Here is a 141662-nt window from a genome sequence, read left to right as displayed (position 1 = left end):
ATGGTCAGAATAGACTTGCCTGTAGTTTTCTTTTCATTCCACTAAAATTTGTAAGTTGGCCTAGAGCAGCATTTCCCAAGCTGTTTCACTGAACATTAGTTCTTACACAATGCTAGTAAGTGTCCTCTGGGGGTGAAAAAAGGATCCTTGACAAAATAATGGCCAAAGGCATTTCTTTTCTATATAATTAGTATTGAGAACATTTGTGCTCATGTACAGCTCTTCAAGAGAAAGAATACAGTATGCAGTGTTTCTTGAACTTATTGGGCCATGAAACTCTGTGAGAACACTTGATCAGCATTTCATGTTATGATTGGTTTGCAGTAGAGCCCAGTTGAGCAGTTCTGGTATAAAGAGTTTATGAATAAAAAACGAATCCTTTGTATAGGTTAGCTGGGCCAGTAGTGGGAAAGGACTTCTCTGGGAACATACATGTTTCCAAACTAACATAGACTCTTAGGGATTATGTGATTTCAAAGATCATCTAGTCCCATTGCCAGCAGCAGTATTAACAGAAGCGGTCTCCGTCTTTTGGAGCACTTACTGTTCATCAGGCACTGTGTTATTCTCCATGCATCGTTAACCACTGGTCTCTCTAGAGTAGTTTACCATCCGTTGGTCTTCATTTATGCTTTGGAGAATATAATTTATTCTTAAAACACAAATAATTGAGAATTTATGATCCACCTCTGGTCTCACCTGTTAGGTTTATTTTATTCATTTGTTTGTTGAGCATCCCTTTACTGAGCACCAGCACCATGTTCCTTATTCTAATGATGTTACTGTTGCTCAGAATGTTTCTGGGACTTCTTTGGAGATTATCTTCAGAACATCTGTCAGATTTTTTGAAAAATGTGTTGACATACTTTTTTTTTTACTTGAAGATGATTTTGATTTGGAAAATACAGTATGAAAATAGTTTTTCAGGACCAAGTCAGGTGAAAAATAAGGGTCAGAAGTTACAGTCTGGCAGCCCTCAATTTTCTTTGATCTGCTTATAATTTTTAAAAAAAAATTAAACTTGAAAATATGAAGATTTATCATTTAAAACAGTCGGGTTTCCTTTTTCTTTTTTTCTAAACCAAACAAAATAATACTACTTATGAAGCCGTTCCAAGGGTTCTGGAAGAGATAATGAGGGTAGTGACGCAAGGAATTGGCGTAATGGATGTTCTCTGTGATGCTAGTTAAAATATTTTAAAATTGAAGGTATCCCTGGTGATCCAGTGGTTAAGAGTAAAATTGAAGACATTGAAATTATTCATTAATATGGGACTCATTAAAAATTATATCCATTCAGTGGAATATCATTCAATTATTAGAAGGGATGTAGGTCTTTATTTGATAGGGGAAATTATTCACATTATTTAAATGAAAAGATTACAAAACTTTTTGTATGGGTTATCTAATTTGGGGGAACTAACTTAACCTCATATCTCATTTACATAAGAAAAGCTTTTAAAAATATATAACCCAAAATACTAATGCTGCTTGATTCTGGCTACTTGGATTAAAGGTGTTCTTTGAAAAAAAAAAAAAATTCAGTCCCACGAACCTATAACAGCATCAGTGCAAAACTGCTATATATGTCCATTTCATCAGCTTTGTGTATAATAAGGCACACAACAATTCTAATAGTCAAATGAAAATGGCTTTGTTTGCCCATCTCAACATATGAAAAGTTCATTTTTCTCTAAATGTTCTCGTCTCTGATATTTCCTGGGACCCTGGGTTTACTTACTGGTCCAAAGGGGTCAATTAAGGACACCATCAATAAAATGTTCAGGCTGCTGTAGAGCCCAGTTTCTTTGCTGCTATTTTTGCTTCTGCTGGAATACCGTGTAACCTCCAAGATCAAGTCATCTGGGGTACTGAGCAAGACCCTGTCCTTAGCAGGAATTGTTATGGTGGTTGAGACCAGCTTCTGCCGTGACTCTGGTTCTTTAGTCATTCTTCAGGATGCTGTATCAGGAGTTGTGCTAGCTTCAACTTTTTGTGTGTCCAGGATCTGGCTTTTGCTTCTTTTATTGAATCTGAAGCTGTCACTGCGATGGGCCAGCATTCCCCCATGACCCTCATCAGTTGGAGCTGAGTAGTAACTGCTCCCCTCCCCTCTTTTTTGGCTGTGCTGCATGGCTTGTGGGATCTTAGTTCCCCAACCCTGGATCGAACCCAGGGCCCCCCGCAGTGAAAGTGCCAAGTCCTAACCACTGAACCACCAGGCACTTCCCCAGGAGCTGCCCGTTTGGATGAGGTGTGCACTCTCCAGTTCCCCTCAATCCCCGTTACTCCTTATTATTTCATTGACACTATGGCCAGGTTCAGTTCAGTTCGTTGAGTCAGTCGTCTCTGACTCTCTGCGACCCCATGAACTGCAGCACGCCAGGCTTCCCTGTCCATCACCAACTCCTGGAGTCTACCCAAACTCATGTCCATTGAGTCAGTGATGCCATCTAACCATCTCATCCTCTGTCATCCCCTTCTCCTCCTGCCTTCAATCTTTCCCAACATCAGGGTCTTTTCAGATGACTCAGCTCTTAGCATCAGGTGGCCAAAATATTGCAGTCTCAGCTTCAACATCAGTTCTTCCAGTGAACACCCAGGACTGATTTCCTTTACTGGTTGGATCTCCTTGCAGTCCAAGGGACTCTCAAGAGTCTTCTCCAACACCACAGTTCAAAAGCATCAATTCTTTGGCTCTCAGCTTTCTTTATAGTCCAACTCTCAAAACCACACTTGACTACTGGAAAAACATAGCCTTGACTAGATGGACCTTTGTGGACAAAGTAATGTCTGCTTTTTAATATGCTTTCTAGGTTGGTCACAGCTTTTCTTCTAAGGAGCAAGTGTCTTAATTTCGTGGCTGCAATCACCATCTGCAGTGATTTTGGAGCCCCCAAAAATAAAGTCAGCCACTGTTTCCCCATCTAATTGCCATGAAGTGATGGGACCAAATGCCATGATCTTAATTTTCTGAATGTTGAGCTTTAAACCAACTTTTTCACTCTGCTCTTTCACTTTCATCAAGAGGCTCTTTAGTTCTTCTTCACCTTCTGCCATAAGGGTGGTGTCATCTGCATATCTGAGGTTATTGATATTTCTCCCGGCAGTCTTGATTACAGCTTGTGCTTCATTCAACCCAGCGTTTCTCATGATGTACTCTGCATGTAAGTTAAATAAACAGGGTGACAATATACAGCCTTGATGTACTCCTTTTCCTATTTGGAACCAGTCTTAGGCCAGGTTAGGGTTTGATTTATATCTCTGTTCTGAGCACCAAGGATATATGTAGATATAAATGAGACACAGTTGCTGCCTTCAAGAAGTCCTTGTCTGGTAATAGAGATGTGGTAAAAAGTAATTCAGTATGTGATAGGTTCTGTAGTTAAGTGTATATTTAAATATTAACTGAGCGCCTACCACATGCCAGGTATTAATGCTGAGTGCTGTAACTCATCTCATTTAAGCCTTAGCACTTCTGTGAGTTGGTGTTACTTTTTTAATTTCCATTTTACACTTGAGGCAGTGAGCTCAGAGATGGTTAAGTAACTTGGCCAAGGTTATAAAGCTGGTAAGTAGGTAATTGTGATTTAAAATCAGTTTTCTGACTAAGAGCATCAATTCCCACCCTGCCTTCTTTGGAAGCATTAAAGCTTGACCCATGTAACCAGATGCACCGGTTTTTATCTTAGGGTGTTTTTTAGGGCAAGATGATGCAATTGTCTGGTGAGAGGCTCGTGAGGTGCAGGACTGGGGAAGAATATGAGTTAGAATTGCAGAGGCTCTTGGTCCACAGTAATGATAAGCTAGAGAAAGCTATCCTGAGTGAGACTGCAGATGGAAATTCTAGGGTAATTTGAGTTCTTTTCCCACTTGTTGTTAAGTCATGTCTGACTCTTTTGAGACCCTATGGACTGTAGCCTGCCAAGCTCCTGTGTCCATGGGATTTCCCAGGCAAGAATACTGGAGTGGGTTGCCATTTCCTTCTCCAGTGGATATATTCCCAGCTCAGGGATGGAACCCACGTCTCCTGCATTGACAAGTGGATTCTTTACCACTGAGCCACCTGGTAAACCCCCACTGGTGGTTGAATTCTACTAAGGTGACTATTGATTCGAAATAGGGATTGAAGTGTTTTTCTTGCAAACTGCCAAGAACTAATAAAAACTATGCCAAAGACCGTCACAAAGTATCAAGGGGCATGTTTGGTTTAATCTGGTGCATCAAAAGCAGAGTCAGAGGGTAGACTTTTGGAACAATAACCAGACCTCAGCCGGGATTGGTGGTGAAAAGCATGGATTTCCAGAATAAAGCTGGGGAAGATTTTTAGCTGGTAGTCCTCCTACACTGCCCTTTATGGCTCAGGAGTTGCTTTCTGCAGGGTTGCAGGGTATGCTGGAGATAAAAAAAGACATTCCTTCGTAGTAGCTTTGGGGCCTTAAGGAGCTAGGCCTTTCTGAACTTTAACCCCTATGTAAAACAAGGAATTTAGATTGGATGACCTTTAGTATTTTCCCCTTTTTTTTTTTAAATGCTTGTTCAGACACAGTACAGTGTATCTTACATATGCTAGCTCATTTAATTCTTAGAGTGATACAGATGGTGATAGCCATATGTTACTGATAAGGAAACTGAGGCTTAGGGTTAGTCTAGTGTCATACAGTTTCTAAGTAGAGGAATGTGAATTTGAAACTAGCTCTTCCTGATTCCCAGGTGTTTAGTTGTTTTGATGTGAATAAGCATATTCCTCTGCTTCCCACCCCTCAAAGCAGTTTCTTTGCTTCCTTGCAGCTTACCTGACCCCCAGTCTTAGGAGGTTAAGCGAGGCTCTAGTGTGAATAAGGCACACCACAGGCCTATTGGCCTTCTGCCTTCTCTTCCAAAGTTGGTAACTATTCAGGATCTAAACTTTTCAGAAAAGAACTGCAATGCCTCTAACTCTGTGTAGCTTCAGGAATCGTCCCACAGTGCACTCTGTTAGCGTAAGTAAGCTCTTATTTAGATGCTGTAGTGAAATTGCCATGCAGTTCTTTAATATTTTAATGTATAATGTTTTTAATGATTTAGTTGTTTCTAGTCCTTATAAATTATACATGTGATTTGCTACTGGTTAAATGTTTCTAGTGGTTTAGCAATAAAATTTGTATCAAATTATGGAGTGCTGTTTGTCAGATACTTAACTGGATCTCTAACCAACAGATGAAATTAAACATCAGTCAGATTCCTAATTTTTAAATTAATGAAGTTGGATGTGATGACTAATGCTATCTATGCATACAGTCAGCCTTTATCTGTGTATACTGAACTCACAAATACAGAGGGTCAACAGTATTGCACCATCTAATATAAAGGGCTCGATCATCCTCAGCTGACATTTAGTAAATAAATGCAGGGGATCCTGGAACCAGTCTCCCGTAGATACCAATGGAAGACGGTAAGTGCGACCCCTGAGGATCTCCTTGGACTCGGGCCTGGGGCGCGTCACGTCTCGGTAAGCACTGTAGTGCCGTGGCAAGGCGGCCACCCTGGTTGGGACCCGAGTTTAAATCCTGGATGCATGGCTGGGCGCCAGTTGCTTAACGTCTCTGCACCTCACTCTTTCTCTAAGAGAACTTAGCATGGCAAAGTGATTGGACCGTCCGCCTTGCTTCATCTTCAGGAAACTGCTGGATCTCTGCATATGTCTATAATGACCTCTTATGTAAAATTGAGGAATTTCTAGAAAGGATCTCATCTGTCTGGCAAAACAGTTGTGTTGTTTAGTCCTGAGATAATTTGTTTTTATGAGAGGAAGCAGATCTAAGGAGATCGTTAAAGGACTCAGGTAATAGTGAGATGTTTCTATTTGAATACTTTTAAAAAATGGTAACTGATTTTCACCATATTAGGAGGCTTCTCTTAAAACATAAATAGTTGGGTGCGTAATCCATAACATGTCCTTGACCACCACTGGCAAACTTTAGTACCCAGAATGTCTTCAGTAACCACGATACTTAAAATCAGCCCTGCTGCTTATTCTTAAAAATGTGGTAGAAAAGTTTATCCTCTTGATATCAAAACTCTGTTATATTGAAAGCTTATCAGCAATATTTTGTAACCACCCTAAATAAATTAGTTAACCCATCAAACTATATTGTTTTAAACAGTATAGTCACTAATGTTCACTCTTTGCCAGTTTTCTCCCCCTTTGTCATTATATTTTCCTCTTGGGTTCCTGGTGGACTTTCTGAAAATACAATTGTCCCTGTCACTAACTTCACACATTATCACAGAATTTTTCTATTTAGATTAATTTGTATTTCAAAATAAAGTGATTTGTCCTGGTACTAATGTGTGCTTTTGAAATTACCATGGACATAATGACAGATGCCTTTTTGGAAGTCTTGCAGACTGTTCTATGACCATTGATAGCACTCTTTGTTACTTTGAAGAAGCTATATTTTCTTTGGAGTCATTGGATTTAGCCCACCCAGTTTTCTTTTTCTTCTTCTGTTAATGTTCAGCAGAGAGCTGAAGATAGTTAAGCCACAACTTTCCAACCTTGTGCACATTGCTTTTCTGGTTTACTGCCATAGGATCCTGTAGCAGTATTTTACAGACATCTTTGATAGCCAATCAGAAGCAGTTAAATTACCTTAAATTTTTTTAAATGGAACTCTGACAGCCAATAAGAAATCCTTTGGGTGGGAACTGTAACAACCCTTTCGGGTGATTTTAAGAACACTTCTAAAATTTCAGAATCTTCTGTTTTGGAAGCACATGTGACCCTAGTGCATCTGCTGTGGGCATTTGCCAGGCATTTTGAAGCCTTAAGTTCCTTGTAGTTTGAAGTCTGGATCTGACCCCTGTTCTGCTTCTCAAGGTAACTTTAAAACAGGAAGTGTGCAAAGGAGGTAACTGATGACGTGAGCAGCCAATCATGGCTTTGTGTTCTTAGCTGATAAAGCAGCTCAACCAATGGGACCACTCTGGAGGCAAGGTTTGGTGTCAAATAGCATGCTAGATTGAATGCCTTTGACTGTTAAAGTGGAAGGAGGCTGCAAGGCTTCATTGGAGCCTCGGAGTTTTTCACTGAGGCAGGGGTCAGCTGAAAGACAAAGAAAAATGGCGAATAGTTTGCTGGGGGGTGGGGGGACAGCTGTTCGGGCTTTCACTGGAGTGGACATTCCAGACTCAGGTTTCTGCATCTCCTGCTGCCTTTTGTTTCCTCCGTCCTTTTGGGGGGGAGGGATAGGAGTGACTTAAATTCTCCCTGTCCGAGGAGATATAAATAACTACATGTAAAATTAATGCAGTTCCCGGTAAGTTTAATTCTTTGTTTTGTGTTAAAATGGTAGAAACTGTTTAGCTTCAGAGAGTGTGGACAAGTTGCACTGTTTCAGAAAATGGCCACTTTACATTCCATGCATACCTTTTGGTGCACCTAGAATACCTTGCTCTGTTTAGATTTTGCATGCCCTTCGACTAGGATTTCTTTTCCTAGTTGAGGATTGACTAGAGCAGGTACATGAAGGAAGGCTAATCATTTTTCAGGGGTGCACAGAAGCAAAGCACTTTCTCTTTGCTTTCGGTAAACTTAACTGTTTTCCAAATAATTTTCCTTTGTTCAAGTGCACTGAACCTTTCCTATAGAATAAGCTGAGTTGTTGTGAGACTTTTTCTGTTTCCTTGCACTTTGTTGACATTTGTGTTTTCAGAGTTGGAAGTAGCACCATTGCTGTTCTAAATTTGTGTGAAAATATGATTTGCACTGGGATGCAGGTTCTAATGGTAAAGGCCCACATGCCAATGTGAAATTCTCCCATAACTTTCTTGATTTACCTGTCTGCTTCTGCGTTCTAATAAGTACCAGTTAATGAACAGCCTTTGTTTTAAAATGCACATTTTAGCTTAGAATGCCGGTTAGAAACAGCTCCACTATGTTGGCAGTGACAAGAACAAATCTTTTTCCACCAGTTTCACACATTTTGTTAGGTGTTGGTTTGGTTCCTTAAAATGATGTGAGCAGAATGCTTTTCATTTTCTATATGAAATCTTTAAAATCCTAATTTTACCTACAGTTTGTGAATAGGAAAGTTAAGGGTATGGTCACCCTGTCTTTTGCCCTTGGTTCCCCCCCCCCCCTCAGGAATATGAAACTAATGTAGGTTGCTGGCTAATCGGTAACCAGCCTGTTCTTGTGACTAGTGAAATCTTCCATCTCATGTACTAAGATCTGTAAGACACTTGATTCCAAAAAGCAATTCTTTGTTTTCTTTATTTGCAAATATGGGATGAAGGTCATTGGAACATTTCTGCAGCAGACTTAGTATGGAGCAGTGAACCGGCAGCACTCAGCCTCTGGGTAGGGAAAAGGAGCAGACCCTATTAGAGAAGTTTGGAGGCTGCTAGTTTGCCTTCCCCTTGAGTAAAGGATTTACCTGAGAGAATTGATGGGGGTTTAGGGTTTGGGCTCTTGGAATTGGAGTGGTATAGCAGTCAAAGTTGCTAGACACAGGCCTCTGTCGTTGCTCGGAAAAGTGACCTTGAAAAACTGCCGAGGAGTTGAAAGATTGAAGGACAAAGTTTGTTTATGCAGATTTTGGACCGAAAAGCTTCTATTTAAGATGAAAAGAAGCTGTACTTCTGATGTTCAAGTCCAGTGGTTAGTAGGGTTATGTTATAGATTCCGATTAGGAGTTTTTCAAGCAATACAGCAGCGAGGCTGTGTTCATTTTTCTCTCGCACTCTTCTTCGTTCCCTCCCCCCAGCAAAAAAATTTTAAATCCTTCTGGTATGATGGTTGAGTGGACTGCCTAACATTCAGAATTCCTTGCATGCTACCTTGTCTTCTATGTAATCTAGAGGATTCTTAGTGAAGAATGGTATTTCAGGAGTTCAAAGTAGTTATGTTTGTGAAACTTCTTTTGGGAAATTGGAATGCTTATGGTAAGAAAACAATCCTTCTTTACAGGAAAAAAAAAAAAAGGCAACCGGTCATTCTGAGAAGTTAAGTCCTAAGAGAAAGGAGTACGTGTTAAAGATTATGTTTTAACAGATTGTTATTTTAGTTTACATTTGTTTTTTACAAGTCATTGATTTATATGTTACCAGTTACTCCAGTTTTTAATATGGGGTTTAAAAAACAGTTGTAGATACTGAATGACCCTACTGGTCCTGGGAGAAAGCCTGGAGCTGGGGAGGCAGAAGGTAAGTGGCTCACAGTGTGAGGCCTAGGTAAAGCCCTTTTTTAACTTAAGAACTTTGTGGATTTAGCTTCTTGGAAAGATACTACCTCTAGCCTGGGTCCTTAACCTTTTTAGGGTCATGGTCCCTGAGAATCTGACCTACTGCCTGAGAAAGTGCACATAGACATGCCTATGCAGAGCCCCTGGTGACTAAGATATTTTCCAGTGTATGTTGAATGGTGTTAATATGATCTCATTTAACACTTTAGCCAGATAAATGTTTCCTAGAGAAATGAAGAAAACTCTACTTCCATAAGGCACAGAGACCTAGAGCTAACTATAACTTAGGTTGAGAGGTGGGTGCATGCGTAGAGGCGAGGCTTAAAATGGGGTCTGAGGTTTGGGTGTTTATTAACTCTGATTACAGTGTTTGAGGCAGCATGGTGCAGTGGCACAAGCTGCTATCACCAGCTTTGTGAGCTTGGGCAAGTCAGCCATTTAGTGTCAGCTTCCTCACATGTAAAAATGGAACCTAAAAATAGCGCCTTCCTATTTAGTGGTGAGTCTCAAATAAGATCATGTATGTCAGAGTGCTTTGTAAACTGTGAAGTGCTGCATAAACGTTAGTTACTAATCCATACTATGGGTTAAATGCTTATGGAGATAGATGTGGCATCAAAGAAAATGCTATTATTTTAATATGTTTACAAAACAGTTTGTTTAAACCTGGCACATCTCTTTGTAAACTGGCTTCACATGCCTTCACCTGCATATTCCTGTTTATGCTTATAGGACCCCATGTAATACAGACATTGAGACCATCAAACATTCCTTTACCAAGATTCCTGTGGAAGAATTTTAACTCTTTTGTCAAAAATCAAGGATCTCTTAGAGCAAGATGAAATGAGAACGCTGATTTTTTAAAACCCTTGTTAGATTTAGGGACCTCTCAGAATAAACACTGGGAACCTGTTCTGATCGTATACTAAGATTTGCAGTATAATGCAGGTAAGTTGTAATAGTTGCAGATGTTTAACAGGAAGGGGTTACACTTTTAGTTTGTGCACCAAATATTTATAAAGTAAACAGGAGCCACTTTTCGTTTGCTTAGTGGTCATATGATCTCTTTTATGTCAGTTTTCAAACTTGTAAGCTAGTGAATGTTCGGATGAAGACTTAAAAAAATATACTTGGTCTCATCAAAATATAAATGCGGGAATAAATTTCTCACAGTTAATACCTATTGTAAGATACATTTCCAAGGTAAATGGTGGGAACTCATGGGGTTTTCTTTCTCACCCATTTTACATGCCTGGTGTCATCTATTTTTAGAGCCCCCGCGCCCGGGGGGTGGTGGTGGAGGATGGTTTATAATCTATTTGATTTCCGGTCCTGTTAAGTCACTTCCTCTCAGGCATGGTCAGTCAGCATTGATGTCTGCCTCCTTTCTGTGCACCGCAAGAGTCATTTTTATGAAATAAGGTTTGGCAAAATTGGCATTGACCCTACAAATAAAATTCTAGTTTCAGGGATATGTATGTTTGAAGATAGCAGTCATGGTCACTGGGAACTTTTTGTTCCAAAGAGAAGACTGGGATCTCCTTTTAAAGAAGCAGTGTACTTTCGTGGAGGCTTCAGTAACCCAAAAGGCACTTTTAGAGCTAATCACTTATACATGGTCTTCTTCATGACAGACGTTATTTTTGCCTGTCCCTATTCCCAATGAAATATGCATACAGAGTGTGTATACTCTTAAGTTAGCCCAGTGAAAATTATTTAGGGATCTAGCCTGATTCCCTTCTTGTGAAGTGGGAAAGTTGAGGCCCAGGGAGGTTAGTTGTCTCAGTCTTTCAGCTTTTTAGTAAGTGGTCAGAGATTGAACTCCAGCTCAGTTCATTCAGTGTTTCTTTTATTCCTCTAGGTTGTTTTTACTTACTATTTTCATATTTGTCTTCCTTTTGGGTACATCTGTACAGGATTGCTGTTTGAATACAGAAGGAACAGAGAGACAATGGACCATGGAAGACGTTCAGAAGTCTTCACGTGGAGTCTGTCGGTTAGGAAAGTCTGCTGTGGCATCAGACTTACTGTCGTTTTGGGATCTGAAGGTCTCTGGCCTCAGTTAGTTGCTTATTCAGAAAGCTGAGAGTCAGCTGGGAAGCTAATGGTACCCACCTGGTTGAACTGTCCCAGAGAGCAGGGTCTCTTCTATGCATTCTTTTCATTGCAAGGAAGTAAAGGTACACAAATACAATGCCTGCATGCCAGTTAGTTTTGTTGTTATTGTTAACACACCTCAAGAACATGCTAATTCCCAAACAAGTTTGGGCCTGGTTCTTCAACTGGTTCCTTAAAGCCAGACAGTATGTAATAAACAAAGATCCTAGGATCTTTTTAAGCATTTGCCAAGACTGAATAGAAATCATTGTGTATATACTTCCAAAGGAACATTTTAACAATGCCAACTTTAATCATTACTGACAGCAAAATTAGTATTGTATACCTGCATATGTGTGTTTGGGTATTTGTAGGTTTGATTTTTGTTTTTATTTTATATATTCTCCGGTAGACCATAATGTACTTGAAAATTTTTAATTTTTCCCTTTTGTGGCTGGATTTCTTTTAACTACCTCCATATATTTGAACAAAAGATATAGTTTGTTGGAAGAACAAGAGCTTGAATAATGTAACTCATGTTATATTTAAGTCTTGAGGTATACTGTGACTGAAAATTATAGTAGACACAGCTGGATGATACCTACTTCATGTCTGCTTAGTTTTCTTTTTAATCGGTTCTTTCTGCTACCTCAGTTGGGCTTGGCTCTTTAGAACTTAGATTCTATTTGCATTATCACCCATATCTTCCTGTCTCTTCCCTCGGCATCTAAAAGCCAGACTCCACTGTTCAGTAGTTGACCAAAGTTTTTCTGTAAGAGTATTTACTGTAAACTAAGTTACAGCTCTTTACTCTGCAGTGGAAAAGGGCAATTGAAGGATAAGAAATGAAGATAAATTCTAGTGTAAAGGCAGAACTAAAGGAAAAAAAAATCTTGTAAATGTTTAACTTTAAAGTGGCATGACATAGCTTGTGACCTTGTGTTCCTTAGTTCAGAGGAAGAAAGGATATATAAAAATAACCACGGCAAACAGTAGTGCTGTTTCACTTGGTTATCCTTTTTTCTTGGAAGTTCTGTCATTTTGGTCTGTCTCCATAGTTTCAGTTATACAGAAAACTAAAGAGAAAACCTGCTTAACTGGAAATATCCAGACACAGTGAGTTTTTCCTTTATCTACCTATGCTATATAGTTCTTGTGTGTATTTGTGTTAGTTCAGTCATGTCCGGCTCTTTGTGACCCTATAGACCATAGCCCGCCAGGCCCCTCTGTCCAGGGAATTCGTCAGGCAAGAATACTGATGTGGTTTGCCATTCCTTTCCCCAGGGGATCTTCCCAACCCAGGGATCAAATCTGCATCTCCTGTGTCTCCCACACTGCAGGTGGATTCTTTACCACTTGAGCCATCGGGAAAGCCCCTGTGAGAAAATACTAAAGTTGAATGCTTTATACTTCTTTCACTAATTCACCTGCATGCATGTCTCATTTATGTGGAGATTTCAGAAAATGTATACAGATAAAATTGGTGTATACTGTAGTTTTTGTAACACTACCGGATCTAACAGTCAGGTAGGGGAGACAGATGATGCATATATCTCAAGTGTATGAAACTGATATGGAAAGTACAAGCAAAAGGCACAGAATTCGGAGGAGGGGAGACCCTCTGGCTTAGGAATGAGGGAAGGCGTTTTAACTGGGTGTTGGACTTGGAGGTATGGGCATGAGCACTTCAGGCGTGGGGAACAGGAGGAGCAGGGTCATGATTCAGAAGGTATAGTGTGGGTTGAGAGCAGGAAATGGTCTTGTCTGCATAGAGCATAAGGAGATGAGTTAGGGATAGGTCCGTCGGTCCCAAGTGGCTTCAGTCGTGTCCGACTCTTTTACAACCCTATGGATGTAGCCTGCCAAGCTCCTGGTGTGGGTTGCCGTGCCCTACCCCAGGGGATCTTCCCTACCCAGGGATTGAACTCATGTCTCTTATGTCTCCTGCATTGGCAGGCGAATTCTTTACCACTCATGCCACCTGGGAAGCCCCAAGGGAGTAGCAAAAGAAAGAAGTGTCAGAAGTGAGTTGAGGTCAGATATTGGAGGGCCTTGACTGCGAAGCTAAGAAATTTGAACTGTCTCTCCTTAATAATGGTAAACCATTGGAAATGTTGGGTGATAGGTTGATGTAACATTATCAGAGCTATGCTTTTATAATATTCCTTAAATATAATTGTAGAAATGACCAGAGGATCCTAGAAATAGTAAACATTATGCAGTGAGTTCACATACTAGGTTCACAACCTATAGGATTATTGTGAGGGTAAAAGAGCAGTGTAAAAGGCTTAGAACCATACTTGGCACACAGTCCTAAATGAGTAGCATTAGCTGTTATCCATCATTTTTATTATTACATGGAAGAGATGAGAACCTGAGTAGAGATAGTGGCAATATGAAGAAAGATCAGGAGATGGACACTGTTATTACAGAGTTTACCAGTTAATTAGAATTGAACAGAATCTAAGATGACTCAGATTTCAAGCCTGGGAGACTGGAGGATGGAAATAGAAAAGTTAGAAGGAGCAGGTTTGGGGAAAGAAGTAGATGTAACTTTAGACAAAAGGAGTTAGAGTTCTGGGTGGCTTTCCAGTTGGAGATGTTCAGCAAGCAGGACTGGAGCTTTGGAAAAATACCAGAATTGGTAAAATATGTTTGGAATTTAAGCTCATCAAGATCATAATGGAACCTGGGGAATGGATGGGAAATCAAGGGAGAGGGTAGACAGAGGACCAGAAGAATAAAGCTTCGTGTCCATGATGGAAAAACAGGAAAGGTTGGACCCTGAAGTTGAGACATCTAGAAATGAGCATGGTGGAGTGCCATGCATGATACACGATCTTGTCACGGGTTCAAGTGAGCAAGGGCATCGGTATTAGCCCATAGGTTAAATATTCAGAAAAGTAATACTAATATTTTCAGTGTGTGCCTTGATATGAAGATTAGAAATGCTGCCCTATGATCTGGCCTTCACTTTTTCTGAAAAAGTACAGGTGTTTCCTTGAAAAGTTATGCAGTAGCTTTTTGAGATTAGTTGTATGTATGTTTATGTATATGTGTGTGGATGCATAACCTCAGGCTTTCTTGTTTAACTTCTTAAGTATACACGCACATCTCCATCCAGTGCAAAGACTTTTTTCCCTAAGTTGCATCCACCTAATCTTATCACTGTTAGCTTTGTAAAGCCTCCAATGGCAGCATTCTGCATGAAGCCAACCATAAATACACAGTAGGAATTTGGCAACATTTACTCAGCAAGTAATTTATATCCACATGGTCATGATAACACTGAAGAGCAGCACACACAGTACATTACCAGGAATAGGATGGCCTCATCTGTAGGATTTAGCAGATTTCTAGGCTAGGTATGTTGTAACTATCCTGAGTCTAACAGAGGCAATAAGAACCTTTTCATTAGAGGAATAGTGGTAAGTTTCCAGCCACCTTACTCCGTTGTTTATATCCTGAACTCCATGATTATTTCTCTTCTGGTAATTAACAGGCCAGATGCTCATAACGCTACCCTTGAAGGTAGTTAAGTAATGTAATATGTTTGTGTGAAACATAGTCCTTTACAGTTCATGGAGTGATTTTTAAAGTTTTTGTCAAACAAGATAGGTGAACACAACTCTTTCTTTTCAGAATGAAACACAGTACAAATAGATAGCATACTAGTATGAATACTACCATTATGTTGGGGAATTATCTACATTTACTAAGATCAGAGAAATAGGTGAAGGATTTCCAAATAGATACAAGGTTAGAATTGTGTTAGTTGTTCTCTGGTGTTCCTTAGATGTGCAAATGTACGTCTGTGGTATGTATTAGGTACCTCTTATATTTGAGTTCTTACCTTGAACCACACAGATTAGTGTTTTTAGATGAGTCATTGCTTTCTTAAATAATCAGCTGCTTGTATTTCCTAGCTGTGATTTATAATCTTCATTTTATCCCTGTTAGGTAGTTAGAACAGGGATTTTTGATTCTAAGAGGAATGGCCACATAATTAAAATAACATTGCCACTATGTTCCCCATGTAGCTATGGCAGGTGATTCCTCCTAAAAGTGTGCAGCAGTGGAAGTGGCTCCAGTAAGTGGGGGCTAGAAGGCAATGGCACCCCATTCCAGTACCCTTGCCTGGAAAATCCCATGGATGGAGGAACCTGGTAGGCTGCAGTCCATGGGGTCGCTAAGAGTCAGACACGACTGAGTGACTTCACTTTCACTTTTCACTTTCATGCATTGGAGAAGGACATGGCAACCCACTCCAGTGTTCTTGCCCGAAGAATCCCAGGGATGGGGGAGCCTGGTGGGCTGCCGTCTATGAGGTCGCACAGAGTCGGATACGACTGAAGCGACTTAGCAGCAGCAGCAGGCTAAGGCTGTTCCTCTCAACTATAGTGAAAAGATAGTGACTTCTCATCATCAGTCCCCCAGAGACTGAACTTGATCTACTGGACCTTTTTATGTCTACTCTTGGTTGGTGACCAGATATTCCGAAGTCCTCGTCCTTATGGGCAACTGCAGCTTTAACAAGCTTGAAAACCTTAAACTTTCTACTCTGAAATATATAAGAATCTGACATCTTGGCTTTTTATGGTATATTCTCCAGGAGGATGATCAGGAAAACTAAAAGATAAAGGGCTTGACGGGTTTATGTTCCAGGCTGAGAGGATCCACAGGTTCTCAAGTGTTTGGTCCTTTGCTGAGTTACCAGTTCTAAAGAGGGAGGAGAGCATGCCGTGAAAGAGCACAGAGCTGAGAATAAGGGCATATGGGTTGTGATTCTGGCCCTGGCATATAGTTGCCCTGTAACCTAAGACATGTCCCTCAGTCTTCTGGATTCTTTATCTGTCAGATGGGAATATTAGTATTTGTGTTTGTAGTGAAGAATAAATTAGATAATGCAAAGGAGGAAAGCTACTTTACAAGGTGTAAAGCATGTACAAGTGCAAAGGATTAGCATAACCATCTCCATTGCTTTGCATTCTTTGAAGTGGTCTTTACATTCTCTGTTCTGACAGCTGTATACACAGAGGTGGGAGATTCGCGTTTGGTTGACCTGGAGGATTTGTTTATTCGCATGCTCTTTCTTGCTTGCTTGCTTTTAACTTTCAAATCAGTGCTAAAGACACTCAGCAGAGGCCAGAATTTAGTGTCTGTGAATCAGCAGAATCATGCAGCTAAATCAATAAAGCCAAGCTCTTATTGACACTCTTTTAATGCCCTCCAAGTTTTTAATCGAGAATTCTCCAGTTTTTAGATGGATTAATTCACCAGCACAATCTTCTGTTTTTCACTGGAGTCTGTGATTAGATAATTATGAACATTTGTGTTAACATTTTCTAAAGTAGAACAGGTTTCTTCCCATCCCCACTTTTTTTTTTACTTTTCCATTGTATTACTACACAACAGTTACTGCACAGCTGAGCTTAGGTACTTGAGAAGGGATTTCCTCATATGCACATTTCAAAGAAAAGAACCCAGAGTGAAGTCAAAGGTACCTGGCGTCTTAAAATAGTTCTTGAGGAGCTTGTGTTTGTTCATTAGTAGATGTGTGTGGAGTCCCCACTATGTGCAAGCCATGTTTTCCTTGGATGTGCCAGAAACAAAAAGATAATTACATAAGAACTGGGGAGAAAATAGGAGCATGAAAATTTTAGGCTTAAGAAATAATGTGCCTAATAGTAATAATGTGTCTGAAGAAAGTGAATACATTAATTATAGAAATAGATTTTATTGGGTGCCAGGAATGGTTTCTTGAGGAGAAAAAAATTTAGTGATCACTGATCAGTGACTGTATATGTTTAATTTCTTACAGTTGTACATAGTGTTAAAGCAAGCTCCTTAGCAGTGCTAGTCCCCAAAAAAACTTTAAAAAGTTGGTTTCAATCCATTAGATAGTTTCAAAATTAATACTTTCACAACATGTTTCCTTTACTCCAAGATCTTAGATGGAGGTAGAAGCAGCCAGGGCTCTTTTCAGAACTTGAAACAGAATCTTTCTCTTGGTTGGTGGGGCCAGATGGGATGGGAAGCTGCCTAGATTCCAGGTCTCCTCCACCTTCTAACATAAAAAACAAGATTCCTTCTACAAGACAGAACAGCCACATACTCCCTGCTTACAGAAGTCTGAGGTGTCCAAGGAGACATGTTCTAAGAATTTTAGTATTTTTGGATTTGTCTAGAGAGAGAGCCTGCATAGCTACTAATCATTGACATTCCCAAGGATTTAAGTGAAGAGCGTACCTAATCATATCTATCTTGATTTCTTTATTTGGAACTAGTATATTCATTCTGAATTTAAAACTTTAAAGGGCTTTAAGTTATTTTATGTTTATAAAAGAAGTGGAAGAAAATTTCTCAGTGCATTTGTTTCTATGCATCTGACTTTGCACTCTGGAAACTCTTAAGTAGTCTAAATTAGAGAAAGAAGCAAATTGGGTTACTTGTTACTGTATGTAAGGGAGATTGGTCTTTTGGTGTGGTACTGTGTTTGAGACTGGTCAGACCAGGATAGATAACTTGTTTAGCTCTGAGCAGTGATTTTGATATGCCATGTGACATTTATATGATGCTTGGTATTTTTCAAGGCCTTTTTACATGTGTTTCCCATTTGTGTGCTGCAGCTGCCTTGTGAGGTGACCAGAGGCCTCAAGAAGTTAAGTGACAAGTTAGTAGCCAGAGAACAAGAACCTCCAGGTCCAACAGATTTTCCTTATGTACTTACCCTGTACTTTACTGCCCCCCGCTGTTTGCAGCTGAGTATTCATAGGTGCTATTGACTGTCCTAGAGACAGGCAAGAGGGAGTGATAAGATAGAAAAGAGAGTGAGGGAGCAAGGAGGGAGACACAGAGAACTAAGGATGTTTGTACGATAGGAGATAGCAGTGCCATGAGCATCTTCTCTTCCATGTTTGCCACAGAGATTTTGGGAACAAGTGGATTAAAATGATCTTTTGGGTTAAGGATTTGAGTCAGTGATCACAGCTGAGATTGCTCGTATCTCTGAATAGTTTGCATATACACGCACCTTAAAGCAACATGAAGTGAGAATGAACAAGCTGTACCAAATCAAGAACAAAGTTTTAGAGCTTTTGTATTTCCAGCTTCTCCATTTACTGCATGTGACATTGAGCACAAAGATACCCAACCCTTGGCTTTCTTATCTGTAAAATTGGAATAATACTGATATCTTTGTCACTGAACTGAGTGGAGATCAACTGAGGATAATGTATGAAACAAGTATTATGTAAAACTCTAAAGCTCTTAAGTTGGTATCTTTGAAACATTCTTCAGAATCACACTTTTCACTTCTGGGCATACGTCAACTCAGGATCCTGCTAGAGACTGGGTGAAAGGTTGTTCTTAGAGTTTCTGAGTCTCAGAAGGGATCCAGGAAGCAGAATGACTCTTTGTTTTGAACATGATTTAGCTTAGACAACAGGCACTGTGGACTTCCCTGGTGGCTCAGAAGGTGAAGAGCCCACCTGCAGTGCTGGAGACCTGGGTTTCATCCCTCGGTTGGGAAGATCCCCTGGGGGAGGACATGGCAACCCACTCCAGTATTCTTGCCTGGAGTATCCTCATGGACAGAGGAGCCTGGCAGACTATAGTCCATGGGGTCGCAAAGAGTTGGACATGACTGAGCACACATAGCACTATTCTTTCTCCAGCTTGTGTTACAATTCTCTTTGAGGTTCAGAGTCTGAAAAAAACAGTTACTTGTCTTTCTTCCTTCAGAAATTTATTTACTTTCATTAGGTTGGAGTGTCAAGAGAGATTAACAGGTATTTTTGTGGCACGTAGCAGGCTGGAGATTGAATGGGTGAGGAAGCCATCTAACAGTTGTGTAATCTTCTGCAAGCTTTCCAATCTATGGCACTCAGTTTCCCCATTGTTATGTTAACAAACCCCTTTTTTGGTAAAGGGCTAGATAATATTTTTAGCTTGTTGGTCATACACTTTCTTTTGTAACACTTGAACTCTACTGTTACTGCGTGAAAACAACCATAGACAATGTAAATGAATGGGGTTGCAGCCTTCCAGTAAAAGTGAATTTATAGAAACAGGCTGCAGGCCAGATTTGGCTTGGGGGCTGTAGTTTGTGGGCTCTTGCCTTTAGAATATTTCACTAAAATACCTGTTGGTCTTTTTTCTCCATAATACAAAATACTGATAGTGTTTTGTTGCTGTCATATAGGCCTGTGTATATAACATATATCATATAGGTTGGACATCATTGAAGGAATGAGGAAACAAGTGTGTGAAGTAATATGTTTACATACCATTTCTATTCCACAGAAACAGGTTTGTTTTTTTTTTTAATGTTCTGGTCGTGCCTTCCTGTTAAGTTTCATACCATAAGTTGCTCTACCTTCCTTTTTTTCCCGACACACTGTATTATGATCTAGCCCTTGTTTGAAAGGTTATGTTGCAGTAGACAGCAAACAGAAACATGTTTTTGTTTCTGAAGGAAGTGTCTCTGCTGCCAGTTTGAAAATGTGTCTTTGTGAACAGATCTTCAGGAAGAGTAGTGTGCAGCCAGTTCCAACCTATAGTCTTTTGGAAAGCACAGTTTCTTCTGTAGGCAGTTAGAAAAGGGGCTTCAGACTTACTTAGCCATTTGGAGTTCAAGACGACACCCCTCAAACACTGAACTTGGCGTTGTTCAGGATTAGGGAAAGGGGTCTCCAGTAAGACTACATTATTCATGATTATAGTAGTGGGGTACTGTATAGTTACCTGTCAGTAAGTATGACCATTTGGTGTCCAGTTATGTTTAGAACTGAAGTAGTAAAGTTTCTGGCACTAGGCTTAGTGCTTTCTTGCTTCGGTAGAAACCATAGATGAGCTTAAATAAAGACAGTTGAACCTTCTTTTCTCTCTAGTCACCCTGCCTTGTATTCATTCACTTATTGCATCCTCAGGCAGTGAGGTGTAGGCCTCCCATACCAGACGCCCTCTTTGCCCTTGGTATGTGTTCAGTGTACATTGCATCTGCAGTGGCTTAGTACAGTGACTGGCCCAAGGACACTAGCTAGTCGGCAGCAGGCCAGTTCACAAACAAAGGTCTTTTTGTTTCCAGAACAGTGTTATTTTTCTTTTGAAATTGTCAGTTTAAGATTGGTTTTATTGTGGAAAGCATATGCCTCCTTAACGCTTGAAATCCTATTTAGCCATTGTGATTGATAATGGTTTTAGGCCCATCTATGTAAACATGAGAACCAACTTGATGTTGGAATTGTTTTGTTGCAGAAATTTCAGTTCTCAAATTTAGCTTTCACTTTTCTTTGTAGTTGGGAGAATATCTAAAATAGCAAGCACAAGTTAGCTTTCTTCTTCATTCATTTATATTAATATTCTTTCTTTATCTCTCATTGTTTCTCATTCCCCGTTTGAAATATAGTATCCCAACAGTTTTAGCCAACTCAAATAAAGAAGCTTGGAACTAACTTCAATAAATACCTGAGTAGTACTGGAACATAAAATGTGTGCGATAGAGCTACTAACTGGGCAAAATGAAAATCATGTCATCTAATGACAGGAAACCATGATCAAAATGCAAGTCAAGAAAAGAAGTGAAGAAGTTAATTTGCTTTGAACATAGGGAGATGCTTCATATATGTTAAGTTGGAGACACATAGGAACTATTAGGGACATTCTCAGCATTCAGCCTAAATAAAGGCTGCAAGTTGGATGGTGAGGGGCACTGACGTAAAAGAAGGTACCAGTGTTTAGATTTGTTCTTCAGTCACAACTGGGCTAAGGCATATTTGCTTACATTTAACAGTGAGAGCATTATTTTTAAGTAAAATTCGACTACCTGGAATGGAGCAGCTCCAGTATTTTAATAAGAAGCAGCATTGATCAAAGATGGGTCTTCATTTTAGGGGAGTTTCCTGTGGTCTTTTTTCCTTGAATAGTTGTTGTGATGATAGGGATTTAGGTATTGTCTCCCAACAACATTTGTTTGGTTTTAGTTACTTTAGAGAGCTATATGTGGGTTTAGACATATTACAAAGGATTTTTGTAGAGAGAGTGAGGTATATGCCAAGAAATAGGCTTTAGCTCTAAAGGCGCAGGGTTTTAGAGACTAGGGGATATTGTAGTAAAACCTTATGTTTCTTTGTATTTTATGAGCTTGATCATTTTGATGCATCCTGTTCCATGTCCAGCATGTCACTCAGGGAGGATTTGGTAAGAATAGTCCCTGGTCAAAACCAACAGCTTGAAAGACTTACAAGAGAATCTCAAAGGAGGAGCACTCTGCTTTTGAGATGTTTTGAAAACTGCTTAAGTCTTCTTTCTTCAGGAATGATAAAGAGTAACTGGATATTTGAATGACAGTTAGATTGTGTGCCCTTGAGTGATCTGATCGAATCATCTCATTTTCTGCATGATTTTCTCCTTATCTTCCTGGCAGTGGGTGGCCAGAGGTATTCCCCACCCCCTTTCTCCTCCTACTTACTTGTCATTAATTTTTCAAACTTTGCTCATCTGTCCTGGTCACCTTTCTGAGAAGATTCTGACTTTCAAGAGTTTTATGCGGTGGAATAGTACACACCGATGTTTCCAGCCTTCTGATCTACCTTGTAACTTCCAGGACATGTGTGTGTGTATCTGTCTGTCCTCTTCCTTCATTTTATCTTAAATTCACTTCAGCAAGTCACATGGATTTCTTTCTGATTGTAGTCCTACTAACACTTTAAAGGCCCAGTGAGAACCTTCATGTATTCTGAACTTCCTAAAAATAATTTGCGGTCCCAATAAATCTTATTTCAGAGCCAGACTTCCCAAGAGGCCTCTTTTTTTTCTCAGAAAATACATATGCAACCACTCTCCTTCATTCAGAAGTAATTATTTATCAGACTTCGTGCTAGGTGCTGTGAGGGATTCCAGAGATGACTCATACTCATGTCCTACCCACAAGAAGCTTATAAACCAGAAAGGGAAATGTGGTAAGAAATACATAAATAATGATCATACAAGGTAATGCGGTGAGGGCAGGAAGAAGTACAGATTAAGAGCTCTGAAGGTTCACGAAAGGAGTGATCACTTGTGGTGATTTAGAGACCTGGGGAGAGGTAGCAGGTGATTTGAGCTTGGAGAAATGGCCTTTTCCTGGTGGCCTTTGATTCTTCCCATTTTAGTTTTGGAAAGGAAGCTGTGTTTAAAACCAGATAAATTAAAAGATAATGAGAGTTGAGATTTCTTATAGCAACAACCATTCAATACTTTATCTGATTCTTAAGTCTTTATTAAATAATTAATCAGGCACTCTTATTTGGGAATTTATAAACTAATTAATGAACATGAATGATAAATCTAATATTAATTATGAATTAAATCTGGGAAATATTATTGTCCATTTTTTAAAAGAGTCAGTTAATGCGGCTTGGTCTTAGTATATGTAAATAGCTTTATCTCATGATAGCAATAGCAATTTAACATGGAGTAAAGAGCATCCTGGGATATAAATCTCTTTCTTACTTTTAAATCCATTTCTTTCTCATCATTCTAGAAGATGAACCTGGCATATTTTCCATGGGTTGTAGATGTTACAAATAGGCTACTTCTGTAGCAAAATCAATTTAGTTGCAATTAATGTAATATTAAAATAAGTGATAAGTTACTTTATGTTTTTCAACATGGGAGTTTAGTGAGCAAAATTTGTTTATGATTAGGTTTTATTATTTTAATTTTAAGTTGTGCCACGGTCAGAAAATATTGAGAATACTAGCTTATTTTCATAAAATCTGTTGCTTGAGATTTGGTCTAATTTTTAAAGCCCCATGTGAAGACTGGATCTACTTTAAGGAAAGCCTTTTGAATAAAAATACTCACCTTTTCTAGGAATTTATAGTAACAATTTATGGTCTTTCAAGAGATACTGAGAATTATCTACAAATTATTTCTGTGCAAAGATGCTAGAAAACATGCTCCAAACCATTTTCTCTTTTTCCTCATGAAAAGATCTTCTGTCCCTGATGAGGAGAGTACAGTACCTTTGTTTTTTTGAAGTCAGGAGTTTATGAAAAGAGGTTTCTGGATGGAAAAATCATAAAAGTTGTAACTACATCCAAAGCTGAAATGATCTTTTGTTTGTAAATTCAGCTTAATGTAAAGAAGAGCAGTGAGAGCTGTCCAAAGATGGAAAAGAATGCCTAGCCAGTGCACCAAGTTCTCAGAACTGTAGGGGGAGGAGCTCATGTTTCAATGAATTGAGGGAGCTGGGCAGAGGTTGAAGTAGAGCTGTGAGCATCTTTTAGATGAACTGAATCTGAGTGGTTCTTAAAGCACCCCCTGCTCCGTTTTAAAGTTCTATGAGGCAGTTAAATGTAAAGAACATTATTATTGATTTGGATTTTTTTGCCATTATCCATTTATGGTTTTCTAATTCAGAATGGGTCTCTCAAGTTAAAAACTTAATAACCTTTAATATGTATGTCAGTTCCAGAAAAACTTTTTTAACTTTTGTTTTGTGCGCACCCCCACTCCAACAGTGTGTGGCTCTGAGCCAGCCAAAGATTCATTCATAAACTATTGACTGCACAGATGTTTGGGAACTGATTGCGCCAGCACGTGCTTAGTTGGGGCCATTCAAGATTTAAAAGCAGACTATGCCCAGATGGTTTTAAAAATGCTTCTTGAATTATGTACCTTGATAACATTTGTGGGAGGAGATCAGAGGATAGTCAAAACTGGTTACCAGCTTTGTAAATCTTAAAGACCTTTGCATTCAGAGGAATCCTGCTTCTCATTAGCAAGTTACACAGAGTATCACACTGGCAACTATGCCTCTTCCTTCTTTGACCATAGCAGCTTACATGGCAGATTCTGTAAGATCAGGCCTCTCCTTGGGTCCATACAGTAAAAGGTTAGATTCGTTTTTAAAGTTTTTTGATAATTAATTTCATTTCTGGAAAAGTTTTATTTGCACCTTTTAAAAAGGTCAGATTCTCACTCTCATCATTGTCATGAGTACCTCATAAGAATCTATTAATAAAAATAAATAACTAAACTTCTCTAGATTACCTTGACTTCTTTGTTCTCAGAACATATGAGAGAATAGTGTATAGGTCACGTGCATATGGTGATAAGTGAAGATGTCATGGGAGCTGAGCTGAAATGTTCTTACTTGGATTTTTAGGACGCGAGATTTTAATCTAGTCATTTCTAACTGTGATTCAACGCTCTTCACTTTAATTCCCTCCAGAAACTCCAGGATCATACTGCTTCCTAGGACTTACAGTTCCTGCTGATGTATAGAGCCGCTTGTGGGCCTCCAGCACCAGAAATTGGCTCCAAACCTTTTCCCATTACATCATCACCCACTAATGTCATTACACCAGAGTGAAATCTGCTTTGAAGATTGTACTGTTGTTTTTCTTCTGTTCTTTCCTCTCATCATTTCCTTTAGAAAAAAAAGGAAAAAAAAAATTCAGATTTCTAGGAAAATCCCAAGCAAACATTTAGGAGTGAATCAGACATCCTCACAGTCTAAACTTAGATTTATCAGCCTTCATCCACTCTGCTGATAGAGATTGATCTGCCCAGCATGCATCCACATGGACCCTGGGAAGTAGCAGTTTGGTCATGTGACACCTGGCCTTGCTGCTTTTCTTTCAGCCCTTCAGAATTAGTTCTTAAAGACTTACATAGCTCTCTGCCAGCATCCTGTCACTGGCATGTTAAATCTTTTTGAGTAATTTCACAGAATAGAAATTCTTGGGATATCACTAAAGTTTATTGTTCTTTGAGTTTAATTAAAGTGTTTCTTAGATTTAGGTATTTGCCAGATAAACATTTAAGCCATCTGCAGTTTTTTACTTTCCCTCTGTAAATCTTTTCAAACATTACTGTATTATCTATATTTATGGTATAGATATAGCTGGTGCAGTGATCCTTATTCATCTTCCCTCATGACAAAGCAGTTGACCAAACTTTGGTCCTCTTCTCTCTCTACTGAATTTAATTCCCTGTTGTTTTTCAACGATCTTTAAAGCTTCCAGTTGCCGGTGGGCTTTGTTTGCCTTTGTGCCTGACGACAAGGTTCAGGTAAGGGAAGAGCTGGAAGTGACTTCAAAGACTGTGTGCCATCCACTCAGTTACTGGCCTGGGCTTTACAGATTTCGTGTCCTTTGAGGCAGATTAGTTTGAGATTAGAAAGGATAATAATCGTCAGCCCCAAAGAAATGGAACCACAGTGACTAAAACAGCAGAAGGAACTTGGCTCTTAGTCTTAAGACTCTGGGTTACATTTATGTACAGTGTTAGTCAGAGTCACTGGGACTCTTAATGTATGTGCTGCAGGCTGTGGGACAGAGAAGCCACGTGGAACTGGAAAACACTGGAGAGGACGGCACTGAAAACTATGGACAGCACCAGGGCAGCACAGTACATTTTTTTTCCCTTCTCTTCAGAATAAGACATTAAAAGTCCATCATTCACATTAGGGTTTGAGTTTGGGTTTCTAGCAGTTTAAATATTTATTTATTTATTTATTTTTCCCCTAGGAATTTTAGATTTTCTGATTTCAGCTTCTTCTTAGTCTCTGTGATATAAGCTGGAGGAAAGGGAAAACAGTCCTCATTTTTTGCCAAGACTTAAGTTGGTGTGAAAAACCTCTTCAGCACAATTGTATTATCGTCTCAGACTGAAAAACTGAATGAATTAGTGAAAACATCCACAGGAAAGATATAATAGATATAAAGCCTGACTCTATTATGTGTAACATGTGTCGCGTGTGTGTGTTTTTAGCCGTCAGAATGTCCACAGAGGGAGGATTTGGTGGTGCTAGCAGCAGCGATGCCCAGCAGAGCCTGCAGTCCTTCTGGCCTCGTGTCATGGAAGAAATCCGGAATTTAACAGTGGTAAGGAAAAGTGAGAGACTTTTAACGAGCTTTGAGATGAATAACCAAAACTTAGGCTAAAGCATTTTTAATCTCAAGCACATTTACAAAGGTATAGTTCATTTCTGACCTGTGGGTAGGAAGATGAAGATTTAATTTACTTTAGATGAAGTAACTACATGGATTTTTTTTTTTTAATGGCTTTCTTTAGGCCTGTGGATGCTTTGACTTAGAGACTGTTTAGTGTGAGGCAGATCTTTTAGAGAATGCAGGAAAGCAGGGCTTCCTTTCCCCCAGAAGCTATAGTTCTTTTCTGTGGCCTGATTTAGTGGGCCTGCCAGGTTTCTAGGACCCGGTGAAAACTGTTGGGCAATTAATTCGACAACAAATAAGTATGTATTAAATAGTTACTGAGTCAGGCACAGTGATGAATCTGAAGCATTAAAAGGGAGAGTATGATGTTATATCCATAATGAAGAATGTTCTGTTTGGTGCCATTTCAGCAAATGGCTGAAGGAGTACTATGTTAGATATGTCATTCCTGCCGCAGAGGTTTTAGCATCCTGGCAGAGCAAATACTGAATTCTTTCTTGATGTAGAACTCAAGTTGCAATTTCTTAAGAGTTTCTGCTCCTTAACCTCTGACATACCTGATCAGTTTTCATGTACTCGATGAACACTTAGACAGCTACCATGGCTAGTCTAGTTATTGTGAACCACACACAGACAAAACTAGTACACTCACAGAGCATGCATTCTGGTGGGAGAGACAGAAGCAGGTAATGAACGAATAAAATAAAGGATAACTTCTCATTGTGATGAATGTCCACTGACTTCAGGGGTCAAAAAAAAACACCTATATTCTGGATATCCCTGTGGGTCATGTTTGTTTATATGGGGGATTTTTAGCATTTGACCTGGTTTGGGCTTTCTCTGAGTGGCCTTTGTTCACTGGTGGATTTCCACTGAAAAATCATTCTACAGTCTAAAGGTGGTAGTTATCAATAGTATCTTAGATATAAAGCAGAAGGGAGGGAAAAATGGAATTATAAAGTGAGAAGTGGGATATTTTGTATGTTTTGAGGGGATAGTGTCACGGTTAAGCTTTCAGGTTTTAGTGCTGGGATCAGCCTGGTGTAAAACTAGTGCTTCCTGAGTTCTGGTGGGACTAGGCAGTGCAGCAGGTTTGCTCCAACTTGAGTACAGAAACAAATTCAGGATCAGACAAGTGACCAGATGACCGTTAGAAGTTCAAATTCAGCACCTAGCTTTTCTGTATTTTGTTGGACTTTGAATTTTTTTTTTAATTGTGGTAAAAACAACACAACAAAATTTACCATCTTGACCATTTAAAATGTACAGTTCCGTGGTATATTCACATTGTTGTGAAACAGATCTTCAGGACTTTTTCATCCTGCAGAGTTGGAGCTTTACACTCATGAAACAACTATCCACTTTCCCCACTCTCCAGCCCTTGGTAATCACTGTTCAGCTTTGTTTCTATGAATTTGGCCGCTCCAAGTACCGCATATAAGTAGACTCATACAGTACTTGTCTTTTTGTGCCTGGCTTATTTCACTTACTTAGCATAATGTTTTCAAGGTTCCTCCATGTTGCAGCATATGGCAGGATTTCTTTGTTTAGGCTGAATGGTATTTCCTGTATATGTGTATATACCACATTTTGTTTATCCAGTCAGCTGTCAGTGGGCATTTGGGTTGCTTTTGTCTTGCCTGTAGTGAATAATGCTGCAGTGAAGAGGAATATGGGCTTTAATTTTATCCTGCTTGGTTTAATTTTCAAGTTTGATTGACATCAGAGAAGATAGTGATGTTGACCAACTTTTGTAGCTAGACAGCTAGTCCTTCAGAGGTTAAAAGTGGATTACTTTGAGGGGTTCACTTTTAGTTCAAGTTTTATGAGTAAGGAGAAAAAAGACCAAGGAGGAAAGTCATTTTTAATCATTCTGTTGATGGCTAAAATTTTCCTTCCACATACTCTCAAGAAAAGAATCCTAGACTGCTACCATGGTATCTCTTAAATCAGATGCTTATAATAATGTTTGGCTTGTAATAGTGAGTGAGTGAGTGAGTGAAAATCGCTCAGTCATGTCCGACTCTTTGCAACCCCATGGACTCTACAGTCCATGGAATTCTCCAGATCAGAAATACTGGAGTGGGTAGCTTTTCCCTTCTCCAGGGGAATCTTCCCAACCCAGGGATCAAACCCAGGTCTCCCACATTGCAGGCGGATTCTTTACCAGCTGAGCCACAAGGGAAGCCCTGACGTGTAATATGTGCACAGTAAATGTTTAAATGAATCATAGACTCCTCCACTTCAGATTTAGTGTGAAGCAGCATAGTGCTAAGTTTGAGTGAGAATGCAATCCAATGAAGCCCCTTTGCAAAACTTTTATTTTCCCTCTGCTGATGGCAAATGAAGACATCTGCTTCTCTGACCTAACCTCTGCCTGTGTGACGCGGCTGGTATTTAGTGTGTGCCTTTATAGAACTCAAACAGCACTTAACAACGAGACTTCCTCAGATATAGCAGAGCCTCTTAGGTTGATACCTCAAAATGTCTACCAGATTTTTAAAAAAATCTGTATGTTCAAACTATCCAACGTAAATAAAGTTTATGAGAACACTCATAAGGTGTTGTGGTCTCTCAACATGTCTCACATTAAGACTGTGACAGAGGTGTTCCAAAAATAAGTCATTCGAGTTTGCTAGTCCATGGGGTTGCAAAGAGCTGGACACAACTGAGCGACTCAGCACAGCTGATATAGTCCATGGTAGATTGGAGACTCTGGCCGCAGTTGTCTCGGTCTCTGTTCTGCAGAAGCAGTCTGTCTTTTGTCTCAGCTTGGTCGTCATGCTCTCCTCATTCTTGAAAGCTCTGCATTGTCCATAAACCCAGGTGGTGCTCACCTGAAACTGAAGTTGATTAAAAATCATACCAAAATGATTATATACCAAGATGATTGTGTAAAATACTATATTCCTGCTTAGCAGAGCTCTGGGAGCAATAATTAATAGACTTCTTGGCATTAAATCTTACTCTTTAGACCGCTTTGAAAGTGGGGAAGAAAGAGCTCACTTTTGTCCTTTGTGGGGCAGGTGGGGAGGGAGGTAGTAATGCTGAATCTTAAAGAAAAATCTAATCCTCCTTCAACCTCCCTCCCTACACCCCATTTAACCTTCAAAGTAATTTAATGCTTTGGTCACTTTCTTTTAATTGCCAGTTATATCTTTTCATTCTTCAGTGTCCCCAGATTGGAAGATGACATTTCCACCATTACAATCAAGTCAGATAACCATTTAAACAAGAACTTGGAGGTGAAGTTTGGTGGACTGCTAAAAAATAGGTCCTGTGCTGTTTGAGCCCTTCCTGTGGAACAGTGCTTCACAGACTTTACTGTCTATATGTGAACCACATGAGGGTCATGTTGAAATACAGATTTTGATTTAGCAGGTTTGGAGAGGAACCTGAGATTCTGCACTTCATTCATGTTCCCAGATGATGCCATTGTGGGTCTAGGGACCTCACTTTGAGCAGCAAGGCTTTAAAGCAGTGGTCCTTAACCCTCACTGTGGATTATACTCACCAGGGTAGTTTTCAGAAAATGTGATGCCAGGACTCCGCTCTCTAGAGTTCCTGATTCAGTTAGTCTGAGGTAGATATCTTGTGTTTCAGAAGCTCCCCAAGGTGATCCCAACATGCTGTCCATGTTGAGAATCACTGCTTTTGAAAAGATAGAATCTTTATTTTGCAGAGTGAGTGCCTGACTAGGTAGGCCTGCAAAAGATTCCTCATCATTATTTGAAACTCCAGATGTTGTTTAGTTCAGCCTGAGACCTATTGACTGTAATTTGGCTTTAAACTCTCATTGAGTGAATTCAGACTTCTTGAAGTTCAGCAGTTTCAGATGGCAGCATTTTTAAACATACTTGTTTGGTTGTGGTCAGGAGCACAAAGATGTTCAGAGAGAGAATCCGCTCTCCCACCTTTCTGATGTCACTCCCAAGAATAAAACATGTCAGTTGTTATTCCACTTGGATTCGCATCAGAATAAGAAGTTAAATGTTACTCCTGTCAGTTGCATGGTTGCCAATGACAAGGGGAGCATTGAATTGAAAGCCAGTTTACCGATCGTGAAGGGGCGCTTCTCTCCAATAAGCTTGTCATAAAGCCTTACATGTGACTGGAAAGCTGGGCTGAGATTATAGAAAGCTGGGCTATTGTCAGAGATAATGAGCCACACTAGCACAACTGAAGATCCTTTAAGATCTCAGGGTTTAGAGATCATGAGAAAATTTCTCACAAAAGAAAAGATGTGTGGGACTTAGAACAGAGTTTTTTGTAAGTTTCTTCCTCATTTTACTCTTCATCAAGGTGGGACTGTATCTTGACTTTTCCTTGTTGTTTTTTTTAATTTTAGTCTCATAAAAATTCTGAAAGTAATATTTTATTCTTTCAAGTTGGGGAAGGAGGTCTTTTTATCAGCTCTGAGCTTTAGTTAAGTAATCTTAGAACAGTGTTGTGGAAATTATATTAAATGACGAAGCCAAATGAGAGCATACTTGTAAGAGACCTAAATCTTGTGGTCATAATCTTGTGCTGTGTGTATCATCCTGGGAGGCCTTCCAAAGGAACTATCATCCCTAGCATTTTCTTTGACATTTCTGTTTAGCATCATTTTGTGTGATACACCACACAAGAAGGAGGACCAGTGATTGATTTCTGTAGTTAAATGTTTTTTGTTTTTAAATCCCTTTAGGGTCTGGCCCCAATCCAGCATTCCCTTTCCTGCTTCTCCCCTCTGTACTGAGGTCATACATCTAAAACTTAAATAGGCCAGGTTTTTTTTTGTCTCTGTGCTTCTGTGTGTGCTGTGTCCTTTGTCTGAATAACATTCACATACACTTTTCCAGCAAGCAGATTTGCAGGATCCCAAGACACGATTCAGGTGTCAGCCCCTCCGTGAAACATTTGCCAACTCCTCTTGCTCACTCCAACACCTCCCCCCAACCCACCACTGCCAGTTGGTCATTTCTTTCTTTTCCCTGTGGGATTTTACACCCCCATTCTAGTATAGCTTAGGGGATTATAATATTTCTTAAGTGCTAGTCTTTAAACTATTTGGCTGTTCAAAGAAAGTGAAGTTACTCAGTTGTGTCTGACTGTTTGCAACCTCATGGACTGTAGCCTACCAGGGTCCTCTGTCCATGGGATTTTCCAGGCAATAATACTGGAGTGGGTTGCCATTTCCTTCTCCAGGGGATCTTCCCAACCCAGGGATTGAACCCAGGTCTCCCGCATTGCGTGCAGATGCCTTACCATCTGAGCCACCAGGGAAGCCCGGCTGTGTATTTGCATCTTCCACATAGTTAGTAGGTATCATACATTTGCTATCAGTTGAGTTGCATGAAGGAACAGATGAAAGAGGAGGAGAAAAAATTAGAATGTGTTATGCTATCTCCTTTTGGTGAAATTTTAGTAAACTGGACTTCTAAGCCTCTACCACTCCAGAGTTAGATTTTTAGAGGCTTTGTGGAAAATGCTGGTACTTAATTTGGAACAGGAAAAGATAAAAAATTGATGTTGGGGTTTTGTAGAGGTCAGTGGTAGCCAAGCAGCTTGTTGGATTTGGGTGGAGAAATTAGATGTCTTGGGATTTCCCTGGTGGTCCAGTGGTTAGAACTCCACGCTTCCACTGCAGGGGGTAATGGGTTTCATCCTTGGTTGGGGAACTAAGATCCTGCATGCCTCAAGATGTGGCCAAAAAAAAAAAAAAAATTAAATGTCTTGGTGTACATTTCATCTTAATAGTTCCTATTTTTCTGTATTCATAAAATAGATTCTGGGAAGGCTGATATTTTCCCAAAATGATCCACTGCCTTCTTTGACGTATAGTTGACGTTTTTTATTGGTCTTGGAAAAGAAAGTTCACTAATGCATGTTAATTACACCAAATCTCAAATAAGAACTGCTTCCTCCATAATGTGATGATGTAAATTCCCAGGTGAGCATATTGGATTTGGTGAATCACATTTCAGACCACTTATAGTATCAATCATTTGACACCTAGTGCCAGTAGGGATTTTGCTGATTTTAGCTAATCTCTGCCTTTTCAGTTTTCTCTTCTTTGCAGCTTTGAAACCCAAAATTGATTTTTATTTCTAGAATTCCAGCCATCATTGGCTGTGTATTTAAATACCAGTAGTATCAAAATAAAATGAAAAAGCACTTAAATCACAAGTAATTGAGTAGTGCTGATCAAAAATTCCTTTCCTAAATCCTTTCCACAGTAAAGTTAAGTGGTTTCTTCCCAACTTAGCCTTGTTTGTTAAGAAAAAATTGACATAGCGGCTGATGAATTGACCCTTAGCCTTTGGCCACACTCTTCTGCTCCCACCCCACCCCCAGCAGATTTCGAAGCTAGGCCTTTGATGCTGTGATGGGTAAGGAGCTCCTTCCCAGTTTCTGGTGTCATGTTAGTGCAAAGGTCAGAAATAGCCAGTGTCACATTGGCTGAAGAGAGCGGTCACTGTGGTCAGGTATTGCTGGCACTTGCCCTTGTAGTCCTTGATTAGAAGGAAAAACTGGCAACTTGGAGAAAAACCCCTAAGGCCAGAAATCTCATTTTAATCTGCATATTGTAGACTGGTAAACTTTTTTAGGGGGGAAAATGCATTCATAGTGCATCTCTATATTGTTCTGGCGAAGAACCTGGTATTGTTTGGGGTTACTTTTCATGAGGACCCTGTTAGAAGGCATCGTAAGTTTATCCTGAAACCCTTTGTTGGAAGCTCTGCATTGGTTAAGAAGTATTTTGCTCTAGAGCTTGTGTTTCCTTAATTTCATTTGTAATTTCTCTCCTGCCATATTTTCTGAAAGGAGGGACTAAATCAACCAGGGGGTTTCATGCTGCCTGTCACATCCTATTAATTATTCCTACCATTTATGCACCTCTTGTTCCTCATTTCAGAAAGATTTCCGAGTCCAGGAACTCCCACTGGCTCGTATTAAGAAGATTATGAAACTGGATGAAGATGTGAAGGTGAATTCATGTTCATTTTTATCATACTGAAAGTAAAACAATGGGAAGATTATTGCTCATTTCTCTAGAGCTGAGAGTTTAATTAAACAAAAAAGTATTACTGTCTGTTGGTTTTGTATTTGGTTCCTCTCTAAAATTGTTAAGTGAGCTGAAATTGAACAGTTTTAATTATTGTATGGTACTTTTCTGAAAATTGGGAATATCCTGTTTGCTAGCTGTTGAAATCCAAGATACTGAGTATTTGTTTTTTGAATTGCCTGATTCTTTCCACTATGTAGCGTAAACGTGTATCATCATGTCAGCAGGACAGTGACGTCTTCCTAGCATCTTATTTCTGTCTCTAGTTAGTTGATCCGAGTTCTAAGAAATGTTTGATGATGATATTGCACTTGTTCTAACTTTTCAGGCTGTGAGTTGTTTTACACAATTGATGCTTGTGAGAAGATTTACTTGGGCTGACCATTTTTGTATTCCTAGGAGTTCGCCTCCTATTACAGTTCTCTCAAGAAGAGAGCAAGTCTTTCCACTCCAAATTAATAGTTTCCTGTATTTGTATAGAAAGCTAACAGTTTACAGCAGTTTTCCTTTTTATTAGCTTACTTCCTCATAGTAACATGTGAGATTTCACAGGATAAGAGTTACTAGTTTCACCATCCCGTAGATATGCGATAGACACAAAGAGGTTCAAAGAAACTCATCTAGAGCTGGAGAACCAAGATCCCAGTTCTCAGCTCCTGCTTCCTTAACTCTGTCCTCACGGAGGACAGACCCCCTCTGACCACAAGACAGACCACACAGACCACCTCACGAAGGCTGCACAGGGTCCAGAGCTTTGTTTGACCAAGAGTTTGAACTTTGAATTCAGGTTCGGCAAGGCAGCTTCCATTACTTGAGGACTTATTATGTGCCAGGCACTTTTACATACATTATCTCATTTGAGTCCAACAGCAACCCTGGAAAGTTGTTACCTCTTTTTCCCTATGTAAAAAGTAAAGCCAAGAAGGATGAGAAGCTGGAGATTTTCCCTAAATCCATTGGCACTCATTATCTTTCGCCACATTGTCTCCCTTTGGCTTAGAACCTAAATCCTTCCACTTACTGGCTCTGTGTCTATAGGCAAGTCACTTCACCTCTCCTAAATCCTAGTTTCTCTGAAAGGCTTTTATGAGAGGAAGAAAGTACATGGAAGGTGCTAGATAAATAACCTTTCTCCCTCGTCCCTTCTGTGCTACCTGCTTTGTCCCTGCTTTGTCGTGGATTTATTTTACCTTGGAATCTCTTGAGGCGACGCCCTTCTTGTTCTCTAGTCCTTGCCCCATAGCCCATTGGCAGGACATGAGATAAGGGACAAACTGACTGGTTTGAATGACTTGCTGGTGATTGACAGGGAGGGCCTACGTCTGTTGCAGATGATCAGTGCAGAAGCCCCTGTGTTGTTTGCCAAGGCAGCCCAGATTTTTATCACAGAGTTGACTCTTCGAGCCTGGATCCATACAGAGGATAACAAGCGCCGGACTCTTCAGGTAATATTATAGAAAATTAGGCAAGCAGCTGCCTTTGCCTTCTTCCCGTGCATGGCTTTGGACCAAAGATTGTTCTTTCCTAGACCTCTGTCAAACTGATGTGTTTAACTGGCATCTTCCTCTACTGGTGGGAAGCAGGCAGACCTTATGGCCAAGATAGTATGTATTTCCCTACCAGGAATGTTAATTTCCAACTTCCCTGTTTGTCACAGCTCAGTGACTGAACTTTGTACTTGGTGAGCTCTCACTGTAAACAGAGGCTAAAGTGATTATTTATCTATTTCCTGATCTAAACAGCTTCCAGTTGGAAGCCTTCAGAATCTCCAGGAAAGAACAGTCCCAGGAAGAATAGCCTCACTAACCTCTTTAGCATTTTTGTTCCTTTTCTGTTTTCCTGGGAATCCTTTCCTTCTTTCTTGTTTCTTTTTTGTTTGTTTGTTTTAATCCAGCAAATCACTTTCTTATTGTATGAAGACCCCTTAGTCATTGGGTGTACAGACTCTCCACTCAACACCCAGGCCCTTTCCTAGAGGAAAGATTTCCCAGACATAAGAGGAAAAGTATGGCAGATACAGGAGTGCCAGTATTCTAACAGCAATGCCAAGGAAGTACATTATGTTTTCTTTGTTTCCTGTTATCTCCAAAACTGAAAATGCATGCTTTTGTTCATTTATTCTGCAGATATTAAATGAATACCCACAGTGTGCCAATCACTGTTCTAAGCCCTGGGAATTAATACACAAAACAGACAGAGATTCCTACCCTTAGAAATTTTATAGTCTCGTGCAGCTAGATATTACTTTAGATAAAACTTACTTTATATTGTCTTGGAGGAAGTCAGTGAATCTAGAGAGATCTAATTAAAGCTACCTTCAGGATCAGTTCAGATTGAAAAGTAAAATGGGCAAAGCACTTGAACAGGCCCTTCAAAGAGGAAGACACCCAAATGACCAATAAACAATGACAATATATGCAACATCATTTGTCATCTGGGAAATACAAATTAAAACCACAGTGAGATACTGGTTTGTACCCCCTAGAATGGCTAAAATAAAAAAGACTGACAATATCGAGTATTGACAAGAAAGTGAAATGACTGAAACTCATTTATTGCTGATTAGAATGTAAAGTGGTGTGATCACCTTGGAAAACTATTTAGCACTTTCTAATAAAATGCATTTCCTTAATCTCAGACCCAGCCATTCCACTCTTACATGTACTCCCCAAAGTGTGGACATTCTTGTATAAGACTGTCTGTAACAACCTTGTTTATAATAGCCAAAACCTGGAAATAGCTCAAATATCCATTGAGATGTAAATGTATTAACAAATTGATGTATTCTTAAAATGGATGACTAGTCAACAGTCAGAGAAGCAAACTATTCATGCAACAATGTGGATGAATCTCAATCATATTTAAGCAAAAGAAACAGGAAAAAATTACACCGCACATGATATCATACACTATCATCATCCATGGAGATAGGAATCAGAGTTGTGGTTGCCTCAGATTAGTAAGGGAAGGAAGTTGGCTGGAAAGGAATAGAAGGAAACTTTGTATGTTCTTATATGGGTGATAGCTGCCCAGGTGTGTATATTTATTCATATTCATCAAGCTGTGTACTTAAAGTTTCTCTGGCTTTTTTGTTTTGTTTTTTTTTAACTAAATATGATAATTGGTAAAATATTAACATTAAAAAAAGGCAAAATAAAAATGTTTACAAGACCTGTTTTAAGTATATCTGTTTCCAAAATTCCATAGAATGCTTTAGTATATGTCTAAAGGTGATCATTTATTTTTTCCTTCCCCTCATTCTACCCACAGATGAGCCATCTGGGTGGCTTGAGTAGGTGACATCATCATGAATGTGATACTCTGTCATACTATCTTAAATGAGACCTGGCACCCTTAATGTGTGCCCTGCCTCTGTTGGGAGGGTTTATTATCAGGCTGGTGGTTGGCAAGAAGGTCGGACTGGAGTTTTGCATTTCAGTGGCTCGGGGCCATTACAAAGACAAGGGAAGGGAAAAAAAAAAACAGAAAATTTCCATCCCCTCCTATTTTATCTGATGAGTCACCTTTTAAGTGTGATATATAGAGCTTGCTGAGGATTTCTGTTAGCATGTTGACTTTTCCCTCCAACATTTTATTATGAAAAAATTTAACCATGAGCAAAGTTTACAGTGAACATCTGTGTAACTCACCACCTAGATCCTACCATTAACACTTTACTTGTTTTAGTCCCATATTTGTCTTTCCCTCTGTCCACCAAATCATCTGGTTTTAAATGTATTTAAAACTTTACATTCCCCGGAATACTGCAATATGTGTATCACTTATTAGTGTTCTCTATTTTTTTTCTTTTGCTTTATAATTCTCCTACAGTGAAGTACACAAACCTTAAGTATACATAGTGTGTTGGTTCTTAATTTAAAAATCTTTTAGTTTTATTACTTAAAGAAAGGGAATGGCACTCTTAGAAAGAACCTCATCAGAGCAGGCCTTAGTTTCAGTAGCATTAGTCATCTGATTCATGTTCTCTTCCCCCCAGTCCCTACCCTAGTGGCTTCAGATTTCCAGTATTCATGTCATGTTACACAGTATTTAAACTGTGAATTTGACATTGTCATTTTGAATTTCACAATAAAAATTGTAATCTTGTAGAAACTAACATATATAGATCCAATGACTAGAAAAATATTGTAAAAAGTTACTGAAATAGGATTTCAACTAAGAAATTCAAAATAGATTATAAACTACATGTGAACCAAAGAGTCAAAATATTATTTAGGGGCTTAAAAGGTTATAAGGTTGAGTAATGGCCTAACTTTGCTAACCACAGAATGACCAGAAACCTGTCAGTTGAAAGGCTAGATTTGTACGAATGTATCTGGAGGATGATAATCTTAACAGTTGGGAAGACCTTGGGGCAGGATCTAGCAGAGGTGTTAGTAGTTGGAGGCTCACATATTTAGTCTGTAGAGCACGAACTATATGTATCTCTTTTTGTCAGTGTTTGTCCATCAGCTGTGATCATTTGAAGTTTGTAAGAGTTCGAGTGTGATTTTTTTGGCTATAGGCTTGGCCGTGGGTCTTTAGTTTGACTTAGAAGTCATCATCTTAACCTTAATCATAACTTGGAGAGTAGAAAGCCAGGTAAACTAGTTTCTCCCCAAGTTAAGTTTTCACCCTGCTTTTCTTTGTTACAGAGAAATGATATCGCCATGGCGATTACAAAATTTGATCAGTTTGACTTTCTCATCGATATTGTTCCAAGAGATGAGCTGAAACCACCGAAGCGTCAGGTGAGCTGGGAAGGCATTGCCGACGAGAGGGTGCCTTGCATCCTGGTATCAGATGATCTCCGTTTCCTCTGTCAGCACAAGTCATTTGCTCTTCTTTTGCTTCTCTTTCTCTAGACCAGATCCATCCTTAACATCTCCTGTTACTCATTTTGGGATACTTTTAACTCAGTGCCTCTGAGGTGGTGCCTCAGTGAAAATAGACAAAATGAAAAGTAAAGACGAGTTACAACAGTAAAGTGTAGCTCATTTCGAAGTAACCTAGGAAGTCTATCAGAGTTCTTAAATTTGGGATGGTAGAACAGGTTATAGAGATTTTAGACTTCTGGGAAGCAGCTTCTGTGTGTGCATAGTTGTGTTTGAAGGGAGTGGACTTGGTTTTCTCTTGCTCCGGATTGTGGTTCTCTACGAAGTGTGCTGGCTGCACATCAGAATCACCTGTTAGAGTTTTTAAAAATACCACTGCCCATGCTCTGCCCCCCACATTGACTGAAACAGAATCTGTGAGGGGGAGGCTCAGGCATCAGTCCTTTTTAAAGCTCTCCAGATGCTTTTAATGTGCAACCAGGTTTGAGAACCTCTACTTAAACTTTTTCTAAGCAGTGACGAGAAGGAATGTGTCTGCCTTTCCTGCTCTTCTGTCTGCTCCTCTCCAGAGGTCACACCATTGTTTTTCAGCACTTTGGGTGCATAAAGCTCTTAATTGCAATTTTGATAGATCCCTCTCCTATGTTGCTCATCATTTTAGACTTGCAGATTGCATGACTCACTGGCTATAGTAGAGATACTTGGAATAGTGGCAAAGTCTGGCAGGAGCAAAGCTGAGCCTTGATCTGCTTGCTTTGTTCTTGTTAATAAAATTTTCAGTGTTTTTAATGAATTATTTCATAGTATATTATCCTTAGAAATAGGAGTCATTCAGTAATGACCATTCTCCTGTGCTGTCTCATGTTAAAAACCAGTAAGAGAATGTAGGAGAAGTGGGCATCTTTATCGACCTTTGTAATTGTGACCCTGCCTGGGGACCTTCAGGTTAGCAAGCCCTCTGTACCTCCTTCCTAGCACGGGGTCCCTCACTGCGTCTCCGTTCTTCTGGGCAGTCTTTGCTACTGTAAACATCCTTGACTGGAAGCTGTAAGGCGTTGCAAGGAGCTTTCAGTCGGATGTTTACAGCGGCAGGCTGCCACGGTCATCTTGCTGCACATGGCCTTTGAAACATTGCAGGTTTGTGCCCACGGCTCAGTTCCTCCTCTGGGTGCTTCCCTCCTCCCTGAGAAGTCACTACAAGAAGAACTCAGACCACTTCTCTTCCTTCAAAACAGTTGTTACCACTCACCCACCCTCCCTGTTGGAATTTGTTTCAGAAACCCCCTTTAAAAACAAGGTGGTGAGCTCTGTGACAAAATCAGGCCTTGCTCAGGCTCCTTGCATCAACTCCTGCTTGTTTCCTGTGGGCTGCCTGCCAAAGCAGCTGGCCAGAGAGAATGGTCCCGTCCTCTCCCTTCCTCCAGTGTCCTCAGTGCTTGACTCTTTTAGGGTGTCAGAGAGCTCCTTGTTACATCCTAGCCTGACTCTGAATGCTGTGATCCATCTCCTTTAAAGTGTGTCTAGCTGAGACAGCTCCTTGCTGCCTGGGTTCAGTTCTTTGCAGGCGTTCAGGCCATTGATTGGCATCCTGTTCGGGACAGCTGCTGCCTGGCCTTTTTTGAAAGGTTGAGATTGCTGAAAGCTGGCCTGAAGTTCTAAGATAGCACTTTTAATCCTCTGTAGACATGAAGTTTTCCCAAGCTCCAAATTGGCTGGCAGCTTCCTTAAGTCTTTTAAAAGCGCCTACTCTCCAAAACTCACCCTTTCTGAAGGAAGCAGCAGTTCATTCTTGCTACTGAAGCAAATGTGCTTTTGGGGGCTGGCTGCACAACACTGTGGTGATGGCCCTAGGAGGTGATGCTGCTCATTCTCTGGTGGTGTTTATCAGACTCCACTGCCGAAGAGATTCAAGAGCAAGCACTCTGGTTGGGGAGGCCACTGCTAAGCTGGGCAAGTGCCCCATCCTGGATTGATCCAGTCATTCAGAGATTGTTCTAGCACAGGGGGTGGCTTCCCACTGCTGGGGAAAGAAATGAGCCAGAAATACTGAGTTGTTGATCTAAGGTCCTTGACTTCTCAGAGATGCTTGGGGATGTCTCTTGTTCTTTGGTGAAGCAAGTAAAGACTCCTCAAGCAGGAGAGAATTGAGGCCTGACTTTTACCCCATAAAGCTATGAGTTGAAAGTTCCTGCTCATTTAAACGTCATTTTCTCTTCACCCATTTCTTTAAACCAAGCATAATCACTCCCTTTCTAGCTTGACCTCCATTGGCAGAATGAATCTTCTAATGCAGAAGCAGCTTAGATATGCTTCCCTTCCATTCCAGTGATTGGAGATCTGACATGCCTGTCCTCAAAATGCAGACCTTTGTGCCTCTATTTGATACTCACAGAGTGTCCCAGACATTGCCTAATTTATAAACAGCTTAAGAGGGTACTGTAGGCAGCATAGAAGAAGCTCTTTACATGTTCTCACAGCTTTTGGCAAAGGATATTTTAGCTTCTGAAAGTGGTAAAGTGTTTGCTATTTTTCTGGCAAAAAGACAGTATTCACTTGCAGATTCGCTATAGTCAAGGATAACTGGAGGCAGAACAGTCACAGGCCAAGGGCAGGTGAAGGCGTGGGGCTCCCTACTCCCCAAGACTTCTACAAGTTAGTTTTGGAGTTCTTAGTCCTCTATACTCGTTCATCACCCAAGAGCTTTTTCAAGTTAGGTTTGGACTTTAATGGTTAATGTTTTTTATAAAATGGGAAGGGAGTTCTGAGTGGGAAAATAAATTCATTGAACCTATTTCCGGAGCCTTGAAAAGAGTAGTTGGCCTCTGTTTCTTTGCTGGGGAGGGTATCAGTATTACCCCTGTCATAGCCAAGATCTAGTTGACTGGTGGGCCTTTATTTATAAGGATGAGAAGTTCGAATTGAAATGGAGATAATGTTGTCACAATTAAGTTGTTCTGGAAACTGAGACTTAGATGCAAATAAAAGGGGGCTTCCTTTTTCTTCTACCTCAGCATGATCATGTCCAGGGTTCATACTGTTTGGTCCTGAAGCACAGAATACATTAACTTAGAAAGTTGGTTCCTGTTGAAGGGCTAGCTTAGAAACCCAGAGTGTTCAAAGTGTCTGCCTAGACTGGGTGAATGGACGTCAGGGAACCTTGCATGCTGAGATCCAAGTTTCTCAGAAGCTAGATCTCCGCAGTCCTAGTTTTAGTATCCTGGGCCCCCAGTCCCTGGGAAGCAAAAGAATACCCAGCCCCATCCTACAGTGGACAAGAGTGTATCCCCACACGGTGGCTGCAGAATCCTAGAGGGGGCAAGAGTTTAGGAGTTCTTGTCTGTTGCTGACAGTTGTTGGGTTCAAGAGTGTTTGTCATACCCCCAACTTGGGTTAGGGCTTCCCTGGTGGCTCAGCCAGTAAAGAATCCACCTGCAGTGCAAGAGACCTGGGTTCAGTCCCTTGGTCAGGAAGATCCCGTGGGGAAGAGAAGGGCAACCCACTCCACTATTCTTGCTTGGAAAATCCCATGGACAGAGGAACCTGGTGGCCTGCAGATCATGAGGTCACAAAGAGTCAGACGTGACCGAGCAACTTAAGCATACATGCATGCACACAGCTTGGGTTTAAAAAAAAATACTTGCCTACCTCCAATTGTCTGCCCGACCCTATGAATTCATTTATCATTTAGCACCTGCTTATTGAGTGCCTGAAAGGAGAATAGTAATAGGGACAGTAGGGGGCAAGAGAGATCGAGGCTTTGCCTTCATAGGCCTGTCATTCTAGCAGGGAAGGTAGTGAATTTGGCCAGCAAGTACAAAAAGCTTTCATGAGAAAAGGACCGTGGAAGAACAGATTGGAGATAGGGTCAGTACCAACTCTGTGTATGTCCCTTTGGGGAGCTTTAAGGCAATCCACAGGGTCTCTGCTTTGGAGAAGTCTTTTCCTCCTTCCTTGAGCCTGAAAAACTCAGTCCAGAGCACAGAAGCGAGTAAGCTTAGCTGATACTTTTGCTCAGCCAGCCGAGTGGTTGTATGTTTGTACTGTTTCTGTTGTCCCAGGCAGGGGTTCCATGAATCGCACCCCTCCGGAGCAGACGCCGATCTCTGTCAGTGGTCAGGGGCCAGCCAACCCCGGACCCTCAGACTGTAACCATGCTGTAGTGCGTGTAAACATCCTACACTCTCAGCTGTGAGCTCGAGGTGGCTGGGAGAGGGTTGTTTACTCCTTCTGCCATGGAAAACGTCTGCTGAAGAAGGAACAGGCTCTTCACCCAGCAGGTCGGCCAGAATGCGACCTCCCTAGTCAGCCAAGGCAACACCCCAGTGGAGAGCTGTCCCTCAGGCTCCCTGGGTTGCGCTTCTGTGTCTAAATACCACCAAACCAAATATGATGCTGGATAGACACGTCCTTAGTGACCACCGAGCTCTCGACATGCTGTGAAAAGCTGGGCTCTTGCCTACCAACGTTCTTGGTCCTGACATTTGCTTCTGAAATTCCAACCCAGAAAAAGCCCTGTGTCCCTTTCCCCTGCTCTTTCCCTCCAGAGGTGGTGGGGGAATGAAATAAGGAGAGTGCTGCCTATTTGGGAGATTGGGAGCCAGCCTGAGTGTTTGGGGTGCTTGCAATTAGCACTGTTCTCAGATCACAGGCCTTGACAGCATTTACTGACAAGCACAGCTAGTGCGTGGTTTTTAGTTATGGTAATTATTTGCCCATTTGCAACTCATCACGCAATGGGTGATTACTCTGTACTTCAGAAAATTGGCTGTACGTTTGTTTTGTGAAGCCTATGGAATCTGTTATTTTTAGTTCGATTTAGCACAACTGGTCTCTTCAAATTCCACTTTCCCTTGGCTTCAAATGTGGAGAACTCAGCATTCAGCAGGCAACTGCACAGAGACCGTTTGGGGGAAGAATGGAAATTCACTGCGGTGGCTGCTGAGTCGGTTCTTTTCCTCTTACCTGCCTCTCCTTCTGCCCCACAGGAGGAGGTGCGCCAGTCTGTGACTCCTGCCGAACCCGTCCAGTACTACTTCACGCTGGCTCAGCAGCCTACTGCCGTGCAAGTCCAGGGGCAGCAGCAAGGCCAGCAGACCACCAGCTCCACAACCACCATCCAGCCTGGGCAGATCATCATTGCACAGCCTCAGCAGGGCCAGGTCTGTGAGCGGCCGAGGGTGCCGTCCCAGCAAGACAGCACCCCTTAGGTTTGGGATGGGCAAAGTGGGGCTGGGGTATATGGGCAGTCAGATCATTGTAGATCACTGGGTTTGAATTCTGGAGACCTGGACTTGCCCCCAGACTCGGCCGCTGAGGTCATGTGTCACCTAGTCTCTCTGGACCTTGGCATCCTCATGGGTCAGATGAGGAAAGTGCAGTGAACAGAACATTCTCTGGGGTCCCTAAAACATTTTAGGAGGAAAAAAGTCTCTTTGATGCCTCCTTGAAGAGAGTGACATCTTCGTATAAGGTCTTTTAAGTGGACTCCATGCCTGCTGTCTGCGTCTCCCCACCAGTATGGGAATTTGTATCTTTAAGGGGGCGATCAGGCATCATTGCCAGCTTGCATACATTTCCTCTCCTTTTCCTCATCATTTCTGTCTCCCACCGGATGCGTCCAGTGACCTTCTTTTTTTTATAACAGTAATCAGAAGATTCCTTCTCTCCCTGATAGTATTGTTATGAAAGCAGTTAATATCCACATTGTTGGGGATCATGAAAGGCTAAAGAGAATTATGTTTCCTGAGCCCTGACTCCAAATTCCCTATCAGTCATTGTTTATCCATCAGACGTTGAGTGTCCTCTTAGCTAAAGTCCAATGCTATGTTGAGGATACAAGCATGAATAAACCAGCCCCTATTTTTAAGAATTTAAGAATCTAGTTGGGGCTACAAATACTTACAGAGTACACCACTTGCCTTGTGGGAAGTATAAGATATTCTTAGCATTGTGTAGAGGGTGTTATGGGAGTGCTTCACAAGGGGTACCTGACAAAGATGTGAGGGAGGTGGCAGCAGAGAATGTCAGAGAAAAGTTCTCTGAAAGGAATAATGTGAGTCTTAGAGGGAATAATGGAAATGAATCAAATAAAGGGGGGAAGGAGGGCTTTCCCAGGAGAGGGCACAGCATGAGCAACGGTGGAGAGACACAGCACAGGGAGTGGTCGGAGGGGAGGGTGCAGCCAGCACAGGGGAGCATCTAGGCAGGTTGAAAAGACAGGCAGAGGACACATCCTCAGCAGCCATGTGTATTCTCTTAAGGAGCTGGGTCTGCCTAAAGAAAAAACATTGGGACAGAGCTAAATTTAAATTATTGTGGTTTTAGAACTTATTCCCTGCTCACTTTTTTATCCGTAATTTGGAAGTTTATGGCGTGCTTGCTCTTTGCTAGGCACAGTGCTGGGCTGGAGGGGTTTAAAGATGACCACATCTCGGTCCCTGCCTCAAGGCATCCACTGCAGCATGATGCCTCAGGGACCTTCTTTGGCTGGTGCTTGTGCCTCCCCAGTGGTGAGCGCTTTGCCTGCCTAAGGCTTTATCCTGGTACAGGCTAACTTCAAGGGAGTCTGCCAAGAGCTGGCCCTGATTGGCTAATCATTCTGAAAAGCTCATGACTATGGTGCCCCGACTGCAGGGCACGCCGTATGTGATTTGACATCTGCCAGGCTAACATGAGCCCTCATTTTCCTGAAATGATTTAGAAGTACCTTGGAAATCCTCTTGGGAAAATTGAGTTGGTAGTACAGTGATGAGTTGGCAGTATGCATTTCTTTTTTTTTTTAAGTCAGCGAGAATTTCATCTACCTCTTCTCTGCCACCCTGTACTTGCTCAGCTTGGAGCTGATAAGGCTTGTGATGATGGTGACTTGGTTCCTCCCAGCATCTCCCAGCTCTTGTTCCCCTGTCTGACTGGTTCAGGAAGCCTTGTGGCTGCGCTTTGTCACACCTCCCTAGGCCTGTAGGAGTGGCTCTTTCAAGTTGAGCTCAGGTACCTTTGTAGGACTGATAACGTATTAAAATTGGGAGGAAAGTACATTTTGGTCAAGTGAATCCTGTGTTTCCTGTCATAAAATTGGAAACATTTTTGGAGGTTTGGGGAGCAGGCTGAGTTGGAGATCATGGTGTCAGAATGGGAGATGTTTCCTGTTGACCTGGCCCACTGCCTGCATGCATTACCCTCTGTCCTCTTTCTCCCTACCCTCCGACAGTTTGTAGTCATTTCTTCTTACCTAGAATCCCTTGAGTCCCATCCACAGTTCCCAGAACACCTGCCCCTTCCCTGGTAACGTTACTGCAGAGTAGACCTGTGTGGTCAGAATGTAAGAGCAATAGGGGTAACAACATCGATTAAAGACCAGATTTATTAAGACTCTCAGAGTCGTCTTAGGAGGTGGTTCTTGGTTTCAGGTGGGGAGAAATCATACCCAAAGTGAAGGCTTGGGTGCAGGTGTAGTAAAGGCTCTACTCGCGCTGCCGCCAGATGAGCAGCGTATGCTGGGGTCTGTAAAGGTCACATCTTTACTGCTGTAAAGGGGAGGTCTAAAAAAATAACTGACCCTCTCGACAGTTTGAATCCACTGTCTCTCAAAGGAGGAAGTTTGAATTCTGTTAAAGTGTTAAATTCTATTACTTGCATAGCCTCAGTTAAGATCCAGGTCTTAACAGTGTCCAGGTCTTAAGGGCATTTGCCTCTCCCTTGGGAAGCCATGCTGTGATCTGGAGCAGCCAGCTGGCCAGCGTGGGCTGGAGTCACTCTCTGACTAAGTGGGGGTGACAGCCGGTGTGCCCTTTATGTTTCTCCCAGTGCCTTGCATCCCGAGGAAGCAGCCCAGGGTCCTAAACTGACCCCACTTCCCATTTGGTTTGCCCTCCAAACTCACCTGCTCCAGGCTTGACTTCAGCCAAGTCTCGGGCGAATTATCATAGTTGCTTTTAGTTCTTTTTTACCTTACGTGCCTTTTTGCCACTGACCGGGCTGTGAAAAGTTGCAACATTTGAAGCATAGAGAGAGGTATTGGGGTCGAGGCAAATACTTTGCACCCTGAGCCAAAAATTCCATTCGGCTTTCCTGTCTTTTACTTTGGGGAATGATTTTATCAGTGCTCTGTGTGTGCGTAGTCCCAGGGGACTCTGCAGGTTGAGTATTGTTGGTGTTGAGATGAGGTCAGGCATTTAGGAGGGCTTTGCTCCTGGTTAACTGCTCAGCATTAACCCCTTGGTAGGCCTGATGGCTCTGGACTATAACACAGTCAGCTTTTTCATGACTCTTCCTTCCAGACGACACCTGTGACCATGCAAGTTGGAGAAGGTCAGCAGGTGCAGATTGTCCAGGCCCAGCCACAAGGTCAAGCCCAGCAGGCCCAGAGTGGCACTGGACAGACCATGCAGGTGATGCAGCAGATCATCACGAACACAGGAGAGATCCAGCAGATCCCGGTAAGCCCTGCCCTGCCTTCAGGTCTGTGCGGCGCTGTGTGCAACAGTATAATCAGAAATAGTTAAAGATTTTAATACACACACAGGCTCACTTTGTTGTAAACCTGTATATCCATTACCCTAGACCACAGCTGGCTTCACTGTGTACTCCCAGCTTTCCTTTAATCCAGGTTCAGACTCACAGCTGTGGGGCAGCTCCTCTAGAGTTCCCCTTCCACCGCCTGTGCAAAGAGGTCATTGTAGCCACTATTCCATGCCAAGGCCCAAAGGCCCTGTGAGGCAGTCCTGTCTTGATTTGCAGAGAATAAGAGGGAGGTGTATAGAGAAGGCCATAAATACACTTGTTGCATATTTATGAGTCAGTTCCCAGTGGAGCCTGCAACAAAGTATATTTTTGGCTTTCATTTAACTTACTCATTGCTTCACTGTGGACTGCTACTTCCTATGTGCCTTGAGGGATTTCATTTCTTATATTTGTTGGCTTTTTCACTTGTACTTGTTTTTTTATTTAAGAAAAAAAATGAAAAGAGTCCTTGTCGTAGCATGTGCCACCTATTCATTGGTCAATTTGCCACAAAAAATGTGGAAAATGCATGACATAGAGCAGGTCTGTTCCTGGCTCTCACCTTTCCTATTGTTAATGAAATGTAGGCAGATACAGAACCTCACTTGGTTTTGTCTAACCACTTCCTCTTTGAAGGAAGCTTGAAAAGTATCCTTAGCTCTATTTTTGGGACTGCTCTTCTTAATTAACAGAGTAATAGGCCAAGAGAAAGCTGAGGAAAGGGGGGTATGTGCATCACCATCTCTTTTCTTTGTCACCTCTCTCTTTCTCCCGGACCCTTCCTTCTTACATGGGGCGGGGTTGGGGTGGGGTGACCACATACACCCAGAAGCACCTATCGATTTCAGATTCCTTACAGCCACCAACCCATGACTTCTCTCATAAATGGTTCTCATTTTTGTATGTGAGAGCACCAAAATAAGATCATCTAAGTCAGAATAGACTTCCCACTTTGTAGTAACTTTGAGTCTTTTAAAGACTTGGGGGCACAGAAGACTTGTTGCAGAATTTAGGACTTAGTCTTCACTGTATACTTCCATAGGAGTCTGCATTTCTAGACTTACCAGAGTGCTAGTATCAGTGGTAACTTTCAGGAAGGAAACTATGCTCCTCTTTAGAAAGCCCAGGGAGTGGGCTGCTTTGCTTTGTTGCTGTTCAGTTGCTAAGTTATGTCCCTCTCTTTGTGATCTCATGAACTGTAGCACACCAGGCTTCCCTGTTCTTCACTATCTCCCAGAGTTTGCTCAAACTCATGTCCATTGAGTCAGTGATGCCATCCAGCCATCTCATCTTCTTTTGCCCCCTTTTCCTGCCCTCAGTCTTTCCCAGCGTCAGGGTCTTTTCCAGTCCGTCGGCTCTTGTCATTAGGTGGCCAGAGTGTTGGAGCTTCAGCTTCAGCATCAGTCCTTCCAGTGAATATTCAGGGTTGATTTCCATCCAAGGGGATGGGCTTCTTTGCTCTAGTTAATGTTAAAGGGGTGTGAGGGTCCCCAGGATTATCCCTGTGGAAGAGGTCTAAAGAGCAGAGCATCCCCAGATATCTAAGCCCAAGCCTAAAAGAAGAGCTTGCTTCTAAGAACTGCTTAGAACTGTTTGACTCACAAGTTTTCAGTCCCATTTGAGTTTCTGCAAAGTGCTCTTCCCAGCTAGGAAATGTGAAATCCCCATGGCCGGCAGTGTACTTCCCTACTCCTGGGACCAGACTTCTTGCAGTCTTCCATCCCTTGTCCCTGGCGGGAGTTCTGGAGACTCCTGGGACCGACCACCACCAGTCTCGGCACGTGAGGTTTCCCAAGCCTCCACGCAGCTGTCTTCCTCCTCGTAAGCAACTTAACGTTGACCTGGAAGCTGCACTGTAGGATGTAGTGGGGGGTTAGGCTTGGCATCACAAGTTCCTAGCAACTCTTCTCGGCAAGTTCTCAGGAGAGAAATGACGGCAGGTCACAATATCTTGCCCTGTCTCCCTTAAACCAGACTCTTAGTGGGTTTAGATTTTGTGTCCCTCCATCTTGCCTTAGACAGTTCTGGAATGTTCTACCAGGAACTTCAGTGTTCCTCTTTTCTTGGTTAAATGTTCCTCTTTTCTTGGTTCAGTGTTTATCTTTTCTTGATGGTTCAAATCCTCTTTGAAGCTGAAGTTTCAGAGAAGCAGTTTGATTTAGCACTATGCAGGAGCTTCATCTATTAGCATTTTACTCATGTAAGTAAAAACCCGTAAAATGAAGTTAACTCTTGAAGGCAAGAGGAAAATTTTCTCCAGGACAAAGGGGCATGACTGGCCTATTACCCTCTAGAAGCTCACACTTAAAAGAAAAGCAGGTCAGGCAGCCTTTTTTCTGGAGGGTGGTGTTTAGGCCCCCAGATGGAGGGAAACCATACCTGACGGTTTTCCTGGAGCCTCTTTCGTCCCCCATATCCCAAGCGTGACTGTCCATAGTCTTCCTTTGCCAACTGTTTTCTCTGCTGAGCCACAGTTCCCCTCGCATTGTAGCTGCCTTGGTCCTCTCCTCATCCTCAACACTCAAAGCACTAATAGTTTCATGGTATGCTGGAGCATTAAGAGCCTGAGTTAAGGCTTTTAGCATGCAATTAAATGCAGCATGTGGTATTATTGTATTATCTGAGACTTAATCGTAAGCCTGAGGGACTCTAAGGGCATTTTTGTAGCTTTAGTTTCCCATGATGGGGTATTCTGTGAAAGGTTTACTGATTCAGCTTCCCCTTGGGAGGTGTTTGGCCAGAGGCTAGTACTGAATACCAGGGATCCTTAAAAGTCCCACAGACCCGCATTGGTCCTGGCTCTTGGGGACAGAGATAGTAAAGCGGGCCAGCTTTCTCTTCCAAGGTGTGCAGCATGGGGCTCGGTAGTTCTCGGGCTGTGGTCCTGAGTGATGACCATCTGCTCTGGGTTCCTGGTGGATGGATCAGCCATGCTAGGAACTGGGGTAGCAAAGGGTGGAGATGGAGGAGAGAAAGGCCCACACTTAAGGTACAAGCTTTCCAATAACATCCAGACACTTGGGCATAAACTCCTAGCGTAAACTGTGAGCAGACAGCTAAGAGCCAGTGAATACTGAGGGTCCAGCCGTGCTGTTCTCACGCGTGTGACAGAATCCTCTGGGAATTTCCCCCAGGTCCATTCAAGGAGCGTGCTCTTTTGTGTGACTTACGGGGTTGGGATGTTATGGTTTTGCTTGTTTTGGGCTCTGTTAAAGAGGAGCTTTTCAGAGCTGGCTTCTTTGGAGAGGCGGTGGGTGGTGGGTAGGGGACAATCACTCTCGTCATGCAGAGTTTGCCTGCTGAAGGTTGCACTCAGTCTCCTGTGGTCTGCTTGTGTCTGCCCCTGCCACAGGTGCAGCTGAATGCCGGCCAGCTGCAGTATATCCGCTTAGCCCAGCCTGTATCAGGCACCCAAGTCGTACAGGGACAGATCCAGACGCTTGCCACCAATGCTCAACAGGTATGTCCCCCAGAGATGCAGGGCTGAGTTGGGGGCCAGCAGGAGCTGGCTTCTGACTGGAAAGGAGGGCTCGGCACACAACTCTCTGGCCACCTCATCTTCAGCAAGAGCCACCTCCACATTCTGCATGTATGCTCTGTACCCCAAGGGACAGATGGGGTTTATCAAAGGATTGGATTCAAAGTGTGTCTCTTACTGCTTTGTTCTCGAGGGACAAGGAAACACAAGGCTGAGGAAGTCTCAGGATACCTGAGGAAAGCCCGATGTGTGTAAACGCGCAGGTCTGACTGAAGGAGGCATTTTCACAGGCTGCCTCATCACCATCAGGCTCAGTTTCCATCTTTAAACCTGAATGACTGTTGTGTCCTGGCATCTTCTGTGCCCTTTGGAAAGTTACTTAGATTTCCCCCCCCCTCACCTTCTTGTGCACCCCTAACCAGAGACTGCCCCTTCCTCTCCCCTCACGCCCCAAGATATTGAATGCTGTGAGCCACAGGTGCTGAGGGGGCCACCTCCCTGGGCATAGGGATTGGGGCTGTGGGCATTATTTGCAGGGGACATGGATGCTGGATGGGGAGGCATTGTTAATCAATTCTTTTGCCTCAGACCCAAAAAAAGCAGTGATCGTTTAAGAGCTGGACTCTTCTGACCCAGTTGCATTTCTAGCGATGTATCTATTGGCAGTGATGACAGAGCTGAGTTTGTAGAGCAGGTCTCCAAAAATCTCATTGGGGAAAATATGAGGAATGAGCCAAAAGCCGGACTTCTGAGTTCCATGTGGTCTCTAGGATGGTTAAAGAGCCCGCTCCAAATCCATCCTTCCTTGGCTTGCTCACTGACAGAATCAGATCTCAAGACTGCCCCACCCTTTAGTGTACCGCCCCCTTTAAACTTGTAAGATTCTAGCCTAGGATCCAGAAACTTTCTGTGGCACGGTATGGGAAGAAATGAGAAGGAAGAGGTCTTGGTTCCCCAGAGGTCAATTTTGGGACCAGGAACTAAAGCCAGAAAGTGGGGAGAGGTGGGTGTTAGAGAAAGAAGGAAAGAACCAGGAAGAGGCACCTGAGGCCAGTCAAGAGTCTTCATAACAAACCGATTGACAGGTCGTAATTGTAACAGTTTGACATTTAGTAGGTGCTCAGTAAATGTTTGCTGACTGACTGTTGAATAAATTATATGTAAATGGAATTTAAAGGTAAATGAAACTCTGTTCAACTGATGTGAAGGGCAGTCCTGCTGGCCACAGGAAACAATGAAAACCTCATCTGTGAGGTATATTTTCCATTTGTCTCAGGATCACTCATTTATTCCGCAGGCATTTCTTCAGTACTTACTTTGCACTGGGAGATGGAAAGACAAAACTTAACTCCTGCCCTCTTGGGAGGAGAAAGATCCAAAACAAAGAACAGTAATTAGGAAACCCTTTCACCCTGTCCCCTTATTGTTCTCGCAGCCCCATGGGTAGGCCTGATGGGTTGTTTTTGGCCATTGTGAGGACACTCGAGAAGACAGTCCTTACCTTGCAGGGAGGCTGTGATGATTCCAGGAGAAGGTACACAGAAAGCATTAGCTAGTCAAATGTTCCATAGATAACACATACACACACACACACATCCTTCAGTCTTTTTTCTAGTCTACCAAGCTGTCTCCAGCAGCTGGCATTAGATGATGCAGTTCTCCATATCAGTAAATTTCTTTTAAAATGTATTTAAAATGCCCACATAAGATTTTAAGTACATGTGACAAATGGTTTCCTTACTGCCGCCTGCCCCCACCCTTGGCCCAGAGGGTTCCGTGTGGCCTGTCTCGGAAAAAGTACTTAATAGGTTTGCCACAAGGGCTTCCAGGGCCAAGGCCACCTGCTTGCCAGGGTGTTTCATATTCCACTGAGATAATCTGGGTGATACGGGTTGGTTTGGAGCCCACCGACCACTCACCACTTTGCCCAGTGTTTTGCAGTCTGCCATCACAGGTTGAAAGACAGACTCTTAGGGTTTCTGCCTAAACTGTAAATGTTGTGCCCTGTCCTGTCAGCATCCAGGAACTAGGTGGTTTTGTTTAGACTTGAGCCTCAGGCCTCAGAAAGACCTTATAGTGAGGGGTGGTTTGGAGTGGGGCTGGGGTTTGTGTGGACACTAAGAGAGATGGTTGCGGACGTTGTATATTGACGTCTCCACGGGCCTGTCTGTGGTGCCAGCTCTGAGTAGCCGTCACTGCTTGGGGCGGGGGAGGGGGAGGGAGCCTTGCTTTCCTGCTACTCATCCAGCCCCTGTGCTATGCCAGGCCTCCTTCGGGCACTTCGTATGCACTTTCCATTTGATCTTCCTGACCCTCTCTGGACTGGTGGGCTGGTGGACTGATGGACCAAACCCTGCAGCTCATCTGCCTACTTTGCCTTCTTGATTCCTACAGATCACACAGACAGAGGTCCAGCAAGGACAGCAGCAGTTCAGCCAGTTCACGGATGGACAGGTAGGACACCAGCCAAGGCAGACGCAGAGGATGAGGAGTTGTTGGAGGGTAGCAGGTGCTTTCTGTGGGTTTGGTGCTTAGGGGAGCTGTCCCATCATCTTTTCACAATAAGTGGACAGAAGTTGTTAAAGACAAGTCTTGCTTGTCCTCTAGGTTTAGAGACTTGTGGAAGTTTAAAATAACCCTAGACTTTATATAGCCCCCATGCCCATTTTACAGATGAGTAAACTGAGCCCTTGAGGTGGGAAGTGCCTTGTCTGTGCTTGCTTGGCTGTTCATTGCAGAACCAGAACTAGCGTGCAAGTCTCCAGTCTCCTTCTTTAAGGATAGCTTTTCTCTAAGCTGTGCTCTTTTTAATCTCATGGATTAGTTGAAATGCAGAGAATGTGTGACCTCTCAGCTCTCTCGGCACCTGGAATTCAGTAATTCTAAACCCATGTGAGGAAGGAATCTTCCCTTTTCCCTCCGCCTTTCCTTCCGTGCTCTGGCCCCAGAGACCCCTGAGGACATGGTAGGATGACATGCGTAAGCCTGTGTTCTCTGCTGCCCAGAAAGGGGAGGAGCTGGCATTAGGACAGAGCTCTGGCTTCTGCCAGCACCAGATGCTAGGCTCACACGCCAGGTCTCCTGTGTCAGGGGGTCTTAGCTTTGGGGTTTCTGTGGAAACACCTGAGAAGTTGTGTCCAGTTGACCCTGACCTTTCTTGGTGGCTCCGTGAGCATCTTCTCCACCCCTCGCGGGTCTTGGCTGTAGGAAGCGACTAATCCCAGGTGACCTGCCTGCCCATCAGGGCCAGTGCAGGGGCCTCAGCCTGAACCAGACACTCTAAGGAAAAAGAGAGGGGATAAACCCTACTGTCTCTGCCAGTGAGGATTACCAAGAGTTGGGGAAATGGTGACTTCCAGGCTGCTGGAACAGTGGTTCAGGTTGCTTGTGTTTGTCACAGAGGAACAGCGTGCAGCAAGCTCGAGGCTCTGTGCTAACGGGAGAGGCAGAGCCCAGAAGAGTGAAAGCCACAGGAAATGCAACCCCCCACACCTCCTCCCTGCCCACCACACAGCCCCCCCTCCCACTGGGCTGGTGCCTCCTGGGTCTGCTGCTCCCAGCCCCAGCAGACTGCCACTTCCTCTCCTCCCTCAGACGCCTTGCGGTGGGTAGTGGTTGAGGTATCCGGGGCCCCCAGCCAACTCGAGGCCGATAGGGAGCTGCATGCCCCTCTCCCCAGGTGACCTCACTCTCTCCTCTCCACTCCTCGCAGCAGCTCTACCAGATCCAGCAAGTCACCATGCCTGCCGGCCAGGACCTCGCCCAGCCCATGTTCATCCAGTCAGCCAACCAGCCCTCCGATGGGCAGGCCCCCCAGGTGACCGGCGACTGAGGGCCTGAGCTGGCAAGGCCAAGGACACCCAACACAATTTTTGCCATACAGCCCCAGGCAATGGGCACCGCCTCCCTCCCCAGAGGACCCCGCCGACCTTCGCGCCTCCTGCAGGCTAGGACACTGGTGCACAACGCCCCATGCCTGGGGGCCGAGATTCTCCAACAGAAAGATGCAATATTTTTTATTTCCTTTTTTCTCATTTTTTTTTCCTCCAAGGAATCAATATTTCACTATGTTGAGCTGTGTGTCCAATGCTATGAAATGAAAATATTAAATAACATATTTATGGCATTTTCTCAAAGAGTGTGGTTAAGAAGTATTTCTTTTGTTTTACTTTTCTGGGTTCTTACCGCCACTACTTTTAGGAGCAGATCTCCCCAGGGGTGTGTGTAGTCTCCCGACTCTGAGAACAGCCGCTGCCCCAAGATTCGCCACCTTGTTCTGCCCTCAGGTGAAATTGGGTGACGTGTGTAGCTTCCTTTCCACTAGTACTCTTCTCCCTGGGCCCTGCTCCTGCCCCAGAGCCCTGTGGATTTGCCTCCAGAGACCGTGGGACCATTCTCTGCATTTACAAGACTCAATTTGCCGTGGAGAGTGGATGGTTTCATTCCCAAACCCTTCTCTTCCAGGGACCCAAGGAGACTAGAACTTTGTGCATACCGCCCCCCCCCCCCCAGCCCCTCTTTTCAACTTTATTTTTAAATGCATTAAAAATTGTGCTAGTCTCCTTTGCTGCATGGACTTCAAACTGCATGAAATGCAATAAATCTCATTTTAGATAATTCGGAGTCTGGGTTTCTGTGTCTGAGGACATTCATGGGACCCTTTGCCTGGGGTTGCCTGCCTGCCTGCCTTACTCCCTGGACTATGTGTGGCACATGGACCAGATTCAGCCTGTGTCCTTCTTGGCTGAGGGTCAAGAGAGCATCGCTCATGGAGGAAGCTCTCTCTATCCTTCAAGCAAGGCCTTGAGTAAGTCCCTTCACTCCGGCCTTGGCACATGCTGGCACTCTGAGCTGCCTGCTATGGCCATGCCCATTACCAAAGGCCTGGCATCTGCCATGGAGGGCAGCCCAGGCCCCTTGTCAACCAGCAGGTCAGAAGGCGTCTACAGCCAGGACTTGCTTCCTATTAATTGAAGTAGGTAGCATAGAAGGAGCATGCCACTCCTTCACTGACCACAGAGGCCAGTGGTGAGCCATCTTCCTTACCTTCACCTTGCCATTTACAGCTAGAATGAGGCCTGATGTCATGGGAAGAGCAGAGGACTGGGTGCCAGGAAAGGAACTCATGTTTTCTCAGACAGTAATATGTCATAAAACCGTGGGCAACTTCTTTCTGGGACTCTCTTAAGGGGTGGAGGCCAGGCTAGGGAAGAGGCTTTAATAGATGATTTCAAGTCTGACCCTAATGCCCGCATAATTCCCTCACCAATATCCCCCACTGTCAACCGTGGTAAGCTCTTAGACATCTATTTCATTTTCAGTTATTTACCTAAATGGACCTTACCTTACTCCACAGGAAAAGACGGTATGTCTTACATTGAAAACATACACAGTGAAATAATAAATCATAACAGAATTATGAAGACTTATTGAGTAGGAAATCTGAATCACTGAAAACAAGAACAAATGTTCTGGTTACAATGATGTAGACAGCGTTTTTAAAATTGAGGTTTCACCCAGATCTGAAAGAGACACGTGCACCCCAATGTTCATCACAGCACTGTTTATAATAGCCAGGACATGGAATGCCCATCAGCAGACGAATGGATAAGGAAGCTATGGTACATATACACCATGGAATATTACTCAGCCATTAAAAAGAATTCATTTGAATCAGTTCTAATGAGATGGATGAAACTGGAACCCATTATACAGAGTGAAGTAAGCCAGAAAGATAAAGACCAATACAGTATACTAACACATATATATGGAATTTAAAAAGATAGTAACGATAACCCTATATGCAAAACAGAAAAAGAGACACAGATGTACAGAACAGACTTGGACTCTGTGGGAGAAGGTGACGGTGGGATGTTCAGAGAGAACAGCATTGAAACAAGTATGCTATCAAGGGTGAAACAGATCACCAGCCCAGGTTGGATGCATGAGACGGGTGCTCAGGGCTGGTGCACTGGGAAGACCCAGAGGGATGGGATGGAGAGGGAGGCGGGAGGGGGGATTGGGATGGAGAGGGAGGCGGGAGGGGGGATTGGGATGGAGAGGGAGGCGGGAGGGGGGATTGGGATGGGGAACACATGTAAATCCATGGCTGATTCATGTCAATGTATGACAAAAACCACTACAATATTGTAATTAGCCTCCAACGAATAAAAATAAATGGGAAAAAACAGCAAAAAAACAAACAAAAAAATGAGGTTTCACATTTGATCCTGAGCTTCAAGAGAGAGATGCGACCAGGTGAGAGATTCATGCTATAAAAGAAAGAAAACATTCTTTGGCAAAAGCAGATGTTCCTCGCTGTAAGGTTTTGGATACATGGTCCCCGTCCAGTGTCATCAAGGCAGACGAAGCAGGTGATTCTGTCACCGTAAGTCAGGTCTGCCTCCTTCCTTCTAGCCCTGGACTTGTCTGAAGGGGATTATGTGAACTTTCCCACCGTCCTGTACCCAAACATGTCTCAGTGAGTCATGCAGGTAATTTACTGAGAGTCTGTGCCCAGCCCCACTGGAGAGGCTGCAGGAGAGGGCTCATGAGAACGAGGAGCACCCAGAAGGGATGTGGGCTCACAGAGGAAGGACAGAAGCTCAGCTCTCATTTCCTGGCCAGCCCCTCTCTATTGAGGCCACTGCACTGTCACACCTTGCTGCTCTTCAACTCATTCCCCAAAACCCAAGCATAATTGGAGTCTCAGACAAGTGAGTGAGGCCCCATTTTCCCACAGACTTCATTCTTAATTTGGAGATATTTGATCAGTTGCCTTACTGAGCACGTTCCCTTTAAATTTCCCCGCCAGCAGGGCCCATGCGGGTGTAAACAAACACTTCGGTACAGCCCAAGAGAGCCCCTATCTAATACCCAGCATGATCCCCTTACATCCGGAGCACTCTTAGACATTTTTCCTAGCCCTTGCAGCATCTGTCCTCCCAGTGATCTTCACAGTGACCCTGCAGGGGAGACAGGAAGAGGGATGGTGATCCCTGTATTATGAAGACACAGAAGGCCCAGTGAAGTGCAGTGACTTGCCCAAGGTCACCGAAGGAATAGGGTGGAGCTGAAATCAAAACACTGATCTCCTGACCCCCTGCATACATGGTTGCTTTCTGGCCAAGGGTGCTGGTGGGGGAGGGGGGGGGTGTAAGAGAGAACAAGACTTTACTAAATATGAATGGTCTCATTTTGCTTTGTCTCCCGAAACCCATTGGTGAAGCCTTGAGTATGCATGGAATAAACAGCAATTAGATCTGGTCAGTGGACAGCTGGTGGTTGGGATAACTCCCAGAGGGTGATGCTGGAGACCAGGGACTCCTGGGATTATGAAAAAAAGACCACCTCTCCAGCCTCCTTGCTGCTCAATTCTACCGAGGCCACTAGGGGGCAGCAGGTAGCACTCACCCAAGACAAGGAGGTGTCTTGTCCCACCCTTATCCCAACTTGAGACAACTAAGGAAACTATGAGGCATGACTGTCCCCTTTCTCAAGGGGTACTAGACCCTTAACTCCCTTTTGGATAAGACCTCTAATTTTTGAAGGGAAGGACCTTCCTAGGGCCCAGTGAGGGCTGGAAACACGATCCTCTCCAGAGTATTACATCCAGGCAGGTGGTTAGATTCTGTTGTTCAGTTGCTTGTGTCCGACTCTTTGTGACCCCATGCACGGCAGCACGCCAGGCTTCCCTGTCCTTCACTATCTCCCACAGTTTACTCAAACTCAAGTCCATTGAGTCGGTGATGCCATTCAACCATCTCATCCTGTCGCCTGCTTCTGCCCTCAGTCTTTCCCAGCATCAGGGTCTTTTCCAATGAGTCAGCTCTTTGCATCAGGTGGCCAAAGTATTCGAGCTTCAGCATCAGTCCTTCCAGTAAATATTCAGGGTTGATTTCCTTTAGGATTGACTGGTTTGATCTCCTTGCTGTCCCAGGGACTCTGAAGAGTTCTCCAGCACCATAATTCGAAAGCATCAATTCTTCATCGCTCAACCTTCTTTATAGTCAGATTTTAATGATGACTTTTTGACAGCCCTTTCTATCTCCCCATCCTTGTATCTTCTCATTCTTTTCTCCCCTGCACTCTACATTCCTGTCACACTCAAATTACTTGATGTTTCCTGAACTCACCTCCATGTTTTCAGAAATACTGACCCCAGTGGCTGTCCTTTTTTAAAAATGCATTTATTTGTTTATTGGCTGCTCTGAGTCTTTTTTGCTGCACACGGGCTGTCTCTGGTTCAGCGATCGAGGGCTGCTCTCTAGTTGCAGCTCTTGGGCTTCTCATTGTGGTGGCTTCTCCCGTTGCAGAGTGTGGGCTCTAGGGTGCATGGGCTCAGTAGTTGTGCACGGGCTTAGTTGCTCCTCAGCATGTGGCATCTTTCCAGACCAGGGATCACCGCCTTGCATTGGCAGATGGACTCCTAACCACTGGACCATCAGGAAGTCCTTCTACTTCTGTCCTGGTTGTCCTTCTACTTCTTTTTCCACTTATTGAGCTCCTATACACCCATCAAGGCCCATTTTAAATAACCCTTGCTGAGAAACTTCTAACTCAGAGGGCAGAGTTAGCAAAGAGCTCTTTGATGCTCTTATAGCAACCTCTACAGCCTCTATCATCAGTGCTCATACACACAATCATTCAACAAATATTTCTTTGGCACTTTCTATGTTTCAGACATAGTTTGGACATTGTGAAGTTATCTGAAAACAAGCCAGATGAGCTTTGTGCTATCATAGAGCTTATATTGGGTTGGGGGCTGGGGGAGAGAAAGGAGTGACGAGGGGACAACAAACAGAAGACCAGTTAGGCTCTGAACAGTCTGTTAGAACTTTCTCGTTTGGGCTGTCTTCTTCACGGATGGTCCTTCTCCAGTTCAGGATGGTCTCTGTGCCTCCAGAGCCCAGCTCAGGGCCTTCACCGAGAGAATGACAGTAACTGATGGGTGAGCGAGTGAACACAAACCCTTCCCTGAAAATGGGGCCTCCAACACTGCACACATTTCTTCCCTCTGCTCATTGGCTCTCACTGTCACTTCACTTGCTGACGGTTTTCTGCTGAGCACTGATGGTATGCTAGGCAGAGGTATTCAATGGAGATTATTCTTTTAAGAAAATTTTGTGTAGGAAAATACATCTAAAGCTTGGTATTTAGATGAATTAAATCTCATTTCATCTTCACATCCTCATTAGGTAGATATTCTCATTAATGAGAAACTGAGGCTCAAAGAGGTTAAGAAATTACCCAAAGGCACCAACTGGTTGAGTGGAGCCAGATGCTCCGTGAAGCCTCTCGCCTCAGTGGGCTCAGCCCCGCCGGTCATCCCCTCTGATAGTGATCCTTTTCCTACAGAGAATGGGAGTCGCTGCCTCCCAGTTCCTGCATAGAGACCTAACCTTTATCCCACTGCTCCAGTCATCTATAGGCCTCTGTAAGGTGGCGCTGACCTCCCAGGAGGAGAGGACCCCAAGGTGGAAGGCCCAGCAAGTACCTGGTCACATGAGCAACTTGGGCCTGGCCTCCGCAAGGCCCTCAGAGCCAGACTGGCAGTGGTACCCAGCTTGGGTACTGGGCCGCTACCACGAAGGGATAAGAGAACAGCAGACTGGCATTCAGGAGGGGAGAACCTGAGCTGGGCCCCAGCTGCGCCAGGCTGGGCTGAGCTCCTCAGGCGGGCGGGTGCTGAACAGAGGTCTGAAATGGACCTCAGCCCCATCACCTCTTCGGCTCCCAAGCCCTGTGCCCTTCTCTTCCAGCGAAGGCCTACGGGACAGAAGCTTTCTAAGGTATTGAATGTGTCGAAACGTCTTTACTTTGCCCTTTGTTTAAATGACCGTTTGGCAGTGTGTGGGATTCTAGGTTCACAGTTACTTGCCTTCAGCACTCTGAAGGTACCGTTCCATTGTCTTTTGGCATCTGTTGTTGCTGATGAGATGCTTATTGTCAAGTCAGTTATTGGACCTTTGTAGATAAGCTGTCTTTTCTTTCTGGAGGCTTTTATTATTCTTGTTATTCTACACTTTGGTGACAAGGTGTCTAGGTGTAGTTTTGTTTTTAAAGATATCTTACGAGGCAGTCTTGGCCTTTTAAATCTAGAAATTCATGTCTTATTTCTGGAAAGAACTGAGTCACTCTTTCCAGTATCTTTTTCTGGAAGCAATAATATATATGCTAGAGTTTCTCATTCAATTTTGTCTCATTTCTTTCATATGTCTAATTGTTTTATTGTTCTGTGCTTCATTCTGGAGGATTTCTTCAGTTCTAGCTTCTAATTCACTTATTCTCTCTTCAACCATATTTACTAACCCATCTATTGAATGTTGGTGAATTTAATTCATTTATAAAATTTCTAGATAACTGTTCATAACTGCTATGTGTTTCTGTCTGATATCTTCCTGTTACTTTATAGATGCTATTCCTTCCTTTGTCTTCTTAACGATCTTAACTATAGTAAACTTCCTTTCAGATTGTTCCATTATCTCTAGGTCTTTAAATATGAATCCTCCCATGAGAGAGGTGTCTCTCAAGATAGTGTATTTCTTACATGTTGTGGTTTATCCTTGAGATATTTATTTTTAGCACATTTTCCTGACTGTATCCTGGGATTTGGAGGCCACCGTATGATATCCCTTGTGGCTCAGCTGGTAAAAAATCCGCCTGCAATGCAGGAGACCTGGATTCAATCCCCGGGTTAGGAAGATCCCCTGGAGAAGGGAAAAGCTACCCACTCCAGTATTCTGGCCTGGAGAATTCCATGGACTGCATAGTCCACAGGGTTGCAGAGACTCAGATAGACTGAGCCACTTTTTCACTTTCACTTTCACTATGGTATTACTGCTCAGCTGTATCTGCCCAAGCCTTGTAGAAGTACACTAGCCCCAAACTAGCTCTTATATGTGTCTTTTTGAATTTTTGCATGGCATGAATATCAGATCCTAAGTCCATATCCCTATGGATGGGCTTAAGGTATCCTAATCCTATGGGCATTCTTTCTACCCAAAGCCAGGTCAGGTGGCTAACAGGCAGAGATAATTTAGTCCTGTTTATGGCAGGCAGCACTTCCCCAGGCCCAGCATTAAGTAGGGAGTCTGACACTAGTGGGGTCTACAGGTATACTTCCCACCCCATTGCAATGCTGAATCCCTCCTTGGAGGTATTCAACTCCTACTCACCACTGGAATCTCATTTATTGGCCTTAGAGATCTCTCATTCTTGCTTTTAAACGTGGATATATGTTTTTCTTTTTAGTTATCCAGCATTAATCTTGTACATCTACTTCTTTGAGGGGGAGGGACTTTAACAAGGTGTTCCATCAAGTTTGACCAATCGAGTCCTCTCTAGGCCTCCCATCCCCATCACTGAGCCCCCGTTCCCCTCTCTGAAACTCTATGTCTCTCACCCAGTCTCATCCCTTTTAAGAGCCTCCTTCCCTGACACTCCATCTGCCATCCCTACTATTCATGTCCTCTTCCTCCCTGAATCCTCCTTCAAGTTTCCCGAACATGGGAGAGGAGAGAAGGCAAGCTTTCCCCGCTGCATTCTCAGCAACTCAGAAAGGTCCTTCCCCCTCATTTTCCAATGAACTCCACCGTCCCAGTGGCTCTCAGTAAGAACACGGAGCCTGCCCACAGGGCCACGGTAGTGTTGTCCTCTGCATGGTCTTCCAGGAGTTGGGGTCACGGAGGAAGAGTCCTGAAGGCCGAGGAGAAGTAGCACAAGAAGGGGTGGCTCTGACCTTCATTCCCACACCCTCTTCTCCCTCAGTGTCTCCTCCTGGTGGGCCCCCCTCCAGCCCTGGGGATCAATGGGGGTTCACTTTCGCTGAGCTCAGCGACACTGCTCCCTCCCCACTTCCCGTTGCTCTGAGCTGACTGGCCCAGCAGGCCTGATCTTTCTCTCACTTCCTCCTCCCACTGTCAGTGGAGGTGGATCCCTGGAGGTCAACAGTGTCACCCTGTGAGAACCCCCCATTTCTACTAGAAAGACTTCCCGCTAGGAGGAGGGCTGCTAGGAGTGGGGAATTCTCACAGCATCTCCTGGCCCCATCTGAACACACGCCTGGAAAACGGTAAGATCGGTGGTTCACATTTGTACAGCTCCCTGCACAGGTGTGGCTTTTTCACGTATTGTTGCATTTAGTCCTCCTGATAGCCAGAAAAATTGGGGCAGAGGTGGAGTGCCCAAGGGTACCAGTTAGTCCAAGGGCAGAATCAGGAAGCCCAGGCTTGACCTGTTGTCAGGGCTCTTTCTACTGCTCCCCACAGCCCCCCACTGCCAAGCTTCTCTAACTCCTCTCGAGAAGTTAGATGCCTCTAACTCCGGTCCTGAGCTCTCTCCTACGGAGCCCCAGGCTCCACGGCATGCCTAGGCTCAGCCGGCGCCAGGCTCCCTGTTTCCTATCAGGCCAAATCGGACCCTTCAGCCCTGCATCCAAGGTCCCTTGTGTCCCCCTCATCAAGCTTGCTCTTCCTCCCCCATGCTCTGTAAATCCTCCCCTTTCCCACTCCACCCCTCACCTACACACACTCGCACACACACACACACACATTCACTACAGCACGGGGGTATTTACAGGCAAGACTCTTCACTGAGTCTCAGTCTCCTTGTCTGTAAAATGGGGATGTTAATAGTATTACCTCAGAGGGCTACTGGGATGCTGAAATAGACGATACAGGTAGGGCATCCTACACGAAGTTCTGGGCCACCTTCATGCGACCTGCAGGCATTACTTGTTGCACTTCTCAGCATCTCTCCAAGTCCTCCCAACCCCATCCCCAAGAAGGTTCCAACTTTGCCATTGCCAGTGGAGACCACCCCTTATCTGACTTCTAGCAACACTTAGATATACAAGAAAACCCAAATAGCTTCTGGGGTGTGGAGAGAGAAGAGGAGGAGGTCTGGTGGGTGCGACCTTGATCCCCTTCACCCCGACTCAACCCAAACACCTCTGCTTGAATGCTCTTTACACACCAGGGTGCTACTTTAAGATTCTGTCTGTAAAAAGGATTCTATTGTTTAAAAAAAGCCTGAGACCCACTGGCTTAAAACCCTCTTCCTACTCCAGAAAGGAATCTGCACCCTTGGGTTCACCTGAAGTTGTCAGTCAAGGACAGGCTTGAACTTGGCCCCGTAATGAAGGTCCCTACCACTTCTAGACCTCAACCTTTTCAGACCTGGGAGTCTCAATCCCTGACAGAAATAAGTCCTAAAGAACAAAGATTGGGGCATCTGTGGTTCCCCTCAGCACTGATCTCAGCACCCAGGGCACAGTGGGTGGTGCTGGCCAGGGGAGAGAAGAGGTCACAGGCAGTTCTGGATACTGGCTGTGTATCCTTAGGTGAGTCCCCGCACCTCTCTGAGCCTCAGCTTTCTCACATGCAAAGGGCTGCTCTGGTCCCAGCAGAGGCGGGGCCTGGCACAGTCGGTCCTCAGCAAATGGGAGCTCTCTCCCTGCCCACCCTTCCTCTCAATCAATACTTGCTCCATTGATGGATGAAAGTGACAATGATGAATTACAGACGATCCCGGAGCCCCGCCCCTTCTTGTGGACAGATGGGGAACATGAAGCCCAGAGCCAGGCATGGACTTGCCCAGGTGGGACAGTGAGCAAGTCAGGGCAGAGCGGGATGTCTTCTGGGCGGTGTTACCGGGAAGAGATGTGGGGGCTTGGGAGGGGAGGTGAGTTGGAAGGAAGATGTTGAGGGCGGAGTGAAGGGAGCAGGTGGGAGAGAGGGCGGGAGGAGGGTGGGAAACCACAGCCTGCCCCCCTCCCTCACCTCCAGCAGGGAGGCTGACTGAGAGCGCCTGAGATAGCTGTGGGCTCAGAAAAGTGTCTTAATTACTAAAGGCTGCGCTGGGGAAAGGCCCTCCTTCCGGTCATACTCATGTCCTGGAATCCGGATGGGGCAGGAAGGCCACTGGGTGACCCTCAGAGTGGCCACCTGTCCTCTCTGCAGTGGACTGTGTCCTCTGCCTTCTTCACTTTCCCAAGTGTGGGTGAACACGTGCATGCACATACACATACACACACAAAACTTTGCTTACATCCTCCCAGAACCATCATCCCCATCCCTCCACTCCTTAGGAAAAGTTCCATGATTCTCCACTTTATTTATCAATATTATTATTTGTCCTTGCCACACTGCGTGTGGGATCTCACTTCCCCAACCAGGGACTGAACCGGGCCATGACAGTAAAAGTCCAAAATCCTAACCACTAGGCCACCAGGAAACTCTCACATGACTCTGCGCTTTAAAAAGCGGTGGGCCTATCCCACTACACATGCTTCTGCAGGAGACACAGGCCTCTGGGCCCCAAGAAACTTCCTCTTGAGATCTAACTTCCATCCCTCTAGTTACACTCACAGTCTTTTTCTTCCTCTTGCTGCCTCTGAGAGGCTCATCTGGAGCTGGAGTTGGGAGAGGATGGGAGACCCTCTCCCGACAGTGAGGGCTCCTCACACACTGGAAGAAAGCCGTGGTATCCAGAGGTGATGCCGCACTTGATGCTTGGCGTTCCCAAAACAGACTCAATTTCAGCCCTTCTGGCTGTTGCTGAAGAAGTGAAGTGAAAGTCGCTCAGTTGTGTCCGACTCTTTGCAACCCCATGGACTATACAGTCCATGGAATTCTCCAGGCCAGAATACTGGAGTGGGTAGTCTTTTCCCTTCTCCAGAGGATCTTCCCAACCCAGGGATCAAACCCAGGCCTCCCACATTGCAGGTGGATTCTTTACCAGCTGAACCACCAGGGCAGCACAAAGGAAGGGGTGTTGATGAGGGTGTGTTCAAGCGCCACTTCTGCCACAGAAGAAGAGCCTCAAAAAGACCTCAGGAAACCCCCTAGATCCCTTCCAACTGCTTTCCTTCCCACCATTCAAGTCCCCAGACCTTAGTCTTACCCCCAGGGCCCCTGATTGGGGAAGCACAGTCAAGAGGTCCCCTAGCGACTGTAAAGGTAGTGCTGCATACCTAAGGGACGCTAGATGCTAGCTTCAGCTCATGGAGAGAGGAGGGGTTAACCCAGCTTTAGCAGTGCCGCCACAGCTGGGCCCTGGGGTCCAGAAACCTTCCCCAGCTACCAAGGAGGAAGAGGCATAACCTTCCCCTGGGGCACCAGCTCTGGCCCAAAGTGTACCTGGAGCCAGGGGCAGCCAGAGAGATTCAGGTTAGACCCCAGGGCAGCCCCTGTCTTTCAGAGGGGAAAGGGTTAGGGATGCAAGCCGACTGCCAAGCCCAGTCCGGGACCCCCAGGTCCCTGCAGCCCCCTCCTTGCCCGCCAGCAGGTCTGCCTCTCTCCCTCTCTCTCCTTCCCCCACTGGCGCTCAGCAGATCAATGCTGCCTTTGCTGACAGCTGAGAATCGAGCTCTCCTTCCCGCCCCCTCCGCCGCCCCTCCCGCTCGGCTCCGTCCCCCGAGATCCTCCCGGAGGAACCGGGAAGAGTTTGCTGCGGAAGCGCTTCACCCTGGGGCAGGGCCTGCGGAGGGAGCGGCTGGTGTGGCCGAAGCTTTGGTCGGGGGAAGAGGGGAGGAGGATGGGGAAACACAAACGACCACCGTGGGCGGGACCAAGGGGGGTTAACGGGAATGAAAGGGCCTCCCCCAAAGCTAGAGAAGTAGGTCAGGCACCAAGAACTTTCCAGCGGGGAAAAGTCTCGCCGTTTTGGGGTGGGATTCTGTGAACCTCTGCGGGAGGGTGGGGGTGGGGGTGGGCAACCGTCTGGCCTCCGTGCCGGTTCAGAGCTCGCCTCCCAGCACCCGTGTGCCCTGAACCGCGCCCTGACCCGGAGGCGAGGCAAGGTTACGCTTCAGACCGGCTTGGCGCGGAGCAGGCCCCTCTGATCCGAGGAGACTTTGGGGGCAGCGTGGCCTAAGCGGGGCTCTTCCCGCATCCTAAAGAAGGGAAGGACAGAGGTGCGGTGGGAAAGCAGACACACCTGAGCCCCACAGTGCTACACGCGCAGGCCGTTCAGGCAAGAGCGCACCCCGCCACACACTGCGCGGGCACACTTAACGCGCCACGTGCACGGGGCACAAGCCGACGGGGCACACCTCGGGGCCACCGCCACCCTCCGCGGGCGGGCCCCTGCACACCCATCCACCGCGTGCCCCCGCCCCGCCCCTGCTGACTCAGCCCCACCACCTCGCGGAGCCACAGCCACCCACTCGACACACAGCGGGCCCGTCTGCACCCACTCGCTCCTAAGCTCCGCGGGACGCGCGTCCCCTCCGCCGCCGGGCAGCGACTCCTCGCTCCGGCGACCACACCGGAGGCGTCCCGCCTGCCCCCAGCCCAGCCTTCGGGTCCACGCCGCCCCGCGAAGCCCGGCGCGCGGCTCGCACCCGCAGGCCGCCCGGCCCAGGCGCTGCCCCCGGGGGCCACCGCCACTCGGTCCGGCCCCCGCCCCGACTCGGCGGCCTGCGCAGCGGGGGCGTCCTCCCGCCGCCTCCCCGCGCGTCCCCTCCCTCCGCCCGGCCTCGCCGGCTAGCTCGCTCCCTCCCGATTTGGGAAGGCGGCCTCGGGGCGGGCGGGGGCGGCGGGGGTGGGGCGGGGCGGGGGAGGCTGACATGTGAGCGGCGCGCCGGCGGCAGGTGGAAAGGCGAGCGGCATGGAGCGCGTAATAAGAGAGTTGGAGTCGGAAAGAGCCGCCCCAGTCGCCGGGGAAGCGGGCGGTCAGCGCGGGCTCCGTCGGCCCCCCGACTCCGAGCGCCCGCCCCCGGCCCCGGAGCGGCCCCGGCCCGACCCCTAACCCCCTCCGACCGCGCCCGCCCCGGGCCGCCCCGCCGGCTCCGGGTCCGAGCCATGCGCCGCTGAGCGCCCCGCGCGCGCCCCCGCCCCGGATCGGACCCGGGCCCCGGCCCCCTCCCGCCCGGCGCCGCCCATGGCCGAGGCCCCCCCGCGCCGGCTCGGCCTGGTCCCCCCGCCCGGGGACGCCCCCCGCGCGGAGCTGGTGGCGCTCACGGCGGTGCAGAGCGAGCGGGGCGAGGCGGGCGGGGGCGGCTCCCCGCGTCGCCTGGGCCTCCTGGGCAGCCCCCTGCCGCCGGGCGCACCCCTCGCAGGACCAGGCTCGGGCTCGGGCTCCGCCTGTGGCCAGCGCTCCTCCGCCGCGCACAAGCGCTACCGCCGCCTGCAGAACTGGGTCTACAACGTGCTGGAGAGACCCCGCGGCTGGGCCTTCATCTACCACGTCTTCATGTGAGTTTGCGACCCCGAGTCCCCGGCCGCGCCCTCGCGCTGCCGCCCCGCGCGGCCCCTGCTGGAGCCTGGGCCCCGGGGGGGACGGCCGCCCCGCCCTGGCTCCGCCTCCTGCCCCCCAGCCCCGAGGCCGGCAGACCCTCATCGCTCTGCTCCCAGACCTGAGCCTGATTTCTGATCCCCCTCAGCCTGACCCTAATCCCCGCTCTCCAAGTCCTGACCCTTGCCTGACCTGGCTTCTGACCTCCCCCACCTCAATTCCTTATTTCCATCCTTTCTCCAACCCCTGCGCCTCTGTTCCAGGTACTCCCCACGTCCTGCTTCTTGTCCCCCGTCTCTCTCCAATCTGGAGTCACTGAAGTGTGGCTCCCTTTTCTCTCTTCCTCACTTCTGTCTCCCTGTGTCCCGGACACAGAGGACCCTTTCGCCCTCTCCACAGCTCTGTAGCTGCAGTAGGTTCCCACCTGGGCTCCCCCCAGAGATGTCCCTCTCCAGGGACAACCTCCACCCCAGCCCAGGACTGGCCCCCAATTATAGGTGTTTGGGAGTCCCCTTGAGTCACCAGAGTTCTGACACTGTCGTGTGCTGACTTCTGTGAGTCTTCACACAGTCTTCCCTTCCACCCTCAACTTCCCCACGGCAGCAGTGAGCCATGCCGCCCGCCCTGTGGGCTCGGCCAGCTAGCCTGCCCGGCTCCCTGGGCGCGCCAGGGAGCACCAGGCCTGGCTCTGCGCACCCCCAGGGGAAAAGAAAGAGGAGAGGGGTAGGTTTGGAAACACTCAGGCTGTGGGCCCCATCCTCCCTCTCACCAGGCTCTTACAACTTTCAAAAACACTGACCCTTCTTGGATGTAAAGAGTGAATTTTGGCAGCTCAGAGCTCTGTCTTGGGGGACGGCCTGGCCCAGCCGGGAACATGAGAGGCCCAGCAGATATCAGTTGAAAGACTGGGCCTGGAGCTGGGACGCTCGAAGGTGCCCGAGAGAGAGACCTCTGGTCCCTGGAAACTGTGCTGATATGAATCCCTTGTTGCTGCCCCCAGAGAGGGCCTTCTGCTCTTAGGGTCTCCTGGGTGGTCCCCTTGCCTGTCCACTGGACTATCTTATAGTCCTTTTGCCTGTCTGACTGTCCTTCTGCCAGAGTGAGTTTCTGTCTGTGTGTGAGTTGTCCTGTGTCTTCATCTCTCCTTCTGCTAGTCTGTTTTCACCCCTCTGTTGACCTGTCCAGTTATCTGTGTGCCTGTCTGTCCATCTGCCTCTCCACCTGACTGCCACTCTTCTACTTGTCTGTTTCCACCTGTCTTTGGTCTGTCTTTCTGCCTGACCCACTGCTGCCTGCTTGCCTGCCCACAGAATTTCCGAGGGGAGGGGAGGAAATGTTCCCTTTTTTGCACCTCGGTGCCAGCCTGCAGGGGATGACAGCCACGACTTGGGGCAGGGACCTCGGGTGGGCCAGGTGGGGGTGGAGCAGAGAGTTGAGATTACTCTAGACATGAGGTCAGACTTAGGGTCAGGGTCAGTGGTTAGGAGTAGCCCAATCCCCAGTGCCCATTGGGAGGGCCTGGGTGAATTTTCTGCTGCAGAGAGGGCTGTTGGAGTGCTGTGGGTTCTGTGTTGGGGTAGCAGGGACAGTGGCATCAGGCATGAGGGGCAGGGGACTGCTAATTAAGAGCCACTGCGTTGAGATGCCCTTGCCCACCCTACAGCTTAGGTGCTCGCGGAGCCTGAGACACTCCGCAGGCTCCGCTCGGGACATGACTTTTCCAAGGCAAGGCTGGGCCTGGGAAGCACTAGGGCACTGTGGTGGGGGTCCTTAGGCCCCAGGCCCGGCCTCTCAGCCCCTGTAAGGGTCACTGGGGGTGAAGGACCCGTCTCGTGTCCTCTGGCCAACACTGTCTTCCCCTCCTCTGGAGGGGCCGCTCCTTCCTCTCCAGGAGCTAAATCGGCTGGTACCTTTGCCCCACATCCTGCCCTTTCTGGATGCCAGGAATGCCCTGGCCAGGGCCAGGCTGGTTCTGACCACTTGTCCCCAGGAGCCCAAGGCAGAGGCATCTCTTGGGAGCTCTGGGAGACGAAACGCGGCACGAAAATGTCCAGACGTTTGGGGGTCTCAGGGAACTGGTCGTTCATCTTAGAGGTCAGGGAGGACTGAGGGGTCAGGAGCCCCACCTTTTGCGTGCTGTGCAGTCTTGGGCTGATCGCCACAGCTCTCTGAGCTTTAGATCTCTGGGCCATCAGAGTGGGGAGAGACCCCAGCCTTGTGGGCCTCCGTCTTGCATGAGCAACGGGTGGGAAGGACTTTGGTGAGCCGCCGGGGCCTGTGGGAGCGTGAGGGATGGATGGTATATTGGGCTTGGGGGAGGGGGCTGCTTGGGAGGCCTCTCCTGTTCTTGAGAAGGTCCAGATGCGGGGTCACTCCTTGCAGGGTCTTGGGCAAGCCAGGAAGTGCTTCCCACCATTGGACTTCGAGCCCGATTGTTCCACTTTTGGTCCAAATCCTTCCCCCATCCCCAGTGAGCCTCACAGGCAGCCCAAACGAGGGGAGTCCAGGGTGCACAGGTAGCTAGGACCCCCTTGCCTGAGATGTGGGCCCTGGTGGGAGGGGCCCCAGGAGGGAAGCCTCTGGGAGAAGGACTCAGGGAGGAGGGAATGGAGGTGAGCTGGCCCTTTCACCCCAGGGCACACCTTCCTCACACCTGCCAGCCAGGTCCCTCTGGGCCCCACCCAGAACCCGCACCTTCTCTGGCCCTGAGGTGTGGGCGATTGCCCAGAGGACCAGCCCTGGTTCCGCCTCTCCCGCCAGCGGCTGCAGCCGCTGGGAAGCAGGAACCGCTGACTCCTGTCTTCTCATTGAGATCCAGAAGGAGGGACTGCTGGCTCTGCGAGCTCTCCCGCCTCCCTCCAGGCCCTTGGTCCTGTCACCAAGCCCCCACTCTCCTCCCCTGGGCCCCAGTCCTTGATTTCAGCCCTCAACTCTTCACAGGCCCCGCTCTCTGAATTTTGAGAAACACCACATCACTGCCCGTCCTGCTTCCGAGCCTTTGGAAGGGATGTTTGCTCCTTGCTGCCCCCTGCCAAGGGCCACGCCGGCCTCCCTTTTGAAGTCAGAGGCTGGAAGGGGCAAGTCCGAGCAAAGCGCCATCTCCCCACACTGCTGCGCTGCTTTGGGACTCTTACAGCTCCCAGCCCCCAACTGCCCCGCGAACTTTCTCTAAGTGAAGTTTTATGCTCTGTAAACATCCTCCGGCAGCCTTGTCCCTGGGGTCAGAAGCTGTGGGAATGGGGAGGGAAGGAGACAGCGGCAGCTCCCGAAGCCCTCGGCGTCCCCCCACCTCCCACCCTGACTGTCTGAGAAAGAACATGGCCAGCAAAGGGTGACCAGAGCCCCCAGGCCTCCCTGGGAGGTGGGGCCACACATTTTGACATCCCCATTTTGTTTATGAGAAAACCGAGGCTCTGGAGACCCATCACACAGTAGATTAGTGGCAGGTGCAAGGGCTGGAGCCGAAGACGCCTGACTCCCTGTGCAGGGTCTCCCCGCTGCTCCCCGAGGCTGCCTGGGTTGGCTCTTGAAGTTTGAACTGAAATTGCTGATCACATGTGGATCATCAGCTGTGTGCCAAGCACCGAGCTAAGCATCCTCTATAAACCATGTTGTTGTGTCCTTCAGCAGCCCGGCAAGGTGGGTGCTGGGGTTCTCCTCGTGCTGGTGAGGAAACTGAGGCTCAGGAGAGGTCCCGCAATCAGCATGGAGGAGCCTCAGCCCAGAGCTGGGGCTGCCCGCACAGTCTTCCTCCTGCACCTTGGCTCCAGCCGGCACCCCAACCCTGGGAGCTGGGTGGCAATTGCCCTGCCTCACACGTGCAGTCACACTTCGGTTGTGTACGGCAACGGTTCTGCACACACACATCCCCACTATATGCCCATCGGTCTGTCTCACGCATGCACTCTCAGCAACTGGGACATACCTGCCTGTGCATGTCATAAGGGCACCCCTAGCACACATCCAAGGTGAAGAAGTCTGATGCACAACTGCTCCCACCTTTTCTCTGTCTTCACAGATGCACACTTGGGTCTGCGCCCCAGCCTAGACCTAGAACAGGGCAGAGTCGGTCCCGTCTCTTGAGTTTGCTGCCCCTGCCTTTCCACAGCTGCAGGGGTGCCCTATGGGTCTGTGTGTGTTTCTTCATCTGCCTTGGGCAGCCCCAGATCCATGTGGGAGCGGGTGGCTGACTTCCTAGCACTTTGCCAGCCTTTGTGTCTCCTGAAGGGCCCTGTGGTCTACTGCTGGCTTCACTGAGGCACAGAAAGGAGCAGGTACTGGCCCAAGGTCACATCTGATGAGCTGGCGCTAGAACTGTGCCTGGAACCGAGGCCTTCTGCCTCTCAGATCAGGACTTTATATATATATTTTTTAAATTTTATTTTATTAGTTGGAGGCTAATTACTTCACAACATTTCAGTGGGTTTTGTCATACATTGACACGAATCAGCCATAGAGTTACACGTACTCCCCATCCCGATCCCCCCTCCCACCTCCCTCTCCACCCAACTCCTCAGGGTCCTCCCAGTGTACCAGGCCCGAGCACTCAGATCAGGACTTTAATGTTTTTGCTTATTTGGCTGCACCGCACACAGGATCTTCACTGCAGCATTTGGGATCTTTAGTTTAGTTGCAGTATGTGGGATCTAGTTCCCTGCCTAAGGATTGAACCCAGACCCCCTATATTGGGAGCACAGATTCTTAGCCACTGGACCACCAGGGGAGTCCCAGATCAGGACTTTAGATACTATTTTTCATTTTCAGCTGATCAGGAAGATTGCTCCAAGAACTTGGCCTTGCAATGGCGAAAGTCTTGGGGTGTGACCCAGATTTTTTGTACTGCTGTTTTTCGGTCCCAGTCCTTTAGTTTGGTCTTTGTAAGAGGGGAAGTGGAGAGTCTATCCTGCCAGCCCTTGAGCCCTTCTTCTATCTCTCTCCCTTCCCCTTCCACTCCTTTGCTCCCTCCTTTCCACATTCTCTATAGGGGTCACTGGAGCATGTTGGATCTCTTATTGTCTACTCCCCTATCCCAGCTCCACAATACATTCGTTCCTTCCATTGAGGAAGCCCTGCTGGATGTCTAACTTCAGGGTCTGTTGCTGCAGAAATCTATATTTTCAGAATGTTGGAGCCAGGAGAGTTTCAAGAGGTGATTATTCTTAGGCTGATGGCAGCACTTTGAGTGGGTGATAAATTCTCAGAGCCAGTCAAGGGAGCTGAAATGGCCTGGGGAACAGGGAGAGAGGAAGGCTCTGCAGACCCAGAGGAGGCCATGTGGGGAACTTCCTCAGATTTGGAGAAGCCAGCTGGAGGTTTTCTCAGCTCCCTTCCTCCCCCAACATGCACACCTGTGGGTCTTTGGCCAGGGCCAACCTTCTTACAGGCTATGGGGCCCAGCAGGGAATTCTGAGTATCTGACAGTTGTCGGGCTGAGATGGAGGAATAGGGGGGATTTTTCATTTCCCCAAAGGTTGCCCCACAGCGGGTTAAGAGTATGGGATCCGAATCTGCCAGATTCAGGTTCATTTCTGGTTCTGCTCTTGGCAGTTATGTGTCCTTGGGCAAGTTACTTAACCTCTCTGAGCTTCTGTTTTCTCATCTGAAAAGAATAGAGGACTCATAATACCTGCCTCTAGAACTGTCAGGGCCAAGTGAGGGAAAGCACCTGAGTATCACCATTATTATTATATTGTTGTTGTTGTCCTCGTGCTCCTCCCCAGGGAGAGATGTGATGGATGTCCTTGTCAGCACCGTGGATGTGTCTGGGTGTTCCCCAGGACAGAGCAGGAGCTGCGTTCCCCTGTTCCCCTGGGTTGCGGGTGAGCGGCTGGGCATGGGGAGCCAGAGAATGCGTCTCTGCGGGCGTCTGAGGAATGCTGCGTGGCACTCTCTCTGTTAACCCTCGCAGTCATTACATCAGCTTGGCACCGTTGTTATGCTCATGCCCACTCGAGGGAAGTGGGGCTGGTGAGGGGGCCTCACATACCTGCCCAGGGTCACGCAGAGAGTGAGATGGTGGCTCCAGGACGCCAAGCAGGGTGCCTAGCGTCTCACTTACGGTCCCTCCCTTCACTTGACAAATGGAGTTAAAGAGCATCAACTCTGTACCAGGTCTGGGGAGGCAGAGAGACAGAGCATGTCTGCCCCAGCCTGGCGGCGGTGGTGGGGGCGTCTGTCTGGACCACTGGGCTCTCCTGCCTCCTCTCCCAGGGGCTCCCAGAGAGGGTGGAGGTGTGTGCGTATCTGTGTGTGTACAAAGAGGAGGCCATCCATGAGGGTGTTGCTGCAGAGCTGAGGTCAAACCCTGCAGCTAGCTTGGGCCCGGGCAGGTGGAAGTGGAGCTGTGGGGCCCAGGGGCACAGGCAGGGAGGGGAGGGCCACCCCCACTCTCTCCTGAGCACGCTGTTCTGTGGATAGGCACCGGGTATCCCCAAGGAGACTGCGAGGTCTCGATCCCAACACTTGCTGGGAAGGTGCCTGCCCCTGACTCCACCCCAGCCCCTGAGCCTCACTGCCCCCCTCTGTAAAATGGGGCTAAACGGGAAAGTGGGCTGGTAAGGGCTGCCTGGCACAGTGGGACTCAGGATGAATGGGAGGAGCCGCTGTTTCAGACCTTCAGTCTTGTGGGGTGCGGGGTGGTGGGAGTTCTTCTCCAGCACCTTCTCCCTGAGCCCCCCCAAGGACTGGGCAGCACTGAGAAGGGCACTCAAAAGCCTGCCTGCCTCCAGTGGGGACTCTGGGGGGCTGGGGAGAGCGTGCTGGTCAGACTTCTGAGGGCCCCATAAAGCCGCCCCTGCAGGACTCCAGGTTTTCTGGGCAACTTGTCCCTCGGGCAGGATCTGTCTGCCCTGGGGGTTGGCACCTGGGGGGGTGGTGAGAATGGGAGGGGCAGCCCCAGGCAGAAGACTAATTGGGCTGGGAATCCGTGGGCAGTGCCTGAGGGAGGGAGGCGAGGGAGCAGGGATTCAGCGATTCCTTCCTCTCTGAGATTTGGAAAGCAGTGGGTGGAGTGGGGTCTCCAGCCCAGGGGCCCTCCCTAATCCCTGCAGGGAAATCTGGGGAACACTTTCTCCTGAGACTCCTCAGACATCCAGGCCAGGCAGCTGGGGAAGTGGGGGGGAGCTGGAGATAAATGGACCCACTGAAGCAGGTAAGACGGAGGTCAGACAGCAGGAAGGACTGACTGCTCCACACCAGGAGGCAGAGTGAGATTCCCTGGGGTACCCTTTCCAACGCTGGGGAACCCATCTCAGGCTGGGCTGGACAAGATTTACCCTGCTCATTATCCCTATCGAGCAAGTGGTGCTGCCCCTCACAGTGTAAAAGAAGGAGAGTGGATAGAGCTGCTTGGGCCCCTGTGTTGGTGGGGGGCGGGGGAGGAACAGATCAGGCACCCTTGAGCTTTTAGGGAGGGTGGCCATAGGCCACCTCTCCTCCATCCTTGCTTCCCTGCTGCTCCTCCCTGGGAGCCTCAGGCCCGTCCAGGTCACTGTCTTTGGGTTTATTTTTTGCTGGGCTCGGCTCTCCCCTGGGAGGGGAGGGGTAGGGAGAGAAAAAGGGAGAAGGAACTGCTCTGTCAGCACAATCGCGGCGCCTCTGCTCCTGCCCTCCTTGGCCCGGCTGCCACCCTCTTCCGGAAGGACCCGGCCCTGGGGACAATGAGGCCCCAGAACTGTGTGGGACCGCCTTCCCTGGGGCAAGACCGGCAGGTCTGGATCAGGCCTTTCTTCCCTCACCCTTCCTTCATTCATCCTGTTGCAGAGCATCAGAAGCAGAAGGGCCTCTGAGCTCAAGCAGGTCATGGCTTCACTTCACAGTTGGGGAAACTGAGGCCCGGAGGAAGAATTCAGCACACCTGGGGCCTTCTTCACCTCCCCTCTGCAATAGATGAGAGTTGTGCTAGAGTTGCTGAGAACAGATGGAAGCTGCCTGCCAGTTCTGCCTGGTCCTCTGAGAGTTGGGGGCATTTTCATTTCAGTAGATTTCATTTACTCATCTAATCTTCCAGCCTCTGGGGACTGGTATCCATCTGGTGGGAGAGACACAGGATGGGGGAGGAACATATGAACCATGCCTCTCCCTCCAACCCCATGCCCTCTGTCTTCCTTTTTGTTGAAAAATAAATTAGCCCCATTTTACAGATAGGGAAAGTAAGGCCCAAAGTCAACATAGCTAATAAGTTGTTGAAACAGGATTTGAACCCAGGATGTGGCTCCTGGGATGTTGCCCTGCTGCCTCCTTGCTCACACGGGCCCTTTGCTTTGGGCTCTTCCCAGGGTTCTGTCAGCTGCCTCCTCCTTTTGCTCTTTGAATGTTGGGGCTCCTGGGCCCTCCTCTCCATGTACAATTTCTTTGTGGGTGAGGGTGTGACTCACATACTCCTGTGACTTGGGGGCGGGTCACCTCTGTGATGACAGCCTCCTGCTCTGCAGTTTCATCCCTAAGCTTCCTGTGGACCCCTTACCTCTTCATCCCCAAGGAACCTCAGGCTTGGCATTTGTCTCCAGATCTACCCTCCCCTCCCCAACAGTGACTTCACCCCCAGGGCCCAAGTCAGGAAACCCTTTCTCAAGCATCCTTGGCTCCTCACCTAAGAAACAGCTTGGAGTGTGCCCAGGTGGGCTTTTAAATACTCCAGATGCTTTCCCTCTGCCTCAAACTCCCTCCCCTCTCCCGCCCACCCCATCATCCAGAGAACTCCTATCTATCCTTCAAATCCCAGTTTGAACCACCGCTTCTTCTTGGAATCACTCCCTGTGCGCCCCACCCGAAGCCTGACTGGGGGCCCTGCAGAGACCCCTGAGCCCTACGCACCCGCCCTTGTGTGTTCTGGGCTCCGCTCAGTGGTGGGGGCCGAGCACAGTTCTTGGTTGGTAATCAGTGAATGTTTGCTGAGCCAGGGAATGAAGGTGACATTGAGGCAGGCTGTAAGGATGAGAAAGGTTTTGCTGATTAGAGAGGAGTGGAAAAAGGACCCCTAGGTCCTCTGGGTGCAGGCAGTGAGCTGGAAACGCTTGCCATTTTTGTCCTGAGCGCGCTCCAGGTGGCGGCAACAGCCAGAGAAAGGGCTTTGAGGTGGGACTCTGCTCCTCTACCCTCTTGGCCTCAGGATCTGCAGAGTCTGGTGTGTCCAAGGCCCCGAGGGTCGGGCTTCAAAGGTGGGCTTTACCCTTTGGGTGACGGAGAACCATAGGCAGCGGCAGGTCAGGGAGGCACCACTGGCTGGGAGCCCAGGCTTGATTGATCTCTTCTCAGAACTAGGGCTTTGCAAACACTAGACCACTTAGCTCCCCAGGTATTGCTGTTGGCAGCACTATTCATGTTCCCATTTTGCAGATAGGAAACTGAGGCTCAGAAGGCGGGAATCATGTGCACCAAGAGATTTGTCCATGGTGGAGTCAGGATTCAAACCCAGGTTTTTGCGACTCCCAAGCCTAAGCTCCAAGGGATTCTCACATGCATCAGCAGACCCGGGCTTTTCTCAGTGACCTAAGGCAAAACTGAGAGAAATAAGGACAACGTTGTGACTTTTTCATAAAGCTAAATTTATTCCATTTAAAGGACTGTCATTTAGTCTGAGATTATGTCCTTTCTTTTATGAAATGATGGGCCTGGGAATTTTTTAAAGAATGTCCTTACTTGGCGAAATAAAAAAGTTGACAACCTCACGCTGTCCCTAAATTGTTTTTGAAAATTTTACCCGTGCGTGAAATCCCTCAGTCTGGGCGCCATCCTCCCTCCTCCCGCCTGAGCTTTGGGACCAGAAGTGGGAGGAGTCCAGGTAGGAATGGAAGGATTAGAGGGCTGGGGGAGCCTCAGTCTGCCCTGTCTATTTCTCCTGGGCCTCAGGGCCAGCCTGCCCTGGAGTGCAGCGAGGACCAGCCCAGGGCTCTTGCCAAGACTGGTCTGCAGGGAGGATGGGGCAGGTCACCCAGGATCAGGGCTTACCCCTCCGTTAAAGGAACATTGAACCCAGAATCAGCCGGCTGGGGGTCGGTGCCCACCTCTGCTTCTTAAAGACTGTGTAACCTCAGGCAGGTGACTCAGCCTCACTCAGGCTCCCGTTTCCCATCATCCATGGAGAAGGACAGTTATCATCTCTGCCTGCCCCCAGCATCAGGTGCTACAAAGGGCTGTGAGGAGCAGAGGGCCTCCCTCCCGCGTTTCCACCCTCTCTGCTCCCCAGCGCACGCTCCCTCTTCTCACCCTGGCCTGCACTGGTTTCAGCCCCCAGGTGGGACATTGTGGGGGTCGGGGGTGGGGGGGAAGAGTATGGGTTCTAGAAGAGCATGTATTCGGACTGGCAATTCCTTTTCTCAGGAGCCCCTGCAGTGTAGCTGGAGGCCTGGGGGCAAGGCGATGTGGAGGGGGTCTCTGTGACAACCTACCGGGGCCAGGCTGAGAGGCCCAGAGTTCTAACGGTTTTCATATACTAATGAGTTTCATAGCCTAACCTGTATGGGGTATGGTGGTGCCAGATATGGGGTATTTTCCACATGCTATTGTACTTCATTTAGTCCTTTTCAGAGCCCTAGGAGGTAGGCACTGTCATTACTCTATTGTATAGAGGAGGGTGCTGTGCTGTGCTTAGGATCTCAGTTGTGTCCGACTCTTTGTCACCCCATGGACTGTAGCCCGGCAGGCCCCTCTGTCCATGGGGATTCTCCAGGCAAGAATACTAGAGTGGGTTGCCATGCCCTCCTCCAGGGGATCTTCCCGACCCAGGAATCAAACCAGGGTCTCCTGCACTGCAGGCAGATTCTTTACCAGTTGAGCTACCAGGGAAGGCCATAGCTTAAATGGTCAGCAGGTGCCCTGTCACGCAGCCACTAAGCGTGAGTATCCAGGAGGACCAAGTTGAAGCCTGAGGGGGAGGGCCTCTGTGATGTGAGAAGGTGGGAGTGGGTTCACTGGGCTCCAGGGGGTGAGCCGGGGTGGGGGACACTTGCAGTATACATGGGGAGTGCTGTTTGGGCTGGGAAAGCAAGAGACACCTTCTTGCTGGGTGACTTCAGGCAGTCACCTCCCTCTCTGAGGTTCAGCCTCCCTTGTTGTTGGGCCTCTCATAATAATAAAGATAATAACAGCCCATGCTTATGGAGGACCTGCTGTGTGCTGACACTGCTCTGAGGACTTGCCGTTTTTTCTTTCACTTTTTCCTCTCAGTGACCAGCAGAGGTTAGGTCCTATGGTTATGCCCATTTTCCAGATGAGGAGGCTGAGGCACAGAGAGGTTGAGTAACTTGCCTGAGTATAGGTCGTGGGGCCAGGAGTCAGTCATACCCCAGAATCTAGCTCTAGAGGCCGTCATCTTTCCCACCAGATTATGCCTAATTGGGGGCTTCCCTGATGGCTTAGGCAACCCACTCCAGTATTCTTGCCTGGAGAATCCCATGGCGGGCTACAGTCCCTGGGGTCACAGAGTTGAACACGACTGAGCACACACATGCATACCTAACTGCCCTGATGGGCCTGCCTGCTGGGAGGCTGCTTCGACAACCAGCTAAGCCTTAAAGTTCAGGTTCTGTCTGTACCCCAGTTCTACTCTTTCTTGCTCTTTCATTTGGGAAGCCTTGCCTGGCAGTCCCTGAGGGGCCAGGCCCTATCCCAAGAGCTGGGGACAGAGCAATGAATCAGACTCTCCCCTGCTCCCTGGCGGGAGATGTGCCAGGCAGCTGGCAGCTGTCTGGGTGGAATCCTGTGGGGGCCCAGCTCAGAGGAGTCGAGCCCAGCCCCAAACTGGCAGTGACTGGGAAGGCTTCCCAGAGGAAGAAGTTTCAGCGGAGACCTGAAACGTGAAGAGTCAGAGTCAACCAGGCAAAGAGGAGGAGGGAATAGCATTCTGGGCCGAGGGACTAGCATGGGCAAAGCCCTGAGGTGGGGCCGAACGTGACCTTTGCAAAGAACTGAGAGAGGGCAGGAGAGTGGGAGCCTGGATGGGGCGGGAGGTGTGCAGACAGCAGGCTGGCGCATGAGCGAGGCCAGGCTGAGAACTCCAGGCTGAGGAGCAGAGACTCCCTGGAGGAGGCTGGGTTCAGGAAGGAACCGAGGACAAGAGTGCCATGGACGAATTGGTGACTGAGAAACGCCCCTCTGGGTCTAGCAAGGGGAGCAGACTCCCGTGGGGAGCTCTGGGGCTGCCACCTGCCGGGCCTCTCTTTCCCTCTGCCTTCCCTTCACGGCCCAGCCGTCTGAGCGGCTCCTCTGGAGCTGCCCACTAACCCTGCCAGGGCCAGGCTGGACCTGGCCTGAAGCCCTAGGGTTTTTGCCTGTATGGAAAGTTCAGCTGCTTATGCAAAGCCTGGCCTGGGGGAAGGTGTGTGTGAATGAGCTGAAAGAGGCCTTGGAAGCAGAGTGGGTAGCTGCAGGTCCTGATGGGGGTCGGGGGTCTGTGGGGGACTCCAGAACAGTGAGCTTAGAACTGCCCCACAAGAGCACCCGGGCTTGGCCCAGTGGATGGTGGGGCGCCCTGGGGAAAGGGGCAGAGCCCACAGGGCCTAGCCTGCTGAACTCCCTGTCTGCCAGTTAGGGTGTGGAAATCACTGCTCCCTCCCAGCCCCTCAGTCTACAGATGCAGAAACTGAGGCCCGGAAGAGGGCATGGAACAAACTTAGGCTAGTGGCAGAGCCCAGGCTCAGCCCAAGAGTCCCGATTGTCCCCATCAACAGTAAAGAACAGTGCAAACCTCTCTGCAGCGCTGGCCTGGGCTCAGGTCCCCACTACGTGGTCTTGGGCAGGTCTCTTCACATCTCTGAGTTTCAGCCTCGGGGTCCAAAATGCTGCCTCAAACTGTGAGAAGAGCGTCACCTCTCCCATTTGAAGCTTTAAGGCATGCCTGACCCATCACGGGGCTTAATTAATGTTTACTCAGTGAATTTCACTGAATTCTCACAATGCTGGAGGAAGATATTTATTACACTATTTTTATACTGAGGCTCAGGAAGGAGAAGTGACTTGCCCAAGGGCATTCAGCGGAGAAGTGGCTGATATGGGGCTGGAGCCCAGGTGTCTGGGCACCTGTCTAGGACCCCTGATGGACACGCTCCTATTTTGAGCTCTCAGTGAAAAGCAGCTGGTGTCCCAAGCGAGCTCCATCCGTTGGTTGGCCAAAGTGTGTGTGTGTGTGTGTGTGTGTGTGTGTGTGAGGTTCGGCTGGCTGGCAGGCTGGAACTCAGCTCACATCAACCCCTGTGCTTCTGTGCTTGGGCCAGGCTGCAGCTGCTGCCCCATGGGGAAGGGACCTTTCCACTTGCCCTCCTGCCTCAAGGTTTTTTTCTTGTGGCCTGGCTGGCTGGAGAGAAGAGCTGGTCGTGGATGACTAACAGGGCACCTGCCAGCTCCTCCCACGTTGGAGTCTGGCCATCTAATGCCCTGCACATGACAGGCATGGGGTGAGCGCAGGGTGGGGAGAGGGATTTGTTCTTCTCTAATCTGGGGGCTGCAGCCCTCTTCTGTCTTGGCCAGGGCCGTGGGAGAGGTTTGTCCCTGGCCAGCCACCCCTCCATGCCCAGTGGCCCCAGCTCAAATCCCTGGCAAGCACCCAGCACCTCTGCTTGGGGCCTTCCCTTGTCCTGCTCATGCTCCCCGCCCCGCCCCCACACCAACCGAGGCCGAGCTGGAACTTATGGGGGCAGATGCAGGGGCGTCTGTGACTGGTGGAGATGCGGTGCCATGCAGCGTTTGGGGCTCAAGGATGGGGGCAGTGTCAGGGAGGTTTGGGGCTCAGGCTGGGGCAGAGTTAGGGAGAGGACCAGAATAGGGATGCAGAGTTCTGAGTGTTTGGGGCTAATGCTGGGCCACCCCTTCCTGGAGAAATTTGGCTACAAGTCAGGGAGGCAAATGTGTGGGCCGTGCCCGCCCGCCCCCCCCTTGCTGGGCAGTAAACACAGCCGTCTCCCAGGAGACGGGCCCAAACATCTCGGCCCCCCACGGTTATTTATACCAGGACTCCCTCTCCTTCTCAGGCCTGGTCTGGCCTCTCAATCCACTCCTGAGCTGAGCGTCCTGAGTGGAGGGTCCAGTCCCTGGCAAGGCAGGAGGCCCCAGCAGCAGGCCTGCTTAAACCCCACCAGGGACTGGGCGCTCACCACCTCCCAGTGGCATGTCTGCTAGAGGCACTGGGTCTTACTGATCAGAAATGTGCTCAAGAAGGCCAGGGCCTGGGGAGGCCAGAGTCCTGGGATCGAGCTCTGCCTTTGCTCTAAAGTGTCGTATGACTGTGGTCCCTGTCACCTCAGCTTCCCCACAGTTCAGCAGGAGGAAAGGGTCCTGATGGTGCAAACTTTTAGGCAGTAGATCTAGTTCTTTAAAGGAATCGTGACACAGGAGTACAATACATAAATACATTAAAGCCGAGCTGCTCTCGGTGGAACCAAGGGTGGGGCTCCAGACTTCTGCCCACTCAGCCTCTATGGCCCTGCATGCCACCAGCCTGGAGCCTCTGCATGAACCGCCTTATTCTAGAACACACTCCAGGGGACCCTGGAGTTCCCGTTTCAGGGCTGGCACAGGCCTCTTGACTGGTTCACCAGCCCAAGGTCCAGTGTTGTGTGAGTGCTCCTAGGATCAAGAGCAAACGTTTGCAGCCAGTGTAGATGAGAGCAGGCTGGAGCCGCCACAGGAATGTACCCAAGGCCCTTCCAGTGAGGAATGAGCCCAGTGTGGGAGGAGAAGAGGGCACACCAGGGGCTGGGTACTGGAGAGGAGCTGGGGCTGGCTGTCCCCTCTCTGCCAAATTCTAGCATGGGACACCAAGGAGTCAAAGGTTTTAAGTTCTAACCTAGCCCTCCAGATCGGCACGAAGGTGAATATGTCAAGAAGGATAGAACATCTTTTATTTAACAGCTTGTTGGCTTATAGTGCGTGGGTCTCCATTTGTACTCTTTCCCAGTCTCACCAGTGTTCAAGATGGACTTGCATTGGCTCTCCCTCCATCCACCCACCTCTGTAGGAACCCCAAGGTGCCCTTACCCAGAAATCTCAAGCTGCAGAGGACTGTGGGAAATTCCTGACTCACGGATGCTCAAGGCCCTGGAGACCTGGGTCTTCTTGTTTCCTCCCAGATACTGTCTGAGCTTCTACTTGGCCAGCCTGGGAGATGCGGAGGAGTCAGAACAGGCTTTACCCTTGATGGATGGATCCTAATGAGCTGGTGATGGTGGGGTGGGAGTGGACAGAGGAAGAAACTGTCTCTGCACAAAGTGGTCCTGGGGTCCCCAGAGGGGGCCAGGAATCCCAACCAGGGGCTGGGCTAGCACTCCTCAAAGCAGATCAGGGATTCTTGGGGAAGAAGGGGGACCATCCTGAGGAGAGGAGAGAACACGAAAGTCACCAAGGTGGAAATAGACAGGGTATGGAAGGGTGGAGTGTGGCCAGTGCCTAGTGTGTGTACAGCCTCAACCTCAGGTGGTGAATCATGAGGAGTCATTGTAGGATTATAAGTCAGGGAGGCGTGCTCGGACTGCAAGGTTAAGTGAACTGGGGTGAGGTTGGGGATGGAGTGGAGTCCTGGTGATCAGTGAAGAGGGAAGAAGGGAGGAGGAATGGGGTGAGTGCTTGGCAGGACAGGAGTGAGGGGCTGGGAAGAAAGAGTTGGTCTCAACTTTGCCTTCTGGAACCTCCTCTCCTGTGTCCCCCTTTGCTCTGTCTTGGTTTCTGCCTCTTTCCCCCACCATTCCGCTGCCCTGGGTCTCCATGCTGGAGAGAGAAGCACCTCTTCCCACACTTATCTCACCATATAGGTGGCAAGTGGAAGCCCCCAGCTGTGTAGGAGGGAACCTGTTCATTCACTCATTCACTCAAATAATATTGATAAGCTGCTCTTGCACCAAGCTCTGTCTGAGGTGTGGGAAAGATAGTGGCGAGAGAAGTTGCTTCATTCATGGAGCTTACATCATGGGGGGCTGGGGCCTAGACACTGTATCTTTCCCTGATGTCCCCCCTCTGGCTCTTTGGCCCATGCCGTTGGATGCCCAGGAGTGGGGCCTCTCTCCATTACCCTCTCATTCATTCCAGCTGCCCTGGCATTAGCACCCATCTTCAGAATATTGAGGAGGGGGATTCAATGATCATGGTCCCAACCCCAGGGACCACTCATCTCCATGATGAACCTGGGGCCTCGGGGCAGCACCCGGGCTCAGGCCCTAGTCTTTTTCACTTACCTGTGACTTTGAGCCCCTCACAAGAAACTTCCTGGCCTCAGTTCTTTATCATGTGGGGCTTTGGGAAGCCCCAAGGAAGCGAGGGGAGGGAAAGACCTGTCAGCTCCAGTGTCCCCCATTGGTGGACAGCTCCTCTGGCTGTGGGTAGAGGTGGAGACATGCCAAGGGCTCAATATCATCATCATTGTCAACCAAGATAATAGCCACTGTCTACTGTGTTCACTGTGGCCAGCCTCATGGTTCCTCTCATTTAATTTAGTCCCCACGACCAGCTCCCTATGGTCCGTGTATCTTCTCTCCCCGTTTGCCAGATGAGGAAACTGAGTCTCTGTAAGGTGACATGCCTGGTTTGATCGGTTCACGCGCGAACCTATCTGACTCTGGGAGCCCTTAAGGACGGCGCGATGAGGGTGCTGCTTGGCACCGGGCTGCCCCTCCTGGGCACTCAGCCTCGAGAGTAGTAACCCAGCCCCAGTTCCTCCCCCCCACCCTCCTCGGGGGCTGGCACCACCCTGAGTCTGGGCACTGGGTCCTACAACACTGGCCAGAGCAGTACCAGGGGCCGGATCAGTCCAGGACCCGATTTAGGGGCCTTGGCACCTCTGCGTTCCGGGGCTCTCCGTGCCCAGCAAGCGGCGTTGGTGGGTGAGCTAGCCGTGGACAGGGTGTCGCGCCCCCTTTTCGGCCCCCGTCCACGGGGACGCAGCGGCACCTTCACACTTTCCGCTTGGCCCGCTGCTCGCCTTTCAGGCCGCAGCGTTTTCAATTGTTAATTTGGAAACGGAAAAAGAAGCCGGCGGGGCGGGGGAGGCCGCAGGGAGGTAACCTGAGCCTGAGCGCCGCCCGCGCCCCTCCCGCGAGCGGTGCTGGGTGTCGGCGACGCTCCGCCCCTTCCAGGGACCGCCCGGAGCCCCGCCCACCACCGCGCCCCGCCCCTTCCAGTAGCTCCTCCCCGCGCCGACAAGGCCGGGTCAGCCTCCCCGACCCCGGAGCGGGAAGGGGACCCTGGGGAGGAAGGGAGAGAGGCCGTGCCGAGGGAGGAGTCCCTCTGGACCCCTCCTTGCCAGGAACCCCTCCCTCTCCCGAGGAGCCCCGCCTGCTGTCAGCCTCCTCCTTGTCCCGAAGTGAACCCAAGTCTTTCTGCAACCCCTCTGGGCGGGATTCAAGCGAGCCAAATCCCTGCCTCCAAGCTGCCGCAAGAGGGATCATTGGCCCCATTAGACAGACGGAGAAACTGAGTCCCAGAGAGAGACAGTTCACTTGCTCAAGGTCATGCAGCTAAGTCTGGGTTCTTGAACCTGGTAGGGGTTTGTTTCTTTTGGTTCTCAAACGTGTAGAGTTCTGTCTTCCTCAGGAGAGGAGGGGGCGCCGGGACTAGAGGTGCAATCTGTCCCCTTCCCCTGACCTCTTCCCTCTTTCTGTGGTTAATGAGCTTTTGGAAGTCCTGCTTTGATCTACCCTGACTCCTCCTTGCTATCATTATCCAATTATAGGGGAGTTTTGGAGGTTGAGGGGCTTCCCTGGTGGCTCAGATGGTAAAGAATCTGCCTGTAACACGGGAGACCCAGGTTAGATCCCTGGGTTGGGAAGATGCTCTGGAGAGGGGAATGACTACCCACTCCAGTATTCTTGCCTGGAGAATTCCGTGGACAGAGGAACCTGGTGGGCTACAGTCCGTGGAGTCGCAAAGAGTGAGACACCACTGAGCAACTAACACACTTTGGAGGTTGAAGGAGGTCTCTCTAGACTTTCCACACACAGGAGTGCCCTGCAAATGAAATGTAAAAGACCCTCCACTTCCAGCGACTCTAGAAGTTCTTTAGGATGGGCAGCTTCATTCATTTCCCATTGGGAAGCCAAGATCACCAGTCCCAGAGAGGTCAGCAGAAAATGGGGGCTCTTGTAGACCTTTCCTCAACCCCCTCCTCTCCCTGAGGAGTAACTGAAACTCAGACACAGCTTCCGGGTGGGGCAGAGCCAGGATGGAGAGCCTGTTGATCCAGGTCCCTAGCTTTGCCCACAGCCTGTGCCTCCCCTTCTGCTGCCCCCAACCCTGATCCCTTTCTTGGAGCCACCGCGCAGGCCCTTGCCTTTTAGGGGACTCTGAATCAGTGAGAACCTCTCCCCTTAAAACCCAAGGAAACTGAGGGGATGTCTGCAGACGTGCTTCCAGCCTAAAGCCTAAGACCCTCCTCGCCGCCCCTCCCTCTTGACCGTGGAACAGGCCAGTGTCACTCAGCCAGCCTTTCTCAGCTGTCCGAGCCCATTGGAGCCAGTCTTGCTGGATTTGGTCTGGCTGGTCCTGGATTTGGGGTTGCCACCCTGAGCATGGCTCTCAGAGCAGCATCTGTAACCAGCAGCCCCAGGTGTGGCCTGCGAGTTTGCATGCTGCTTTGCTTGTTAGCAGCAAAGGCATCCGAACACTCCTCTCCCATCATTTCCCCTCAGCCTCCCACTGGATGAGATCTTCAATGGCTGAGTCTGCAGGACTCCCCAGGTCATCCTCCCCAGGGGACCCAGCCCTCCCCGAAGCTCCTGTTCCACCCTGTCAGCTCTTGGTGCCCTCTGCTCTGGGAGTGCTGAGAACCAAGTGGCGGGGACTCAGCTCTCTCCCCTCTTTTGACTCTTCCCTCCCTCCCCTCTTCCCCCTTTGCACAAGTTCTGCTGATTCAGAGGACAGAATCTTCTTAGAGGTGACCCTGACCCCTGACAGGCTCAAGCAGCTGGAGGCCTGTGTAATCCTTGAATCCAGTGCCACCCTGACACATAGAGTAGGAAGGGCAGGGGCAGACTCCAGCCTGCCGCCCAGAGGAAGAAAATTTTAAGGTGGGGATGAGGGGTGGGTGCCTGGGTCCTTCTATGGAAAGAGAAGAACAAACATTACCTTATGACCCAGTTTCCCATTTCTAAAGAGAGGATTGATTGACTCTAAGGGATCTTTTGGTGACAAAATATAGTCAGTATCTGCTTGCCTCTTGTCACCTCTACTCCCCCTTGTACAAGTCACCATCATCTCTTACTTGGATTATATACCATTAGCTTCTCGATGCAAGGCAGGGGCAAACGCCATAGCCCACGCCTCCATCCCCTTACCTTGCCATAGTCTGTTCTCCACTCAACAGCCTGTGTGGTCTTTTGCAAGCGCAAGTCAGATCATGTTATTTTCTGCTTAGAATTCCCCATCTCACTTGGACTAAAAGCCCCAAACCTCACGATAGCTAGTGGATGATCTGCTTCCCCCCTCCACCACCTACCACTCCCCCCTTCCTCACTCCTCTCTGGGAGCACTCCCTTCTTGATGGTTCTGGAACACACCAGGCACCCTCTGGACAGGTCTTTTACACTTATCTTTCCTTCTGCTCAGAACCTTCTTCTCTGACACCTACCTGCATGGCTCACCACCTCATTTCCTTCAGGTCTCTGCCCTAATGTCACCTTCTCAATGCCACTCTCCCTGACCACCCTCTGTAGAACAGCTCCAGATTCCAATACCGATGTTCTTTGTCCCCCTTCCCAGCTTCATTTTTCTCCAGCATCATCTGACATTTTTAACGCTGTCTTGTTTATTTATTATGTCTCTTTCCCATGAGAATGTAAGTTCCATGCAGGCAAGGACATTATTGATCTTTGTGCCTGGCACATGACGAGCACTCAGTAAATAGTGAGTGAGTGAGTGAGTGAGTGAGTGAATGCTCTGTGGCTCTGAACTTCGTGGTTCCTGGGTGTTGCTACCTGCCCCTGTTCCCTCTGAATCCCATCTGCTACAGGGAGGGTTGAGATGTGGAGATGGAAGTGGCCACCCAGGGGAGGTGGGTGATACCAGTCCGAGGTCCAGTGCGGGGTTTGTCCCCTCTTTCAGGAGACTTTTTCCCAGCTCTCATTCTGAGTTGGGAGCATGGCATTCAAGGTGAGAAGGACAGGGTTTCCACCAGCTCTCGGTCTGTGGAAGGAGGCAGGGACTCAAAGAGTGCTTTTCACATGTTGAGGCAAATGCCATGATGGAGGTGAGTGTAGAGGTGGGAATGGGGGATTAAGGGAGCATAGGGTGGGGTTTCCACTCACCCAGTCAGGTTGGAGGAGGCATAGATACAACAGGAGCAAAGGTGAGGAAGGGAGAAAGCTCTGCTTGCTGATGTGCAGGAACTGAGCTGCAACAATGGAATATCATGTGCCAGGTGGGGCACCGAGCGTGGAGAGTCAGGTGGGGGAGGGCTTGCCTTGTAACCATGCTAAGGTGCTCGGGCCTGAGCCTGCAAGTCGATGGATTTCACACTTTAAAAAAAAGCAGAGAGCCCTTTGTTCAAATGAAATCTTATGCCAAGCTCAGCATGTAAAACTGAGTCACCCAAATTCACACAAGTGGCTCAGGTGGAACCAGGGGAAAGTTTCCACTGACCACCTTGTTTTCATTGCCAAAGTTCAGGCTGCCTGAATTCCACCCCTTAGTTTGCTTTCACCTCACTGGCCTCCTGCTTGGGAGCCCATGCTCCCTGTTTATCTGTGTTGTCTGTACAGCCTGCCCAGCCCTGAGCAGATGGATAGCCCCTCTTCCCTCCTTGTTCCCACCCTTGCTTGATGTGTTGCTCAGTGTACTTACCTGGGGTACTAGCTAGTCTGGCTGGCACAGCAGAGGGAAGCAATGAGAACAAGTAGGAGATTCCCAGGTGGCCTAGTGGTAAAGAATCCACCCTCCAATGCAGGAGATGCAAGAGACACACGTTTAATCCATGGGTTGGGAAGATCCCCTGGAGTAGGAAATGACAACCCACTCCAGTATTCTTACCTGGAAGATCCTATAGACAGAGGAGCCTGGCAGGCTACAGTCCATGGGGTCGCAAAGAGTCGGACACGATTGAGCACACACATACACACACAGGAGATTTGGAGCCGGTCCAGGTGGGAGAGGATGAAGCTGTGACTTATTAAAACACCTTGTCTAGAAGACACCACCTTCCATATCATAGTGGGACCAAGACCTTTCACACTGGCTCAAGAAAAATTGGCATGTGGAGGTAGAGAACACCTACCAGAAGGAGAGGGAAGAATCCGTAGAGGCTTCATAAGGAAGCAGATGTGGGTTTTGCAGAGCCGAGAGGGGGAGATGAGACTCTGGAGGGGCAGTCTCATCTCTACTTCTCTCTGCATCTCTGCCAATGTGCGTCTGTGGTTCCTAACTCCATTCCTGAGAAAAACAATCTGATTGGCTCAGCCCAACCTAGACGGGGGCAGGGGGGTGGGGAGAAGACTGTCTTGGGCCAGTGTCCATCTCCTGGTGGCCAGGAGAGGGGCACGGAGCTGTGTGGCTCCACATGGGGCTGGCCCTTCCAGAGCTGTCAGGGCCATCTCCAAGGCGGCCCCATGTTCTGTGCATCCTGTACGATGCCAGGGGCTGGGCTGAGCGGGACAGCGGTGCTGAATCCAGCCTGTGCTCGAAGGTGGATCAGCCCAGAGCAAGGGATGCCTGGTTCTTATGAGGTCATTTTGGAAGGGTCAACTTTTCATCATTTTTTTAGGCTGAAGGGAATGCCTTTTCTAATTGATCCTCCAAGAGGGCGCATGTTTTTCATAGTTTGTACTATGCACTGGCAGCTGTCCTCCCTCCAGGGACAGCCTCAGAGACTCTGGAGCTAGCTGAAGACCGGCCCTTTCCCTTCCGCCCCACGGCTGGAGAGTTACGAGGCTGAAGGGACTTTAGCTGTCACTGAGATGTCCCCCATCTTCTTGGTGCAGATGGGGAAATTGAGGCCCCATGGAGGCTTCACCCCTAGCCCTGAACCCCAGCGCAGGCCTCTGACCCAGAGAAGCGGCGGCCGCGGCAGCAGCCCTGGTGTGGGTCACGTGCTTTTGCTCCCTTTGCCATATTTAGAATCGCTGGATCAGGGAAACTTCTTCTTGTCCCAGCCCCTGAGGATTCTTGGAAAGAGCCTCGCTCTGGGGCCTGGCTGACTGCCCCTCCGCTTTATCCCCTTGCAAGAGAAAGATTGAGCCTGTTCTCCCCAGAGGAGCTGGGGCCACCGAACCACACTGCACCCCTGTCAGGAAGTGCCTCTCAGGCCTAGCTGAAGTTCCTTCTGCAGTATCATCTCTGGCTTGGGGTTTAAGAAGCCCTTTTCTGCGGGAAGGTGGTGGGGGACATGACCTCTGCCTCGCATAAGGAACCTTGCATAAATGGGGACCCACTGGCCCCAGAATCCCCCAGTCCAGGGAGGACAGACCCTTACCTCTGAGATCCTGGTCTGGAGGGCAAGGAAAGGGAGACACAGTCCCCAAGCCAGGTGCAGAAATGACAGAGCCAGCTGGTGGCCAGGCAGGCGCAGACCCTGGCAGGGCTCAGTCTGGGAGGAGGGACACTAGAGAGAGGAAAGGAAGGAAGGAAGTAGGCCCTAGGGGAAGGGAGGACTGGGGCCTGGAAGTGCATTTACTTTGGCCTTGTGGGGAGGCTGGGGGGCGGGGTGGGGGGGTCCCTTATCCCACACAAGCTCCTTCTTCCCTCAGGATCATCAAGCCCTAAGAAACAAAAAAGGCCCAACCCAACCCAAACCAAAAATGCATGTATAGAGCACCACGATGTTCTGCATCTTTTCTCTCATCCTCACCTTTGGGGATGATGGTCCTGTGCTCCCATTGGACCACTCTCCAGGGTCTGGTCAGCTCCCTTTTCCATCCTCCACACCTGTGGTTTCAAGTCTCGTCCACCTCTTTAGACCCCCACCCACACTGCTCCCTTCTGAGAAGTTGGTCTGGCTTCGTCTTCCCAGAGAAAGTAAAATCCCCTGATGAGGGATCCCTGGGCTTCCCCCATCTGACCCCCAATCTCCTCTCCCACCTGGTCTCTCCCCCTTCTTGCCTGTCACCTTAGAAACTGGCTGAGTCCCTTCTTCTCAGCACCAGCGCTTCTGCTCTGGATCCCAGCCTCCCAGTTGCCCTGCAGACGTCATTCCATTGATCACTCCGTCTCTGTCACATCTTTAACTTCTCCCTCTCTCCTGGCTCCTTCCACTCTGCCTCTCTCATCTGAAAACAACAACGGCGAAAAGAACACTGGCTTATTCCCTGTGCTCTGTGTCTTTCTCCAGCTACCGATTTCAGCTTCCACACTTTGCAGTTAAATTTCTTTAAATAGCTAAACCTCCACTGTCTCTACTTTGTCACAGTTCCTCTTCCTTTCTCATCCCATTGAGACCTGCTCTGGCCCTCCCCTCTGTCTGTGGCTGACCTTGCCAAGGTACCCAGTGACCAACTTGTCACCAAATCCAATGACATTTTTCGGATCTTATCTTGTTTGACCTCTTTGGCAGCATTGGACACTGTTGTCCACTCCGTCCTTGAAACACTTTCTTCTCTTGGCTTGACACCTCTGTCTCCTGGTTTCCCTTCCATTTCACTGGCTGCTCCTTTCCAGTCTGGTGGAGGGTCTCTCCTCCTTCTGAGTTGCTGGGGATCCATTGGGTCCTCCTGTACATTTTCCATATGCCCTCTGGACTGTCTCAATCTTTCCTCTTGTCTTTGGTCGCCATCTCTCCCTTGATGTACTCCAAGTGCACATTTCTGGCTCAGGTCTCTGTCTTCATACCTAGAGTGTTTACCCAGCCTTCTGCATCTCAACATGTCCAAAACGGAATTCATCACCCCATATCTACTCCTCCACGAGGCTCTCCTATCTCACAGTTCAGTCATGGCACCTTCATCCATCCAGTCCCCAAACCAGAAATATGAGTCATTCTCTTTCATTGTCCCCATTTCCAATTAATCACCAAGTCTTGCTTACTTTCTCTAGTCCATCCACTTACATGCTCCCACCAGCATCTCTTACCTGAATGATTGAGGATCTTCCTACTTGCTCTTCCTGATCAGTCTCACCTCTTGTAACCCGTGCTCCCTACTGCCCCTGAGTGGTGGTCCTAAAACACAAATCTGACCATATCATTCCCTCTTAAAATTCTTCAGGGACTTCCCTGGTGGCCCAGTGGTTAAGACTCCACACTTCCAATGCAGGGAACCCAGGTTTGGTTCCTGATCAGGGGACTAGGTCCCGATACCCAACTAAAGATCCTAAATGCCACAACTAAGACCTGGCACAGCCAACCAACCAAACAAATCCTTTTTATTTTTTAAAGAAAGTGTTTAAAAAACAAAAACCTTTTCAGTGGTTCCCCACTGCCTTCAGGTCACGTTCATAGGGCCTTAGGGTGCCTGATCTGGCCCTCTATGGCTTGTCCTCTGCCCCTTCATTTTAGGCCCCTACCTGCCAGAACTACGGGCCACCCTGGACTGCCTACAGGTCCCCACATCTCTGTTGCTCACACACACATCCTACTTTCTCTGCTTGGTGCACTGCCACCTGACCTTGTCGCCTCCTCCAAGTCTTCACTGATCCCTCCACTTGGGCTCTGCTAAAGCCATCTTGAGGTTCCCCCAAACCCCCGGGCACCTTGTCATCACCTTGTCTATCATGTCACCTCTATGTTATACTTGTTAATTTTTTGGGTGGGGGAAGTCCTATATGATTCATTTCAGGCTTTACAATAAACCTGACTGGGTATAGATGGCAATGAACATTTCTTAAGTGAACGTGGCTCTGAGAGGTTAGGCGCTAGCATCTTTTCTGCTGCTTGACTCTACTCCCTCAGGCCTCCCACCTTCCACATCCCTGTCTCTCCAGCCTCCGAGCATCTGCCTCTCTGGGAACATCTCCAGAGAGTCTGGAACTGAGTTCACGGCTGACCCTTCCTTCCCTTCTACCCCACTACTGGGGAGTCATAAGACTGACACTCATACTGCTGACAGGGTGCCTGGGGCCCAGAGAGGTACTATGGTGTGGTGGTCCAAATGGACTTGGGTTTAGGTCCCAGCCTTATGGTTTTGGACAACCTAGCATACCTTTCTTTCTTCTTTTTTTTCAATCATTTTTCCTTTTATTTATTTTTTATTGAGGTCTTTATTGAATTTGTTACAATATTGCTTCTGTTTTTTTTTTATGTTTTGGTTTTTTGGCTACAAGGCATGTGGAATCTTGGCTCCCCGACTAGGGATCAAACTCGCATCCCCTGCATTGGAAGTCAAAGTCTTAACCACTGGACTGCCAGGAAAGTCCCTTTTTTCTTTTAAACAACAGTTTTATTGAGATGTAATTCACATACCATATCCACCTGTCCCCTTTAAATGTGCACAATTTGTAGTTTTAATGTAGTCACAGAGTTGTATAGCCATCACCGTACACCTCTCTGAGCCTGTTTCCTCCTCGCTAATGAGCTGTGATGACTGTGGGGCTGGGAGGGGGGTTAGGAATATAGGAACATGCACGTGGAGGGCTCCGCTCAGTGTCTGGCCAATAGGGAGCCTTGGCCAGGAGGCACAGTTACGGGGTCAGACAGCGAACTGGGGTTAAACGAGGTCAGTATGAAACCCACCTCCCCAGAAGGATTTTCCTACCCCTCCTCCTTGCTCTGTGGCTGTTTCCCTGGCAGTAATTTGAGGAAGGCCATGGAAACAGGGGTGCTGGGGTGAGGGGGAAAAGCAATGATTACAGTTGTTTAAAAGACCTTGAGACTTCCCTGGTGGTTCAATGGCTAAGACGCCATGTTCCCAGACTACATCTCTGGTCCGGGAATTAGATCCTACATGCTGCAACTAAAGATTCCACATGTGCAAGGAAGATTGAGGATATGCCGCCACTAAGACCCAGTGCAGCCAAATAAATAAATAAATATTAAAAGTAATAATAAAAAGCCTTGAGTTGGCTAATAATTGAGTCATCCATAGCCCCTCCCATTCACTAACCTAGTGACTCTTTAAAGTGTGGTCCCTGGGGGAACAGCATTAGAACACCCAGGAATTTTGTAGAAAGCATACTTTCAGGCCTCAGTTCATACTGAATCAGATGCTCTAGAAGTGAGGCCCCGAAATCAGTATTTGAATAAGCCCTCCAGGTAACTCTGCTGCCCGCTCTACTTTGAGAACCATATATCTAAGCAAGCCATTCACTTATTCACCCCTGATCTCCTTGCTGCCCTTGTGAAAGAATAGCATAGTCACAGAATGGGTGGGTGGGGGAAAAAGGCTTTTGATAGGTCTCACAATAAGCCCCGGCCAGGACTTCCCTGATAGCTCAATTGGTAAAGAATCCACCTGCAATGCAGGAGACCCCAGTTTGATTCCCAGGTCAGGAAGATCCCCTGGAGAAGGGATAGGCTACCCACTCCAGTATTCTTGGGCTTCCCTTGTGACTCAGCTGGTGAAGAATCTGTCTGCAATTCGAGAGACCTGGGTTCAGTCCCTGGATGCAGAAGATGCCCTGGAGAAGGGAAAGGCTACCCACTGCAGGATTCTGGCCTGGAGAATTCCACGAACTGTATAGTCCATGGGGTCGCACGCAAAAAGTCAGACACAACTGAGTGACTTTCACTTCACCACTTCAGGGAGAACCAGTCCGGCAGCACCCACTGGTCCCAGCTCTGCCTGATTGACTGGGAGAACGGGGGCCCGAGCTGCAGCCAGGCATGCTGGACAAAGATGCTCCAGTAAGTAGCTGCCAGCCTGGCCTCTTTGCTGGGGAGATTGTAGAGAGCCCCAGCCTCCAGCTCTGTGTAGATAGGGAACTGAAGCCTCAGAAAGGGGCCATAGACAGTCCTTTGTTGTATGAATGAAGTCACAGACTCGTTCTGGCAGATACAACCAGAAACCAGCTCAGGGTGACTTCTCTCTGTCTCCTCCACCCCTAAGCTCCAGACATGATTTCCCTCTGCTGTCCCAAGTGTGGGTGTCTGTGTGAGGACCCCTCAGGAAGGCCACAGCAGCTAGGGTCCTGGCTCTAGCTGGCAAAATTAAGAATTCACTGAGTAATCTTGAGCAAGTCTGTCCTTCCCTGGGCCCCATTTCCTCGCCTGGAAGATGGGGATAATTATTCAGCTGCCTGGAATACAAGATGTTCGCTGTCAGACTAAATGTATCTGTTCAACTGTATTGAGCATGTAATCCCCTGCCAGTGTGTGAAGACTGGAGAGGTGAAGTTCACGGGTTTTTAAAACAGTGTCTACTAAATGGAGCTGGTCAAGGATGGAGACTCACCTTCTCTTCCCTTTTCAGGAAGGCTGCTGGTGAGCCCATTGTGTTGGGGATGGATGTGCTTAGGGCTTTGGGAGCCTCTTCAGTGGGTGAAAACTGGGGGCTTTGGTGACATGATGTTTTGATGTTTGTTTAAGTTGAATTTCTGCTGTGCATTTATTCAGGTGAGAGGGGGGATGGGGCCATTACTCTGGGGAGGGGGTAGTTGGAGAAGACCTCTCCAAGGAGGAGATGTTTGAGTAGAGATCTCCCATGAGAATGGGAGCAATAAATAGGCAGAGGAAATAGCAGAGCAAGCGCAAAGCCTGGCGGTGGAAAAACTTTTGATGTGTTCCAGGAACGGCAGGGAGGTAGAGCACCTGATGGAGGAACTGGAGAGAGGCAGATCAAGTTCAAGGGCTGGTGGGACTGGATCTCACAGAGCCTTGCTGGACATGCTGAGGAATGTGACTGCCACTCTCCAAGTGCCAAATCAGGGGAGAGCCTAGTTTCTGGCTTTGCTTTGTAGGACGATCATGCTGATTGCTCTGAAGAGGGTTCCAGTTGGGCCAGAGTGGAGGCAGGGAGACCTGTCAAGGGTGAGATGTTGGGGGTTAGTGAGTCCAGCGCTACAATTCTGTAGTTAACGCCCGTAGAAATTGCTAAAGGATGGGATGTGGCGGGCAAGGGAAAGGAGGAGTCAAGGGTTGCTCTTAGATCATTGGCCTGAGCCCCTGGATGGGAGATGGTGCCATTCCTGAGATGGGGAAATTTTAGGGCAAATTGAGAGTTTGTTTTTGGACATTATGTTGGGTTTGAAAAGCCTCTAGACATCTGAGAAGAGATGCTGAGCAGGCTGTTGGCAGGCAAGCTGGACTCGGGGGAGAGGCTGCCACACCCCCACACCTGCTAAATGGCCAAGGTTGTTGTGGTAAAGGGGTGGGGACAGAATTTTAAGGGTTCTCCCCTGCCCCTGCTGGTATGTTTAAGGAAATGAATTAAATATTTAATATTTATTTGGCTGAGCCAGGTCTTAGTTGTGGCATGTGAACTCTCAGTTATAGCAGGTGGGATCTAGTTCCCTTACCAGGGATCAAACCCAGGCTCCTCTGCATTGGGAGCACAGAGTCTTAGCCACTGACTCACCAGGGAAGTTGCTGCATCTTAAAACTGATATTAATTTGTTACCTGACCAGTCATGTTTATTCTTTAAAAATATCTGGAAATGAAGATAAGCAGAAAGCAAAACAAAAGCCAAATCACTCTTAATTTTGCCATCCAGAGACCAGCCCTGCTCACTCTTGGTTTTTATTAATACATAAAAAACATCTATACTTAAAAAGTTGGAATCATGTTGCTTTAAGTTTTTATAATCTGCTTTTTTCACTTAACCTATTGTGAAGCGGACATTTTAGAGATGTGTAACTCTTGACATGGAGAACATAATGTTGAGGGGAAAAAAAAACTATTGAAACACTCAGTGCAAAGCCCCAAACATGACCCATTTATTACCTGAGGTTCTGAGATCAGTCGAGCGATGTGATGGAAGGATTTCTGTCCAGGGCTGGGCTGAATGCCTATCGAGATTTGGCTGCACCCCTTCCCAGAGGAGGGGACGGGATAGGATTGACCTCCGGAGGACCTTTCTGCCCTGAGCCCATTCCCAGTGGATGTGGCACTGGGTTCACCAGCGTTTTCTGTGGCTAATTATTGAACACGAGGAGCTGGTGCTCCCCCTACCCCCACCCCCCACCACACACACCGCCCCCCTGCCCACCGCCCCGTGTCTTACATCTTTGCTGACTCAGCTCCTACCTGGAACTGGCCAAGGAGGCCTCTTCCTCACTCATTCATCCAAAACCCTTTACTGACATCTGCCACCTACCTTCTCCCTGGGCGGGTGCTGGGCTGAGGCTCTGTCCCCGCCCTCCGAGCAGGCAGGGAGCCCTGTCCAGGGAGGTGTAGGTGGGCCAGGTGGAGTGGTGCCCTTCCTGTGTCTCTGCACCCCACCCCATCTGCCCTGACTTCACAGATGATGAGACTGGCTCAGAGAAGGTGACTTTCTCAGAGTCACACACATTGTAGGACTGGCATTTGAACTTGGGTCTCTGACTCGGAGCCCATGCTTCTGCTGTCATGAAAAAGTAAAGATGTCACTCAGTTGTGTCTGACTCTTTGCGACCCCATGGACTATAGCCTACCAGGCTCCTCCATCCATGGAATTTTTCAGGCAAGAGTACTGGAGTGGGTTGCCATTTCCTTCTCCAGGGGATCTTCCCAACCCAGATTTTGAACCCTGGTCTCCTGCACTGCAGGCAAACGCTGATGAAACAGGAACACAAATAAAATGCTGTTGACTGTGACCTGGGGCTTCCCAGGTGGCGCTAGTAGTGAAGAACCTGCCTGCCAGTGCTAGGAGACATAAGAGACGTGGGTTCGATCCCTGGATTGAGAAGATCCCCTGGAGGAGGGCATGGCAACCCACTCTGTATTCTTGCCCAGAGGATCCCATGGACAGAGGAGCCTGGCAGGCTACAGTCCATGGGGTTGCAAAGAGTCAGATACAACTGAAGCGACTTAACACGCACACATGCAGATAGTGATTGGAAGGCAGGCACAGGGAGGGCGTTCTGAGCTGACGGTGGGATGGGGGCTCCCCCAGCAGGCGCGTTGGGGTGAGGGGAGCTTGAGCAGCGTTTCCTCAGGCTCCGATGATGAGGCGTTTCAGGCAGAGTGCAGCGGCAGCAGTCCCAGGTAGGGGCACTCTGGGAACATTTGGGGTAGGCTGTGGGTCAATGCGTTTCCAGAGAAATGCATTCCCTCAGGAGTCTCTTCCAGGCATGACACCCCCATCAAAAGGAGGAGTGCTTCCTGGAGACCAGCCTCGTTGCCTTTTGCTGCACCTGTGGCTGTGCCCCACACCCTATCTTCCCTCACATGTTCACTCCTCATGTCCTTTCCCCTCTTCCCATCCACTGGGACATTAGGAACCCTGACTGTCATCTCATCTCTGTCCTGGACATCCTGGTGACCTTGGGTGACTCCCTTTCCCACTCTGAGCCTCAGTTTCCTCATGTGTGCAATTGAGGTTAATTCATGAGCTCATCATGAATCAGATGAGTTGGATTCTAAAGTTCCTTCCATTTCTAAATGTCTGGTTCTGGGCCACTCAGTAGCTTCCCGCTGCCCTGTGGGGAGTTCCAGGCCTTGATGGCATGGCCCCCTGATGCCCAATTGCCCTCCCCACACCCTCTCCCCCTCTGCATCCTCCCCTCCCTATCTGTCTTCCCCGATGCCCTTTCCTTCCATAGCTGTCTCAGTATTTAATTTCATAAGAACCCACGAAGGCAGAAGCAATTGTCTTCATTCTGCAGATGAAGCTATGCTTCATAAGGAAGAGGGGTTCTTGGGTTCCTCCCTCGGCCAGCCCAGACAGACCTGCCCGGCACAGCTCAGAGTCCACCTCTGGGAGCTGTGGGTGCATCAAGGGCAGTTGAGAGGATTGTAAGTTGTCTGTGAGTCCAGCCATCTGGAGCTCAGGGGCTTCCCTTTGAGGTCCAGCACAGAGCCACAACTCCAGGGAACTCTGATTCTTAGTCCACTTTCCAGATTATTCCCCAGTAATTCCCCTTCCTTTCCCCTTCCTCTTCCTCCCCCTCCACCTCTTCCTTCTTCCCTTCCTCCTCCTCCTCCTCCTCTGCAGCCCCTTGCCAGAGGCTCCTCAGCTGCCCTGTCCATCCAGCATCTAACCCTCTCCTTCATGCTGCTATTGTAGATTTTTGCTGGTCTTCAGCTGCCTGGTGCTGTCCGTGCTGTCCACTATCCAGGAGCACCAGGAACTTGCCAACGAGTGTCTCCTCATCTTAGTGAGTGCTGGAATCTGGGTCTGAGGGAGGGGTAGCACCTCTGGGCTGAGGGTGAAGGTCAAGTGAGGCTTCACATAGCATATCTCAGAGAGTGGCTTTCTGTGCTGTGTTCGCTGACATGGTGACTGTACTTCTCTGGGCTTCATAAAAGCCCAGAGGGCTTTATGGGTTGCCATAAAAGCCCAAAGGGCTCCCCTGCTTTATAGCAGGTGTTGGGAGAGCTCCTGTCTCTATACTAGGGCTTATGACGGGCCCAGAGAAGAGGAGAGGAGGCCCACTCCTCAGGATCAAAGCTGCTAATGCCACCCCCATGGGATCTGGTTTTAACCCCTAAACAGAAGCACTTCAGAGGGGCACTGTGACCGACAAACACTCTTGTGTCACCTGGTCAGGGTTACAGAGGCTGAGATGGCTGGGAGGGTGGGGGGAGGGCAGGATGAGGAGCAGAAAAACTCAGACAGTTCATGGGCACAGCAACGGGGGACAGACTTGAGCTTTCAGTCTCTCTGGAAGACATGGAAGAAGCCACTTGCCTTCTGGAACCCTCCCCAGGTCCATCCAGGCATCAGGTGTAAGAACCTCCAGGAGAGGCAGGCTGAGGAAATTCTAATATCCCTAACCCAGGAACTCGGGCTGGGTGGGTGCTGTGTGATCTAGGCCCGGGGCCTGAAGAGTGGGGACCAGAACTCAGGGCCCTGGTCCCACAGGAATTCGTGATGATCGTGGTGTTTGGTCTGGAGTACATCATCCGCGTCTGGTCTGCTGGATGCTGCTGCCGCTACCGAGGATGGCAGGGCCGCTTCCGCTTTGCCAGAAAACCCTTCTGTGTCATCGGTAATGGCCCTATCCCTCCCGCACCTGATCTTTGACCCCAGACCTCAGGGTTGACACCCTGACCCCAGGACCCTGGCTAATGACACAGACTCAACGGCCCTTCCCAGTCGCCCCCTCGGGCCCCAGGAACCACCCCCGGCCCCAGCCTCGGGTCCAGGCACGGGGTAGGTGGGCTTTCCGACCCTGGCCGTGACCTCGCCCCGTTCCCCGCCTCTGCAGACTTCATCGTGTTCGTGGCCTCGGTGGCCGTCATCGCCGCGGGCACACAGGGCAACATCTTTGCCACGTCCGCGCTGCGCAGCATGCGCTTCCTGCAGATCCTGCGCATGGTGCGCATGGACCGCCGCGGCGGCACCTGGAAGCTGCTGGGCTCGGTGGTCTACGCGCACAGCAAGGTGAGGCCGGGCGGGGGCGTGTCCGGGGCGGAGCTGGAGCGGCAGGGGGCGGGGCCTGGCGGAGCCGGGGGCGGGGTTGGGATTTATGGGTGTCTAGGCACCCAGGGTGACTGAACTGAACTGAACTGAAGGGACCCAGCGCCAGCGATCCCACCGGGGCTCGTGGGGACCGGGCAGGGGCGGGGTCAGGACCAGGCCAGGTCCTGACCAGGACGTTCAGGACCAGTCCAGGAGGCGGGGCCTGAGGGGCAGAAGCTTTTGGGTTTAGGGGTTTACACTCACAGCGAAGTGGTGACCTGCAGCGGGGTCTGAGGGTGGAGCTGCGGTGGGGCCGGATGTGGGGTCGGATGGAAGCCTGAAAGTGGGGGGCAGTGCACGGTGGGCTCGTGGGCGAAGACCTGGGCCTGGAAGCTGGAGGGTCAAGGGCAGGGCCACGGCGGGGCATGCTCTGAGGCTCTGTGAGGACCTGGCTGCGCCCGAAAGGCGGGCAGGATATCCTGGAAGGGAGTCACTGAGAAAGGCCGGCAGAGCGGCCACCAGGGACTTCCGAGAGGTGGGTACTCTTAACCCGTTCAGAACACCTCCCATAGGCCATTCTGGGAGCCGTCCACCTCCCCCCCTGTGCCGGGAGGGTGGTCTCATCCCTTGCTGCGCCCACAGGAGCTGATCACCGCCTGGTACATCGGGTTCCTGGTGCTCATCTTCGCTTCTTTCCTGGTCTATCTGGCCGAGAAGGACGCCAACTCCGACTTCTCCTCCTACGCCGACTCGCTCTGGTGGGGAACGGTGCGTGAGGGTCTGTGTAGGGCCGCCCTTCTCCCTGGGACCCTTCCTGGCCTGATCATTGTGACCCCAAATCCCGTGACCAGCCCCTGTGTTAGTCCCCCAGCTTCCCCCAGTGGACCAGCTTGTGCCCCCTTCTAGTTCCCTACATCAAGCCCTTGTGACCTCTACCCTTCTCCCCATCAGCAAGGGGGAGGGGGAGAATCCATTGATTAGGAACCAGCCCCTGTGACAAGTCCTTGTGACCAGTTCCTGTGGGCAACCATGGAGGCCCCCCTCATGATCAGGCTCCCACCTCCCTGTGCCCCAGCAATCTCCTGTGGGTGGACCCCCTGACCAGCCCTGCAGGTAATTTCTTTGTGTCCCCAGATTACACTGACAACCATCGGCTACGGTGACAAGACGCCACATACGTGGCTGGGCAGGGTCCTGGCTGCTGGCTTCGCCTTACTGGGCATCTCCTTCTTTGCTTTGCCCGCTGTGAGTCCCCCTTCACTTAGGACGGCCCAGCCTAGGGGAGGGGGTCCTGGGGAGAGAGCCTGCTAAGCCCCTGTCCAGCATTTGCATGGGTGGGGGAGACACCTCAGATGGCAGCAGTAGGGGTACCTTTAAAGCCTTTGGCTGCCCCACCTCCAACCATGCCTATTGCCCTAGGGCATCCTCGGCTCTGGCTTTGCCCTGAAGGTGCAGGAGCAGCACCGACAGAAGCACTTTGAGAAGCGGAGGATGCCAGCAGCCAACCTCATCCAGGTACAGGAGCCCCAGGAAGCCCCTGAACTGAACTGGTGTGTCAGATCTGTATGCTGGCCCTTGTGTCCCACTTCACAACTATGACTCCACTCAGAGAGAATTTTCTGGAGCCACATGCCAGGTTAGGGACAGAGCTAGGAGGCTGGCTAAGATTGTTAGAAACTTCTCCCTCTTCTGCATGCCCAGTTCATGGCTAGCCGAAGCTGGCCCACTGCCCAGCTGCAGCCCCAGTTCTGCACGGCCTGAAGTGAAGTAGAGACTGGACAAGAGATCCTAGGCCCCAGGGGGAGACCCAGTTCTGCCTCCCATCAGCTGTGTGGTCATCAGGAAGCCTGTTCTACTCCCAACACCTTAATTCATCCCACCATCCTCCCCACAAATGAATGTTATAACTGCAACCAAGAAAAACACCTTGAAAGAAGGAAATGGTTCTTTGAAGAGCATTTAGCTGGGGACTTGGCCTGATCTGACCTCGAAGGGAAACTCCGGGATGACTACCCTGGGAAACTGACACTTGAGCAGAGGGCTGGAGGATGGGTAGTTAACTAGATGAAGAGGTGAAGGAGGGAGCCTTTGAGGTAAGGGAATGGCATGTGCAAAGGTCCTGTGGTGAAAGGGAACAGGGTGTGTTTGATGAATAGGAAAGAATCTAGTGAGGCTGGAACAGAAAGCTCAAATAGGAATGTACAGTGGAAGGGTTTGGCTCAGTGGGTCAGGCCCAGATCTGAGGTCAGAGAAATTTAACATTTTCCTAAGAACGGTGAGGATCCATTGACAGGTATGAAGGAGGAGGAAGGGGTGATAATGATCAGATCTGTGTTTTGAAAAGTTTTGAGTGAATTGGAGGATGACCTGTGTGAGTGGAGAGACCAGAGAAGAGACTCCGGCAACAGTCTGGGTGAGATGGGGTGGCAGGTTACTTGGACTAGGGTAGCAACAGATAAGACGGAAAGAAATGGGCAGATTCTGCATATTTAGGAGGTGAAATTAGTAGTATCAGGAGTGAGGGAGAGGGAGATATCAGGGTGACTTCTAGGTTTCTGGCTTGCCCGACTGGAGGGTTGGTGACCCTCCTCACTAAAGGGTGACTAGACTTGGGGCATGAAGAGTGAGTTTGGCTGGAACGTGAAGAGTCTGCGGGGCCTCTGAACCCCTGGGTAGTTTTGCGGGTCTGTGGAGGAGGCAGCTGATGTAGTGGTGTGCACCTGTGTTGAGTAATGTGCTAGGCCTTGTGTGCGGACAGTAACGAAGCCCTGGGCGTGGAGGTGCTTGGCCAGCAGGCAGAGGAAGGAAGAAGAGAAGACGGTTTACCGCTGAGCTTTAAGGGACCTGAGCATTTAGTGACTGGGAGGGCAGAGCTGAGCCAGCCAAGGAGGCAGAGAAGGAACATCCAGAGGGGTGGGAAAAAAGCAGGAGTATGTGGGCTCAGTTTCCCCCAATGTCTGAGGCATTCCCATGGGGCATGGGCTGAGGCAGGTGCTCTGAATTTTGGGGACTCTGTAACAGCCTCCTTCGAGAAATATCAGGCTGGCCAAAAAGTTCATTTGGGGTTTCCAGCCAATGGCACAGAAAAGCCGGAATGAACTTTTTGGCCAACCCAATAGTTCCAGGAACACTGGCACAGCTCACCTCTCCTGCTCTGACCCCCTCAGGCCAGGTCTGACTTAACACCCCCTTATCTCTCCTCCCCAGGGTGGAACCCCCCTCCCATCTCTGCTATCTCCAGCCACCAGCCCAACCTTGCCTTCTCAGCATCCCTTGGGGCACAATGGCCGCTATCCCCTGGGAACTGGCCTTCCAAGGGGCATTGTAGGGGCAGGTGGCTGGCACTGGCTGTGCCAAGAGACAGCTGGTATTGTGGTGCCCATAATTAATGAGACAGCTCTGGCAGCTGCTCCCCAGCCCAAGCCAAGGGACTAGGCAAGCAGGAAGTAAAAATACTCTGAGGATGCATGGCCAGTGAGGTCAGCAGTGGGCTGGCCCTTAAAGACAAGAGGCATCTAAAGAAGGATCCAGTTCTGCTTCTTCCTGCCCAGCACCTGCCGTTGCTGATCGCCCCACTCACCCTCAAGTCCCTACTGACTCTTCTCTTTACCTGGGGGGAGAGGGACAGTCCTTCCTCTTGTCTGACCCGCATCCCTGCTGCTGCAGAGGAGACCCAGCAACTTCATGGATGCTAAGGGTCTGGTAGTTGATGTTCCTTCCTCCCCTCCTCAATCCCATGGGCTGTGGTAGGCAGCTGGGAAGAATGGGGTAGAGTTATTTTTAGTAATGATAATTCATTCAGTCAGTATTCATTCCCCAGACATTGCAGAGCACCCAGCATGTGGCAGAGGATACAGTGCTGACCAAGACACAGCTTACAGACTAAGGAGAGAGAAATACATTAATCAAATACGCAATGGATAAATATATATCAGCTGTGGGAACCGGACATAACAGGAGTGTTAAATAGGGAAACTTGGTATTAAGTGCCTACTACGTGTCATGCACCGTGCTTGGCATTTAATGAACATTTCCCCATTTAGTCCTCACAGCATCGTTGCATGCATGCTAAGTCGCTTCTGTTGTGTCCAACTCTCTGAGACCCTGTGGACTGTAGCCCGCCAGGCTTCTCTGTCCATGGGGATTCTCCAGGCAAGAATACTGGAGTGGGTAGCCATGCCTTCCTCCAGGGGATCTTCCTGACCGAGGGGTCAAACCCACGTCTCTTATGTCTCCTGCCTTGGCAGGCGGGTTCTTTACCACTAGGCCACCTGGGAAGCCCCCACTACCCTGTTATGTAAGTTGTACTATGTCCATTTCACAGGTGAGAAACTTAAGGCTCTGCGGCTTTATTTAACCATCCACCCAAGTAGGTGGCAAGGCTGGGATTAGAAACCCACTTCTGCCTGATGGCAAAACCCCAGCTCTTAACTCCCACAGTCCAAGGCCTCTGGCTCTGAGGCTGACTGCATGTCACCTTGGGAGTATTTTCTCCCCAGGCCTCCTTCTGGCCTTGCTGGTGGCTGTGGAGTTGGAACAAGCCTCTGGCTCTGAGTACCCTTCAACTGGCCTGAAGCCTGGGTTCTTCTGGGGGCAGAGGGGCCTCTCCAATGCCTGGTCCCCCACCACCTCCTCCCCCTTCCTCCCACACCACCAGGCTGCATGGCGCCTCTACTCCACCGACACGAGCCGGGCCTACCTGACGGCCACCTGGTACTACTATGACAGCATCCTCCCGTCCTTCAGGTAGGCCCTCCTGGGGGGGACGGGGAGGTGGGGGGCTGACAGTGTTGCCCCTGAGGACAGATGGCTGGGACACAGTCCTGGAGGCTGGGAAGGGGGTGATGGCTCCCATGGGAGCCTCTGGGGCTGGCTCTGCAGAGCCTGTGTAACCCAGGGCCTGGAGGGTCCTCTCCCACTCTCTTTTGCCAGGGAAGGTGGGGACATTGGACTCAGGGCTCAGCCCTGGTCCTGGCAGTCTACATGCTCCCCCAGAGCAGTTGCCCCTTGGGGCAGAGCCCAGCCAGTTCGCTCCCCTCAGTCTGAGTTGGGGTCAGCGTTAGCCCTTGCAGTGGATAGAGACACTGTGGTGTGGGCAAGAACGTATGTGCCGGAGTTAGGTACTAGCACCCACCCCAGCACCCCCACACATGCCTGCTTTTACTGTACCAGGCAGCAGCCTTAGGGCCCAGAAGTAGGTCTGCCCCTCTGGCCCAGGCTGGAGTAAGACTGCATGCGGGTGGCTCCACACAGGGGGTCATTAATAGCATCACCAAGGTTCTTGGGGCCAGGTGCCTGGCCACACCCTGGGGCAGGAATGGAGACCTTGGAGAGCGGCTCAGCTCTGAGGGCTGCGGGGGAGCCGGGGCCAGGCTGCAGTGCTCAGCGTTTCTGCCGGTGCCTTTTTGGCCTCATTAGTTCTCAAAGAGCAGCTGTTGAGTGATCCCACTTGCCCCTACACCTGGCTGCCCCCTCCCTGTTTCCTCAGCCTTAGGGGGCTTCCCAGGGTAGGAGCAGGAGAGAAAGGGCTGGGAAGGGGGCCTCCCAGAATCACACTGGCTCCCCCATCTCTCCACCTGGCAGAGGCAAGCGCCCACCCCAAAGACAGGCATGGTGGTTAGATTATTAATAGAAAGAGCCCTTCTTTCTAGAAGCAGTCCTCAGGACTGGAGGCCAGGCCCTGGGGAGTGGGGCAGGGGCTAGTTTGTTAGAAATATGTGTGCAATGGGAAGGAATGATTTGGGGGAGATGGTCTTGGGTCCTCTGGGAAGAGAATCAGAGCTTGGTTGGGAAATTCTGGGTCCACTGATCCTTCTGCTCCCTGGATCTCAGTTTCCTCATTCATGCAATGGGAAGGCAAAGAGAGGCAAGATCTCTTTCTTGGGTTAGAGAAACAGGAGATGGCCTGGAGAGTTCAGAAGAAGCTGAGCCCTCAGTCTAGTCTCCAAGAACCCAGCGTGAAGGCTGCAGAAAGAAGTGGGCTGCCCTGTCAAGTCTCCCTCCTCATCCTCAGTTTCCCCTAAAATCCAGTCAGATCTGGAGGGCAGGATTTCAGGGCTGCTGCTGGCCTCGGGGTGGGCAAGGCTCCAGGTGCAGGCGCTCCGCTTGCTGAGCAGAGAGTGAGGTGGGTTTGAGGTCCCCGCCTTCCCCCTTGGGAGGGTGCCCCCTAGTGGTACCCATCCAGCACAATCATACCTGGCATCCTTGAGGGTTTCCCAGCAGCTGAGAAGAGAGAGAGAGAAAGGGAGGCTACTTTCCCACTCCTGCCCCTGCCCATGCGGGCCTGGCGTGTTAGCTGAGCATCTCCAGAGAGGCCAGGCCCCAGGGGGAATCCTTCAGGAGCTCAGGGTCCTCAGGTGGGGGGCGGTGCCAGGGCCCTGCCTGCCGCTGACGGCGCCCTCTCCTGCAGAGAGCTGGCCCTCTTGTTTGAGCACGTGCAACGGGCCCGCAACGGGGGCCTACGGCCCCTGGAGGTGCGGCGGGCGCCGGTACCCGACGGAGCGCCCTCCCGTTACCCGCCCGTTGCCACCTGCCACCGGCCGGGCAGCACCTCCTTCTGCCCTGGGGAAAGGTAGGGGCCCTCCGGGGCTGCCACCTCCTCTTGCTTCTCCTCCTCCTCTTCCATCCTCTGTCTCATCCTCTCTCGGACCTGTCTCCAGCCACTGTGTGAGTGTCTGGGCCTGTGCTGGGGACCCCAGGCCTTGTCAGGAGGCCTGGGCAGTTGTCGTCGGATGGCCTGACAGGTACAGACCGACAGTTTCTCTGGAAAGGCCAGAGTTGACTCAGCGTTTTGTCACCTGGCTCCAAGGGCCTGAGTGGGGGAGATGTCCACACCATCCTTTCCCATCACCTCCTCCATTCATTCCACTGTCCTCTTTCTTTCTCTGTTTCCACATCCCCCTCACTCTTCCATCCCTGCACCCCCATCCCTCCTGGGAAGCTGGAGAGAGGAGGAGGCCGCTGGCCACAGGTGCTTACAGCTCAGGTAATCGGGGGCCCTGTACCGGGGTGTGAGGGCCGGGGCCCCACCTCCCCAGCATGTTCCCCGAGAAGGGGCTTGACACTGAACTCACCTCAGGAATGAGATGCCAGCTGGAAAGAGAGCTCTGTGACTAAGAACTGCTGAAGGGCCTATGTAAACTCAACCAGTGACTAACGCTCTTCTCTTGTGCAAGCCTCGTCCACAGCTTTGCTAATCCCAGAGCCTCCTCCTGGGATTCTCCCACAATGCCCTTCTTTCTTACGGAAGGACATTTTGCTGTCCTGACAATCTCTCTCCCCTTGACCTGCCTCTCCTGGAGCTTTTGCATCTTAAAAGAACAAAGAAAGAACAATGCTTACCCCCACATAAATGTTCATAAACAGTGGAATTTCAGGCATACTTGGATAAGGGAAGCCCACTAACTCACTGTATATGGGAAAGTGACTATTCCTATAGAGGTGTAGCTTTGAGGCCAAGGGTTCAATCCCCACCTGCCCCCATCATCATCCCCTGTCCTCTGCCCATCGGTTTGTTTTATTTCATCTTTGCATATCACCCCTGAATCAGTCAGGTGGACATCTGGGCCTTGAGCCTTGGGTGTGATTCTGAGCCCCAGGCCCAGAATAAGGGAGCGGAAAAGAGGTGAACCACTCAGGGATCAGGAGGAGGAGATGTCAGAAGGAGAAGGTGCTGTGAAAGCCTCTGCGCTTGGTGATGTGTGTACTTGAGAAATTCATCAAGCCACTCTGAGCCTCTGGGTTCTGGGCAGAAAATCAGCAATGTGAAGGCTGTTTAGGGGCTGATCTGGGTTTCTGGGCTGAAAAGGCCCAGGGAACAGGGAAGAGGGGGTTCTGATGCAGAGATTGTGGGGAGCAGAATTCCTTTCCTGGTCTCAGCGAGGGCAGTTCTGGCCAGGCGCTGAATAGGAAGTGGGTCTTTACCCCTATTTACTCCCTAGAGGGAGACGCCTCTAGGTCTCTGGGAGGAGGGGAAGTGTGATTGGCCAGGCCAGGCTGGAGGTCCCTGGAAGAGGGTCCATGGTGTAGCCCATGCATACTCTCTGTCACTATCTGAATGTCCCACAGTGTTATCCCTGCCCCAACCCAACCACAGCAGACAGGCAGAAGCTCAGAAGATTTGGCATTTGAGCAACCCTGCCCACAGCCTGAGCCAGGGCTCTTTGCAGCTTCAGTTTGTTCTGGTTTCTCTTTGCCTGAGTAGGAAGGGACCGGGAATGGAGCTTATCCTGGACCCCAGCATCTGTACCACCCCCCAACAGCCACTCTGGGTCTCTGAGCCCCCCAAGGCCTAGGAACAGATGACCACTGAGGGCTCGGCCATCACTGACTCCTAGCCTGTGTGTGTCTGCCCTGCAGTGTCTGTGTGGCTGGGGCTCACGGTGATGGTGGCGGAGTATTCCTTATTCCCCAGACCCCAGGGGGCTGAACTGTGACTTCTAGGAGATTAGTGTGAGTGTGCTAAGTCACTTCAGTCATGTCTGACTCTCTGCGACCCCATGGACTGTAGCCTGCTAGGCTCCTCTGTCCATGGGATTTTCCAGGCAAGAATACTGGAGTGGGCTGTGATGCCCGCCTCCAGGAGAATCTTCCTGACCTAGGGATCAAACCCACGTCTCTTATGTCTTCTCTATTGACAGGTGGGTTCTTTACCACTAGCACCACTTGGGAAGCCCTCTAGGAGATCAGGCAGCAGACCAAATGGCCAGATCCTTAATCTTGGCTGTCTGGGCCCTGTGGGCTGGGTACCCAAGACAGGACCACTCCCTAAACACACACACACACACACACACACACACACACACACACACACACACACAAGCCTTAGTGGTGCTTGTGGACTAACCCAGGCTGAGCATGTTCCCAGGACAAGGACTTCCTGAGAGGTGGCTGTGCCAGAGCCAGCACCTCTCTCTGTGGGTTTTGCAGACGCTAAGACAGTGGTTTTCAGAGCATCGTCCCCAACTTCCTGTGTCGGCATCCCATGGGACATTTGTTCATCATGCAGAGATACCTGGACCTCTCCCCAAGCCGTGGAATGAGCATCTCTAGAGAAGAGGCATGGAATTCTGCATATTTAACATGCTCCCCATGAGATCCTTATGCAAAACTGGAGAACCTCTGCCTTCTAGGCATGTGGGCTAGAGGATGATTTGAGTGGGGGGTCCTTCTCTCTCACCAGCCACAGGAGACTGGCTCCATCCTGGCAGCTCCCCATGCTCTGCCCACCTGCCTCCTTCCCACTAACCTCTGTTGTGTCTTGTTCTCCACTTTCCAGCCAGATGTTTAGTAATAAACGGAGTTTCTTTCGGATCCACGCCAGCTGGAGACCGAGGTACCCCCTCGCCTGCTCCTCCTGTCCCCGCTCCTCCTTGCCCCAGCCAGTTCTGGGGCTGGAGAGGGAGACAGGATGGGCCAAAGATAAGGTGCATGTGCCTGCCGCCTGCCGTCTGCCTTGGGGCCCTGATGAGCCCCTTGCCTTCCTGGGGATGCTTCTGCCAGGTCTGGGGACCTGGGCTTGGTCCCCAGTCTGTCAGGAGGGACACCTACAGGAGCCTTGGGATGAGTTCTGGCTCTGCTGCTGATGCTGCCCCACCCCAGCCTCATGTGATCTTGGCCAGATTGCTTTCCTTCTTTGGACCTCAGTTTCCCATCTGTGGAACGGGCAGATTGAACTAGAGGCTCTCGGAGGGTCCTCCCCACTCTGACTTTTTCCAGGCCTTTAGCTTCCTGACTCCTTACTGCCCACTGAGGTCCTAGCAGATGCCTGAAGGGGCTGGAGTTGGTGCCTCCTTCACCAACTCCAGAGCCCAGCTCTTTAGCCGCCTCACCACTACATTCCTTGGTACCTGCCCTGTGCCAGGCCCTGCACTGGGAACACAGTGATGAATAAAACATGGTACCTAGAGAGTTGCAAGGAGTAACTGCCACGCGGTGTGAGCAACACAACTCAAGGAGCAAGCAGAGGGTGGCAAACACCAAGGGGAGGAGGTGAGAGAGCTCGGCTGTTGCAGCCTGTCGTGGAGGTCGGGAGCTAAAGCTGGGTCACAAAAGCCCCGTGAGAACCTCATTCTGTTGGCACTGCCTGGCAGCTGGGACTTAAGAGTCCGGAGCATCCCAAAGTGCTGTGGCAGTCTTGTGGATTGGGGCGGGAGTTTGGGGGCTGGACTGTGAGGAGGAGAAGGGTGACAGAGGTCCTCGCTGCTCGACCCAGAAGCAGAGTTTCTTAGAAATGTGGCTCCGTTCTGAATCTGGCTGGGGGCCTTGGGTGCAAGCCTTCTGTGCCTCCACTTCCTCAGATGTAAAATGAGGGTGATACTAGGATCTGTTTCCACTCTGTGCCTGGCTCAGAGGAAGTGCTAGATAAATGTGCCTCACGCGATTTACCGTTATGGTATGTGCTTGGAAACCACTGCTGGAGGGAACACGCTGGAGGGTAAAACCGAGGAAACTCTGGGTCAGCTGTCGCCCTTTGCAAGATTCCTTGGGCTCTGTGGGCATGGTGGGCAGGACGGGCAAGGCCAGGGCTGTTTCCACAGTCTCGAAGAGAGAGGCTGTATTCAGCCTACCTGTTCTAGGTAGGCTGCCTCCGACTGTCTGCGAGCCTGGTGTTTGGCAGGCAGATGGAGTGCTTAAAGAAATCCCTGTGGAAGTGAACACAGGGGGTTGGGTCCAGCCAAGCAGTCAGAAGGCAGCCTGTGCCCTGAGCTTGCCCTCTCTTACAGGGATGCGCCAGTTGAGCTCACACACCTGTCCCCCAGCCACCAACAATGCTGAAATCACTGGCCCCACTGATGTTTTGCGCCAGAAAATTCCTTATTGTTGGAGGCTGTCCTATGCATTGTTCAGCATGATTAGCTGCATCCTTGGCCTCTACCTAGAAGCTAGGAGCACCTCCCTCTCCGCCCCAGGGAGACAACCAAAAATGTCTCCAGCCAAATGTCCCTTAATGAGTAAAATAACCCCCAGCTGAGAATTACTGCCAGAGACCTTCTCCTGTTGGCTCCTCCCAGAGAAAGAACACAGCCTCTGAAATCAGAGAAAACTGGGTTCCAGTCCTTGTTCCATGCGGAGGAGCTCTGTGACCTTGGAAGCTTAGGCACCTCCTTCCATATCGGTAAAATAGCGGTGGTAACTATGGAACCCGCCACCCAACGTGGCTGAGAGCTGAAAAGGCTCAGGCAGCCAGCCGGGACCTTGTGTGCTCTTCTGATGCCCACTGTGTGCCAGGTTTCTTTCCATTTTCTTTGAGCTTTTAGGCTCCAGAGAGGCTGACGTGAGCCATTTTCTGGGCCCTGCCCAAGGCGCTGGAATCCAGGGCCACTTCTGGGAAAACAGTGCCTTCTTACACTGAAAAGGAGCCCAGGGTCTCTGGCTGGCTGGAAAGTTACAGAATCCCACAAATCAGGCTAGAAGCTCCTTCAATCATCACAGAATCAGAGCTGGAGAGAGACCTTTCAAGACCTCTGGGGCAAGTGCCACATCCCTTCCTTCATGAGTCCTGCTGGGTGCAAGCTCAGTATGGCTCGCACACTTCTCATGACAGGGAGCTCAGCCCCTTTTCCCCAGAACAGCGCTGGAGTGATGTGCCGAGCACAGAGATCCAGACTCCTGGGCCCTTGGCTGACTGTCAAGGCCTTCTCTGCCCCTCTCTCTTCCTCTGCCCCTTGAAGAAGCGGAGGACAGAGGGGGTGGTCGCGTGGCCCGGGTCGGGTGGTGGGTGCTTGCCAGCATGAGAAGAGCCTGAAGGAACTGCTCTGCGGAGGAAAGTTTGGGAGAGCCAGCCTCAAACTTTGGTTGGAATCTTTGGTATGTGCTGAGGAAATCCTGGGCCAGCAAACAGCATGATGGATTGCAGGGGCCGCCCCATCCTTCCCTTCTGATATCCTCAGGGCCCCCATCCTTGTCCTGTTACCTCTCCCCTCTGGGCAGAGGTCCCTACCCCTAAGGATGGCCCTACATACATTCCCAGCTGCCTTCCTGATAGCACCTTCCGGGGTCTCCCTCACTGCAGCACCTTGCTCTATATACTCCATCCCCCACGGCTGGGCATGGAGGACCCCGACCCCCACTCAGCTCTGAAACTAGAATCTGTCTCCTGCTCAACCCTTGATCTGAAAGTCTCTAAGACCAGGTGGACACAGTGTCCTCCCCTGGTCCCTGCTCCCCGCCCGCATCAGAATTCCTCTAAGACTGGTTGGTGTTCTCCTGAGCTGGGGCCCTGGACATTCGAGGTGCAAGGGCCCCACACCTGTCTGAAGGGGGCCTTTCAAGTGGCAACCACAGCAGGGTGGTGGCAGTGACACCACCAGGAGCTGTCTGGATGGGGATATTTGCATAGGTCCCATTCAAACAGAGATAATGCGGTCCTTGAACCTCTTGGACAGTTACTCTATCAGGCACTGGGTACGCTGGGCCGGTTCTGGGGCACCCGAGGCCTCCCCTCACCTGTCTTCTTCCAAGATTTGGAGAATAGGTGAGGAGTTTGGGTGTGAGAAGGGGAGTCTAAGCGTATACACAAACACATACACGTGTCTTCACATGTACACAGACGTGCAGGTGCTGTTGAACTGCAGGCACAGGAGGCAGTGAGAGGTCATGTGGGCAGGATGTCCGTCTGGGTGGACAGAGAAGAACAGGTTATAGACCTCCACTGGGTTGGGGGTGGGGCCACCAGCCGTGGCCTGGGCATACATGTGGGCCCAGCAGCTAGACCCACAGGGCTAAGACCCCCAGCAGGCTAGTACACTGCACACCTCCAGGCTGTGATTTCATTCACACAGAAATCTGAATGATGGAGACCTTTGGAATTTTGCAGTGCACTGCCTATACAACTGTACCAGGTCCTGAAGCCCTGAACAGGTGGGGTCAGATAGCTCCAGCAGAGGACAAAGGAGGAAAATAGGTACACACACTGGCACCTGTGTGCATACAAGCACACACAGTACACACGTACATGCACACAGCCTCAGCTCCACACAGCTGGCCCACATGTACAGAGACGAGCTGCGGGTCTAACTCAGTGTGCATGGCCAGGTGAGCCTCTCCATCCCTCAGCAGCTTGTCTGTCCCCAGAGGGGCCTCTTGCCTCCACCCCCAACCCCCGCCTGGGCCAGGCCCAGCTCCCGGTCCTCTGTCTGTCTCTGACTCCCTTCTTGGGTTTCTGTCACTCTTTCCACTCTGACATCCGTCTCCTGTGCACCCTTATCTGTCCGGGCAATGATGGGTGGGAGGTGGGGGTGGGGAGCGGAGTTGTTCAGACTGATCCCGGATCAGCTTCTTATAGGAGTCAGGGTTCCCCTTACCACACCCATGCCCCATCCTAGAACATCTCTGCTTGGAGGAGAGTCAGCCCCAGTAACTGCCCCCCAAGTCCCAAGTCAGCTGTGTCCCCACTCACACCTACCCCCAGCTGCAGCTAACTTGACTCTCTCCGCCGCCTATCCTGCCCTGCCAGCAGCCGGATGGGCATCAAAGACCGCATCCGCATGGGCAGCTCCCAGCGGCGGACGGGCCCCTCCAAGCAGCACCTGGCACCTCCGCCAATGCCCACTTCGCCGAGTAGCGAGCAGGTGGGTGAGGCCAGCAGTCCCACCAAGGTGCAGAAGAGCTGGAGCTTCAACGACCGCACCCGCTTCCGGGCCTCTCTGAGACTCAAACCCCGCACCTCAGCTGAGGGTGAGCCCCTGCGGGTCTGGGGCCAGGGCCCGCTGAGGATGGCAGGGCGGGCCTGGAGTCTGGGCTGGGGGTGGAAACACTTGGTTCTAGCCCCAGCTTTGCGGCAGATTGACCATCTTTGGGCACCAGTCTTCTGGTCTGTAAAGTGGGCATCATAATACTTGCTTTGCTGGGCTCCAGGCTGTTTGAGAATCAGAGGAGAATATAGAGGTGGCGTTTGGTAGTGGTTAAGAGCATAGGCTTTGCTGGATAGGAGGGGAGTTTGGGGGAGGATGGATACAAGTATATATGTGGCTGAGCTGTTTTGAAACTGTCACTACATTGTGAACTGGCTATGTTAAGTCACTTCAGTCATGTCTGACTCTTTGTGACCCTGTGGACTGTAGCTAGCCAGGCTCCTCTGTCCATAGCGTTCTCCAGGCAAGAACACTGGAGTGAGCTGCCATGCCCTCCTCTAGGGGATCTTCCCGACCCAGGGATTGAACCTGAATCTGTCATGTCTCCTGCACCAGCAGGTGGTTCTTTACCACTAGTGCCACCTAGGAAAACTCCACTATTTAAAAAGAGAAAAAAAGAGCACAGGCTTTGGAGCCAGGCTGCCTGGGTTTGAATCTCGGCTTTGTCATTTATCTTAGCCAGGTAACCTAACCTCCCTGGGCTTCATTTTCCACATCTGTAAAATGGGGACAGTGATCATATCTATTTCATAGGGCTGTTGTGAGGATGATATGAGATTACCCATAGTAGGTGAACAGAAGAGTTCTGGAATACAGTAAGTGCTCATCAAAAGGTAGCAGCCTTACAAACTCTGGGAGGAGCAGGAGGCCATCCAGGCTGAAGAGAGCCCTGACTGTGCACAGCCCCACTCTGGTTTATCTTGTCTACTTCTCTTAGCAACAGTAGGGTTGTGTCTAGTCCCATTTTACAGATGGGGAGACTGAGCCCTCTCAGCAAGGAAGTGGCAGAGCTGATATCCTTAAGCAGGTCTGTCCAGCTCTGTAGCCCATGCTCCCCACCCTGCCCCTGTTTGCTGGCCCAGCCTGTGGATATGAGGCTGTGAATCTGGTGGGGGTTGCATTTAGAGAGGTGGCTTTTTGGAGTTCCAGCTCTGTTCCTGACTTACACTGTGACCTGGATAAGCTACTGCCCTCTTCTGTGCCTCGGTGTCTTCTTCTGAAAAACAGAGGATTGAACTAAATTCCCTGGAAGACTTCTCCCATTGACATGCTTCAGGCCCCTGGGTGGTGGTGGGGGTGGGGGTGTAGAGGGCGGTGGACAAGGATGGAGGTTAGGGACAGGAACTTTGGAGGGAGGGGACCCAGTGGTGCTGCCTCTGTCTGTGCTGTATCAATCCCCCAGCATGCTGCTGGCTGACCATGCTCACAGCCCTTTCCTGGAAAGTTACAGAACTCCACAAACCAGGTGGGGGGATGCTGGGACCTGGGGCCTAGTTGGTGCCCAGGGCCTCCTCTTTCCTGCCAAGAAACTGCCTGACCTCCCCACCCTTTGGCCCCATGGGGCCAGGACAGCATCATCTGTCCGTGCAGTGCCGGACACCAGCCTTGGAGAAGCCATTTCTCTCATGCAGGGAGGAGAACGACTTGCTTTAGAGGCAGCCTCCATAGCAGAGCTGGGGGTGGGAGCCCGCCCCTGGATTCCCTCTTGACTGAAGGATAAGGCTGATGTGCGATAATGCGCAGACGCCTCAAGCCCCATGTCACTGTCCTGCATGGTGGGGCTGGTGGAATTTCCTCCAGGGCTGTGTGCAACTTGCCCCAGGCCAGACCAGATGTGCCGTAAGGGGGTTCCTACTCACTGGCCACCAGATGCATACACAGGGGAGATGGGCCTGCAGCAAACTGAGGTGTTCCCCCTGGGTAAGGCAGCCAGGGGGCAAGAACCTGGTCTGCTTGTGCCCCCAGGAAGGCTCTGGGCCCTTTCTGGAGCTGTCTTCCAGGATGGTGGTAGGGGTCGCAAGCATTGCCTTCTGTCACCACCACCTGGGCCCCCTGCTCCTCACTTTTCAGAGGGCCCCTCGGAGGAAGTGGCGGAGGAGAAGAGCTACCAGTGCGAACTCACTGTGGACGACGTCATGCCCGCTGTGAAGACGGTCATCCGCTCCGTCAGGTGAGACTGAAGCAGGAGGTGGGCCACCCACTGCTGCTCCCCATCTGGGGTCTGCCCTTGTGGCCAGGCCTGGCTTAGCTCCTGGGATACCAGCTGCTGCCTGCCTGGCACCCTTGACGATACTGGCTGGCGGGGTCCCTGGAGAGTGGGTGGGGTGGGGAGATGGCTTATGCTCCCGGCTGGGTTGGTGCAGACTCATCACATCTGGAGGGCTGGTCAGGTGGGGCGGTGGGCATGGCCGCCCATCACAGTCCCTCTACTCACTCTACAGTCTTCTCCCTGCTTCTCTCCCTTACCTCTCTCTCCCTGTATGTCAGGCCCTCTTCTCTTCATTTCTCTCTCCCTAGCTGTGTGTCAGCATCTGCCTGGCTCTCACTAGGTCTCTGTCTTACGGGCAGTTTCACCCCACCTCTGTGTCTCAGTCTCATCCCCCTCTTGCCTCCGTGACTCAAACTTAAGGAGTCTTCCCTCGGGAGTCTTGACCTCAGCCTGTCTGTTTCCCCCAGGATTTCCTCTAGAGCCATACTGTCCAAACCACAGGTCACAACAGTTTGTAAACAACTTAGTGAAATCAATTTAGTGGTTAGCATTCAAAAAAGAAAAAAGAAAATATCAGAGTGCATTCTTCATAGTAAGAATAAGTGTTTATGAAACTGCTATTTCAGTTGTGTGTGTGTGTGTATACTAGTTTCTGTAAACTATTTCTTATTGTAGTTCTTGGTCAAAAAGTTTGAAGGCCCTTGTCCTCCTGGCTTCACTGGCTGTCTCCCTCAACAGTTCAGCAGGGACCAGAGTCCCTGAGCTCTTTAGCCATGTAGCCATGGATCTGGCTCCCAAACTCCTTGGGATGGAGTCCCAGCCCAATCTCTGTGTCCATCCTGTAGCTCCAGTTCCACCCCTAGGCCTTCCAGACTCACCCCCTCTCTTCCCTGGCTGATTCACCTGTCTCCAAGCCTCTTTCCTTTGTGTTTCTTTTAAATCAGAGTCATCTGGACACCCCCTCTCCTAGAGAGTCTAATGCCTCTCCCCACCCCTCCTTTATGCATCCTGTCTCTCCCCTCCAAGGGACCAGCTGCTGGAACATAGCACCCAAGCTTCCCCCTGGCCAAAGTCAGCTATCCTTGGCCCCTCTCACCCAGCATGCCCCAGTCCTGCTCCTCCTCCCATGACCCCATGTCAGGCAGTGGCACCATCCTCCACCCTGTGCCCCAAGCCATGGGAGTCATCCTGGACTCAGACTCAGAAGCCTTTCAGGCCCCTCTCCCACACTGCTCACAGCTGTTCTGTATCTCCACCCCACTTCACCAACTCCCCCCACCCCAACTCCCAGCTCAGGCTTATCCCCTGGAGTGGGTCTTCCTGCCTGGGACTCTGCCCCTCAAGGACATCCTCTACCCACACAGGTGGACAGAGGATGGTCATGCTAAAGCAGAGTAAACCACAAGGCCCCTTCCCCACCACCCCAGCTTCCCATTGCCCAATCTCTGCCAGGGATGCTAGGATCTTCAGAATAACCCCTCACCCTACCTCTCATTGATTAACCCCTTTCCTTCACATCCTCTTCTGGCTACTTTGGACTGACTCTCACTCACACACCTCCATGCCTGTTTGTGTCCCCAAAGCTTCCCTTCATGCCCCTCCTCTTGCCCTGGGACTGGAAGGTATCACTTCTCAAGACGTCTCCTGACCTCCCCAGCCAAGCTCTCCCTTCTCATAGTCTCCAGTCCTCTTTCTCCACTCCTTGACCTAGCCCACATCACCCCATAATTATCTGTGTCCTCTTCATCGCCCACTCCAGACCAGTGCTCCCGAGATTGTATCTGATGCCATTTGGGGTGTCCAGAGTCCAGCACGGGAGTGCTAACAGGCATATGCAGAAGTGTCTTCCCCTAAGCTGTCCTTAGCAGCAGTGTTCACACCCAGCAGAGAGAAACCAGGCCCAGTTCAGGGGCTCCCAGTGATTGCATACTAAAGAAGACCAAACAAACTCAGGAGGCTGAGGCAGGGGCGTGGAGGGGAGGGAGGAGGCCGGAGACCCAGCTGTGACTGTCTGCAGTGCCCAGGCAGGAGGTGGCCTCGTGCTAGACAAGGTAGCAAAGGACAGAGAGGGGCTGGAAAAGAATGCCTGTCCTCTGAGACTCCTGACCCCTGCAGGATCCTGAAGTTCCTGGTAGCCAAAAGGAAATTCAAAGAGACGCTGCGACCATACGACGTGAAGGACGTCATTGAACAGTACTCGGCAGGGCACCTGGACATGCTGGGCCGGATCAAGAGTCTGCAGGCTCGGTGGGTGCACCAGGCCAGGGACGGGGGGAGCGGGGCAGGATGGCCGAGGCACCAGTTCTGGCAGGAGGCCCGCTGGAGCCCCTCTGCGGGGCGCTCCAATGCAGCCCTAAGTGCTCCCTAGGGGCCACGGCGGGGAGCTGGTGTTTCTTGCTTGCAGCGTGTTGCAGCGGGAGCCTGCCACCCGCACCTGTTATTGAATCTGAAAGGGAAAGTGTTAATCGCTCAAAGAGTCGTATCCGACTCTTTGTGACCCCATGGACTGTAGCCGTCATGCTCCTCTGTCCATGGCATTTCCCAGGCAAGAACGCTGGAGTGGGTTGCCATTTCTTTCCCCAGGGGATCTTCCCCACCTAGGGAACCTGGGTCTCCTGCGTTGCAGGCGGACTCTTCACCATCTGAGCCACCAGGGAAGCCTTACTGAACCTGAAGTAAACCCTATAGACCTACTCACTTCAAGGACGTCTTTAGATGACTGCTTTCTCAGTCCTAAAATAACAGGCTTAAAATTATCAGTGACCAACACCCCACCCCCCCACCACCCCCCAGCATCTCGTAATAGAATAGGCAAATTGTCCTCAGTGCTGCTCACCTCTGGAATCCTCCAACTCCTTTTCTCTCCACCCAGCATGTAGGAAGATTCTCACACCAAGAACCAAATCACCTACACCTCGCCCTTTTCCTCTTGCGGCCTGCATTTTCACTGCCCATTCATTTGTTCTCTTAAGAAATAGTCACCGGGCATTGATTTGTTACTTGTCAGATTGTGGGGATATGGTGGGAAACAAATGGCCTCTGCTTCATGGAGCTCTCATTCCAGTGGAAGGAGAACAGATGATAGTAAGTGAAACCAGAACTTGTCAGATGATGATAAAGGCTGAGAAGAAAAATAAGGTTAAAGTGTTCAGATTTGTGATTTTTAAACAGGCAAGAAGGTGACATTTAAGAAAAAAAATTGAAGGTGAGGCAAATAGCCCCATGATTGTGGTTTGTTTAAATAGTTTCCAGAAGTGCAAAAGTTTGGAGATGGGCAGGTGTCTGGGGTGATGTTTTAGGAACAGCAAGCAGCCCAGTGTGCCTATCCTGGCATGAGGGAAGCAGGAGATGAGGTTAGAAGGCTAATAGCACTTAGACTATATAAAGCTCTGGGGGCCACTGCAAAGATGTTGGCGTTCATCCAGAGTAAGACGCAAGTGTTGGGGGGTTTTGAACAAAGGACAGATGCGATCTGAGGTACATTTTAAAAGGACCATCCTAGGTGCTGGTTGAGAATGGCCTATAGGGGGCTAGGATGAAAACAGAGAGACCAGTGAGGGGGCTAATTCAGATGTCCAGGCAAGAGATGATGGCGGTGTGGACCAGGTGGCAGCAATTAAGGCGAGGCGAAATGGTCAGATTGTAGATATGTTCTGAAAGTAAAGCTGACAGCATTTTCAGATAGGGTGTAACAGGAAAAAGAGAGAGAGAGAATCAAGGATAAAGCTGAAGTTTTTGGCCTGAGCAAGAGGAAAAAGTTGCTGTTTATTGACATGGGGGAAGTCAATGAGTGGAGCAAGTTTCGATCAGGAAAGTTGGGACATGCTGGGTTTGTGATGCCCATCAGACAGCTAAATGGAGTGTGGATCTGGCAGGAATGTGGAGTTCGGAGGAGAGGTATGGGCTGGAGATATAGATTTGGTGTCAACCGTGTATAGAGGAATGGAAAATCTGGAACTGAAGACATCATTTAGTGAGTGAGAATAAATAGAAGAAAAAAAAGGAGTCCTAGTAGTGAGCTCTGGGTCCTGCAGTGTTAAGAGGTTGTGGAGATAAAGGAGGAACCAGCAAAGGAGACAGAAGGAGAGGTGAGTGAGGTAGGAGAACTGGGTGAAAGTTATGTTTGGGAATCCAAATGAAGAACGTGCAGAAAGAAGGGATGATCAGATGTGCCAGGTGCTGCTAACAGGTCAAGCATAGTTGAGGGCTGAGAACCAAGTTTAGCAACATGGAGCTCTTTTGGTGTCTTGACAACCGTAGTTTCGGTGAAATGGTGGGAATGAAAGCCTGATTAGAGAGGTTTTAGAGAGTCAGGAAAGAGAAATTGAAGCTAGAGGGTAGGGATAACACTTTCAAGTATGTCGCTGTAAAGGGGAGCACAAAGGTAAGGTGAACCAGTTTCAGCCTTGTCCCCCTCATAAGTCACATCCCCACTTGTGTCTCTCCCCCTTCCCAGTCCATTCCTACCCAGCTTTCATCAGGCAGCTGTTTTACTTGTCATGCTTGTGGGTTCGGCTCTGGTCAAAGCAACGACCGGGCACCTCCATTAAACTTGGTCTCTCCCTTAGGCACAGCAAACTGGCCCCCTCTCTCAGACGGCCTGCTCCCACCCAGGCGAATGTCTCCCCTTTCAGAAGGCGAGCTCGAATTCTTGTAGGAAAGTGGGGTGGCCAGTGTCTGGGTCCTTTGACAGTTCCCTTTCCCCACAGGGTGGACCAGATTGTCGGCCGGGGCCCGGGGGACCGGAAAGCCCGGGAGAAGGGTGACAAAGGGCCCTCCGATACGGAGGCGGTGGATGAAATCAGTATAATGGGACGTGTGGTCAAGGTGGAGAAGCAGGTGAGTGTGGGATGGAGTTTCGCTGGTGTGGGGGAGATAGCCGGCGACCGAGAAGCTCTGGAAGGCCCCCGGGTTAGGCCCAAGGGGAGGGTCCGCTTTAACCCAGAGCACCCGAGCTGCAGGCCCGAGCCGGGCCCACGCAGCCGCTGCGAGGTGGACCCGGCCCCACAGATAAGCCCCGCCTCCAAGAAAGCCCGCCCACCCCTGCTAAACGACCCCGATAAACCAACCTTCTCCGGCCAAGCCCCGCCCTAGGTAGGCTGCTAGCATCTCAGATAAGCCCAAGTCCCATCAACTTCATTTAACCCTGCCTCATTTGTCTCTCTTGATCACCTGGACTATCCCAACCCGTCACAACTAAATTTCATTGCGGGGGGCGGGGGGTGGGTGGGTGGGAATAAACCCCAGGTTCCCAGCTTCGTTCCGCCCTCCGGCCGAGCTCCGCCTCCCAGATGCGACCCTCCCCGGGCAAGCCCCGCCCCCCGGCCGCGTCCCGCCCCCAAGCCCCGGCCAGGCCCCGCCTCCAGCCGCGCCCCGCCCCCAAGCCCCGGCCAGGCCCCGCCTCCAGCCGCGCCCCGCCCCCAGGTGCAGTCCATCGAGCACAAGCTGGACCTGTTGCTGGGCTTTTACTCGCGCTGCTTGCGCGCTGGCACCTCGGCCAGCCTGGGCACCGTGCAGGTGCCGCTCTTCGACCCCGACATCACCTCCGACTACCACAGCCCCGTGGACCACGAGGACATCTCCGTCTCCGCACAGACGCTCAGCATCTCCCGCTCGGTCAGCACCAACATGGACTGAGGGTCTTCTCGGGGGCCTGGCGCTCGGACCCGCCCTCTGAGGCCTCCGGACTCCTCTCTTACTTGAACTCACTCCCTCGTGGGGAGAGAGGCCACATGCAGTATTGAGCTGCCCGGGTGGGCGAGATACCCGACGTGGGTGCCAGCGACCTCCCCCACCTCAGGAGCGTGAGATGCCAGGCCGCACGGAGGGCAGCGGCGGCGGCTGCCCGGCGGCCTCTGGGCCCCCCAGTGCCCTGCCCATTCCATCAAGGCCCGATAGGGCCTGACTGGCAGGGGCACTGCCCCTGGAGTGGGAGTAGGGCGTTGGGGCCCCGACCCAGCTCCCAGCTATGCAAGGCGAGGCCTTTGGCCCGCCCTCCGGACAGAGCAGGGAAGCCTTCCCGCCAAGACCCCGCTCCACCTGGGGGTGGGCCCACGGTGCCCACACGGGTACCCACAAGCACAGGAGCCTGCCGCCAGGCAGGTGGGCACCATATATGCAAACTACATTAAATATGCAACTTTGGGGACCCCCATGGGGTCCCTCTGCCCCTCCCGCCCTGGGAGATGGGCCCCCAGCTGTAGCTGGTCTCAGGCTGCTTGGCTGTTACCCCCATCCCTGATCTTTGGCTTATCAACCCCTCCTTTCCCCTCCCAGCATGGGGCCTGTTTCTCCCTTGCTTCCCCAAGGGCAGTGCCTGGGCCTTCCTTCCCTTCTGCAGGTGTCCACTCCCAGGGGCTCCGTCTTCCTGCCAATGTTCACTCCCGTCTGACAGCATCACTGTCTGTGTTCTGCCCCCAGATCTCCCAGACAGTGCTCCCACGGTCACACAAACATGTCCCTACAGTTTCCCCAGACACGCAGGTAGCCTCTCAACACTCACGTTGACAAACACGATTACCTACACTTGGAGACATCAGCACAGAGCCACTCAGCGTTTGCTGGGTCTCTGCAGCTGAGGCCAGCGGCCTGGTCTTGCAGGGTGATGTCCGCTCCTACCAACCCCACCCAGGTAGGAGAGGGAGCTCTCACGTGACCCCAGGTCTCTCCAGGCCCCACCCCAGAGCTTTACCAGCTCCCCCTTCTCAAGAAGATTTACTCCTCACAGGTCCAGGAGCCCTAACTGCTGCCTCTGCCTGCCCCTAAGGGCCCTCCTTGGCATCCCCACAGCACGACTCAAGGCTAGGCCTCCTGGGGTCTGGACAGCCCTGGAAAGCCCCCAGGCCCTTCCCCGGGGTGGTTGTCAGGGCCGCTTCTATCTAGGCTTGCCCTGCTCCTAGTCGCTCTAACTCCTAGAGAGAATAATACGGCAAGCAAGTACCATTCACCAGGCACTAACTGCACATATGGCGCTCACACACACTGTTTCCCCTCCTTCCTTACCCCCTCTCCACTTCAGTTGGCAGCCCCTTACCGCATAAGCCCCCATCCACTTCAGGCCCCCAGCTCCTCTTTGGTATCCCTACCGCTTTGTCCCTCTTCTGCAAAGCCAGTGCAGGTGGCAGGAGGGTGATGGGGAGGGGAACAATGGTGACCCTCTGTGGGGCACCAGGGAATAAGGGGCTCAGGCCCAGCTGCCTGCATCTCATGACTGGGGACCTGCATGCACCAGCGCCAGGGCTGGGGCTGGACCTTGCTCAGCCCCATGGTGCCCAGCCCCTGCCCCCACATGCCCTCTGCATGTGACCATCATGCCCTGGATGGAGCCTGTCCTGGCTCACCTCACCCGCACCACACCGTCCCCAGAGAGCCACACCTCCGCCCCCTGAGGGACAGAGCTGTGGAGAGGGGCAGGAGGCTGGGGTCGCCCCATGACCAAAGGAGACTTGGGAAGAAGCCCTCCTTCCTTCCATGATCGAGGTTCCCCACCAACCCGGTTCTCGGATATGCAAGTACCTCACTTTGTTAACTTATTAACTTATTGATTTCATTAAAGTTTTCAGTAGGAGGTGGTTGGTCTTGGCTGTTCAGTGTTTGTGGAGTGGGGCACCTGGTCTGGGGGTGGGAGTGAGGAGATTCGGATTAGTCAGGACTCTTGGGTGTAAGCAACAGAAACACAACCTGAAATGTTTTAAGCAAAAATAAAAGAAAGAAAGTTTATTGGCCCAGATAACTAAAAAGTCCAGGAAATAGATTTGGCCTCATGTGAAGCTAGATCTGGGTGCTTAAATGTGTTGGGGAACTGTCCTCTGTCTCGGCTTTTCTAATAGTTTGTATCAGTCAAGGTCCAGTCAGGAAAACAGAAATTACACTAGGTTTTTCAACACAGGGAATTTACTATAAGGAATGGGTTATACTGATCTAGGCAGACTAGAAGAACAAACAGAACACCAGGATAACCTAAAGAAAGCCACTGCAGGAAGCAAGTCCCACTCCTGAGGCTGCAGGAATGAAGGGAAGAGGTTGAGGCTGGCAGAACCTGTTGACTTGATTGGGGGAGCCCTATAATGCTAGAACTCAGAGGTCTGGAGAGGGCGTGCTGTCTGACTGGTCCTAGTACCTCCAAGGGGACACAGTGAAGCTTGTCTGGGTGTGCAGAAAAGTAGCTGAGGGCTGGGGGCAGCTGTGGCTGCCAGGCTGTTGTAAATAAGGTTAGGAGGAAGAGAAGGCAAAGGAAGAAGGGAAATCTCCACTTCTGCCTCCAGTGTTTCCCCAGTGCCCCTAGTTATCAAAGCTAGCTGACAAAGCTGATGTAGTTTGCAGAGTCCCAGCTCCAGTTTCACAGAGCAGAGTGCAGAAGGCTGCATCTGGAACGAAAAAGCAATAGCCTCATAACAGCCCAACCCTTTGGACGCTCGGTATCCATACATGTCCATCCACACATGTCTGAACCTCCATCTGGCAACAGTAGCTTCCACCTCATAAGATGAAACTATCCTGCCTACAAATGAAGACCCTAACTCACTCCCTGGAAATGATAAACACAAGAAATTCCACCATCCAATAGATGTATCCAGCTCCAGGACTTAGTCATCGAATCCATATTTGGGTGATGTTAATTACTCCAATTCAGTCACAATCACACCTGCAATTAAAGAGTATACTGTAAATCTAGCAATTGCCCACAAACTTTAAATAAAATCCTAAGGGACAAGAAGAAGGGAGAGGAGAAAAACACTTAATATCTCACACACACACACACACACACACACACACACACACACGCCCCTTGATGCAATAGAACCCCTTCTGGTAGCTGGTCACAGTGCCATAGCTGATACATAGATACGTTCAATCGAGTGTTTCTCTTTATCTATTATATATACTTCACTACTTGAGTAAATATATTCTTTCTTTCACTCTCCTTTTATGTTCCCTTTGTCCTTGACCAGGATCTCAGCCAGTTGGAATCTGTTACATGGTGGAATGATCCCAGAGAATCATTCTTACAGGGTCTGTAGCTTCAGTGGTCCTGCACAGTTTTGGATGCCATAGCTTTTTATTAACTTTTGTGCAAGGGACCCCTGAGAACTCCCTGGTTCCAGACATAGTCTTCCTTGCCCTTGCTGTGTAGTGACACCCCAATTTCCCCTTGGTAATGAGGACCAGTCAGGCAGCCAGCATGTTGACTCTTTCTTTGCCTGTTATTTGAGTGGCATGAGAAGCCCAATATGGCCAGTTAGAAGTTCTAACTTCCAATTCAATGAAAACTGTGTTGCTTCCCTTCCCTTGAGAACTGAGACCTCCAAACTAACAGAGACCAATGTTGGGGGGACATGAGGCAAAATTTGCATGACTGGGTATATTAGCTTGAATAATGCCCACCCAAAGATATCAGGTCCTAATCTCTGGAATGTGTAAAATGTTACCTTATAAGGGAAGAAGGATTTTTGCAGATGTGATTAAGTTAATGAACTTGACATGGGGAGATTATCCTGGATTATCCAGGGGCCCTAAATCCAATTGCCAGCGTCCTTTCAAGAAAGAGGCAGACGGAGATCTCACACACACAGGAGACAGAAATAGAGACTGGGGTAATGTGGCCTCAGCAGAGGAATGCCAGGGGTTACCAAAAGCTGGAAGAGTCAAGGAATGGATTCTTCCCCATTATCTTGGAGGAGTGTAGCCCTGCTTATACCTTGATTTAGGTCCAGTGAGGCTGATGTTGAACTTCTGGCCTTCAGAACTGTGAAGGAGTAAGTTCTGTTGTATGAGGTCACCAAATTTATAGTAATTTGTTATGGCAACTACAGGGCTTCCCTGGTGGCTCAGATGGTGAAGAATCTGCCTGCAATGCAGGAGACCAGCGTTCGATCCCTGGGTTGGGAAGATCCCCTGGTGAAGGGAATGGCAACTCACTCCAGTATTCTTGCCTGGAAAATTCCATGGACAGAGGAGCCTGGCGGGCTACCGTCCATGTGGTCGCAAAGAGTCAGACAGGACTGAGCAACCAACACTTTCACTATGACAACTACGGGAAATTAATACTGAGGGTTTTTTTGTGCAATTGTGAGAGACAGCACTCTCAGCTTTCTTTGATTCCTGGAGCCTTATATGCTGGCTGGGTCCGTGAGGATGAGCCACTGCCCCCTCCATCCGAGAAAGCATCCAGTGGAATTAAGCTGGCACCAGGTGACTTGATGAATCCATGCAAAACGGTGACATCTTGGGGAGACAGCATCTGTTCCTGCTGACGTTTGGTGGGACAGACAGTGTGACACTAGCCAGACCAACCTTGGTGAGGCAAGTCCATATCACTGAGCCCATAAGCAGCCTTCATTCTTGCTGCCATGACCACCTAAGTTATACAAGGGTATGTCGAGCAAGCCCTGGAGGGTCTCCGGAGTAAGACTGACTGACAGCCTTGGGATGTGCTGTCTTAGCCATTAGGTTATCTAGAGCCTCCTTGCCATGGATGCTCTTTGGTGAGACTTTTCCTTGGTACAGAAATACATTCACACCCTCTGCCCATTTCTGAAGGTCCGTCTAAATACCCCTTCCTGAGTCTTCCTTGTCTGTAATCCACCAATTCCGTGCTGAGTCCCTGACCATCTAGCCAAACCTCGAGCCACTGTCTAGAAACCAGTGTATATCCACACTTCTTTTCTTTTAATTGAAGTATAGTTGATTTACAGTGTTGTATTAATTTCTGCTATATAGCAAAGTGATTCATATATATATATTCTTTTCCATTATGGTTTATCTCAGAATATTGACTGTAGTTCTCTGTGCTATATAAAAGGACTTTGTTGTTTATCCACCCTGTATATAAAATAGTTTTCATCTGCAATGTCAAACTCCTAATCCCATTACTGTCCCTTTCCCTCGCGCTTGGCAACCACAAGACTGTTCTCTATGTCTGTAAGTCTGTTTCTGTTTTGTAGATAAATCTATTTGTGTCATATTTTAGATTCCACATCTAATTGAATGGTATTTGTCTTTCTCTTTCTGACTTCTTCACTTGGTATGGTAATCTCTAGATCCAACTGTGTAGCTGCAAATGACGTTATTTCATTCTTTTTATGGCTGAGTAATATTCCATTGCATATATAGATACCACGTCTTCTTTATGCATTTATCTATTGGTGGACATTTAGGTGGTCTTGGCTATTGAGATTAGTACTGCTATGAACATAGGGGTGCATGTATCTTTTTGAATTATATCCGTATGCCTGGATATATGCCCCGGAGTGGTATTGTTGGTAGATTCATACTTCTTGTCATCTCTCAATCCAGGCTAAGTGGGCAACCCAGTGTACTAGAGGATGAGTAGAGTTTAACCAGGCATGGGAATGGGGATGGTGAATGTCCCAGCTAGAGACCATAGCATGTGTTAACGGCCCAGTGGCCCAAAAAGAGTGATCCATGAATGGGGGGGAAAAAGATGCCTGGTTGGGCCCAGAGAGAAAGGGAGAGAGTGGCACAGGATGTCACTTCAGGATGAGGCAGGGGTCAAGGTTTATAGGATCCACAAGTCGTTTCCAAGAGACAGGACTTAACCATGAGGGCAGTGGGGAGTCAGTCAGAGATTCTGACCAGAGATCAAACCAGGATAGACTTTCATTTTAGACAGTTTTCTTCCCAGGATGGAAGATGGATCTGAGGGAGCAAGCCTGGCTGCAGGGAGACCAGTTAGGAGACTGCTGCAGTAATCTGAGCAGGAGATGCTGGTAACCTGGACAAGTCCCATGGAATTTCACTAACTGAACAAATGTGTCTAAAGCACCTGCTGTATGTCAGAGCCTGGCTCAGCACAATGCGCAGGATAATGAGACACAGGAGACCCAGCTAGGGCCCTGAGGTCATCCAGCCCCTGAGGAAACAGGTGTACAACTGCCCAGTGCACGCGCCACTCTTCTAAGTTTGCCGGCTCAGCAAGGAGGGTTTGCAGGTGGCTACGGGAGTGCCCAAACTGTCATCAAATATGGCCTTGAGGGCAGGTGGTTTTAGCTTGATATGTCATTTATCTGGGCTCCCCAGGTGCCGTTAGTGGTAAACAGTCTGCCTGCCAATGCAGTAGACAAGAGACTCGGGTTCAGTCCCTGGGTGAGAAAGATCCCCTGGAGGAAGGCATGGCAATTCACCCCAGTATTCTTGCCTGGAGGATCCCATGGACAGAGGAGCCTGGCGGGCTACAGCCCATAGGGTCGCACAGAGTCAGAGACAACTGAAGCAACTCAGCACGCACGTCACTTATCTATTACTGGATAACAACTCACCCTATACCTCAGTAGCTCAAAACAGCAGTTTTATTTTGCCTTGATGCTGTGGATCAGCAATCTGAGTTGGTCTCAAATTCTAAGCAGTTCTGTTCGTCACGCCTGGGATCGTTAATGTGATTGCAATCATCCAGCCTCTTGATGGGGGGGTGGTTGTTCTAAGATGACCTCATTCATGTGTCTGGGGTTGGGTGCTGACTCTCTGTGTCCAGGCTGGCCCATGGGCAGGATGGCTTGTTTCTGCTCCATGGGGCTTCTCATCCTCTACTAGGTTAGACTGGGCTTCTTCACATGACAAGAGGGCAAAAGCAGAAATTCAACAGCCCCTGGAGACTCCGGCTCAGAAATTGTGCCGAGCAGCCTGGGAGTGCCATGCTGCAAGGGCTCAGTTCACTGGGATCTGGGGGGCTGAGCACTGGGTACCATTTTTAAAATTATTTGTTGATTAATTTTGGCTGTGCTGGGTCTTTGCTGCTGCACATGGGCTTTCTGTGGTTGGGGCAAGCGGGGGCTGCTCTCTAGTCTCAGGCTTTTCATTGCCGTGGCTTTTGTTGTTGCAGAGCACAGGCTGTAGAGTGTAGGCTCAGTAGTTGTGGAGCATGGGTTCAGTTGCTTGGCGGCCTGTGGGATCTTCCCTGACCAAGGATTAAAGCTGTGTCCCCTGCATCAGCACATGGATTCTTAACCACTGGACCACCGCCTGTGCTGATCAAAGAAAATCAGGCTGCATAGCTCCCCATTTGGATAAACTATTTCCTGGACTTTGGGCAGTTCCAGTTGTTGAAAAATCTTCTTTATTTTCCCTTGAGAGGGGTATCTCTCACCCTTTCATGCCTCTTGTGTGCAAGAGGGTCCTGAAGCCTGCTACAAATTGTATTACTTTGCTGGAGGCTTCCATCACAAATGCTGCAGACGGCAGATGTGGGGGCTTAAACAGCAGAAATCTCTTTCCTCACAGTTCTGGAGGCTGAAAGTTTAAGATAAAGGTGTCAGAAGATTGGTTTCATCCTGAGGCCTCTCTCCTTGGCTTGTAGATGGACATCTTCTTCCAGTGTCTTTACTTGATCAGCTCTCTGTGTATGCATGTGTTCTAATCTCTTCGTGTGAGGACACAAGTCACATTGGACTAAGACCCACCCTAACAATCTCATTTTAACTTAGTAACCGCTTTAGAAAGCAAATTTTCAAATATAGTCACATTGTGAGGCACTGAGAGTTAGGACTCAATCTATGGATTTGGAATGGGGGTCACAATCAGTTCCTAATACCTGGAGTGGGGGTTTGACCTACCAACCTGGCCCCTGAAATTTCTGCTCCAGGTGCATAGAGCTGAGGATCTACTCTGGGGCTTGCTCCATTCCAGCTGGATAGATCCAGACATATATCCAGATACCATGGAACCCAGTGATTTGTAAACCTTTTTTAAAAAAAGCCCCAGAACCCTTTTTAAAAGCCTTGTTTAAAGCCCCAGAATCCTTGCTACAATATAATCTATATGGGACCCCAACACATAAGATAAAATCAATGCAACTGAAAAATGATGACCTCTCAGATGTAGCCTCAGTTCTCACCCCCATCCCCCCGCCCACACACACATTGAGCGTGTGGCCACTTTTTTGTTGCAGCCAAAATAAATCAGAGCTTTCTCCAAGATGAGTTAACTGTTATAGCAGATTTATTATTTGTCCAAAAGGCTGCCTTCCTTCCTCACATCACCATGGCTACATTTGGGTGGAGTATACCACCCTACTTGTCTTACAGTGGCTTTCCTACAGATTCTGAGACTGGTTTTGTTCAGTTGCTCAGTTGTGTCCGACTCTTTGTGACCCCATGGACTGCGGCACGCCAGGCTTCCTGTCCTTCACTATCTCCCAGAGTTTGTTCACACTCATGTCTGTTGAGTCCATGATGCCATCCAACCATCTCATCTTCTGTTGCCCCCTTTTCCTCAATCTTTCCCAGCATTAGGGTCTTTTTCAATGAGTTGGCTCTTCACGTCAGGTGGCCAAAATATTGGAGCTTCAGCATCAGTCTTTCCAATGAATATTCAGAGTTGATTTCCTTTGGGATTGACTGGCTGGTTTGATCTCCTTGCTGTCTGAGGAATTCTCAAGAGTCTTCTTCAGCACCACAATTCAAAAGTGTCACTTCTTCAGTGCTTAGCCTTCTTTATGGTCCATCTCTTACATCCATACATGACTACTGGAAAAATCATAGCTTTGACTAGGCAGACTATTGTTGGCAAAGAGATACCTCTGCTTTTTATATGCTGTCTAGGTTTGTCATAGCTTTTCTTCCAAGGAGTAAGCGTCTTTTAATTTCATGGCTGCAGTCACCATCTGCAGTGATTTTGGAGCCCAAGAAAATAAAATCTGTCACTGTTTCTACTTTTTTCCCATCTATTTGCATGAAGTGTTGGGACTGGATGCCATGATCTTAGTTTTTTGAATGTTGAATTTTAAGCCAGATTTTTCACTCTCCTCTTTCACCTTCAAGAGGCTCTTTAGTTTCTCTTCATTTTCTGCCATTAGAATGGTATCATCTGCAAGTCTGAGGTTGTTGATATTTCTCCTGGCAATCTTATGATTCATCCAGCCCAGCATTTTTCATGATGTACTCTGCTAGGCAACATATTAAAAAGCAGAGACATCATTCTACTGACAGAGGTCCATATAGTCAAAGCTATGTTTTTTCCAGCAGTCATGTACAGATGTGAGAGTTGGACCACAAAGAAGGCTGAATGCTGAAGAATTGATGCTTTCAAACTGTGGGCCTGGAGAAGGCTCTTGAGAGTTCCTTGGATAGTAAGGAGTTCAAACCCACTCAATCTTAAAGGGAATCAACTCCAAATATTCATTCAAAGGACTGATACTGAAACTCCAATACTTTGGTCACCTGATGTGAAGAGTAAACTCACTGGAAAAGACCCTGATGCTGAGAAACATTGAGGGCAGGAGGAGAGGGGACAACAGAGGATGAGATGGTTGGATGGCATCACTGACTCAATGGACATGAGTTTGAGTAAGCTCCAGGAGATGGTGAAGGACAGGGAAGCCTGGCGTGCTGCAGTCCATGGGATCACAAATAGTTGGACACAACTAAGTGACTGAACAACAATTCTGCATAGAAGTTAAATAAGCAGGGTGACAATATACAATCTTGACATACTCCTTTCCCAATTTTGAACCAGTCCATTGTTCCATGTCTGGTTCTAACTATTGCTTCTTGACCTGCATATAGGTTTCTCAGGAGACAGGTAAGGTGGTCTGGTATTCCTAACTCTTTAAGAATTTTCCACAGTTTGCTGTGATCCACACAGTCAAAGGCTTTAGCATAGTCAATGAAACAGAAATAGATTTTTTTTTGGAATTCCTTGCTTTTTCTATGCTCCAACAGATATTGGCAATTTCATCTTTGGTTCCTCTGCCTTTTCTAAATTCAGCTTGTACATATGGAAGCTCTTGATTCACATACTGTTGAAGCCTAGCTTGGAGGATTTTTAGTATTACCTTGCTAGTGTGTGAAATACGTGCAATTGTATAGCAGTTTGAGCATTCTCTGGCATTGCCTTTCTTTGGGATTGGAATGAAAACTGACCTTTTCCAGTCCTGTGGCCACTGCTGAGTTTTCTAAATACACTGGCATATTAATACTTTCACAGTATTATCTTTTAGGATTTGCCATAGCTCAGCTGGAATTCCATCACCTCTGCTAGCTTTGTTTGTAGTAATGCTTCCTAAGGCCCACTTGACTTCACACTCCAGGATGTCTGGTTCTAGGTGAATGACCACACTATCGTGGTTATCCAGGTCATTAAGATCTTTTTTGTATAGTTTTTCTGTGTATTCTTGCCATGTCTTCTTAAACTCTTCTGCTTCTGTTAGGTCCTTACTGTGCCCATCTTTTCATGAAATGTTCCCTTGGTAGCTCCAGTTTTCTTGAAGAGATCTTTAGTCTTTCCCATTCTATTGTTTTCCTCTATTTCTTTGCATTGTTCACTTAAGAAGCCTTTCTTATCTCTCCTTGCTATTCTCTGGAACTCTACATTCAAATGGGTGTATCTTTCCTTTCTCTGTTGCCTTTTGCTTCTTTTCTTTTCTCAGCTATTTATAAGGCCTCTCAGACAACTGCTTTGCCTTCTTGCATTTCTTTTTCTTTGGGATGGTTTTGGTCACCGCCTCCTGCACAATGTTGTGAACCTCTGTCCACGTTCTTCAGGCACTCTGTCTACCAGATCTAATCCCTTGAATCTATTCATCACCTCCACTGTATAATTATAAGGGATTTGATTTATGTCACACCTGAAGAGCCTTGTGGTTTTCCTTACTTTCTTCAATATAAGTCTGAATTTTGCAATAAGGAGTTCATGATCTGAGCCACAGTCAGCTCCTGGTCTTGTTTTTGCTGACTGTATAGAGTTTCTTAATCTTTGGCTGCAAAGAATATTATCAATCTGATTTCAGTATTGACCATCTGGTGATGTCCATGTGTAGAGTCTTCTCTTGTGTTGTTGGAAGAGGGTGTTTGCTATGACCAGTGTGTTCTCTTGGCAAAACACTTTTAGCCTTTGCCCTGCTTCATTTTGTACTCCAAAATCAAGCTTGCCTGTTACCCCAGGTATCTCTGATTTCCTACTTTTGCATTCTAGTCCCCGATGATGAAAATGACATCTTTGTTTTTGGTGGTTTTTTTTGGTATTAGCTCTAGAAGGTCTTGTAGGTCTTCACAGAACCATTCAACTTCAGCTTCTTAGTGGTTGAGGCATAGACTTGGATTACTTTGATGTTGACTGGTTTGCCTTGGAAATGAACAGAGATCATTCTTTCGTTTTTAGAGATTGCACCCAAATACTGCATTTCAGGCTCTTTTGTTGACTATGAAGGCTACTCCATTTCTTTTAAGGGATTCTTGCCCACAGTAGTAGACATAATGGTCATCTGAATTAAATTTGCCCATTCCAGTCCACTTTAGTTCACTGATTCCTAAAATGTTGATGCTCACTCTTGCCATCTCTTATTTGACCACATCCAGTTTACCCTGACTCATGGACCTGATATTCCCGATTGCTCCGCAGTATTGTTCTTTACAGCATCAGACTTAACTCTTACCACCAGACACATCCACAACTAAGCTCTGTTTCCCCTTTGACTCAGCCTCTTTACTTTTTCTGGAGCTATTTCTCTGCTTTTCCCCAGTAGCAATATTGGACATCTACCCACCTGGTGGGACTCATCTTCTGGTGTCATATCTTTTTGCCTTTTCATACTGTTCATGAGATTGGTGTGCAGAAGGTCTATCAGGGAGTGTTCTTAGGAGATTCATCTGACGGAAGTCAGGAAGGCAGGACTAGGCACGGGGAGAAGCTGATGTGCAATGTGATCTCAGCAAGGCATCTTCAGATCTTCAGGTGCTCAGGAGCTCAGATAGCCCTTCAGGTTGTGCCAAATCGAGGGAAGGAGGCCGGCTTTTGTTTCTATGTATCAGCCAGTCACTGGTCAAGAGCCCCTGGGAGGGGCGTGGGTTTAGATGAAGTGGTTCCCATGGATTGACAGTTGTGAGTCCGCAGTGGAGACTCCCAACGGCTGGGGAAGGAGTATATAGACCTTTAAGGGGGGATCTGAGCTGCGCAGCTTCCACTCTTCTACCCCACTGACCTTGGACTTGGCCATGGGATTCAATCTGGCCAGTGGGATGTTGGGTGAAAGGACAGTGTATTTGTTCCAAGGTAAAGCCAAAAGAGGCAGGGCAAGTCTGCCAGACCTCCTGGTGCTTCCTTCCTCCTGCATGAGAAGACTCAGATAGCTCTTGTTCCTTCCTGGGTCCAGAATGCAGACTCCTGGAGCAGACCTGAGCCAGATTCAAAGCTGAGAGTCCAGCCTGGCCAAAGTATCAGCTGAACTGCAGTTGATCTAACTAACACCCAGGAGTATGAAGTAATCTTTGATTCTATAGGCCCCTGAGAATTGGGGTTTGCTTGTTTCACAACATTATCACAGCAAGACCTGACTAATACAGCTAGTGGAAGGTTTACATTATCCATCACAAAACAGAATGTTTTTTACACACTCCTCTAACATCTTTGGGCTTTCCTAGTGGCTCAGTCAGTAAAGAGTCTGCCCGCAATGCAGGAGAGATGGGTTCGATCCCTGAGTGTGGAAGATCCCCTGGAGAAGGGAATGACAACCCACAGCAGTATTCCTGCCTGGAGAATTCCATGGATAGAGGAAGTTGGCAGGCTACAGTCCGTAGGATTGCAGAGTTGGACACTACTGAGCAACTAACACACACGCGCGTGCACACACACACACACACACTAATATCTTTGTTTTTGTCCCAAATGGCTTCTCTGGCTGCCAGACACCTCCTCTTTTTCTCTTTTTTGTACACAGCCTAGAGTGGATGGGATACATGGAGAATTTCCTGGAGGAAAGGGTGAAGACTGCTGGAGAACAGACACCATGGGTGGAGGGTCCTGAGGCCAGAAATGTAGGCTGCCCTGCCTGCTCGGAACTGGAGTGGGATCTGCACTTCCCTCTGACCCTCACTCCCACTAGATTCCTCAGCTCCTCTCTGAGATCTCATGACCCCTTCCCTGCCGCCCCTTCCCCAGCTGTCACTTCAGCTCCTGGAGGGCAAGAATCACACCTGCTTCTCATCTGCGGCCATCACCATCCCCCCCCCACAAGGCTGGACACAGGGTGATGAAGAAATGTTGGTTGGCAGGAAGGGAGGGAAGCAGGTCAGCTGGAATTGATCATCTTCCCTGTGGGAATCCTCCTAGCCCTTGTTATGTGTCCCTATGGCCACACAGGACCAGTACACCCCACCGTAAGGCCCAGTAGTTAGGGCCAGTGTATCTGGGAGAGAAAGAGAGAGGGGAGGGTGGCAGAGCTGAACAGGAACTCCAGGACTTGCCTTAGAGAGTGATGGTTTGCATTGTCTGCCCTTTGCTCATTTATTCTACAACTGTTTGTTCATCTCTACTACGTGCCAAACACTATTTGAGGTGCCAAGGTCAAAGAGGCTCTCCCAAACTCACAAAGCCCCTGCTCACATGGAGTAGACAATAGATTACTGTCTAGACAGAAAATAAACAAGAAAGAAGATAATTTCAGAGAGTGATAAGAGCTATGAAGAAAATGAAAAGGAAATGGGATAGTGACAACACTGAGGGGGAGCGATTTTTCAGGGGGCAGGCAGGGAAGTTCAAAGTGGGAACAAGAACCTTCAGAAAATAATCAGATCTGCCAAGGCTCCCAGGCGCTAGGCTGGCCCAACGGACACATCTTGCAGATGGGGAAACTGAGGCTCGGTAGATCAGGGCAGAGCCCACAACTGAGCCCAAATCTCTTGACCTCTAGGCTTGTCCTTGGGTGGCCTTCCTCCTCTCAGTTCTTTAACCTGCTCTCATGTAATCTCTGGGAAGAAGGAGCAGATGTGGGGTGTTCTCAGAGTGTGAGGGTCAAACAGGGATCAGAGGAGACAGACACGATCAAAAGTTCCAAGTGTAGGAAACACAGAACCACATTATCGTGGCTAACAAAATTCCCAGAGATCTGATTTTTCCCATGATACAACTTCAGCGCTTTTAAAAAATATATTAGACATCAAATTCTTCCCCAAATTTTGGTTGTGGTGCCTCTGCTTTGCCTGTTTGAGAGGTGTGGCCCTGGGAAAGTCATCTCCCCTCCTCTCTGAGCCTTGGTACCCCAGCTGCAAAATATGAACCCAGCTTTCCTAACTCCAAAACCACAGTCTTTGTAGAACCACACACGCCTACCCTCCCTGCACCCAACTACCCCCACCCTGGGCTCATCTAGTCTGGATTCCCTCCATCAGCTCCTCCTCCTGTTCCCCCTGGCCCACTCCTGCCCTGGATCTGCCCACAAGACCTTCAGACACAACCATACTCCTTTAGCGATCCCCGGTGGCCCCGGAGGTATATGCAAGCTAGTTAGCACCCCTAGCTTGCCAACCAGGAGGGAGGACTTCCTCAGGGTCACACAGCCAGTAAGCTAGAGCCAGGATTTGAACCCAAAGTTCCATTCAGTTTCCTCTGCCTAAGACCCTCATCTAAGACAGTGACCCGCCCCGCCCCCGTCCCCACAAAGCTTCAGTGTTCAGGGAACTAACCTTTATTTCCCTGGAAGTACATTGGTGTGTGCCCTGGGTTGTAGGTTCAGGTGGTGTCCCTTGGTGTGGTGCTGCCACCTCCTGGGCACAGAGGGTACTACACCCCCATCTGGCGCTGGAACCACATGGGCCCAACCCAGACAGACTTGGGTCGCTGGAGAAAACACTGATATCAAAGGGATGACTTAAGTCATGGACTTTGCTGACACTTCTTCCTCTTTCCCACCTTCTTCTGATCTCCTGCAGCCTGACTAGCAGCTCTGCTCCCCTGAAGCTGCTCTGGCAGTCAGTCTTCACTTTCTGGTTAATAAATTGAACAGCCTCGTCTCAGCCTTCATTTCACCTGACCCCTTAGCAGCATTAGACACTGCCGACCACACCTGCTTCAGGAAATGTCACTCTCGGCCTTCGGGACATTTCTGCTTGTTCTCCTTCTACCTGCCCAGCTGTTTCTTCTCAGTCTCCATCCCTCCCTTCTCTTAAGTGTCTGTGTTCTCTCCTTGGCCACTTTCTTCTATTACTCACCGTTATCATCCCTGTGGCAACCATGGATATGCTAGTAACTCAAGAACAAGTGTTTATTCTCTGTCTAGACCTCACTGCTGAGGGCTTGGCCCATTTACCTGGGCCTCCTCTACCTGGATGTCAACCCAGGATGACCCCATATGTCCATCCTGACCTTATCCCACTCTCCCCAGTCTGGTCCTCCTCCTGGGTACCCCCTCAGGGAAGACCCACCCTGTCCTCCACCCACACTCTTGAGAATCATCTCTGGCTCTTCTCTTTCCTGTAGCCTCCACTTCAACAGGCCATTATTAGGACTGCAGGTTGTCCCTGATATCCATCCTCACCTTTTTCCTTAGTGGGAGAACTTCCAAATTCTATTTAGACACATGGATCCCCCAAAACAAAGGTCATATTTCACATTGTAAAGCAATTACGTTCTAATAAATAAAGAAAAAATTTTTTTAAAAAGACCACATTTCTGATGCTCTCTTGAGGTCAGGTATGAGCAACTTCCAGAATATGCCCTTCTCCTATTTTCTTCTCCTTTCTGACTGGAATGTTGATATAGTGGCTAGGGCAGCCTTTTTGGACCATGAGATCTGACTCAAAAATGACAAAGCAATAAGGTAGAGAAGCTTGGATATTGACAATATGATAACCACATTAGTTTTGAGACACCTATCTTGTTCATTTCATTTAAGCTGTTCTTATTCTGCCTCCCACACTTAATCCAAAATAACCAAGGTATATAGTTCATTCAATCAGAGTGTTTGTTTATACCAAATGTTGTGTTCCATGCTTTTTCAAACCAAGTCTCCCTTAAGGCTTAAGACTTCTTTCCTTACCATTGCTCCCTCCTACCCTACCTTGCCACCACTTGTCCTAGGGCCCTTATCCCTCCCTGAGTCAGTGTGACCACATTCTCAGCCTTCTCCATTTTCCCAATGTGCCCCTCTCAAATCCCTTCTGTGCTCATCAGTGATCTTTCCAAAGCATCAATCTTGCTCTTTTCCCATCCTGCTCATAAAATCCATGACTCCCCTTTACCAACAGGATCAAGTTCAAGCTCCTTAACCTGTCACTCACAGGTCATTCCTGTTTGACTCTTACCTGCTTAAGTATATCCCTTGCTGCTCTGAGCATTATCCTGCATGGTAACCACACTGGACTTGTTCTTTTTCCCAGTCAAGTCCTGTTCATTCATGCCACTTGGCCATTGCACAGATTGTCATCTTCCCTGGAATTTCTTCCTTTCATGTGCTCAAATCCAAATTCTACCCCAACTCACCAACCACATGAGCACCTAGTATGTTACAAACTTTGGCAAGTGTTTTCACATCAGCAATCTGAGAGTAAGTCGCATTATTATCCCCATTTTACAGATAAGGAAACTGAGACTCAAAGAAGGGAAGTGAGTTACCCAGGATGCACATGCCCAGTGATGACTGACCTGATAACAACTCAGTTCTCTTTATATAGGACTCAGGTCTACATCTCCCCCTTCCCCACCAAGTGCCATGGGGCCAAGGAGACTTGAGTTCTCAACTGAGAACTGTTGAGAAGTGGTTCTCGACTACTGAGAGTGGTTCTCAAGTGTTCTCAGCAGTTGAGAAGTGTTTCTCAACTGAGCCACTTGCCATGGTAGAGAATGTTGGTTGCCCACCAAAATCCATCCTTCCTGTCTTCCATAGTAACCGACTTGTTGGTTTGACAGCTACAAGTCATATTTCCCAGCCTCTCTTGCAGCCAAGTGTGGTCACATGAATAAATCCTCGTCAAGAGAATCTTCAAATATTTGTTGTGCTCACCTCCTTACTGTCTTCCTCCCGAGAGCTGGGCATGGCCCAGCTTCCACTTCACAGACAAAGAGCAAAAACAAAAAGAAAGCAATCTTGGACTTTGAGCTGCCATCATGCTTCTTGAGGTTGGGGTCAGGTAATACGGCAGAGAAATAAGAAGGAAGCAATCTGCGTCTACATGACTGGGTGGAACTAGGAGGAAGTATTTTCTGCCTTTTAAGCCACATAAAAAATTTCCCCTTTGTAAAAGAAGCTGAACTAACACTTAAATGTCTCTTACTACGTATACCATCCTAAGTCCATTAAATACTTTAACTCAAGAAATTACTAGCTTGTGGTATAGGCAAGTCATTTCACCTCTGTGAGCCTCTGCTTCCTCACCTCTATGTGACCTGGTATAATAAAGTCAGATCACCATGAGAGGTTGGTGAGATATTATGCGTCAGTAGTGGGTGACCTAACCAGCAGACAGCTCATATGGTTAGGGCAGGAGCTGCAAATTTGAATGATTTTGACTTGAAGAAGAAAAGGAAGAGGAGGAGATAAAGCATTGCTGTTTCACAATAGTCATGGAAAATGGAAGAACTTTGGGGGATTCCTTACACTAATTTTACAGCCACTTAGGGAACTATTTGGTAGTGGCTGTTGCAATTTTATTTGCTCGTCTCTTCTGATTCAGTAATTCCCCTTCAAGGAAGCCACTCTACAGAGATGTTCCTATAAGTGTTCCAGGGTAGATATACAAGGATGCTCCTTGTAGCATTATCTGTAACAGTGAAAACTTGGAAACAAGCTAAATCTCTCTCAGCTGGGGTCTGGGGTTAATGGGTTATGCAAAGTGCAGTCATTAAAAAGAATGAGTCATTAAAAAAATTTACTGCCATGGAAGATTTCCAAAATATGTTAAATAAAAAAAAAAATCCAATGATAGAAAATATAATTCCATATCTGTGAAAAAGAAATGCATATTATGTATGCAACATGTAACACAATGTCCACATTATATGTGTGTGGTGGGGGAAGTCGGGGGAGGTCTTTGACTTTTCACTTTACATTTTCTAAATTGTTTTTAAAATATTTTGCCTCTAGCATACACTATTTTTGACTAGAGACAATGTATTTGTTTTAAAAACAAACAAACAATGATTGGCTTAGAGTCTCAGATTCCCCAGCCAGCGTAGGTTGGGGTGCCCAGGGGGAGTCCTCTGCTTGGGTGTACTAATTTTATGGCAGAACCCTCAGCCAGAGCTGCTCACCAGGAAGAAGGGAAGGAGTGAGTGTCTCTGGAGACCACCCTCTAAGCAGTTGTGTAGGACTCCCTGCTCCCTCCCAGCCACACTCCTGCTCCCTGGGCGGGAATCTGGACTGCACATTTATTCAAGTCCAACCTCCTTCCACTCTGCAAAAAAAGAAGCTCTTCCCAAGAACCCTGCCTGTTTTACCACGTGTCTGTCCATCCACTGCATTGGCTGTATGTTGTTAAGCAGGTTGCTTGACCTCTCTGAGCCTCGGCTGCCTAGAATGAGGCCAGCGGAATAAAATGAAGCCAATAACTACATCCACCTTCTGGAGTCATGAGGACTGAAGGAGAGAGTGCACACCAAGCCTGCTGCCCCACCACGATGCTAGGGGAGCATCACACGTCCTTGCCCTCTTCCTGCAGGCCGGCCTCGCTGTCTCCCAGCACCTGTGAGGGAAGAGGGGCGAGGAACATAGTTCTCGTCATACAGAGCTTGGAGAGCTCAAATCACACACCCAGGGTCAGAAATTCATGGTTTAGCTGGGACTAGAGCTCAGAGCTCCCAACACTAACTCGGACAAAAGCCTTGGCCATCTTTTAGCCTCAGCTCCCAGTGCAAGGCTTCACTCCAGCACTTGCTAATAATATTAATACCCACTTTGAGCCACACAGTGGGTGGAAGTGGGGATGATGAGATCACGTTCTTATTCCTGAGAACCTAACAGTCTAGGGGGTAAGACTCACCATCAAACCTGGTATGTGATGAAATAGGTCTTTCACAGGTGACCCCGAGGAGGGCATTTCAGGCCAAGGAAACAGCATCGGCAGAGGTATGAGGCATAAGGAGCATCGTGTATGGGGAGCTGGCTGGCTGGAGTGGAGGCTGGGGTGGTGGCTGGAGGCTGGCTGAGACAAGCTCTCTGGTCCTTATCCTTGTGGCCAGGTTTCCTAGCAACAGCTTCCATCTGAGCCTCTCATGGCGCTTCACCTCTTCTTTCTCGCAGGAAGCCAGTGGTGTCTCCAGTTGATAGATGAGGAGACTGAGCTGAGAGCAGCTTCCTTTACTTCCTTTACTTCCTCCATCTGCCAGGCCACACATGGGGTCTTTACCTGGATGTTCCCTCTGCCCCAGGTTGCTGCACACCTTGCCCTTTCATCACCACCAGCTCTCAGGGTTTCCCAGACCCCAACCTGCTCGGTATCACCTGCCCAGAACCCCCGTGTGTGTCTCTGCATTGCACACTCCCAGCTGGCCTGGATCTCAGGTCCCAAAGTGTATGCCATGGCTCCCTCCAGACCATGGCTATTTACCCCCAGCTCAACCCAACCAATTAGAGCTGCACTGTTTACAATGTGCTCTTAGAAACTCAATCTCATTTGAATTCTTGCACATACACCTCGGAGGGTGGCATTATTCTCCCCATTGTACAGAAGAGGAAACTTAGGCCGAGAGAGGCTCAGCGTGACTTCTACATCTCACGGCCACGAAGTAGCAGCCCCACGTCTGGGGCTCTGCTCTCTCTCATTCAGGCTCAGGTATTTGGTCATCCCCAGCCTGGGGAGGGAAAGGGCCCTGGATATATGGGAGTGGGCATGCTCACCCCCATCACTTACTGGGGTGTAACTCAGAGGAGTAATTCATTGTCTGAGACCATTTTCTAACCTCCGGAACGGGAATACAACCACCTAGGGGTGTTATTTGGGACTTTCCAGGGGGCGCTAGTGGTAAAGACCCCACCTGCCAATGCAGGAGACATAAGAGATGCAGGTTTGATCCCTAGGTTGGGAAGAATCCCTGGAAGAGGGTATGGTAACCTACTCCAGTATTCTTGCCTAGAGAATCCCATGGACAGGAGTCAGGCGGGCTACAGTCCACAGGGTCTCAAAGAGTTGGAAATGACTGAAGTATTTAGCACACACACAGCAGCGGGGCTATTAAGAGGCTTTGTTGTTGTTGTTAGTCGCTAAGTCGTGTTTGACTCTTTGCCACTCCATGGAACAGCCCACCGGGCTCCTCCGTCCATGGATTTGGATGATACTTAAAGTAGGGGCTAGAAGAGAAAAAGTACCTACTGGGAGCTTTTAGGTCCCATCATGCCTGCTCACAGTAGACACTCGATAAGTTTGACTTAGTCCCCCAGTCAGCAGTAATCCTGACCCAGCACTTTTAACAGCA

General features: G+C 49.0%; 2 protein-coding genes across 10 annotated transcripts in view; both read left to right on the top strand.

Moving 5' to 3' along the window:
- The window catches only part of NFYC (nuclear transcription factor Y subunit gamma), a 62939-nt gene extending 8190 nt beyond the window's left edge, over window positions 1-54749 (top strand). For 2 of the 7 annotated variants that reach the window (XM_065915378.1, XM_065915366.1), the window contains exons 2-10: window positions 26088-26200; window positions 33171-33242; window positions 34652-34765; window positions 37976-38071; window positions 43141-43314; window positions 46432-46590; window positions 50007-50114; window positions 52527-52586; window positions 53845-54749. In XM_065915378.1, coding sequence (XP_065771450.1) covers window positions 26096-26200; window positions 33171-33242; window positions 34652-34765; window positions 37976-38071; window positions 43141-43314; window positions 46432-46590; window positions 50007-50114; window positions 52527-52586; window positions 53845-53964 — 1008 coding nt within the window. In that variant the 5' untranslated portion in view covers window positions 26088-26095 and the 3' untranslated portion in view covers window positions 53965-54749. Of the gene's footprint in view, window positions 1-7161; window positions 7302-9170; window positions 9190-26087; window positions 26201-33170; window positions 33243-34651; window positions 34766-37975; window positions 38072-43140; window positions 43315-46431; window positions 46591-50006; window positions 50115-52526; window positions 52587-53844 lie in introns of those variants that run through there. The other 5 variants (XM_065915373.1, XM_065915387.1, XM_065915357.1 and 2 more) reach the window with 5 other exon arrangements.
- A 12001-nt stretch (window positions 54750-66750) lies between these two features.
- On the top strand, window positions 66751-123096 carry KCNQ4 (potassium voltage-gated channel subfamily Q member 4). 3 transcript variants are annotated; one of them, XM_065915326.1, is made up of 14 exons: window positions 66751-67330; window positions 98349-98439; window positions 99147-99273; window positions 99493-99668; window positions 100329-100454; window positions 100821-100931; window positions 101106-101201; window positions 104344-104432; window positions 106627-106671; window positions 113143-113363; window positions 115391-115490; window positions 117645-117776; window positions 120239-120368; window positions 120954-123096. In XM_065915326.1, the coding sequence occupies exons 1-14, from the start codon at window positions 67017-67019 to the stop codon at window positions 121164-121166; spliced, it is 1971 nt and encodes a 656-aa protein (XP_065771398.1). In that variant the 5' UTR covers window positions 66751-67016; the 3' UTR covers window positions 121167-123096. The 3 variants fall into 3 exon arrangements, with proteins under 3 accessions (XP_065771398.1, XP_065771418.1, XP_065771408.1); XM_065915346.1 differs by lacking the exon at window positions 106627-106671 and adding an exon at window positions 106096-106257; XM_065915336.1 differs by lacking the exon at window positions 100821-100931.
- The last annotated feature ends 18566 nt before the right edge of the window (window positions 123097-141662 follow it).

The sequence above is a fragment of the Muntiacus reevesi genome, chromosome 1, assembly GCF_963930625.1.
Source record: "Muntiacus reevesi chromosome 1, mMunRee1.1, whole genome shotgun sequence".
Taxonomy (NCBI): Eukaryota; Metazoa; Chordata; class Mammalia; order Artiodactyla; family Cervidae; genus Muntiacus; species Muntiacus reevesi.
The sequence above is the reverse complement of the archived record's forward strand: the minus strand, read 5'-3'. Positions and strand labels throughout refer to the sequence as shown.

Excerpts from the sequence above, each read along its gene's own strand:
- KCNQ4 (XM_065915346.1), top strand. The coding sequence starts at position 67,017 with ATGGCCGAGGCCCCCCCGCGCCGGCTCGGCCTGGTCCCCCCGCCCGGG. Across the intron at positions 98,440-99,146 it reads ACGAGTGTCTCCTCATCTTA|GAATTCGTGATGATCGTGGT; the intron begins GTGAGTGCTGGA and ends CTGGTCCCACAG. Across the intron at positions 120,369-120,953 it reads TGGTCAAGGTGGAGAAGCAG|GTGCAGTCCATCGAGCACAA; the intron begins GTGAGTGTGGGA and ends CCCCGCCCCCAG.